The 144,179-nt window shown below is 29.0% G+C and overlaps 4 protein-coding genes and 1 long non-coding RNA gene across 5 annotated transcripts; 3 read left to right on the top strand and 2 right to left on the bottom strand.

Moving 5' to 3' along the window:
* Positions 1–34,387: 34,387 nt before the first annotated feature.
* LOC135959190 (putative uncharacterized protein DDB_G0285119) lies at positions 34,388–98,143 on the bottom strand. Its single transcript, XM_065510276.1, has 6 exons — positions 96,620–98,143; positions 77,694–77,849; positions 41,029–41,211; positions 40,855–40,937; positions 37,339–37,451; positions 34,388–37,262 (listed from the first exon to the last, which is right to left on the bottom strand). The coding sequence occupies exons 1-6, from the start codon at positions 97,255–97,257 to the stop codon at positions 37,041–37,043; spliced, it is 1,395 nt and encodes a 464-aa protein (XP_065366348.1). The 5' UTR covers positions 97,258–98,143; the 3' UTR covers positions 34,388–37,040.
* Positions 98,144–100,537: 2,394 nt separating this feature from the next.
* On the top strand, positions 100,538–106,511 carry sqh (Myosin regulatory light chain sqh). Its single transcript, XM_065508080.1, has 3 exons — positions 100,538–100,694; positions 105,425–105,851; positions 105,929–106,511. Exons 2-3 carry the CDS (start codon positions 105,432–105,434, stop codon positions 106,031–106,033), a joined length of 525 nt encoding a protein of 174 aa, XP_065364152.1. The 5' UTR covers positions 100,538–100,694; positions 105,425–105,431; the 3' UTR covers positions 106,034–106,511.
* Positions 106,512–111,076: 4,565 nt separating this feature from the next.
* Positions 111,077–120,970, bottom strand: cib (thymosin beta cib). Its single transcript, XM_065507164.1, has 4 exons — positions 120,816–120,970; positions 112,414–112,550; positions 112,206–112,319; positions 111,077–111,600 (listed from the first exon to the last, which is right to left on the bottom strand). The coding sequence occupies exons 2-4, from the start codon at positions 112,541–112,543 to the stop codon at positions 111,461–111,463; spliced, it is 384 nt and encodes a 127-aa protein (XP_065363236.1). The 5' UTR covers positions 112,544–112,550; positions 120,816–120,970; the 3' UTR covers positions 111,077–111,460.
* Positions 115,670–116,165, top strand: LOC135958103 (uncharacterized). Its single transcript, XR_010576449.1, has 3 exons — positions 115,670–115,770; positions 115,924–115,952; positions 116,032–116,165. It is a non-coding gene; the product is annotated as an uncharacterized LOC135958103 (long non-coding RNA).
* Positions 120,971–132,038: 11,068 nt separating the features above from the next.
* Positions 132,039–138,674, top strand: Hsp60A (Heat shock protein 60A). Its single transcript, XM_065510415.1, has 3 exons — positions 132,039–132,234; positions 136,533–138,089; positions 138,176–138,674. The coding sequence occupies exons 2-3, from the start codon at positions 136,533–136,535 to the stop codon at positions 138,338–138,340; spliced, it is 1,722 nt and encodes a 573-aa protein (XP_065366487.1). The 5' UTR covers positions 132,039–132,234; the 3' UTR covers positions 138,341–138,674.
* The last annotated feature ends 5,505 nt before the right edge of the window (positions 138,675–144,179 follow it).

A 144,179-nucleotide genomic window follows, 5' to 3' on the forward strand; every position in this document is an offset into this window, starting at 1 on the left:
TGCTAAATCGCTTTTCATGGTATCTCGTCTTCGATTCGTATGGTACCCAATTTGCGTTTTTTTTTGACAAATCCTGCTGCTTGCAAACGTTTTGCTTCTTGAGTATCTCCCTATGATATTGCAAGCTCATGTTGAGTTTGACAACAACATTCACGGATTAATGCCTCCAAATCTTGGTCTTCAAATTGTTTGGTTGTCCTGGGCCTTCCGTTTCAAAATCATCACTTCTGAACATGCACCATCTCTTGCACGTTGAAACCGATGGAACACGTTCACCATAAGCTTTGGTGATCTATGTGTACTTCTGCGGCACGTTTTTCAAATGAAAAAAGTAAAGCAAAACTTTTCACATATGACGCTTTGTTGGCACAAAATTCGACAAAAAAAACTTTGTTGTTTACACTTAATGTTCAATAACTAAGCGAGGATGAATGACAGATATATACCCTTTAGAGTGATATAAAAGTTATTAAAAATTAAAAAAGGGGTTCAAAAGATACGCCACCTATAGCAAATCCCACATTTTTAAGTCATATACCCAATAGTTGAAATCAAATTTCAGTAAAAATATTTTTTTAAACACACTTTCAACATATTTGGGGTATTCAAAAGGTCTGATTGTCCTAATATATTATGATAGTTTAAACAAATTGTTGTTGTGCTTCAAAAAAAGTGTTATTTTATGACAAAACAATGAACATAGTTCAAAAAGTCTTATTAGTTTAGAACATTATTGTTTGAAACACAACAAAAATTGTTTAAACTATCATAATATATTAGGACATTATGACAATAAGGACATTATGACAATATGACCTAATAGCATATCATTTTTTAAAATTTTAAAAATTGTGGTGTGAATGTATGTACATATACATTTTATTTACACGATAAAAACGTAATAAAACTTAATGAAGATTAATATATATATATGGAATATGAAATTAAAAAACTTACATTTCTAAGTAACGTAGAATTTTTTCTTTTAATTGAATTTATAAAATTTGAGCACTTATTATTACACAACTATTTTTTTTCAAATGAGTTGACGGTTATATGTAAATAGTGTTGTCTATTCATCGAAATAAAAATATTTAAATAAATGTTTGTGTAAACGATTTTATTTAAGCGAAAATTTATTTGTTATTATCTAAAAAAATGTTTTTTTTTATAAAGCGTGCAATTTGTATGAAGAATACTGGTAATAAGGTTTTAAACTTGAATTTTTTTCATACAAAATTTGTTCAACGTTTGGAAGCGTAAGCAATTTGTATGAAGAATACTGGGAAAAAAGTTTAAAACTTATTTCCATAGAATTTTATTTTAACGTTTGTCGTTGCGTTTTATAAAATGAGGCCCTAAATTTGTTTTATAATCTTTTGATAAATTGAATATGAATAAGGTTTTAATCATAGAGACACATATTGCGTAAATTCTGTTTTTTAAATTTATAAAAAGTTTCTAATACTACATTTGAGTGATAAGTTGATTTTATGAACTTGATAAATAGAGTATAAATAATGATTTACTCATAGATACACATAGTGCTTTACATTTTAATTTGTTTAGGGTCTAATTTTATAAAACGAAATGACAAACGTTAAAATAAAATTCTATGGAAATAAGTTTTAAACTTTTTTCCCAGTATTCTTCATACAAATTGCTTACGCTTCCAAACGTTTTGTTTTATAAAATGAGGACCTTAATTTACTGAAATTGTTATTAAATTTTGCGAGAACAAAATTCTTATTTTAGCGAATAGGAATAAACACGTGATTTTTTTTGAGAAATGCTTTAATGAATATATTTTTATGAATATTTTTTGTTTTGTTTCACATTTCAACAAAATAATTTGTTTTGTAGTTTTTTATCAAATAAAACTATAACATTTCAAATAGCATTAAACCAACTATATTTACAACACTGTTATTAATATTTTCCCTCATAAATTCCCATATACATTTCATATAACTGTATGTTGAATAAATTTTAAATTTATTGAATAAGGTGAAAATAATAATTTTTACAAAAAAGGTTAAGGTTTGTGTCTGTACTATTGGAATTTTCAACACCATTAGAATTCAACTAATGGTGAATAGGGTGAAAAACTATATATTTTAAAATAAAATTAGTATTCTAAACATGAAAATAAACATTCTGGTGTAGGCTAAGGGTTTAGACTACTGAACTGTAGCCGAACTACATCGGTTCGAATCTCAGTGGAGGCAAAACAATTTTATTGAAAAAAAAAAATAAAACTACTTGAATAGAATAGTAGAAATGAATTTCAAAAAAGTACCAATATAAGTGTACTGAAATTTGGCCCTTTTTACCCATTTGTATTTGACTTCCGAATAGCATGTTGTGGATTCTTTTTTGTGTGGTTGGAAGAATATTTTATCTTTTTTTTATTTTTAAATTGAATAAATAATATCAAATCTCCGTTTTTATCCCGTTTTTTGTCCCCTTTTTGTCCCCCGTGAAGAAATAATTTTCAAAAAAGTACCTAGTAATACGTACTATTTGAAAATAATAGTTCATGGAATTGTTAGTGAGAAAATACATTTTGATAAAAAAGTACCAAAAAAGAAAACAATTTTGAGGCCTTAGGAATTCGAATTTCAAAAAAGTACCAAAAAGATTTCTAGTTTTTATTGATCTGAGCCAGATACATTCAATATAATATTTCTATGTTTATTTATGTAGGAGATATACATGTTAACAGAGGGTTCTACGGGGACTATTTTTACCCCATATGACCACTTGAATTTTGAATTTCAAAAAAGTACCAAACACCTGTCGGCTCTTTTTTTGATTACAGGCGGACGCATTTAAAATATTATTTCTAAGTTTATTTGTTTTGGAGATATAGAGGTACAGGTTTTACCCGTTTTTGCCCCATTTGTCCCCCTTAACGACCGAATTTCCAAAAATCCCTTCTTAGTGGATCTACATATTGTAAAAGGAACCCATTACCCGAATTTCAAGTTTCTAGCTTTAGCGGTTTGGGCTGTACGATGATGAATGAATCAGTCAGTCAGTCAGTCAGTCAGTCAGTCAGTCACGTTACTCTTTTATATATATAGATTAAAAACATAAGATATCTTTTTGAATTTCAAAAATTATTACGAGTTGTTTAATTCGTATGACTATAATTTATGGTAATTCGATATGAAAGACAATTTACTAATATTATGTAGGGACAAACAAGATTATGTTGAAAAGTATTTTTATACCATTTTAGTTTTAATGCATGTACATTAGGGACATAACTAATTTTGTGCGAAATTTTTCTCTAAAAATTATGTATATAATTTCATAAGTGTGAGGGATTCTTCCCTTATTTAAAAATTATCTTTTGAAGTATGTCCACAGTTATTATTAAAATAAAATATATTGTACTTCAAAATAATTGAAAATATTTAATGAATTTGGAGCTTGAACTTTTTTAACAACCGCGAAAAAATAATACCGTGGTTTTTTTTATATTTGTTAATACTCTATCCGACTATGCTACGCCAATTTGCATATTTGCAAAAAATGTCAATAGTTATGTCCCTAATGTACATTCGTATGTATAATAAAGTTCAATATTGTCATAGATATTGAAACAATTAAATTATTTATTGCATCAGGTATTACAGGCTAGATAGCATAGTTAAATTTCTATTGCTGTGCTATTTAAGTTGTAGTTGTTGTGTGAGTTTATTCCATTTTAACACCGAGATTCGAGAATGTCTTATTGTTATCAATAATTTGTATATTTTTGCATTATGTAGTGGTTGGAATATCTCAATGGCTATTGCCACCATCTATCTCATCTAAATATTATGGAAAGTTGTTTGTTCTACTTGATGCGAGCATTATAATTAAAAATTTAACTAAAATAAGAATTCAAAACCTGTATTTTATGGGAATGAACAAAAAAAAAGTTATAGAGAGACATAAAACAAACATAATGTACACGCAGAGAAAGAACATGGTTTTGGTAGACATAATCTTAGAGCAACATATTTTATGATTGTAGTCCAAACAAATTATGAAATCTGGATTAAAATTGTGGCTTTCGATTCTAATAAAGACTAAATAAGGATAAATATATATAAATTTTAATGGTGGTATCTGTTATGGGATAGCGAACCGTGGGAACCGAACCGATTTGATATTGGCGGATTTCAAGGAAATTTTATTTTTTTTCTCAGAAATTTATTAAAATTATTTCTTCAAAAACATTTATTGTCCTATTTGCTAATATTTAAATTCAGATTTCTTCTTTGGATTGCTATACACGAACAACTTTTCAGTGACTACTTCATTCCGTCTACATTACTTAGAAGTAGTTTGGTAATGTCTGACATATAATCTGATATATAGAACTTTTTAACTAAATTCATTATTATTTATTCATTTGTTGGTTCATTTCATATTGAAATTAAATGTTTTCATTTTGTTTTAAATCCTTCATTTACTATTGTTCTGGACATGGTTTTACAAATATGAACTACTGTTTGCAGTGACACAAAGATGTTCATTCTAAAACTCACAACATAACTTAATTTGAAAGTTATCAAAATCTATGGGAAATTACTTAATTTCGAATTGAGTTCTGTCGAAAATAACTTAATTTGGCTTGATCTGTATGGACTATAATACATTTTAATTAATAGTGTGTTGTGTATGACAATAAGTAAATCATAGTTATTTCTTTTTGTGTAGCGATCATGCAAATAGATGAAATAATATAAGAACGAAAACCAATCTGCACAAACACAAAGATACAATACATAAATTTGTTATTCTATTTAAATAAGTGTGTTGAATAATTATTAAGGATTTTTTTTTATAAATTTATTTGTTTTTCTTTGCTTAATTAGAAACGAAATAAAATTTAATATTATTCCAGTAATTTATTATTAATCGAATGTGTCGTTGTATCGGCATCTTCCATAGATGCTGATGATGATGGTGGTAAACAACGAGCCATAATACTAATTGTGTACCTTGGATTTATTTATACATACTTTCGATCGATCGATCGTTCGGTCGTTCGTTCATTTGTATAATTCTATTGCATGTTAAATTTTAAAAACCGGTAGAAGATGTTAAATTAAATTCATTATTAATTTCATTTGTTGTTGATTAGCACCGTTAGTTAGTTAGTTTGTTAGTTATTTGATTAGTTAGTCAGTCAGTCAGTCACTCCATCGGCCAGTTAGTTATTCTATACTATCCATCCATATTCTAACTATACAAACAGACGCACAAACGAACGCACACCAAAATTACCATTCAACAAACAAAAATTACGAAAATTCAAAATAATAATAAAAAAAAACAAAATTAAACTAAACTAAAATTTATTTAATATTAAATTGATGAATTATACAGTGGCTATCATATATTTCATTATGTACATACTATGTAAACATTTCATTTTAATTTTGATTTGATTAAAGGTAAATGTAATTTACACGTTTTTTACAATAATCAAAATATTTGACTATTTTCGGATTATATAGTATGTATTTCAGATTTCAATTAAATTTACCACTAGGGTTTTTAATTTCCCGACGCGGCTATTCCCGAAATATATAATGTTACTGTAAATTAGGAATATTATAGCCAAATTTCATATAAAAACTAAGTGTTATAATTATTAAATATCAGAGCTTCGAATTAATTAATAAAATTTGAGCTTAATTCACTAACATCTTAATCCGTAATTAAAGAATGTCAGCCTTTCATTTCATAAATCCATTCCTAATATTTAATGTTTTACATTCATTCCAAAGCCTTTGTTTAAACTGAATAAATTTTAAAGCTAATTAATTTAAAACAGAATTTATTCAAACTTTTAATGATTAAATTTTTGTTAAATCAAATCATTTACAAAATTAATTGAAAAAATTGAATTAAGCCTTTTTGTACTAGATTTGAATTGAAGAACAATTTAATCATTTAATAAATTTTTTAAGCTTTTTTTTTGTTATGGATTTGAAGAAGAAATGTTTCAAGAATGATTCAATAAGAAATAAATTCTATAAATAATGAATTCACTTTTTAAATTTTCATACGAAAAATGCCAAATAAATAATAATAATAAGCGGTCTATTATTGTCGAGATATAAGCAAAAAACTGTAAACAACTTTTCACTGTTTTTTTGTGAAAAATAGAGTTCTAACTTGTTTTCTATGTATTTTCGTCAGTTTTTAATTCCCGGAATTCCCGACTTAAAATCCAGGGAATCGGGTAGTGAAAAATTGGTAAAATTCCCGGGAATTCCCGGAATAAAAACCCTATTTACCACACATATTATACAATCAGAACTTTTGACTGATGGTTAGAGATGCCAATCCTAATTCCGAAAATCTTGGAATAAAAAAAATATACGAGCAGCTCATGAATTTGCTAAAAATGTTTAAGTAGTACATATGTATATATCTATCAAAATTGGCAATTCAAGCCCTTTTAAATTTTTTTTTTTTATTTTTTATTAACAAATTTATTTATTGTATCTTCACAAAATAATGTGAACTATCAATAATTTGTTCAAATCTTAAATCTAAATATTATTTTTTTATTTACGTCCCACCACAGTTGGACGAAAAATTTTGTTTAATTTATAGATCCTATCATTAGAGCAGGTCTGTTGGATTCCTTCTTCTTAGTCGGATGTAGCCATTACTTCCCATTAATGTTCGTGCAAGTGGGTTTGGGTGAACTTCTAACTTTTTAAAATATGACTCCGCTTGTTTTTTATTTCATTTTTCACCAGGGAGACACCTAGGTCCTTATGAATGTTAATATTTCCCACATACCAAGGCGCTGCTGTTATCATTCGTAATATTTTATTTTGGAATCTTTGAATTTTTTCAATATTAGAAGCTGAGGCCGTGCCCCATAATTAAATTCCATAGCACCATATGGGTTTTATTATTGAGCTGTACATCAAAAGTTTGCAATCTAAACTCAATCTCGAGTTTTTACCAATTAGCCAGTAAATTTGTAGTAATTTTAACTTCATTTGAGTCAATTTCGTATCTAAATGCTTTTTCCAGGTAAGACGTCGGTCTAGATGCAGACCTAGATATTTAACTTCAGTTTGTTGAGGTATTATATGATTATTTATTAGGATTGGATGGCACGATTCTCTACGCAATGTGAATGTAAGATGTATACATTTTTGCTCGTTTACTTTTATTCTCCATTGTTTTAACCACCTTTCTATGTCGAGTATATGGTCTTGTAACAGTACAGATGCTTCTTGGGGGTTTTCATGAATGGCTAGTATAGCTGTGTCATCAGCAAAAGTAGATATGTGGGTTCGACTGTTTGTAGGCATATCACAAGTATATAGCAAATATAGGAAGGGACCCAGTATACTTCCTTGGGTACGCCTGCTTCAATAGGCTGTGGTGAACTTATGAAGTCTCCCTCTTTAAGAACGAACTTTCGATGACTTAAATAACTTTCTAGAAGCTTGTGTGTGTTCACTGGTAAATATTGTTTTATTTTTATCGATAATCCTTCATGCCATACTTTGTCGAAGGCTTGCGAAACGTCGATGAAGAGTGCAGAACAATATTTTTTTTCTTCAAATGTCTTGGATATGATTTCTACCAACCTGTGAGTTTGTTCTATGGTGTTATGTTTTTCTCGAAATCCGAATTGATGAGTTGGAATACAATCAAAATGATTCACTATCGGCTTTAACTTGTGCATTAACAGTTTTTCGAATAGCTTTGATATATTTGACAATAGGCTAATGGGTCTATATGATTCTACTTTACTGTGATCTTATCCCGGCTTAGGTATCATTGTAACTAAAGAAACCTTCCATTCTGGTGGATAATATTCATGGCGTAATATAGCATTAAAAATAAATAGGATTATTCTTAATGCAATTTGGGGTAGCTCGAGGAGCATCTTGTTACTGATTTTATCAATACCAGGTGATTTTTTGGAGTTTAAATCAACAATAGCCTTATTAATCTCTGAAATCTCAAAACGAAGTGGTTCAAGCCCTTTTAAATGATATCAAAAAACATTCGAGATTATTTTAGAAGATATTTACGATTTAAGTTTATCGATGTAAATGAGTTCATAAAATTGTAATTGAAAAAGTACGCAGCAAAAACTATTATTACAATGTTAAGTTATCATTTTTGACTCATTAGTTGAACACGTTGATGTCTTTTGAGGCTAGAACTTACCACAATCGCTTACAAATAGCCGTATATAGTGACTAATGTGTTGAAAATATTTGGTAATTTTTACCCTTAGATATTGAATTGAAATTTTCTTTTAAAATCGATTACATACCTACAGCCTATAAAAGTAATACTTATTATATATTTTGTATAATAACATTTATCTGGTTCACCGCATTTGGTTAATTTTATAATTTATATTACTAGAAAATATCAGAGGTAAATTTCACCTTGCTAGATTCATGCATCCATTTCACCTTGCTAGATTCATGCATCCAGTCCGTATACCCACTAAGGTGGAGCTTATTTTTTTATTTTCGATTTTTCAAAAACGAAGGGCAGTTTTGTGTGAGGTTAGGATAAAAAAAATTAACAAAAGATTTAGCTCGATCGGTTAAAAATTGGCATGCCGCACGAGGATTAAAGTTCGTGAGATGATTTACAAAGGGAAAAAATGCTATTTTTTCAGTTTTTGTAATAATTTTGCCATTAAATAGTTACTTTTGCAATTTAATATAAAAGAATCGAAATGTGTACGTAATTGACGTTGCACAGAAAAAAGTAGAAATAAATCTGTAACTTCTAAACGAATAGCCCGATTTTAATAAAATTTTCCACGTCTATAGAGTAGGTGTTGATAAGTTCTAGTTTAAAATTTGGGCTTATAAAATTAAAAATTATGCAAAATTTTCCGATTTGATCCGTGTTGCGGTGTGCTACGAATTTTTTTCTAAGTCGAGGACAGAAAAAATTTTTGCGTAGCGTCCCCATAGGTGAACCGCCGGGAGGAGGACTAAATAACCTATTGCCTCGAGTCCCTAATCATATAAATGGGGGGGCCGTTTACCAGTTGGAGGAACCACTCTCCAGCCCAAGTCCTAGTTCAAATTATATTTTTTTTTATAGTTAGTTGTTAGTATGTTAGTTTTGTTTTTTTTTGTTTTGGTTGGGGTTAGTAATGTTAGAGTGTTATTTTTTTTTATTTATTACTATATGGTCCACCTTGTGCATGCGGGAGGCCTTCCGCAGTGGAACCATGTTACGGCCAATTTATTATGGTGGCGGCTGAGCATGACCGAATTTTTGCGATGCTCAATTTTTTTATCTGAAAAGAGAAATATGTTAAATAATATTAAAATAGTGAGGAACGATACATTACCTTTACCAGATAGTCCATAAGTTCCATGAAGATATCCTGAAAAGAAAGTAAATAAAAAAATAAATAATTAAAACAAATTAAAAACTTGCTCGTTGTACTTACCTACATGTATATGATTGTTTTGTTTACAATTTTACAGCTGTTCAATTCAATGTATGTGGTACGTTTAATGAATGAAGTAGTAGTAGGGTTGGCAACGCAAGCAATTTGCGTAAAACACAGAGACGTTTGTTGTTGGTACTGTATAGTAATATTCAAATTTTACGGTTTTATTTGCGTTTTTGAATGGATCAAAAATACTATTTAAATTTTATGAGCTCCTGTTAAATTATAATACAGGGCAATATGGAGGAATGAGATAGGACTGGGTAGGAGCCATGATGGAAGAGTATATAAAAATTTAGGAGGGAATTTAATAAAGATGGTGGACGGAGCAATGGAATTTAAGGCGCAATCATAGTATATATGTAAAAGTAGGTATTTGGAATAAGTAGGAATATGGAAAGTGAACGAGCCTATAAAAGGCGAATGAAAGAGGTAACGAGGAGCTTTTTTGTTAAAACCCGCGACGGCTGCACAGATTTTGATTTGGTGAAAGGAAAGATAAAACTTACCAAATAATAAATATAAACGTTTAATCAAAATAAATTAAATTCGAATTTAAAACAAATATTTATTGATAGCATATTGAATGCGTTAAAGAAAAAAAATTTATAAACAATTGTGTATAAAAAAAAAAAACAAATAGACATATATACAAGAAAATAACAGAATTTCTAGAAAAACATTAATTACTAATATATACAATTATCGGCAAAATCAAAAGTGTGTGAAATTTTATAATTATCCAAAAGACAATAATAAGAACATAATAAAGTCTTAACAATACAAAATAAGAATAAAATGTAGAAGAACTTAAAGTCAAAAATCTAAAAATTTATAAAAGGAAAACAATTGAAAATTAATTGAAAGTGCTGAATTTAATGTCGAATGGGATGTCGCCAAATCCGATATAGTTCAAGTGGAGAAGTTATTTTGTAAACCAACCAAGGAGAAGTCGTGGAGGAAAAATCACAATCTACAAATATAAGATAAGAACATTTTTAATAAATATAAATAATTAAGTAATTTTTTTGTATTCATGTTATTAAGGTAATATTAAGATTTAGTCACTAGTGTATTTATAAGTTAGTGTGAGAAAATATCTGTTTGCTTTGTTGAGAGAATAAATCTGTGAAATATAGAATCAAATAATTAGTCAATAAAAATAGTAAAAATAGCATATTGCAATCCTCCTTATATAGTAGAAAGCTTTAAGTTGCGAAGAAATATAGTTGCAGACATTTAATGATACCTTAGGGAGCTCCTTCAGGCAGATAAATAAATAGGCAATTATCACGCAGTAAGTGAATATCTAATTATCTAGGGAGTGTGGATAAATGCATATATGATTATTAGTAACATAATAGTAATTATAACAGATTTGTTTTGTCAAGGGAAGTTTGTTTCATTGTTAATTATAAGTTTTCTTTGTAAAATATAAGTCTAGATAATCATGAATTTTGTATAGTTTTAGTGTATTTAATATGAGAATAAAACCAATAAAAATGTAAATTATGATAAGAATTGGAAATCATTATGTCTGAGTAATTTTCTTGTTAAGGGGTAGAAGACCATAAGGTAGGTAAGTGTGTGTGTGTATTCAATGAAAGGGGTCATTAGCAGACATATGGAATATATAAATGACCATGGTAGGGACTTGGGCGATTGGGAGAATCATCTCTTTCCCCTAGTATGATGTGTTCATTAAAAGTAAGAGACAGTCAATTTTTGTTTTATATAATTGGTACAGGTCCTTAGGCTTGAATGAGGGTTGAGAACCAGACCCGGAAAAGTCTCTGAAATAATAAGAGCTAGTCGGAGATATCATCCAAGTGCTGTTCAGGACACGTAACAATATGGCGCCCAAGTGAAATAAGTTCATGTCAATACATGAATATTAATATATATACAGTGGGGAGCTCAAATGAGTACATGTTTCTATTTTGTGCACTTCTTATGGAATAAAAATAAAACTAATAAAGCAAATCCAAAAATGTTTTCAGTCATTTATTTTATGTTTAATATGTAACAAAATGTATTACAATTCAAAACAAAAAACATCCAGTTCTAAATAAAAAAACAGACAAAACTAAAATAACTCGCATGTACTCAATTTTGCACCCCACAATAACTTTAGGGTAGAATTGCATTTTTTAAAAAATGTTCAAAATCCTTTATTACGTAAATAAAATTTTACACTCATTGGCATATTTTCTATAAATTTTTCATTAACTTTTTTTGGAATACTCGCTCTCTCGTGCTCAATCCGCTGTTAAAGCTCGTACAAATTGGTAGGAGTTAATCGGTATTGTTTCAACCGCCATTTCACGATTCACTAAAAATTCTCAATAGGATTGAACTCAGGACATTAAGCTGATAACTGCATTAATAAGAAATTTTTCTAGGAACACCATTCTTTACGATTTTTGACGTGTGTATTGGGTCACCATCCTATTGAAAAATTACTTCTTCTGCAGGATTTCCTCTTTTATATACAAAAACGTGATGATGAGACTACAAAATCGGTATGGTGAGTCTGCAAAATACGCAGATGGTTTTCTTTTCCCATTATTTCATTGATTCTTTGCATTGGTCCAAGGTGGCACTATATAAAGAAACCCCATATCATTACCGTGTTTTACTGTTTCCTTACTGTGTCACCAATTTTGAAAAAATCGGCGAAATAATGAGTTAAGAAGACTATCTGCGTATATTGAAGACTAATCATACCGAATTTATAGACTTGCCATTGCGATTTTGTAGATAAAAGCGCCAATCATGTCGAAGAAGTTATTTTACAGCAGGACGGCAAATTAAAGCACCCATCAAAAACTTTGAAAAATGGTTTAGTGAGCAAAATTTCTACCGAAATAGTGCCCAGTTCGATATACCGACCTCAATACGTAATCATCTTTGTATTTTTCACATTCATCTTTTGACTTTGTAGATTATAACGCTTATCCTGCAGAAGAAGTAATTTTTCAATAGGATGGTGACCCAATACACACGTCAAAAATCGTAAAGAATTGTGTTCCTAGAAAAATTTCTTATTAATGCAGTTATCAGCTTAATGTCCTGAGTTCAATCCTATTGAGAATTTTTAGTGAATCGTGAATTGGCGGTTGAAACAATACCGATTTACTCCTACCAATTTCTACGAGCTTTAACAGCGGATTGAGCACGAGAGAGCGAGTATTCCAAAAAAAGTTAATGAAAAATTTATAGAAAATATGCCAATGCGTGTAAAATTTTATTTACGTAATAAAGGATTTTGAAAATTTTTTTAAAAAATGCAATTCTACCCTAAAGTTATTGTGCGGTGCAAAATTGAGTACATGCGAGTTATTTTAGTTTTGTCTGTTTTTTTATTTAGAACTGGATGTTTTTTGTTTTGAATTGTAATACATTTTGTTACATATTAAACATAAAATAAATGACTGAAAAAATTTTTGGATTTGCTTTATTACTTTTATTTTTATTCCATAAGAAGTGCACAAAATAAAAACATGTACTCATTTGAGCTCCCCACTGTACATATATCAGTGTAGAACAGCAAAACACCAAGCAATAGAATACTAGAATAGAAATAGACCTAACGATATCTTAACATAACTACAAAGAACCTTTCATGTCTTTTGTAACCGTTCCAGAAATCCGCTGGAAGTCCGTTGTACGAGTGCTTGTCTTAGTGTTTAGAGTATGTTAGATATTATGAACAAATTATTCAATGCGAATGTAGGAAAAGTTCTTAGATATATGATGAAATGAAGATCTAATTGTACTACCTATTTTCCTCAATTTTTTATTTTTGCTAAGATGGAATACAATATGGTGAGATTTGTTTGTGAGACAGCTATTATCCTGCTCAATACCGGTTATGTCCTGGTGTTTAAGACTAGAAAGTGATGTATACTGACTCCTATTGTAATAACTACAAATATTATAATAGTACGGACGAATCCATCACATTCAATTTTTTTTCGTTAAATGATTAGAACACATACATATTAGCTCCTTAAAAAGGAGAATCAAAAATTAAACAACTAAGAAAGGAAAAGAAAACACACATTTACCACCGAAAGCGTCAAGAAAACCCCGAGAAGAAAACAAGGGATTTAGAAAATATTTATTTCGATTCAGGTTATTCCGAGTAAATAGTGATTGTATTTGAATTGTTAAATATTTATTATTCAAGATTTATTATATTTGATTATTTATTATATTTTATTATTTATATTTGATTATTTAGTTTATGTTTGTTTATTATTATATTTTATTATTTAGTTTATGTTTGATTATTTATTATATTTTATTATTTTACCATTCTTTGACTATTTATTTGTTTTAAATTTATTATATTATTTATATCGTGTATGTAATTATTTATTTTTCAAAATTAATTTTGTTATTTATATATTTTAAAATATTTATTTTATGTAGTTATCTGTTTTCAAATTTACTTATTCTAAAAATTATTTATTATTAACTTTAGTTATTTATATGTAGTTATTTTTTAGTTTGTTTAGTTAATTGTTTTATTTAATTTTCAAATTTTTCATTGCATATTTATTAATTAATAATTTTACCAGTTTTGGTTTTGCTTGTTCGTCATTTACTCAAATCTATGATTTCTATACTATAATAGTAAAATAATAGCTTCTGGTCGAAAAGTGATGAACAGAGAGACTAGATTAAAATCAGCAAGTAGGAAACGAGAGAGGCAACCACAATCTGACATTAACACTAGTTTATCCTATCGAATTCCTCCGAAACAAAGGAAAGTTAGTGCACCTAAAATGGCGAAAAATAGTACTGATCCAAACTTCATTGACATGTCTGACACCATCAATATACGTGCACAACAGACAGTTAACTCTGTAGCAAGTACATCTGGGAACGTACCAGGGATTATTCTAGGACAAGAGGATGTTGCCACAGGAATTACAGTGGGTATAGATCCGGAAGTTAGGGACCTAGTAGTCGATGAGACATTAAATGTGCAGAGGGCATTAGAAGTGAGAATGAAGAATATGATTTAGGCTTGAATGAGGGTTGAGAACCAGACCCGGAAAAGTCTCTGAAATAATAAGAGCTAGTCGGAGATATCATCCAAGTGCTGTTCAGGACACGTAACATCCGATTTGAAAGATTTTTATAAATATGGAATCTACTAGACGAGATCTTAGCTTACGAGTTATTCGCATTTGAAAAGTACCTACAAGTTTATTTTTTTTTTCTTACCTTGGTCTGCTTTTTTGCTAATAACGGATCCAATTATTTTCCGATTTTCTTGAAATATTATTTTATGAATTAACAACAAATTTATTAATAATCGCGGGAAAGAATTATATAAAAAAAGTTATGTGCATTCAAACTTAAAAAAATAAAAAGGTAGTTTTTTCGCCATTTTTTTCGAAAAAGGGAAAATTACACTCTGATTTTTTACACAACAAAAACATGAACAAAATTCCACAAAAAATAGAATTTGTTTTTGAATTTTTTTTCTTGTGTTTGTTTTTTAAAATGTAAAAAATCAGAGTGTACTTTTCCATTTTTTTGAAATGAATACCCTCATTAATTTTAAGTTATATAGAAAATACGAAAAACATAAATAAAGTATTTATGTTTTTCTGAAAGATATCATTTCGGGAAATGAAACAGATGAGTTTTCATTTTTTCGTTTATATTGAAGATCCACCTTAATATATATATATGGCGTTTAATAAGTAGAGTTTTTAATAATGGAAATACATTTTAAAAATTATACAAAAATCTTTCTAAAAAGTTTTAATTTTAATTGGTTTATTAATTCAATACAATTATTTATTGAGAAAGACGAAAAACAAGAAGTTTCACTTGTTATAAAAAATAAACAAAATGTGACAATAAAAAAAGAAATCTTTATGTATAATTAATTTGAAAAATAAAGTGTTTACCACCAAATCCTTACTAAATTAATAAACAAATAATAAATTTCTAAACTTGACTATCCGATAAACAACTTTTTCTGTGTGTGTTTTTTTATTTTTTATTCGAAATTCGTTCAAAATATTTATTTGTTTTTTTATAATTCTGTATCCAGAATACTCGTACAATACACGGATAGTAACAGAAAAACAAAACAAATTGATGGGATCTATCAAAACAAAAATATTAATCCATACATACATATCCATGTCTACCTGTGTGTATGAATGTTTAAAAAAAAGAAAGAAATAAAAACCAGAAAGTTTTCAAAATGAACATAACTTACGTCAATTTATTTCGAAAAGATCTCTCTTAAAATTAGCAAATAACAATTTTTTATATCGACATTATTTATGAATTTATGTTTTATAATTCTGTTTCCATTAATAAAATAATTACATGCAAAACACAAATAATAAATATGAATGTATTTTCTACGCATAATGTCCCGGACATTGCGAAATAGTCTAAAATAATATTCGCAGTTGCTCTGAAACTACATACATACATATAGTATGTCCAGTATCTAACAAACATTTTATATCAATTTTGTGAAATTATAAGCGTGTAATTTCTCATAAATAATTTATAACCAAAAACTGTAAACATTTATTCAAAACGTAAAAGAAAACAAAATATTTCGGCTTTAATATTTACTATTTATTAAATATACACTGAAAAAATCCATGCAAGATTTTCATAAAATCTATTTAATTATATAGTAATATATCAAGCACAACTACATACATACAGTGACTCTCATTAATATTCGGTTTTTTTATTCAAGTTTAGTGATTATAAAAAACCGAATTTAACCGAAAATTGGCCTTTTTAGAAAACCGGCTTTTCGTTTAACCGACTACGAAAAAACCGGTTAACCGGCATATATGAGAAGAAAACATAAAATGTCCAATAAGTATACACAGCTTTAAAATTTTTGGTTTTTACTAGTCAGCAATGATTAGTATTAAATCTTATATATAAATAGGCCACACGTTTTTTTGTCCACCAATATTGATGAAACTTATATGGTTTAAAAGGTTATTTTCTCTAGATGTGCACAATATAATTTATTTTTAAAAAATTCTTTTCATAAAAGTGGTAAAAAGCGTTTTAAATTTGCTTGAAAAACAACAACAACATGTTTTTTTGTACACAAACGTGAAAAATATTTTTGTGTATACTCAAAAGTAACTGTATATTTCCGTTATTAGTGGTCGGATTTTGACAACCAGGTGATCCTAGTAACTATAAATATGCAAATGTGATAAGTCCATTTTAATTTGTAAAAATTTCCAAATTATTATCTTAGTTCAATGGAATTGAGTATAAATATGATACTAAATATATAATACTTCTTTTAACTACTGGTTTATTCATTAAATTTCAATATGTTGAAGTTTTTTAAGAAGTTTTTTAAATACGTACATATTTAATAATATTAAAGATTTATTATCACCTCGACTTTCTGATATGAAACAGAAAATGTTCCAAGTCCCAAAAATTGACATATTTATAAGATGCAAACGCACTGCTTCTTAACTGTGATTATTTGTCATTATAATTCATACCAATCTATATATATAACAAGTAAGGAAGTATGGTCGGGCTTGACCATACCTACACTAAGTAAAAGAGCAAAAACATCGGAAGTGGGCCTTATATGGGGTCTATGACCAATTATGGACCGATCACCATTTGATGTAGGGTATAAAAATGAAATGGTCCATGTATGTAATGTCATCACGTGAGAACGGCTGGAGCGATTTGGCTGATTTTTTTTTATTCGATTCAAAAATTCTGGGTAAAACTCGGAAATTCTTTTTTTGTGAGTCCAGTCAACTGTAATATAAAAGCTCCCTAAAGTATGCAGTACAAATTTAGATATTTTATTTTCAAATAAATAACAACAGGCTGGTGTGCGTTGGTTGGAAAAACTTGAAGAACTAACATTAGTAAATGGGGGGCGATCAACTAGTAATTAATAAAACTCCATTATCAGATTTCAAAAATATTTCAAATCATGGATTTTTGACCGTTTATTTCTGAAAAGGAACTTTGTACACTAAGCTAATGAAATGATTGATAAAATAAAATTTTAAGAACAAAACACACTAATGAAATTTAACTAAGTCAAATTTATTGAAAGAAGGCATATATCAAATTCAATTCAAATTTAACGTTTGGTAAAATCTCCCTAAGTTTAGAATGAATCATTAGTAAGATTTCTTCTAGAATTATGCGAAATTTAATCTTAATTTTTAATAGTTTAATTATGTTTAATTTATTCTTAAAAAGTTTTTAAGTAAACTCATGATCATCTACTATTTTGAATCATTGCAATTCTTTAAAAGTTGTATCTAAAGAGGTTTATATTGTAAATCAGCAGTTTAGGTTTCAAATCAGACCAAATATTTAATATACACTCAGGTCTTGTTTTATGGGGGTTCAAATTTATGCGATTTTAAAATTTAATTTTTTTAGAATTTTAAAAGATTTTGAAATTTTAGATGGTTTTTAAAGTTTTTTTTTTAATTCTTCATTTACATAAACGAGCCCTTAGGGGGTTATCTTTTTTAAATTAAACCAATTTTTGTTTTTTACTAAATCAAATTCTTAATATAGATTCAGATACGGAAAGAGAATTAAAGATTCATCGCGGACTGACTGATCTGTTTTCCGGATATCAAGAGTTGCATAAGCAACTTAAAAATTCAAAATCGCAAAGTTTAATGACAAATTATTTTGCAAGAAGGGAAGCAATTGAAGCTCCTAAAAATTCTTCGATTTCGTCCCCTATTCACTAGATTAATTCTAGTGATGGAAATGATATTTTACCATATGATGACAATATGATTATATCATCTAGTGATGAAAGTGACGTTGAACCAATTCCAAACCGATGCAGACAATTATTCAGTGATTCAGATTAATCAAGCATATTTACAGAATTTCCTTAAAAATGTGTTAGCTCATTTTTTTGGATCATTTTCACTTTTTCTGTAATCTATATATATAAAAGAGTAACGTGACTGACTGACTGACTGACTGATTCATTCATCATCGTACAGCCCAAACCGCTAAAGCTAGAAACTTGAAATTCGGGTAATGGGTTCCTTTTACAATATGTAGATCCACTAAGAAGGGATTTTTGGAAATTCGGTCGTTAAGGGGGACAAATGGGGCAAAAACGGGTAAAACCTGTACCTCTATATCTCCAAAACAAATAAACTTAGAAATAATATTTTAAATGCGTCCGCCTGTAATCAAAAAAAGAGCCGACAGGTGTTTGGTACTTTTTTGAAATTCAAAATTCAAGTGGTCATATGGGGTAAAAATAGTCCCCGTAGAACCCTCTGTTAACATGTATATCTCCTACATAAATAAACATAGAAATATTATATTGAATGTATCTGGCTCAGATCAATAAAAACTAGAAATCTTTTTGGTACTTTTTTGAAATTCGAATTCCTAAGGCCTCAAAATTGTTTTCTTTTTTGGTACTTTTTTATCAAAATGTATTTTCTCACTAACAATTCCATGAACTATTATTTTCAAATAGTACGTATTACTAGGTACTTTTTTGAAAATTATTTCTTCACGGGGGACAAAAAGGGGACAAAAAACGGGATAAAAACGGAGATTTGATATTATTTATTCAATTTAAAAATAAAAAAAAGATAAAATATTCTTCCAACCACACAAAAAAGAATCCACAACATGCTATTCGGAAGTCAAATACAAATGGGTAAAAAGGGCCAAATTTCAGTACACTTATATTGGTACTTTTTTGAAATTCATTTCTACTATTCTATTCAAGTAGTTTTATTTTTTTTTTCAATAAAATTGTTTTGCCTCCACTGAGATTCGAACCGATGTAGTTCGGCTACAGTTCAGTAGTCTAAACCCTTAGCCTACACCAGAATGTTTATTTTCATGTTTAGAATACTAATTTTATTTTAAAATATATAGTTTTTCACCCTATTCACCATTAGTTGAATTCTAATGGTGTTGAAAATTCCAATAGTACAGACACAAACCTTAACCTTTTTTGTAAAAATTATTATTTTCAATAAATTTAAAATTTATTCAACATACAGTTATATGAAATGTATATGGGAATTTATGAGGGAAAATATTAATAACAGTGTTGTAAATATAGTTGGTTTAATGCTATTTGAAATGTTATAGTTTTATTTGATAAAAAACTACAAAACAAATTATTTTGTTGAAATGTGAAACAAAACAAAAAATATTCATAAAAATATATTCATTAAAGCATTTCTCAAAAAAAATCACGTGTTTATTCCTATTCGCTAAAATAAGAATTTTGTTCTCGCAAAATTTAATAACAATTTCAGTAAATTAAGGTCCTCATTTTATAAAACAAAACGTTTGGAAGCGTAAGCAATTTGTATGAAGAATACTGGGAAAAAAGTTTAAAACTTATTTCCATAGAATTTTATTTTAACGTTTGTCATTTCGTTTTATAAAATTAGACCCTAAACAAATTAAAATGTAAAGCACTATGTGTATCTATGAGTAAATCATTATTTATACTCTATTTATCAAGTTCATAAAATCAACTTATCACTCAAATGTAGTATTAGAAACTTTTTATAAATTTAAAAAACAGAATTTACGCAATATGTGTCTCTATGATTAAAACCTTATTCATATTCAATTTATCAAAAGATTATAAAACAAATTTAGGGCCTCATTTTATAAAACGCAACGACAAACGTTAAAATAAAATTCTATGGAAATAAGTTTTAAACTTTTTTCCCAGTATTCTTCATACAAATTGCTTACGCTTCCAAACGTTGAACAAATTTTGTATGAAAAAAATTCAAGTTTAAAACCTTATTACCAGTATTCTTCATACAAATTGCACGCTTTATAAAAAAAAACATTTTTTTAGATAATAACAAATAAATTTTCGCTTAAATAAAATCGTTTACACAAACATTTATTTAAATATTTTTATTTCGATGAATAGACAACACTATTTACATATAACCGTCAACTCATTTGAAAAAAAATAGTTGTGTAATAATAAGTGCTCAAATTTTATAAATTCAATTAAAAGAAAAAATTCTACGTTACTTAGAAATGTAAGTTTTTTAATTTCATATTCCATATATATATATTAATCTTCATTAAGTTTTATTACGTTTTTATCGTGTAAATAAAATGTATATGTACATACATTCACACCACAATTTTTAAAATTTTAAAAAATGATATGCTATTAGGTCATATTGTCATAATGTCCTTATTGTCATAATGTCCTAATATATTATGATAGTTTAAACAATTTTTGTTGTGTTTCAAACAATAATGTTCTAAACTAATAAGACTTTTTGAACTATGTTCATTGTTTTGTCATAAAATAACACTTTTTTTGAAGCACAACAACAATTTGTTTAAACTATCATAATATATTAGGACAATCAGACCTTTTGAATACCCCAAATATGTTGAAAGTGTGTTTAAAAAAATATTTTTACTGAAATTTGATTTCAACTATTGGGTATATGACTTAAAAATGTGGGATTTGCTATAGGTGGCGTATCTTTTGAACCCCTTTTTTAATTTTTAATAACTTTTATATCACTCTAAAGGGTATATATCTGTCATTCATCCTCGCTTAGTTATTGAACATTAAGTGTAAACAACAAAGTTTTTTTTGTCGAATTTTGTGCCAACAAAGCGTCATATGTGAAAAGTTTTGCTTTACTTTTTTCATTTGAAAAACGTGCCGCAGAAGTACACATAGATCACCAAAGCTTATGGTGAACGTGTTCCATCGGTTTCAACGTGCAAGAGATGGTGCATGTTCAGAAGTGATGATTTTGAAACGGAAGGCCCAGGACAACCAAACAATTTGAAGACCAAGATTTGGAGGCATTAATCCGTGAATGTTGTTGTCAAACTCAACATGAGCTTGCAATATCATAGGGAGATACTCAAGAAGCAAAACGTTTGCAAGCAGCAGGATTTGTCAAAAAAAAACGCAAATTGGGTACCATACGAATCGAAGACGAGATACCATGAAAAGCGATTTAGCATTTCCGAAATGACGTTTGAACTAACAGTTATTTAATAGTATTTTTGATTTTCATAAACATAGAAAATTCTAAAAGTTAGAATGTGAGTTTCTATGAGATTTAAAAACCGCCCATCTTTTCCCGTTTTCCTAGAATTCGGATTCAGCCTCCCAAGTATATTAAATTTTGATTTTGGTCAAAATTAAAAAATTATTATCAAAACTCGCTCTGTTAAATATTATGACCACAGATTATCATAGTGGGACAGTTTATCTATAAATTCCAGCAAGTTCATTCCACCTATCTTCTCCCATTTCCAAGAAATTTAGATTCATCCTCCAAAAACATTTTAATTTTCGAAAAATTTAATTTTCCCATCTTCTCCCGTTATACAGGATTTTAGATTCATCCTCCAAAAAATTTAAATTTTCGAAACATTTAAATTTCTCTATCAGAACTCGCACTGTTAAAAATTTAAATTTCGAAATTTAAATTTTCGAAAAATTTAAATTTCTCTAGCAGAACTCGCACTGTTAAAGGTTATGACCACGGACCATGATAGACCAACACCCTACCTAAATATTCCAGCAAGATTCATCCGCCCATCTTCTCCCATTTCCAAGAAATTTAGATCATCCTCCCAAGAAATTTAAATTTCCGAAAAAATTTAATTTCTCTATCAAAACTCGCACTGTTAAGGGTTATGACCATGGGTTATGATAGAAAAACACCTTGGCTATAAATTCCAGCAAGTTCCATCTGCCCATCTTCTCCCGTTTTCCATGAATTTAGATTCGTCCATCCATAATAATTAAATTTTAAAAATTCCGCAAAAGTATAAAACTATGTTTGACATTTATGATTTGACTTAGTTTTTGGAAAAAACGGGAGATTAGTTCCCGTTTCAATCATTAGTGGTACATTAGGTTCAACCGTGTGGTTATTATTCCATTTTGAATACACTTTCCTTGATTTACAATGTTTAACGGTGTCAGGTAAACTTTTAAACATAACTCTGTTAACTCAACTGGTTTGTGTCTAGGGTTATAAATTTCGAAATTTAACTTCACACACATTATTAAATTAGTATATCTTTATCTATCTACTATTAATATTTGCAATTATTATTATGAATTTTCAATTACGCAAGCAGTTTTGAGATGCTTTAATACTTCAAAATATCATGAACTACAAACAATTGTAAGATGTATTTACTTTACGCAATAATTAAAATTTCTATAATAAACATTTTAAAATAATTTACGTAGTTGTTTTGTTATTTCCACATTTTTTCGCTAACGAAGTAGCGGGTTGCATGCTAGTTATACATATTTTTGTTCATTTTTTTAACGTATTTTGTTTTTATTGTTTAAGTAAATTAAATAAATATATTTTTGTTGATTTTTTTTATGCGATTTTGTTCTGATTTTTTAATTCAAATCTGAATTTATGCGGTTTTTCAGAATTTTGGAACGAATCATTAGTTTTTATATGAAGCTAGAGTATCGTTTTATGCGAATTCAATTTATGCGATTTTTTTTGGAACGCATCTATCGCATAAAACGAGACCTGAGTGTAATGTGTACACAATGAATATAAAAAATGCACCAAAATATGAGATTTATTAATTTTAGTCCCAAATTTTAAAAACCGGTTAACCGATTGATATAAACCGGATAAACCGGTTAAACGAAAATCAACTATTTAAATTAACCGGTACGCAAAAAACCGAGATTTTGAAGAAAAACCGAATTTTCGGTTATCCGGTTTATAAACACTATTAGAGTTTTTAAAAGTCAACAAAATTAATAGAAAATAATAAAAAACTTTTTTTTTATTCAAAAGTCATATTAAGAGTTAAAAAAAACTTATTTCAGAATTCTGAATATTGAACAAACAACAAAAACAAAAAAACTTAAATAATTCACACTTCATTAATATTCGGTTTTTTTTAGGACATATAACATTATTGTTTAAATAAAAATTTAAACAAATAAATTAATATACATACATATGTATGGTTGGATAGGCCTTTAATTTGTTATAAATCATATTTTGCAAGTAATCAACACTGATTTTATCCCATTCATCCTGCAGACTTTTTTTGAGTTCGTTTTTGGAAGAAACGGGATTTTTGCGGACTTTAAATAGTCCCATAAATTTTCTATGAGATTCATGTCTGCGGACTGAGCAGGCGTATTAATCACTTTTGGACAATTATAAAGCAACCACTCACGGATAACATGAGCTTTATTCTTCGGGTCGTTGTCCTAATACAATTCAAAAGTTCTTGCAATTCTCATTTTTTTTGCAGATTGTTTCAAATGATCTCCTTGTTCATAATGCCTTCGATTAATACCAGTTTCCCAACTCCTTTCGCTGATATGCAGCCGCCATTCTTAACTATTGGAGTAATATTTTTTCCTTTTAACTCCTAATTCGACATCCGCCACACCATAGTTTTTCCATCACTTCCACCAATTTACATCTTTCTTTATATGCTCTTTAGTAAATTTTAACCGATTATTAAACGGCCGTATTTAGGTTTTTAGGTATTTAGGCCGAAAGGTTTTTTTTGGGCAATACGGCCGTTGAACCCTTATTTTTTAATGGCGTGACTTATTGTTGCTTCCGAAATTGTATTTCCAAATTCCGCCTTAACTTTAGTAACAATTTTGGGGGCACTTAAGCGTGGGTTAGCCTTGAGCTCTGTCATCTCGGTAAGCATTTTTGCTGTCCAGTTTGTTTATTAAAATCAATTCGATCCTGGTTTTTCATATTCAATATTTCAGCAATATATTTATATTTTTTTACGACCCATTCATTAAGAATTTTCGGATTTCAGAAACTGATATATAAAAACTGAATATTAATGAGATATACTAGGGTCGTAATTATAAATTATTCGAATATAATAAATAGGAAACAAATTCGAATGTATAAAAATTTGATCAATAATTATAATTGTCGAATATGTTACTCGAAGAAATTTATTTTCAAGTAACAATGATAAAAAATATTTTATAAAACCAAACTTTTTTTGAAGAAAATTATATCAAAGAAATTCCTAATTTTGTTACGATATGTAATTGTAAATTTTATTTAAAACCAATTTCTACAAATATTTTTCAATGGATTTCGAATGAATACCACAAGATTACACAACATTACGAAACTCAACGCAAAAATCATTATCTTTTTTAAATAAAATCAAAAGCACAGATGTGAACAGATTTGAATAAATTATTGCTTGTTTTGTTTGTAACTTTGTTTTCCATGCACGTAGAAAAAAATTATTTTTTTTTCCAAAGAAAATTTATATTTCTGAAACGACTGCGCAGATTAAAAAAAAACTTTGAGTCTCACGTAAAGGTAATTTTATTGCGGAATATTGGTTTTTCAAATTTATTCAATAAGCTAAACCGTTTCCATTTCCGAAATAACGGTATATCTCGGGGGACAGTTTTTTCGACTAATCCATACGTAGTAAAAAATCTTACACAATTTCGTATAGGGTTGTCAATTATTCGAGTTTTATTTTAATCGAATAAAAGTTCTTATTTAGTTATTATTCGAATAATCAATTAATTTTTAAAAATTTCTTCGATTATTCGAATTGGAGAGTTTTATATTTAATTTTTCAAATTGAAATTAAATTTTTAGTCATGAATAGTTTTTAATGAAATTTTATAGATTTTTCTATTGAAAATGCAAAAATAAAACAAATTTTTAAATTTGTTATCAAGAATTCCGCAATTCCCAAAAAAGTCCAAATTCAAAACTTAAACTCCAAATTTTCTTCTTTGCGCATGTAAAATTTCATTCAAATTGGACTAAGCGTTTAGATGTTACAAATTTATTTCCCTCTTACACTATTGCAGATACTTATCCTTTACTATAGTGTTTACCATCCTTTCTATTTCTAGAAACAAAAAAGAAAATCCACCCCAATTTACCCACGTAAAATGTTCACCCATAAAAGCATCATGACCAAACAAGTTGTTTGTAGTGAAATTTTCGAAATTTGGCTTTCAACAAAACAAAAACACATGACCGTATTTTCGATTTTATATGTGGAAATATTAGTAATATAAACGACAAATTTGTAGACTTTTGTTTATGAATTTTATAGTCCAAAAAGTCTGGGAGCCGTTGCTGCTGTTTTTCGGAAGTCGGCTTTATATAGGAGCAATGACCAATTATGGGCCGATCGTTATAAAATTTGGTGAAATGATTTTTGCATATATATGATTTATTTGTGTTAAATTTTAAGTTATTTTCGGAAGTGGGCCTTATATGGGAGCTATGACTAATTATGAACCGATCGTCACAAAATTTGGTGGTGCGAGTTTGGCTTATATAAATCTTATTTGTGCTGAATTGGATATCTATATAACTAAGATGTTTATGAGAGTTTAAATATTTTCAGATAGGGCAATCGTATGGAGGCTAGGAGAAATAATGAACCGATTCTAACTAAATTCAATAAGCTTCATCCCTGAGGCAATATAAAAGCTTGTATCAAATTGTGTCGAATTATCTTTGAAATTTCGACCTGTATTTTGATTACAAGGTTTATATGGACGGACAGACGGACGGCCATCGCTAAATACACCCCGAAAGTGATGCTGAGCAGATTGGCATACTTTAAGGAGGATGTTGGGACAATATTTTTTTACTTTACAAACATCAGCAACCATAACCTACTATACCCTCCCCACTATGGATGTGTATGGTATAAATATTAAAATTTTGATTTTAACATTTGTATGGGAGGTAGGCGTAATATTGCCACGCCCACCTCAAATTTTTCCTCAAAAATGTATCAAATCGTAGTAAACCTGTGTTTCAAAAATCATTGAATTATCTTTACCCGTTTTTAAAATTCAGACTTTAGTCCCTCTAGATTACACAAATCTGACACTGTGAGTTGTGATAAAAGACTCGTTTCAGTAATGTCTTTAGTTTCGCCTATTCGTCCTATATCGTTCTCCGACTCATTAGGACAAAGTTCATCAAAGAAAATTCTAGAAAAAAGGGTCATTTGCAAATTCCTTAGTGTCATTTTTCGTACTATGCTTCAAAAAACTATTGCTAGAAGGGAATGTTTACGAGTTGAGAAATAAATTGTGTGTGTTTAAAACAATATTTCTATCAGTCCGAATATGAAAAAAAAATCCCCGGAGTTTTTTCCTTTTTCTCATTTTTCCTATTCAAAAATGTTAAAAAAACGAAAAGGGAAAAAGTTCAAATAAAAACAAATTTCGGTTAATTGGTTAATCGACACAAATTAATCGGTTTATTTGTTATTTGAAAATCATCAATTTTGAATTATTCGAACAGTTATCCGACCGGAATTAATCGGTTAACCACAGTTAATCGATTGAATACCCTAGTAGATAGTCGTTTCTAATAAAATGTTCAATATAACAAACTTGTAATAACATTATAAACACTTTTTTTTATTTTAACTTGAAAATAAATTTATTGGATTAATCGAAAATTTATCGAATACTTGTTTATTATAAATTTAAAAATGTTATTCATTCGAATATAAAATATATGTTTTCTTCAATTTTAAAAAAATTTTACATTATCTTCTATATAAATAAAAATCAAATGTCAGTAGAGAACGGCCGGACCGATTTAGACAATTTTTTTTTTTAAAACGTTGGTCATAGCCCAACTTAGGTTTTTACGGAATGAAAAATTGACCACGGAAAAAGGCTACATCGATTTGGCTATTTTTTTGTTTAAATGATTTACTGAAAGAAAAATTGACCTAGCCAATTTTTTTCGATATATCTAAAAACGCAGGACGCCTGGACCGATTTAACTAATTTTTTTTAATGTTCGCAATAGTCCGCAAAAGTTTTTATATAAATAAAAATTGTACACGTCCACTAATACGCCCACTTATTAAATACATCTGTAAAATACATCGGTCTGTGATCAATCATATTTCAGACCAAAATTCGATTACTTATAAAAAAACTCGCAATAGCTTCGATAATAACTGGGCCAATAAGAGTATAATCAAAATCAGGAGCTCGATCTGTGATCACTCATATTTCTGACCAAAAATCGATTTTTTATATAAAAACTCAAAATATCTAAATTCGTTTATAACTTGGCCAATAATCAAGAAAAAGAGCTGGATCTGTGATCACTCATATTTCTGAACAAAAATCGATTTTTTATATAAAAACTCAAAATATCTAAATTCGCTAATAACTTGGCCAATAAGCGTTTAATCAAGAAAAGGAGTTCGATCTGTGATCACTCATATTTATGACCAAAAATCGATTTTTTATATAAAAACTCAAAATATCTAAATTCGCTATTAGATATAAGCGTTTAATCAAGAAAAGGAGCTCGATCTGTGATCATATATCTAAATTCGCTATTAGATATAAGCGTTTAATCAAAAAAAGAAGCTCGATCTATGATCACTCATATTTCTGACCAAAATTCGATTTTTTATATAAAAACTCCAAATATCTAAATTCGCTAATAACTTGGCCAATAAGCGTTTAATCAAGAAAAGGAGTTCGATCTGTGATCACTCATATTTATGACCAAAAATCGATTTTTTATATAAAAACTCCAAATATCTAAATTCGCTAATAACTTGGCCAATAAGCGTTGAATCAAAAAAAGGAGCTCTATCTTTGATCACTCATATTTCTGACAAAAATTAGAAAATTTGGGCAAAAATCGTCAATGAACCATTTTCGACCATCAAATCTTCAAAACTGGCAACTTAATCAAAAAAGATCATTTGCAAATTTTGACCGTCAGGAATGGATTTATGGAATGAATGGCTGTCTATTTTTAAATCCAAATTAAATTACTAATGTCTAAGCTCACATTGAATTAATTCGAAGCTCTGGGGTCGAATTAATGCATTCGATATCTAGTAAAATGCATTGTAATTTAGTTATTTGAGATTATGGCTCTGTTGTTTGTTGTATCTACAACAAATTGATTGTAAATTTCAATTTTACATTAAGAAATCGGTAGTTTTACATAAATTTCAAGAAAAACTTACTCTCCTTTTTATATATTTATTTTAATTTTTAAAATAAAATTTAAGTGATAAAATCGTCGGCATGTTAACGAATTTACAAAAGAAACGTCAAAACACTAAATTTACTAAAAAAATCGTGAAAATGACGTAAAATCGTCATACCTAACACCACTGTTTTTAATATACACATATGCCATATAAACTTTACTTTGCGCCATCTATATTTGAAAAATTACAACTAGACAAAGGTTTTATAAAAATCACATCCTAAAAGTATGTTTGTTTATTCAAATCTAAATGTCACATGCACATGTCACATTTAGATGGCGCTTATCATACGTATAATATAAATTCAGGGATTACATTTTACAAGACTGTAAACATTTTTGTACTTTATCAACACCTAAAAATATACTATATTTTGAAGTAAGTTTTTTTTTTTGTTTAAATATTGCTAGTTGCGCTGCAATCATATGAAAGCATTACAATGCAATGCATTGTGATATCATATCTTAATAAAATACATACTTAACTATTTATGTTATTTATTTATCGATCGCTACTTTTGATTGATACCTCTGTTAGTTGATCAAATATTTTAGCAAAGTTTTCGTCAAAGTTGGAAAAAATTACACACGACACAAAATTTAGGTTTTTGCTTATATGTATGTATGTAACTTTATTTCAATCCATGTCAATACAAAAATGCTCAAGAATATATATGATATATTGATATGAACCACGTTGGTGTCCGTAAGATAACTGGTCTAAGAAAAAACGCATTATAATTGTTAAAAATTAAAATACATTTACAAAAGAGCTATTCGCTTTTTGGTTTTTTTGAAAAAAAAAAAACAATATTTCTGACAGATCTGTGCCTTCAGAACTATATTTATGTTATCCTACATAAGACGATTATGCACCAATTTTGCATACCATAACTGGTAGCCAGAAGTTTATTTTAAAATGTTAAGTTTTTACTACATCACAAAAGTTAAATTTATCAGCAAATTGTTAAGCGTATGTGTTATATGGCAAACTGGTACATGAGTTATTAACCACTTATTAAAGTTCTATCAAATTTGAATTAATTAACATAAAAAGATATTTTATAAAGATCGAAATTAACCAATTATCTAATGAAAACGCCACCGACATGTCGCGACATTGGAATACCTTTTGTGAGGAAAAATATCCTTGCAGTAAAACAGCAGCTTTTTAAATTAACATAAAAGTATGTAGCACCAACAATTTATTGTTATTACCATGGCTACCAAAAATATGCTCTAAAAAAAGTGTTTTATGCGCATAAAATATGCACTTTAAAACGAAAAATATGCTCTTAAAATACAAAAATATGCACTTAAAAATAGTTGATTATTGTTTTATTTCAAAGTTTTATTAATAGAATATATAAGAAGTAAAGCTAATATTGAGCTCATAAATTAAAATTGGTTATTATAGCATTAAATTTCGATTTTGGTGACTTGGGCTCTACATGAAAATAGTTTGATCTAATTCATTTTATTACACTTAGCAATAAATTAATTTACTTAAGTTTTCAATTATTCATACAAAATTTTTGTGTTTTAGATTTCCGTAGTTTCTTAGACAATCATAAACAACTGATTTGTCACATCTTTTAAAATTACTTCAAACTTTTTTTAGTAATTAGTGGCATAATATTTTTCATCGTCATTCCACGGGCCCCAATGTTCATAGGATCAGTAGATGTTCCGTATAAATTTCTCGAATCGTGTCTATTCTACAAACGTTTCTATTCTTAAAAACCTTAAACATTTGAATTATGGCTGACTTCATAAACGCAGTTTGCAAAGCAACACTGCAAAGAAAATCGTTTACAAGGCAAAGCAATACTTTATGGCAATATTGTTTTATCAACATATGCAATGACATTCTAGTACATTTATGAACGCATAAATGCTTTTTGTTTAGAATTTAACAAGTTGTAACTTTACGTAAAATTACATATTTACATAAACAAAAATTCAACTTACCATAAATCCGCCATTTCTACTAAAATATTAAATTCTTGCCTGCAAGGTAATTCTATAAAGAACTCACAAAAATTATTAAAGAATCATAAATAAAAATAATGCTCAAATTTGACAAATGTTGCGCATTGAAAAGCATTGTCATGCAATAATGAACTTACGACATTGCCTAAACAAAATCTATTGAGTTTATGAACACTATGCATTGCAGTGTTGCTTTGCAAACTGCGTTTATGAAGTCAGCCTATGTTTCGAAAATTCTATGTAGACGTGTAATTTTTTATTAAAGCATTTAAATGTATTTTGAAGTTTTTAATATCTAAATAAATTCAGCTTCCAAAATTTACAAAAGTGGAATGATTTGTTCTTTTTAACACTGCGGCAAATACAAAAAATAAACCTTTTGTTGCAGTTTTATCAATGGGACTCAAAATAGCAAGACATTTCCTATGTTTCTTCCTTTCTCATCCATTGTTTCGACAATTGATATCCATATATATTGCTTTTTAATGATTTCTTCGTTAATATATCAAAGTGCTTTGAACTCGAGGTTTTCGATGGATTTTAATATTCTGAATATTTGTTGATTAGTTAAATTTTATATTAGAGGTAAAATGTCAATGAACAACCATCATAACTGCCTCAAGCAACCTTACGTATCTTTTTCTATTTGTTAAATTTTGATATTTGCGTGTGTATATTTTTATATGAAAAAATATAATGCAAACAATAAAATTATATTAAGAAAACAAAACACATAATGAAAAAAAGAGAAAATATGCAACAAAAATATAGCGTTATGAGTTAAATATGCAATAAAACGTAAAATATGCTGAAATATGCAGTAAAGGGCAAAACATGCAAAAATATGCACTAACAAATCGATGCCAAAACTCATTTTTTTGTAACGCAGTGTAATTGGATATAGCTTCCGAAAAACACATTAACCTGCATAAATATCTAAAAAAAAATATTAATATCGAACCCAAATTCTACAGACATCGGTAATATTTATTCACTTATAATATTTGTTTACCCTTTTTATACTCTGTTTCTTCACTTGCGGTGAATAAGGATAATATTGACCCAATCGGGTAATGTTAACCAATTATTAAGTACAATATAAATTGTTAAATGCCAGACAAACCCTGATGAAAGTCATAAGAATATGTAGTTATTTAAATTATAAATTGCTGAATTAGATTACATTTTAACACATTTGAAATAGGGATGCCAGATTCAGATTCGCAAAAAGCTGGACATTGGGTTTTAAAAAGCTGGACAAATCAAAAAAAAAAACTGGACATTAATAATATGACCGAGAAAATGTTAATTTTGATTTTGTATAAATATATTTATATCCATTGTACACGGTGCTACAGTTAAAAAAAAAATTGGAAAACGACCTAGCGTGGGTATAGTACGTCTTGTTGAGTACATAAAAATTGTGTAAACAAATTTCAGAAACGCCCTCAAATTCGGAAGTTATTCTAAAAATCCGTTTTTAGTTTTTGTCCAATTTTAATTTTTTAACGGGTTTAGAAAGAAAACTTACTTACGCTTTAAAATGACGTCCATTTTTTGATACATTTGTAAGTTATAAATTTTATGCATATATTTAATGAAAGGTTAATTCTTTGCTTTTCCGTAAATGTTTAAAATTTTGAAATCGGTACAAAAATGTGTGAGTTGTTTCAAAATAACTCAAAATTTTGAGGGGGTTTCCATAACTTACACAGCTTACAATCCTCACTTGGTCGCTTTTCAAGTTTAAGTTTTTTTTTAATAGATAATAGATAATAGAAAAAATCGTCTAATTTAATTTTTTTTTAATATTTAAATAAAAATTAAATCAGTCGATTTAAAAAACCTTGAAAAAGTAAATTTTTTAACTTTTTCTGAAATTTGTTGATATGTCGTAGTGGAAATTTTTTTTCTTCATGCCAAAAGCAATCGAAAAATCAATGGCACAATATCGTTTGCTAAATCGACCCACCCTAATATACATATTTACATACACATGTATGTATGTATGTAAATAAATAATTAAAAGTAATAAATTAAAATTTAGACCTTGAAAATCTATACAAGATTCCTCTAAATTTGTTCGAATTTATATTTTAGCTCTAATCAGGTCCAATGACAATCGGTTTTTTTCTTAGTATGTATAGAGATTGTTTAAAATAGGAAAAACTCTTTCACATAAACATACTTTTCTAAAATTCTCGAATTCATTCCTTTCATATTTGGTAAACAAAATAGAACCATACCATTTAACAAATCTCTTGGTATTTGTTTATAAGTTTCACGAAGGCAGCAGTAATCGATACATAGATCATCGTTATCTATTTCTTCAGATATTTCAAGCTTTTGTTAATCTTCCCAAGAAAATAAGACATTTTATAAATTCAAAAATGCTATTTTTTAAAAGTGAGGAATTTTCACCAAAGTCGTAACAATTTTCTAAATCGTTTTTAAAAAGTCTTTTATTTTAATTCCGTCTTAAAAGTTTTATGTTCATTAGCCGATTTTTTTTTCAAAATGGTAACTTTATATCGTGCAAGTCTAAAATTGTACAAGTCATTCTCAAGAGCTGTAAATTCCTGCATTATGTTTTGCATAAAATATAAATATGCTTCTGACAATCCTTTACGTTTACATTATTCTTCTTCATTAACATCATAATCAGAAATTCCATATGACACGTGTTCCCATAAAACTTTTTGTCATTTAATTTATTCCTTTCTTCAAAAAATACATACACTATTTTGCATAAGTTATTACTGTGTACTAATTAGAGTAAGTAAATTTTCATTTATGGATATTATTGTCGAAAATTTCTATTTAGCTGGACAAATTCAATTTTAGCTTGAAACTGGACAGGCATCTAAAAAGCTGGACAATCCAGCTTACGTCTATTACTATTTGTTTTAATAATATATTAAATACTATTACATAACGTTATAATAGTCCTCATAATCGGAGCTAAATCCCAATAACAAACATTGAGTATAGATATTCAAGTGTTTATACGAATTTAATTTCTATAATTCTCATCATATTTAGGTGGAGGGTATTTAAGATTCGGCACAGTCGAGAATTAGTGCTCTAACTTGTTTTTTAAAAAATTTTACATACATTTTTCGCACGTTCTTTTGCTTCTAAGTTTTTTGAGGCATTGCGATCTGGAACTTTCTTAACTTTTTTTAGATAGAAGTGTTCGGTGGCCTTCGAAAGAGTTGTTCGACTTCTTTTACCTTACCAATATCTGTTAAATGTTCAAGTTCCTTATACTGTTTAATGGCTTTTGAAAAGGTGTGACGATGAACCGTCAGTTCTTTTGCTATTTTTTGAAAGTCCATATTAGATTTTTTTGAAAAGCTTTAAGTTTTCACGTACTTGTTTTCGCTGTCCATCGAAATAACAGTTGAAAATTAATGATTAATGAGAAAAGATAATATCTAAAATGACATATTTTTAAAATGATAAGTTTTGGCTTAAATACGAAATTTAATAGTTTATATTATGGAATTAATGTAAACTTTTCGGCTTTTATAGTTAGGCCGATTGTATTTAAAATAAAAAATATATTTCTATTTAAGTTTTTATTTTTAATACAATTAGATGATACGCTATTTTGGTTTCACAAATTTGATTTTAATCAGATTTAAAAATTTTGTTTCAATATCCAAATAGTTTTCATTTTATATCGTTTTTTGCTCCTCCTGTAAACTTATAAAAAAGTTATTTTACGCTATTTTAGATTTTGTGTGACGAATTGTTGAGGAGGAAAAAAGTTATTACGTAGAAATTGATTTTTTACTATTTCAAAAGTATGTCAAATAGATAGTAGTTATATTTTATCGGAGTTTCTGTTTTCATTTTATTTAAGATTTTTTTGTTTTTTCATACATAACTTAACATAGAATTTGAAATTTACAATATTAAATATTGAATTTGTTTTTATTACATCTTCTTTTAATTTTTGTTAATATTTTGTTTGCTGTTTTGTTTTGTTTGTTTGTTTGTTTGCTTGCTGGCTTACTTGCTTGTGCTAGTATGCACATTTACATACATACAATGCAATTTTATTTATATTTTTTTATTTATTCGTTTTTAAATACTTATTTACTTTCTTTTCCATTGCCAACACCATCCATCTCTCTCAAAGGCGTTTGCATATGTATTTTGCCTCTGTTTTTTCTTCTTCTTTTGTTTTAAAATAAATAAATATATATCTAACATATCTTTTGATCATTTGAATGCTTTATATATGCATGTACCACTATATATTTGTATCATTTTGTCGGTCGGTCGGTTGGTTTGTATGTATGTATATGTAGAAGTATGTGCAATAAGTATTTTGTATTATTAAATGCGATTTTTTTATTTATTTTTTTTTTTAATTTTTGTTCATGTACCTAATAGACTTTTACGAAACAAAAACGAAAAATTAATGGAAATTAAAATATGGAGTATAGGTAGAGAGGAAAGGAAAGGAGAGGGAGGTAGGAAGGAAGGAGCTGGTGTAAATTAATAAATATAAAATAAATAACTAACGGTATTAGTGTATGTATGTGTTAACATACATACATATACACAATAAAAATAAGATCTACATCAATCAATCAATACATATACATATGTAAGTAGATACAATTTATACCCTTATTCGTTCGTTCTGTTAATGTTCTGTTAAACAAGAGCGTTAGCGTTAACATACGAAATTTTATGTTCTGTAACGTACCTGATTTTTGAATTTGGAAAACAATTCAAAATCGGCAAATACATCTTTTTTTAATGCTGAGTTAATTAAAAAAAAATTGTGCTATACTTAATCTTTTTTTGCTTTGAAATGGCAACAAAAATTATTTGACAAATTAAAAAAAATAAGTTTGTTTTGGAATTTAAATTTTGATTATTGTGTGATTCGATCCTGTGCACCAATATATTGTGATAATTTATTTTAAAAGTACGAAATTTTAATAGTTATTCATGTTGTCACATTTCAAAAATCAATTCGATAAAATGTTAAAACCAACGAATTTTTTACCAAATGTCGAACAAAAATATAATGGATGTTTTTTGTTCCTGTGAATAATTTTTTTGTGTATTTTAATTAAAAATATTTTTTAAGGTATTTATAGACGGCAATACTGAGTATTAACACTTATCAAATTTAAAATATTATTGAAATCATTCGGTATTTCAAAAAATCGTTTCGAAAAACATTTATTTTTTACACGATAGTATTCCAAATATTAAGGGTACTCATTTAAACGCTTAATGTTGAATCTTTGGAACAAATGGTGGTACACATAGTTTGGAAGATTTTGTTTATGTTCTAGCTGTTGGTTAATGTTTTCATACACAATGCCTTTTTATCCAATCATTCTGTTCCAAAGTAACACAATTTTCACATGCACAAAATTTGTATATTTTATTTGATTTTTATTTCTTATAAATAAAAGTAAACAAAAGCAGCTGATTCATCAAATGCACAATAAATTCAAGTTTGCGAGTCTAAATTATCGCTCAAATTTATCGGAGTTGTGCAAACGAATTTCTATACAGTTTTTGACAGTTCATTTGCGAGAGTGTAAAAATGAACAGATTGTACAGCTTGCGAGACATTTAAGCGTTTAAATGAGGACCCTTACTATTTGTCATGATACAATAATTGTAGAAGGTAGAATCACTAGAGAGAGTTTTCAATATTTACCCCTATAAAGTCATATTTTGATTTTTTTCGTATTTTCTTTAGTTTGACGTCAGAAGAATTGTATAATTGAGAATTTATTTTCTACTGATTTTACCTTATATTGTTGTGTCACGCTATTTGTGTTATTTTTGTTTGAAAAAAAGAGTATATCGTCTCTATGTTATTAACGTTAACAGAACGAACGTTTGATTTATAGAATAAGGGTATTATAATATGCCTAAGGAAAAACAAATACACTCACATAAAAAGAATTGAATAAAAAACGAAATCATCTCAACTGATCATGAGGAAACAAGCTGCTCAATGTGTAGTAGAGTGTATGTGTATCATATACTGGACTATATATGAATTTCTACTACATGTAAATACATAATAAATTTGCTGCAATTGAATTTAGATTTAAATTTTGTTTTTTTTTTTGTTATTTTTGAGTTGTTATTGTTGCAATTGCTAGAGTCGCATAAATAATAGTCGCAAAATAGTATACATATAAATAATAAATATGCTTAGTAAAAAATATATATATAAATATGTATGTATTGTATATATTATGATTAATATATAAGTTTTTTTTTTTGTTTTTTGTTTTCTATACATAAACAAATAGGCATGCCAAGGAGGAGTAGTAGGAGGATGTGGAGCAACCTGCACATTCATGCTTCATTTTATATATGTTTGTATATCTTTGTTTATCTCATTTTAATCATCCAAAACAACATAATAATAATAATTATCTCCTTATTATAACTGCCTCAAACTTCATTTGTTGCCCGACTTTGTTCGTTCATTGAACAACACAACAGCCCTTTTTCTTGTTTTTCTTTTCGTCTATAACAACATGACTAGCCGATGTAGGTCCAGGTACCACTTGCTTTGAGACTTGAGCTGAAGATGTAACACCCTTATTTTCTGCTGGCTTAACAGCTCCACCACCAGATGTTGGCGTAGACGATGTTATCCTGTGGGTACCGTTCGTACCATTTTGTGCGGACTGATTTTGGGATACCTTTAAAACACAAAATGCAAAAAAATAAAAATAAATGTTTAAATTCATCATTATCAAATAATTTTCATTCGCATACATTCGATTTTGTTATATCTTCGGTTACCACTGTACCATTGCCAGCTGTACCATTAGTCTGTGACTTTCCATTGCCTATCGCATGTTCTTCTGTCGGTGTTATGGGTTTACCACCTAAACAAATAAATATAATTAAAGTTAATATTTCAGAAAAATTTCAGTAAAGTAAGGCTGTGATCACCGAAAGTTTTTACAGAACTGTAAACATAATTTTTAATTAGAGTTTCGTCGCTGTGCATACAAAACCGTTAAGGAGTGAGATCGAAAAAATCTTAACATATATAAATGTTAATAAACAAGTAATAGAGCTATATTCGGCTGTGTCGAATCTTATATACCCTTCACCAAATTATACTTCAAAATAAAAATTTTAAATATTTTTAGGTAAACAAAATTTATTTTTTTTTATTTAGCGAAAAAACTATTTTTTTCCGATTTCGAACCATTGTAGGTCCAACTTACTGTGGTCTTATATACGTCAGTACAAAGGTATTTGAAATATCTATCATAAGATATCCATATTGTCTTCCAGATATAGGTAAAAAATCGAGGTTGTCCTGGTTTTTTCCTTATATCTCAGCCATTTGTGGACCGCAACCGATCCTGAAGAATTCCGGAGATATTGATGTATGAATCGAGTATGTAAGTTATTTGGGGCTTCGGAAAGTTCATTTAAACAGACAGACAGACGGACATGGCTTAATCGACTCCGATATCTATAAGGATTCTGAATATATATACTTTATAGGGTCGGAAAATATATCGAAATGTATTGTGGAAATTACAAACGGAATGACAAACTTATATATACCCTTCTCACGAAGGTGAAGGGTATAAAAAGAAACCACTAAACTTACAGTTTTTATTTTTTTTATTTGATTGAAATTATTATTACAACTTACAAAAAATATTATTTTTATAGTTATAGTTCTAATAAATAGTGATGAATTTATGAACCTTTTCCAGTAACCTTGCATTTAGGTTTTTAAAGTGTTTTCTGTTAAAAACCAACACAATTTTGGACACCATTTTTGTGTTCTTCAATTGTCTTTTAAAGCTACGTTTCCGTATACACCATAATCGGCAACCAAAACGAATTTCCATACATTTGTACCGGAAAAAAGTTCGTTTCAGAAATCGGCAACGAAAATAACGAAAAACATGTCATTGGGGGCCGGAACGAAAACAACATCAAGTAGGTTGTTTTCGGTACTGTATGAACGACATTATTTTAATTATTTTTTTTTATTTCAAATTAAAAGAAAATCAAAATGAATAAAAAAAATAAATTTTCTTTATTGGAAGAGGAAAAAATAATAGATTTTGTCAAAAATAATGATTCTATTTAATGTGCGACATCCAAAATTAAAAAATAATTTCGTTTCTGTTTTATGCCGCAACGCACCCAACTGAAACGAAAACAATTCAGAAACGAGACGGTGACGAACACCAACGTTTTTCAGTTTTCGTTATCGGCGCCGATTACGGTGTATGCGGAAATTAGCTTAATAATAGCCCAATATCTCACCACTGGCCTTAGCTTCAAACAGTTTGGAGGATTTGCCTCTCTTGGTACAAATACCACATTATTGTTCTAGTAGCACTCAAGATCTAGCTTACCATAGTGACAGGATGCCAAATCAAGCCAGAAATAAGTGGACACATTAAGAAGTCTTATGAATGGAAGCATTTCTTGATGTAAATTTCGGTATAGAGCTAGAGTATCCAAAACCGACTTTTTCATCTTTGTAAACTACACTGGTTTCGGTTTACTTTAACTGTTCGGTTTTTGACAAACCGGTTTTTGTAAGACGGTTAACCGGTTTTAATGAAATATATTTTCTAAAGCTCATTCAAATATATTTATGAATAACTTTGATACCATTTTTAAAAATATTGATTTATTTTTAAGAAAATTATAGCATTAGACAATATTTCGTAAAAGATATAAAATAATTGCAAAAAGATAGAGCATTAAGAATTCAAAAATGCTAAATTTCCGAAGATTTAGTACACATTTCCTATTAGCGTCGACAAATAAAAATAAATTTAAGGAAACCTTTTTCATATTAAATAAAAATTTAATATTAACCGGTTTTTTTAAAGACAAAAACTGAAACCGTTTAACCATTTTTTTTAAGACAATAATTAAAAAAAATACCGGTTTTTTCAAAAACACAGGCCGACTTCATAAACGCAGTAATGCAAAGCAATTACTAGGCAAAGCAATACTTTGTGACATTCATGAACGCATATATGTTTTGTAAAGAATCATAAATAAAAACAGTTCACAAATTTGACAGATGCTGCGGCTGGACAAGCATTGCCATACAATAATGAACTTGCGACATTGCCAAAACAAAATCTATTGCGTTTATGAACACTATGCATTGCAGTGTTGCTTTGCAAAATGCGTTTATGAAGTCAGCCACACATTTTCGGTTAAACCGAAACCGGTTTTTCAAACAGTATTTTTAACAAATGTTTGGCTTCTTTTCCAAGAACTTTTTGGGAAAATTTTCTGCTTTTGAGTCCTAAACTTTTCAACAACATTGCCTCGAGCATCAGCAACATACAAATATTGACTCGGAAGCTGCGAAAGATTTTCCAGAACATACGTTTCGTTATGCAGCAGGTATTTTTTTATATAATTTGACTTCAAATTCTGTGCTCTGTCTTTGGCCTCTAAATTTTAGCAGAGTTCCTGTCAGGAACTTTTTGAGCATTGTATGTTTTTAAACCTGCATTGGCTTTAAATTTTCGTATCAAGTAGTCCAAGTAGCTCAGCTAACCGGACTGCTTTCCTGCCGGATGTGTTGAGAGCTCTTTTGAAAATGCTTTCTATTTATTGGCTTTAGAAACATCATGTGGACCTGAACCAGTTTTTCTATCTATGGACAAGTTCTCCCGATACTATTTAATAAATAACATTGGAACCAGTTTGACGACAGACCTTTGATTGTTTGAACAACTTTTTGTAGGACAAAGAGTTATAAGGATATGTCGAGACATTCCCTAAGGTCTTTGAAAATGTATTTACTCCAAATAGTACACACTTTTGTGTTACTCCGAAGATTCTCGACAAAGAAGTTTGTCGAGTTTAAGTTTTGAACTTGGACCTCATGGGCCCACCAAGGGCGCGACCAAGGGTCCTCAAAGTAGGACACATCGGATATGTTACATTTTTAAAACGATCCTATTTCTTCGTTTGTGTTCTGATTTCAAAGTGAAAAATAAATTTTTTCTTCCTATATGTTTTCAAAAAAAGTGCACGAAAAAGCTATTTTTTGGGAAAAAATGTTAACAAAATTTGTTTAGCGGACTCTTCGCTATATTATTGCCATATAAAGTTAAGCGGTATCATCATCGAACGCATACTGACATGATCGTGTGTTTTTTGCACTGTTGCACTGTGTAATTTTATGAAAAATACTCTGAATTACCAATCATATGTATGCAATCGATAAAAGTTGTTCAGTCTCACACATACCATTCATATTATTAACTAATTACTAACCACTTATCATTTTAACAATTTCATCAGCCTCTCTAGATAAATCGCCGCCAGGGCGAAAGGGATTATCCCAACCGGAATCAGTACTGCAAATAATATAACACAAATTGTTAATTAATTTATCAACCAGATGTATAAATATACATATACTTATGTATACACGTATGTTCAACTTACCTTTGTTGCCTGTCATAGCCAGGTATTGGTGATGCTGTCGTCATGATGTCTTCTAAATTACAATTATAGTTACTTAATGAATTATCTAAATTATCTTCAAATTTCGTAAAATATTCGGGAGGGCAAATTTGTTGTGGTTGACTACTTTGGTAAATTGATACACGTACTATAGAGCGTTCCGATCTGCAAAAGAAGATTGTATACATATATTCAGTACATACGTTTAAATATAAAAATCTAAACAACTAAAATATAATCAATGTTATAAACAGGGAAACCAAAATATGGAAATGCATGTTTTTTTCTGGTGAGTCTAATAGGCACATGGATTAGATATTTACACTTTTCAGAACTATTTAAGAATTTTGGCATCGATTTGTTAGTGCATATTTTTGCATATTTTACCTTTAAATGCATATTTTTGTATATATTTGTTTTAAGAGCATTTTTTATGTCATATTTTTGCGTTTTTACAGCATATTTTACTGTTTAATAGCATATTTTTTACTTATTTTTGATGTTGTGTTACAGGTTTTTACTTTACTTCCTATTTTAACAATAGGCCAACTAAATATCAAATTTTAGTTCTAATTCAAACTTAACCGTTCTTTAATATTAAGAGAATCTACAATAGTACAATATATAAAATATAATTTTAGTAATACAGCATTTGGACAGTGCCAAACATAATAAATTAAAAGAAAGCCAAAGTAAAAAAACTACACAATTGTTTATATCACAATGTTCCCAATTAGCTAAACAAACACAGTTTGAAGAAAAATTGTGCAAAGCATTTATAGAAGCTGACATTCCCCTTTTTAAATTAAGGAACGAGCAGATCAGAAATTTTTTTAATGAATATACACCATCTGAAACGTGTCTACGTACGAAATGCGTTAAAAATCTGTATCAAAATTGTTTAGATAATATACGAAACTGCATAAAAAATCAGTACATTTAAATATCAATCGATCAATTTTTAACACAGACTGCCGTTTTGAGCAAAATGAATCATTCTACGAATTTTGGATCCTAATTTTAAAAAAACATGGTTTAGCTCTTCGTTACCGACGCTGCATCGTATATGGTTAAGGCAGGTAAAGCTATTATGGTTTTTTATCCCAAGGTTATACATGTCAAAAGCATTGCGCATGGTTTTCATCGCTTGTGTGAACGTATAAGGGACTCCTACAAAGACGTAAACAAGGTTATTGCAAATGTAAAAAAGGTATTTTTAAAAGCCCCAAATAGGATTGATACATTAAAAGAAATGCATCCTGCTCTAGAATTGCCACCAGAGAATGTTGTAACTCGCTGGGGAACATGGTTTTCAGCTGTAAATTATTACGCCAAAAATTTTGTAAAAATTTGTGAAGTTATCAATGCTTTAAATGCTGAGGAGTCTCAGTTTATTAACATTGCTAAAGATGCTTTAAATACACCTACAATAAAAACTTACTTAATTTTTATAACGTCAAATTTTGGATTTATTGAAATATTTATTAAAAACATCAAACCGCTTGGCTTACAATGACCGAACAGTATAATTTAGTGAAACAAACATTTAAAAATATTGGTAAAATACCAAATTGTAGTGTTAAAACTAATATTAAAATAAAATTTGAACAAATAATAGGAAAAAATTAAGGATTAAAAATTATAGAAAGCATTTGTAAACAGTTTAAAAGACTTTCCTCAACACAGATTTCAAAATTAAGTGTTAATGAAATATTATCTTTTAAATTTGCTCATATAACATCAGTTAATGTCGAAGAATATTTTCTATGTATAAAAATGTTTTCAGATCCAATAGACAACGATTTTTATTTAAAAATTTAAGTCAACATTTTGTAATTTATTGCAATAATAACCTTAATTGAAGAAGATACTTTATATTTATATAAAACTAGATGACCGTCCCGGCCTTGACCGGTAGATATTTACTAATGTTAGTTCTTCAAGTTCCTCCAAAAATGTCTCTTATTAAGAAAAGTGAGAAGTGAACAGGAGGCAATATATTAAAAATTAAAATTTCCGAATTTAGAAATTTTTTTTCTTTACAAACCATCTCCTGAAATTTTCCAATGATGCCATTACATGAATTGTATTGATTTTTTTAAATAAAAGTATATTTTTTGGTTAAAAATTATGTAAAAGTTTGTTTTTTAATAGCATATTTTTTAAATTTTAAGAGCATATTTCCGGTTTCCCTGGTTCTAAACATAAAATTAGGAAAGTGCAATTAATCGAATAAACAAACATTCTGATTAATCGATTAATAAACATTTCAGATTAATCAAAACTATGATTAATCAATTAATTAATTAATTTCAAATTTCAATATTTTTGTTCAGAAAAATTTAAAAAAAACATAAAAACGAATAAACGAATTAAAAAAACAAAAGTTACACAAAATTCAAATAATTTATTTAAAATTATTAAAATTTCTAACTAATCAATTATTCAATTAATAATGAATATGAATAATCAAAATTTGATTAATCAGGATGTTAGATTAATCAACTTAATAAAGATTAAAAAAAAGAACACCAAATCCATGTGACATCACGAATAGAAATTGTTTCTATAAGTAATTCATTTTGTTCATTTCAAGCCCATGTACCCCTGTTAACCCAATCCCAATTTTCACTAACAAATTTTTCAACAATAGAGATCTATTTTATTTTGCTAAAAAACAAGCATGTTTAGTTTAGTAAGGAAGTAATTTTCGTTGTAATGAGATATAAATGACAAAATTTGGTTAAAAAATGTTAAAGTAATTAAAAAATCGCCAGGCCATTAACGTGTCCCAGGCAACTTGAACAAGAAATTTAGTGAAAAAAATTAACATATTTTGAGAAAAATTAAAAAAAAATATATCCGTATTTACTTGTGTATGAGTTTTTGTATTTATAGGATACGGTTAACCTATTCGCAGTTATGGCCAAACAAATTTATTTTTTTAACGGCTGTCTCGAATCTCCATTTTCAAATTTTTAAAAATTTTGTTAAACAAATTTCAGAATTTTTTGATCATCACATTGGGATTTATTGAGATCATAATAGAGAAAAAAATATGAAAAAATTATGTCGATACCTCCTACAGTTTTTCCTTAACTACGATTTAAATTTTGCGATTTTCGGGGAAAAACATTTTTTTTTGGCCATATTTTGGCGAATGAGACCAATTTCCTTACTATTATGAATGTTACTAAATGTCAATACAAAAAGAAGTGAACATTTTTTAGACTTTATTATTGACCCTTAATTTTTTTAAATAGAATTTACACATTTTAAATGTAAATTATTAAAGAAACAAATCATTTTAAGTATTGTTCTCAAGGAGCTCTGAAACAAAAACTTAAACCACACAAAAAATATCTTAATGCCTAGTGAAAAAATGTTGTTGGCATGGAGTATGAATATAAACTATTATTGTATGTATTTCAAAGCCAATTCAAAATATGTACATATATATATGTATGTATATTAGGGTGTGTCGATTTTTTTCACAAAAAATCGTATAGCATTAACGCATTCTATGGAAAATTCTAAGAAATTTTCTCCAAGAAACCATAGGTCTAAAATCAAATCCTATCTTGCACATTTCGTCTTTTATCCAATGATATTTCCATATAATTTTTTTTAATAGTTTTTTTTATTGGATGTTTTCTTGAGGAAACTTTCTTAGAATTTTCCGTAGATTGCGTTTCTGCTATACGATTTTTTTACTTTTTGATCCTCCATACAAATCGACCCGGCCTAATGTATATAGTGGATACATTACACACATATCTAGTGTAAACTGTACGAGTGCAAACAAATTACCCACTGAGTTGATTCAACTGCCAAAGGATTTTGCAATTATAGAGCAGTGGCATTGAATCTACATAGTTAGTTGCATTTCCTTGATAGCCTTCCAAATCAGCCTCCTAGTGGGCTTTAGTTGTTTTTGCACTGTATATTATTCATTCGTTCGCATACAATATATTGGGTGTTGTTAACCTTGAAATACCTGATTTGGCAAATGAATCTATGTCAAGTGAAAACAAATAAGGACATTGCATTGAATAGTCACTTGCACAAGGATACTTCCAAAACTGTGCAAAACCCCTCCTCCTCCTCCCTAATAATACAAAATACTTTCCAGTTGCATTTTATCACAAATAAAATGTTTAAGTCAAAAATACTATACACGTATGAATGTAATTTTTAAAGCATTATTTATTTAGAAAATTCTAATAGCGTAACTACATATCCATATGATAGAACGTGTGAGCAGACCATTTTGGTGATAATTATGGGTCGATCATTTATTTAATAGAAAGTACAAAAACAAAATTGCATAACGAAAATCAGGTAAAAACGAACACCAGCAGCGCAACAAAATACTGAGAGTTTATTGACAATTAAGCGTGTGGGAAGTGAGAAGGTGAGAGCAGCAGCAGCAGCAGCAGCAGTAAATAAATAAATAAAAGCCTCTGTATGTAGTACATTTATTTAGCATTTTAAACAAATAGCGTCATCCATTGGGGAACATGAAAATACTTAATGCTCTACATTTTTAAAAATAAACATAAACAAATGTGCGTATTTATAGTTAAATAGTTGGCAAAATAGAATATCCGAATTTATGACTAAGTTGTTTGGAATTGATTTCGATTAAAAGTCTCTTAAATCTTAATAGTTTATAAATAACATTGTTCAAATAGTGAGATAGTAAAATAAGTAAATTAAGAAAAAAAAAATAAACAATGGAACAAATGTCACATTAGACGCAATAAAATCTTTAAATCAAATTGCTTTTAAAATATATTTGTATGAAATTGCGGTACAGTGTTGGAAAAAATAATAGAAACGAGATCTTTTTTTTCCCAATTTTTTAAGTATATTAGTCTAGTTTAGTTTTGTTAAATCAGACATACAACATAAGAAAAAACTTAATCATTCCATTGTGGCCGTAATTTTGTAAATCACATCACCAAAGTGATATTTATGTGGATAGCAAAAACAATATTTAAAAAATTTGTTTTTGTTTTATATACAACATTTTCAAATTATGAAAGGCAAATCAATGGCTGAATTTCAAAGATATTGTTTATTTAAATGTGACGGATTGTAAAGGAATAAAATTTGGTTTGGTGTAAGAAATTAAAATAAAGAAAAAAATAAAGAAAAATATTTTACATGTTCCTCAAAATCTCTTCCGTTTTATGTCACATACTTATTTCGCTCGATATTTTAGTCAACAATGTTTCGAAGGTACATAATTATTTTTCAGTTACTCTTATTTTTGCAAAATCTGTATTCAAATAAATAACATATAACATAACATATGTATGTAAGGGTGGTCCTTAACCCTCCGTTAGTCGCAATCATTTTCAATCGAGACTAGTCGCAATGTATCAAATTGATATCGATAAAAAAAGGCGCGTTTGAAAATAATCACTTCACTTTTTATTTCGAAAACATAAAAACAATATTAAATTCAAAGTATTTAAAAGAGTAATAAAAATAAAATTGCAGTAAAAATATATTTTTATCAAAAAAAAGCTTAAAATTTAGGTTGTTTAAAAAAAATTTACAATAAAAAAATGTGCCATTAAGGGTTAATTTCCATTTTTGTGCTGTTATTATAAATACTAGACTTCATGTTATATTTTTCTTAAATTTCATCAAAATCGGCCCAAAAATAAATAACTTTTCGCTATATTTAAATTAGAAATTCCAAATATTGAAAAATTTGACCTTTGACCTTCACGATTTAAGGTTGAACGTTTTCCAATTTTAGTAAAACTTTCAGAATATATTTTAAAAATTTTAAAATAAGTAAGAAAAATGCATAAATTTTGACTAGGCTTAAATTATTATTAATTATTAAATTAAATGTATTATTGTTGAGTAGAATATAAACCATATTTGGCCCAATGGGCTTGGTTTTGAATTAAAATAAATAAAATAAAAAAAAAATAAAAAAATTACTAATGATAAATTTATAAATCTATACCCTACCTACCCTACCCTACTGCAGGCAATGGTTGAAAATAACGAGTCTTTTAAAAATTCTAAATTTATCAGTTTTCTAAATTTCTTCAGCTCGCATTTAATTGTCACCCATCAGCTCAAAAAAAACAAAAACTCATTTTTTGACGTAACTAAAAGGAGTTTTTGAAATAAATAAAAGAATTAAGCCTTTTTCAAACATATGTATATCGCACACCCAGTTCAAAAGTGACTTAACTCAAAATTTATTTTTCGGATTTATATGCTTAAACTATACACTTGTTTATCTATAAAAAAAAATATCAGTGTATTTTGTTGTTGTCAACTCTTGCTAAAATAAACATTATGTTTCAATTTGTATTCATTTGTTTCGATTTCTGAAAAATTAAAATTTTGAGTTGTGTCTCTTCGTATACCCTTCGCCATGAGAGGAAAATTTGGAAAAAACTTTTCCGAATATAGCTCTCTTACTTGTTATTATTAACTGTGTGTGCGATATGTTTCATTTAATGACCAAAAAAAATATATTTTGTATTATTTAAACTTGTCAAAAGCGATGACGATATTCTACACATTATTATTATTACTGTAAACTAATTCTGATTGTTTAAAAAAAAAATAAAAAATTAATAGTTGAAAAGTACTACAACTTTTAATTTTTGTTGTAAATAGTGGTTTTGTCTGAAATTCTTTAATATAATTTAATGATAGAATATCGAATGTGAAAATATGTACATACGTCATGCCTGAATCACGAATTAAGTGAATAAATACTTAATTGTCATTTTAATTTCAATTGGAAAGCACAATAATTTGCTTAAATTAAATAATGCGCATATGTACATATATATTTCTATAAAACAAATTTTGCAAATTATTGCTCAATGCGAACAAGTGAAATGAAAATCGAAGGCCGACACTTGTGAAAAGTATTACAAATGCCACGCCCTTTGGCCTGTGACTTGATTTAATTGCGAAAAGAAAAATACTTAAGCATGAACCAACATGAATGACGACTACAGTATGAATAAATTTATTGGGATAGGGGTGGCTTTATTGGATGGATGGATGGATGATGATGAGTCGTTGGTGGGCTCATTGCTTTGATTTGTTGGGTAAGCAAGATAAAGTGGTCAACTCGCCAGCAAAGAGGGTGTAGTTTGTGGTACCAGTGGTTGGTGGGGATGATAAAGGAAAACAAACAAACAAATACATACGTACATATAAAAAAGTGAAAAATTCACACACTGATCTACTTTACTGCAGCAACTACAATAGCAACAATAATAACAAAAAATAATAACAAGACAAGTGAAAAACAACAACTACAACACTAACAACTATTACAAAAAAAAAATGAATGAATAAATGGGTGAGTGAGTAAATGAGCGAAAAAATAAATAAAACCCATGTAATAAAATGCAGGGAAATATTTCTAAAATATACTTTTGTATATTGAAAGGGAAACACGAATACTTGTACAACAACATACATACTACATACATATACCAAAAACAACTCCGTATTAATTTAAGCATTCTTTATGTGCTTCTTCCACAATTTGTTGTTGTTTGTTTTGGTAACAGAAGCATGCAACATTATTCTGACACAGACTTTAACGGATAGTTTTCAGTAAGTTTTCATTTTTCTTTAATTTTTATGTTTATTTTTGGAGTGGCACACTATGGTATCTATTGGATATGTTTTTAGATTTTTTGAAGCTATTATTATTATTATGTTTTTTCATGTAATGGCCTCTCTCTCTCACACACTGCTACATACACATTTACTCGCTCACCATCAACAACCATGTATGGACGGACAACTGTTATACGTGTGACAAAAGCACGCATTACGGAGTTTGCTCACAACAACAAAAAAAGAATAACAAAAAAATGTAAACAAGGGGAAGTGTGAAAAAACACACTGCATGAAAATAATATAAGGAAGAACAAAACCAGTAAGAGTGTTATATTTCGACAGTGCTGAATCTTACACATATACCCACCACCAATAATACTATGCATATACTGACAACGATTTCAGTATATTTTTACAGTCATATTTCCTGGACCGATTCTTGCCATTAACAGGTATAACGGTATAACGTGTGCAAAATTTTGATTTATTATCGCAATATATTTTTGGAGGTTGTCTCACATTTCATCCCTCTAAGACTTCCCCTCTAGTCCTATTGTGCCTTCGACAGACGGACGTAGTTAGATCGTCTTAGGTGGAAGGTATAAAAAAAAATACAAAATGTTACAAAAAAAACAAGTAAAAGAGCTATATTCGGCTATATCTTATATACCCTCCACCAAATTATACTTCAAAATACAAATTTTAAATATTTCTAGGTAAACAAAATTTTTTTTTTTTGTCCAAAGTGGTTTTTTTATTTTTTTTTTGTAAAAATTTGTTTTTCGAATCGTTATTAAAATATTTTTTTTTTAATTTTTAAATTTTTTTTTTTGTGAACATTTTTTTTTCCGATTTTGACCCATTGTATATCCAATTTACTATGGTATTATATACGTCGTTGCAAAGGCAACCATATCTATCATTAGACATCCATATTGTCTATATTAATGACTTAGTAATCTAGATATACAGTGAGTGTCACTCAAAATCGTACAACATATTTTTTTTTAAATATTATGAAATTATACAGGCAATAATAGGTGATTATATAAAAAATTAAAAGTCATTTTATTAATTGGAACAAAAAATATGTATTTCAACAAAAATGTTAACAAAACCTCAATTCCTTAAAAAAATATTGATGAATATTAAAGAATATCACAAAATTCATATTTCACTTAAATTCGTACACTTATATTAAATTATAATTAAAACTTTAACAGTCTTATGCAAAAAACCCTACAACATGCTTACTAACCGTTGTTAAGCTAAATTCGATAAAAGTATATCCAAAAACGAAAATTAGCTTAAAAACCTAGTAGTAAACCATTGTTAAATATATGAAATTTAATAATGGTTCACCCTTCTTTAAACCTATTTTAAGGAATTCTTTTTACTTTTTATCTTAAAAAAGAGGATTTTAAAGATAAATTTGGAATAACAGACGATACTATTGCAATTGCTAAACACAATTTCCACTCCGCTGGCGAATAAGTTCCATTTTAATAGTATATGATTTTGTTTGATATTCCTCCGGCAGTGAACTACATGAGGTTCACAAGTGAGTTTGATTGGCATTTTTGTCATTTACTTTTAACCTGCAACGCTATATAGTAATAAAATGTGTAAACATTGTGGAAGAAGGTCCACATATAGAAATTCATTAAATTTTGTTAAAATTTAACAAAATGTAAATAAAAATAAATTAATAAAATAAATTATATAACAGTGATGTTTATTTTATCACAGAATATTCGCCATTCGAATACTTTTAATAATAATTGAAATAAACTATATAAAAAAGTTTGTACATTAATACATTTTAGCTTAATATAAATTTACTAGAATCAGATATACATTTTTTCTCTAAAAATTAGTTGTTATCTTCAAAAATTTATTATTACTAAAAACAATCAATGAAAAAAAGAAAATTAATGAATATTTTATCCTAATTGAAAGCAACACTAACAACGAAAATGGGGAAATAAATGAGAAGCATTGCCAGCTTAGACAAAAATCAGTACATTAGTTATTATAACTTTAACAAACGTTTTTGCATACAATACTTTTATAAATGGGTTTTAAAGCTAAAGGGTTGTTAACAAAATTGTGTTTTAAATCTACAATAAGGTTTTTTTTTGCATAAGACTGTAAAAATTTAGAAAAAATGTTAATTTTAAATAATCCTAATACTTTGTAGGGTATCCTTTGCTATTTTTTAGTGCCCGTTCGATTTTAAATGAAGCGTTGATATTCTGGGCACTGACAGTGTTACCCAATTATTTATTTGTAGATAAGGGCAATTAAAATTATACCATATTTTCTGATAGGTAATAGCACACACAATATAAAAATAGCATTTTAAATTATTTTCAAAACATCAACTTTCTAAAACTAATGAATAAAATTTTACTATGATGGTGTACGATTTTAAGTGACATTCACTGTATGTCTAAAATCGAGGTTGTGCTGGTTTTTTCCGATTTTCTCGATTTTAAATAGCAAACGAGCCGGAAGAATTCCTGAGATGTATGAATCATGTATTTAAGTTATTTGGGGGCTTCGGAAAGTTGATTTCAACAAACTGACAGACAGACGGACATGGCTTATTCGGCTTAATCGGGTCGGAAAATTATATTGTGGAAATTACAAATGGAATGACAAACATATATGTATATACCCTTCTCACGAAGGTGAAGGGCATAAGTTTGGGCCAAAATAAATCAAAAACTATAAGTATGGTCACAAATGTCACATTGTACTGACTGAAATTCATTCACTTTAAGGGGAATCAAGCCATTATGGGAAGTTGTTGACACCAATACTTCTGCAATAGGATTCTTACACTTATGTATATACATTTTGGCAAAACGTATGGAAAATGTTGAAACCTTTGTTCAAACTTGCAACATCTAACAATTCCCGGACTTTTTCCATCCCGGGAAATATTAAAAAATGTATTTATTCCCGAGTATTTTTCAAATAATCAATCGATCAAATATTTAAACATCGTTTAAAATTTATTAAGTTCGAGCACAGTGTAATAACTGTTGACATTTGTTTTGCAAAAATTTTGTTAAGAGAACGATAAATAACAAATTTCAAAATTTGTTACGCCATAAAATAATTTCAATTCGTGCTCAGCATTTTAAACAAGTGAATCCGTCACAAACAGTCGAAATCTTTCTGGAGCAACGTTATTTAATTCATCAAACGCAATATAGGTTTCGTAATTTGTTGTTCACAATTATTTAGTAGGATGTCTTTTCATTACACTTTACTGTTGAATGTATCAACATTTGTGTTGTTATCTTTTTGAATACACTTTCATTTTCCAATGTGTTTCTATTTAATTTACAATAGAAAATGCTTTCTTGCATGCTTCAGCGAACCTTGGGTCTCATGAATGAGATTATGTTTTTATGAAAACATATTTTCGAATACATTTTTTTCATTTTCATTGTTTAGAAAATGAAAATTTGCGGAAAAATTTATTTTGTGAAAATGTTTGTTTTTATATGTATATATTATAATTCATTTATTTCTTTTGACAGTTGCAAATTGGTAAGAGTCATAAGAATTAAACAAACAAACAAACACTAAATGAAATACATAATTTCATTTTTATTAATATTTATAACTAAGATAACAAAGCTGTGTTAATTAAAAACTCAAATACTAGTATTTAAGTAAACAAACGAAACCCAAGACAAAAATTAACAAATAAATAAACTCATACCCAGTAGATATACGAAATTATTTTGCAAACCCTTTTTAATTTTCAAAATTGGAATGTTTGATTTCAATACCATCTAAATTGTACATTAGGGATATAACTATTGACATAATTTGCAAATATGCAAATTGGCATAGCATTGTCGAATAGAGCGTTAAAAATATGAAAATCCACGATATAATTCTTTCGCGGTTGTTAAAAAAGTTCACGCACCAAACGCAATAAAGTTTTTAGTTAAATATTTTCAATTATTTTGAAATTCAATGTATTTTATTTTAATAATAACTGCGGACATACTTCAAAAGACAATTTTTAAATAAGGGAAGTATCCCTCACACTTGCAAAAAAAAATTAAATTATTTATATAATTTTTCAGAGAAAAAAAATTTGGTTTATTTTAGAAATTGGTGTTGGTGCGTGATGTTTTTGATTCCAAATGACCTAAAAAAATGATTTTCATTACTTATACAACATTGGCCATTACATAGTGGTTTGCCAAAAATTTCGCCAAAATTAGTTATATCCCTATTGTACATGTGTGATGACATGGCACTGAGTTTCTATACTTGTTATATCCAAAATTACATAGAACACAGTATAGTTGTCGTAACCAGTTTCTCTGTGAGTACTTTGCGTACCAGCTGAATTGTGATCAGGCTGGTCCATCGTTTCAGAAAGTTTCAAGTTTCTGTCTACATAATAGTTCATTGATCGATATCACCATTTACTTCGATATCACTGTACAACACAAACAAAAATTACAAGGTCCGACCAATAAATTTTGATAGAGGAGACAAAAAAAACGACACGTGTATCGGCGTTTTGAAAGTTTACATCTTAATTTCATTTGAGGGGGGGTTAAAGTTTCCCAACTCTGGCACATTCTTATTGGTAATCGGCATAAGAAACCATGTGATCCTTACATTTTAGGTATAAAATGTGTTCAGCAAATTTATGTAAAATGTTACGGAGAACATTTTTGTAGAATAGCTTAAATCCTCAAGACAGGGGTAATTTTTTGTCCTTCTTTTAAAATAGAGCAAAAAACAACATTAAAACTGGGATTTAAGGGGTTAAAATGTTCCCCAAAAATATTATCCGTGAAATTTTACTATAAGTCCCTGAATACATCAAATCTAAAAATCCAACCAGACAGTCAGAAATAAGACATAACAAAAGAGAACCTAGGGTTAATTTCGCATTTATTAAGAATTTTATTTTAAGTGAATAAATCGTGTGTAAAATAATAAGTAAATATGAAAACCATATGCGAAAATATTGTAACATTTGGTCAATTCACAAGGTTCTTATCAGTCATATTGTCATAATGTCCTAATATATCTCGACTCGACAGCTCGGCTTAACCGACTCCTACCGCTGGTAGGCTACGATAACACAATAAATATAGCATACAGAGTAGTATTATTTTAGGACATTTTTTGCTTGAAAAACAATAAAAACCATTGTGAAATATTAGGACATTATGACAATATGACACGATAAGAGACCTTGTGAATTAACCAATTATGTTTTTATATAAAATATTGTTGTATTTTAAAACACTGGGACGTGGTAAGTACTGTAGTAATTGTAATCTTCTGCTCTGATCAGAAGATTACAAATGCACAAAGTCGACAATACGTAATTTGTGAGAAGACCCAAAAATGTGAAATTTATTACCATTTGAGAAATTACTTGAGATCAACATTGTTGGTCTACAGAATTGTTAGCCTCTAAGTAGCATGTTTCTCAAAATGACGTAAGTCGCAATGTTGGCAGAATATTAAATAAATCAAACAGCAAATTGTTTTTCTTATAAGAATTCTGTTTTATCAAAACAGAATTCCGGAACATAAACTCCATACAAAATTACAATAATATGAAAACATCATATTATTTGTTTAGAATTGCTGATAAGGAAAAAATCGATTTATTTTTTAAGAATATTTAAACGACATTGATGATTAATCGAACAATAACTGTATTTAATTACACGGCCTTGACAATTAATCAGTTAATGTGGGAAAAGTAGTAAAGTATTGATTTATATTTTGGTAAAAGAAAATTAATGTATTATTTATAGAGACTATTGGGCGATACATAAACAATATGTAGGTATGTATGTATATGATGAATTAGAAATTAAGTCAATAATGGTTTCTTAAAAATTGTATTTGGTCAATTAAAAATATGTATGTTAAAAAATGTCCTAACATACACAATTCAATAGAAGTTAAACTAGGATTTGTTTTTCATTCTTTTTGGTGGATGAATGAGGTAATAGGGCGCGTTTTTTTAATCCATATAATTAACAGTATTGTGCTTATATTCAAATGTTAACCAGTGTTGTTTCTAACATGTTATTTATTGCTGGAATCACTAACACGCACACTCACATATCGAAACAAACACTATTCGACAGAGTATTAAGAGCATGGAAGCGGAGCAGAGCAGTCAGTCAGTCAGTGGTAGATTTGATTATATTTTTTGCGATGAACTCAGCACTCACAATTGCTTTTCTTTAATTTAATTTTTTTTTTATTTTTCATTTCATTTGTTTTGTTTAATACGCCCAAAATCGATAGAATTAGGAAGTATTGAAATAATTATTATTCATTTTATTTGTTATATAGTAAACATTTTCTTTAAATTTAAAACAAACATATGTATTTTTGAGTTTTTGTTTTAATAAACATATTTAGTATATCTATTTATATACATACATATATATTCTCTTTTATATAAATATGTATGTAAGTCAGTACATATATACTATGTATTTTGTTTTTATGCAATATTATAGTATCTGTATAGATATGATTCTTTTTGCGCCTTCCGTTAGTGAAGGAATAAGAAGGATACAAAACTTACACTTGTTTCCAACTATGAGTATTTTTGTTGTTTGTTTCCTTATTACTTGCTTTCCTTCCGTTTCCTTAACAAAACGATAACATTCTCAATTCGACACACTAAATTAAATCAATGTTTATAACAGATACAGCTACGAGAATGAAGTACTAAATATTTACGTTGTTTTCTTCTTTTCTTCTTTTTTTTTTGATATTTATTGTATATATATTGTGTATATATTTAGAAGGTTATTTTGTTACTATTGCTAGCAACAAATCAGCCAAAGAAGAACCAAAAAAAAACACTAACCGATTTCAAAAATATTTCATTTATTTGATTTTTATTATTTTTTTTGTATATGTATTTCTGTTGTTGATATTTCTTGTTCACTTTTATTCCAATTTAAAAAAAAACAAACACGCAATTTGTTGGCGAAATTGCTTAAATACAATTGAAAGATGATGTTGTCGATGACGATTCGAATATGTTGTCAGCAGAAAAGAAACAATTAATTAATTTAATTTAATTTTATTTGAACTTCGGTTTAATTGGACAATTTGTGACCCGTTCGCGTAGTGTACGTGCGTTCATCTATTGTGAAAAATATAAAACTGTATGTCGTCGTCTATCATGCCTTTATTCTCTCAACAACTGAATATATTTATTAAATTTATCCCCTTTCTCTCTAGCTGTTTATTCTCTTATCGGTACAAAAGTTACCAGATTGTCTAATGAATAACAACAAACTAATAATAACAAAATATATACAAAAATACAAGTAAATATGTACAGGCTTAATTTTAGCAAAACATTTAAAGAGTAAAATATGTTATGTTAATGTTTTTTTTTTTTATACAACTTGCATTCGCAACTAATGTTAAGTATACGTCTGTCGTTTTGTATCTAACGTTATGTTACTTTTAGTTTGATAGTTTTGTTTTTGTAGAATGCAACAGGGTGGCAACATACTGCATGACATCACTTTTTTTCCACTACAAAAGATACACACACATACGAAAAGTATCTTATAAATTGTACATAAAAAGAGATTACACACGCTTAGTTGAGAGAGTGAGAGCAAATATTTTTAAACAGCATAAGAGCAAACTAACTAATACTGTTATACAAATTGTAACTGCAATAGAAATATCCAAACAGACAAATTACTGTTGCCAGATTTGCTGACTTTTGATTGTAAAAATTAAAATTACGATTTTATGAAAAGTTTACGTTTATATGAAGGTTTTCTTCATATTTTTACTAAATATGTTTACATATTTATTTGTCGCAAAATTGTCGGTGCGAATTTTTAATACAGTATCGGACAACACATTTGCAACTAACATTCAAAATACAAATTTGTTTCGCAAAATTAAAATCTTTCCAATATTTAAAATTGATGTTGTGAGTTCAAGTTTCTTATTATGTCAGCACTAAGTTAATACATTTTTTAGGTTCAGTTATAGCTAAGTTCTATTTTTGCAGTATAGTATATGAATCAACCTATTATTTTTCATCCGACAAAACAATTGCAACTCTTACAGTTTTTGTTGTTAATGTTTAAAAAACCGTTATTTTTACTTTTGTTTTGTTGCAATTCGTAGTTTATTGGTATAAAATCTCACTTTCCTTTAGCTGCAAACATATTTTATATATAAGACAAGTTTTACTAATTATCCGTAATTTCGATAAAGATGGCAACTGATAAGTTCGGTAAAGTTTTACGAAATCGTATTGTTGATGATTTCAATCAAAGAATTACTCAAAAAGAACTATCGATTAAGTATAAGGTGCATAAATCATCAATTTCTCGAATTTTATCACGTTTTAAAAAAACTAAGTCTGTGGAGGCCTCGAAAAACTGACAAAAGAACCGATGCGTTAATTGTTAGATTTAATGGCAAAATTTTAAATTTAAAAATTTTCAGCGGGTACCGTTTCAACATTTCAAACATTTAATTCTAAGGGACGCTCTAATGTATATCTTTTCTTTCCCGGTAGTCTCATTAATAGCTTCCAAATACATAACTTCGGGACTATATAGAATTTTTATATGATACGGAAAGATAACTTAATGTAAAAGCATGTAAAGAAAAATTTGGCTCACTTAAGAGGACATATCACCTCCCAGACCTATCCAAACTTGGCCAATTTAAAAAAAATCTCGGTTTGAGTAAAAAATTCTAAAAAGGCAAAGCACGGATCCACGAAAAAGCTCCATATTTGTATAACCCCATATGTTTCTTAAATACTTACTAAGTGTTTTTACTATCACACGGTAAATAACGTCACAGTAGGCACTTTACTAGTGTTTATAAAAAACCGACTTTTTAAAAAACCGGTTTGTCGGTTAACCGAAAATTGGGCTTTTTTAGAAAACCGGTTTTTCGGTTAACCGACATCGAAAAAACCGGTTAAACCGGTTAACCGTCATATATATGTAGAAAACATAAAATGTCCAATAAAGTATATACAGCTTTAAAATTTGTAGTTTTTAGTAGTCAGGAATGGTTAATATTAAATACCTATGAATATACAAAAGTGCTAAGTCCATTTTATTTTGTAAAAATTTCAAAATTATTATGTCAGTCAAATGGAATTGAGTATAAATATGTTACTAAATATATAATATACTTGTTTTAATTATTGGTTTATTCATTAAATTTTTCTGATATGGAATCAGATTTCAAAATATTTCAAATTATGGATTTTGGAATGTTGTTATTTCTGAAAAGGACTTTGTACACTAAGCTAACGAAATGAATAATAAAATAAAATTTTAAGAACAAAACACACTAATGAAGTCAAATTGATTGAAAGAAGGTATGCACATCAAATTCAACTTGACGTTTGGTAAAATCATCACTAAGTTTATAATGAATCATTATTAAGATTTTGCTTAACTTCTAGAATTCTGCGGAATTTAATTTTTATAGTTTGATTATGTAAACTCATCGTAAACTCAAGCTTTTAAGTAAACTCATCGTCCTCTACTATTTAGAATCATTTTACTTCTTAAAAATATCAATCTAAATAGGTTTATATTGTAAATCAGCAGTTTAGGTTTCAAATCAGACCAATAATGTTTGTACAATGAATATAAAAAATACACAAAACCATGAGATTTCTTAATTTTAAACCTAAATTTTAAAAACCGGTTAACCGAGTGATAAAAACCGGATAAACCGGTTAACCGAAAATCAACATTTTAAATTAACCGGTTCGCAAAAAACCGAGATTTCGAAGAAAAACAGGTTTTTCGATTAACCGGTTTATAAACACTACACTTTACTGAAAAAACTCAGTTTTTGGAACACATTTTCTTTAGCCATTGATTTAAGGATTTTGTTATGATATCTTTAACCGTTAAAATTTTACATTAAGTCATATTTTATATTTTTATTTGTTGAAAATCACAATATTATGAAATTAATTTAAAAAAAAATTGAAAATTACACTCTGATTTTTTACATTTTAAATTCAAAAAAAAGTTGTTTTTTTTGTGGAATTTTGTTTATGTTTTTGTTGTGAAAAAGTGTAAAAAATTGTCCATTCTTTTGAAATGAATAACCTTTATATTTTTTAGTTTTTAAGGTAAATGAGGTCTCAAAGTTTTATAAAATTATTTAATTTTACTGAAATATCAATCCTCAAATCATAATGTTTTCAACAGTATCAAATACTTATATAAGAAGCCTTTATTTACTCCTCAGAAGTTCCACAAACCTTGTCCCCTTTGACAAATTTGTACGTTTTTTTTCATATAATGCGTGCAAAAATCTGTTACACTAAAATTTCTGTTAAGTCAGTATGTGTTTGAATTCAAAGTTTAAATTTTTAATCCTTTATATTTTCTTAGCCTCAAAGCCCTCACACTTAAATAAATATAATGAAGGATTATGCTATTTAAAATCATTATTAAAGCATCCGTTAAATCACCAAATATGTTCCAACTGTATATTAATAAATACTCTTATTAACTAACGGCTATACGACGCGAACAAAAATTAAATGCATGTTGAATTTTAATGTTATTAATATAAATGTTACATGTGTTTTTCCTAATATTTAAAGGAAAGTATGTAGTTTTATTAAAAAAGTAGTTTTTTTTTATACACATGCAACATAATTTCACACGTCATACTTAGTATGATTATTATATTTGTAAAGAAAAGTTTGTACATATGTACATACAAAATTAATTCAACAATTAAATTCTGTTGCATTGTAATTTAGTAAACACATTTCAATTAGGTAATAGAGTAGGCCACCACCATCTCCACCACACTGACCATAGCTACAATAGTATTGTTTGGCGTAGTACAGTGGTTTAGAAACGTTTTTTTTTTTTTTGGGAATAATTCGGTATCTCGAGATCTATTAGAGATATCGTAACGAAATTTCACAAAGTTGGAGCTGAGATGTTTTCGAGTTGATTTACTGCTATAATACAATTCTGAATAAAATAACAAACTTGTTAACAGTTATCTCGTCCTTATAAAAAGTTACACGCATCCAAAGTAGGAACTAAAAATTGTAATATGGTGATTATCCTTGAAGAAAATCTCAATTTCATCGGCCAAAAGTCCAACTTGTTGTTAACTCATTGAAAGTAATGGTCGAGCTTGGCCGAACATATTTCCTAACTTGTTTTTATTTGCTTACAACTTTTTAACAAGTAAAGCTGATGCAAAAAATAAAAAAAATCCGCATTTTCATACTAAATGCCATAAAAAATTAAAAGTTCAACTTTAGCTTTAAATTTCTCAACAACTGCTGAACCGATTTTAATGAAATTAAAACTGGAGAAAAATTCAAGAAGATATCTGTCCATCAAAAAAAATTCTAAAATATCTCTATCGGTTTAAAAGTTACAAAATTTTGACCGATGAAAAACGTGCGTCGTCGACATCGTCGTCAATATTAAGTCAAAAAATGGTGTATGTGCAATTTCATATCATCGTACGTGACATTTGTACGCCTATAGAGTGGAATAGATTTTGCAAAAATAAGAGTATCTGCAAAATAATTTGGTCTTTATGTTCCATTCAGAGGGTACTATATTTTAAAATAATAAAAAGTTCTTTCGAAACATTGTTGTCCAAAATATCGAGCGAAATAAGGTTATATCGTACGTGACATAAAACGGAAGTCATTTTGAGGTAGATGTAGAAATATGAGAAAATTTTCGAATCGTGAGAGGCGTTATGTTTTCTTTTAATTTCTTACACTAAATGAAATATTTTTCCTTTACAAAACGTCATATTTAAATAAAAACAATCTTTGGATGATTTTATAAACAATAAAATTTAATATCGTACGTGACAGATTTTTCTCTTATAATAAAACAATATATATTCTGTAAATATATGTATACAAAAACTAAAAAAATTAATGGAAAATAAACATTCGGTTTCAATAAACAATTTTATAATAGCAAAAAAACAATCAGAGTCAAATTCATTCGGATCTTAGTTTTAACCGCAATTTTAGACTAAAACATTCCTAAAACATTAAAAAATTAAATATAATCAGTTTAAACTATTATTTTTGTCTTTAAAATGTAATATGATCTAAATACTTTCACATAGTAACATTTTATTATTTTCTTCTATTCAAATCATCTTGAAAAATTGCCCATATGTTTCGTCGATATCGACAAATTAAAAAAAAGCTAAATTAAAAAAAAAACAAAAAAACCTAAATATCTCTTGAACTTAAAGATATAACCTAAACATGTAAATCTTCTATAACTATTTTTGTATATCTTCTCAAGGACTATTTATACATATTTTAAATTTCAAATAATTCGTATAATAAATGGATTTTTGCGATTATTTTTTTTAAAAAAATGTGAGACCCGAGATGACCAAAATTGAGGGGCCACCATTTCGCCTACAATGCCGAACAACTGTAAATCAACCCGAAAACATCTAATCTAGTTCCCGATATACCGAATTATTTAAAAAAAATGTTTCTAAACCACTGTCCGTAGTATGACACAATAAAATACAACCACATCCAATCCTCTACTTACAACATTAATTATAATAAAAATGTGGATGTAAATATGTACATGGGCGTTTCTCCCTCTCATCACTGTTAAAGTTTAAATTCCTGGTGTAGGAGTATCGCCTCAAAATACAAGACATTTTAATGAATGCTCTTACTATTGGGCAGATTATGCTATTCCATGTTTATTCTTGGATGTTGTATAGACCCATGGATATATAAGATATTTATCCATTTATTGTATGAAGAGAAAATGATTGTTGTGTTATCCCCTCAAAATAAACCTTGGAATGTTTGTTTTATGATGTTTTCCTAAATATTTTGGCAATAAAATAATTTTTTTTTAGATTTTTGGAAATATTTGTATTTTCTCCTAAAACATGAAAACTAGACTTAAATCAGTTTTAATACAAAAGGGATATCCCACAAAATATTAGTTTTCTTTAAAATATGAATAAAATTGCTTTAATTTATTGTTTGTAATAAATTAATTTAGTAATTTAATATGTGCACGAAATATGCAATGAGGTTATTTTTCTTGAAATTTCGTTTTTATGTTAAATTTTTTTAATAAATGAATAGTTTTTAATTTTTTTAGTATGTAAGATAATTATAAAAATGTAACGAAATCTTTTATAAAATGTCATATGCACGAAATAAGCTGTGAGCCACTGTAAATAAAATCGGAGATGGTAAAAATCCAATCTGAGTCAAAATAAAATGGAATTAATTTATTGTAAATAAAATAAATATATGATTTTATTTATTCCATTACGAACAAAAGACACTTTTAAATTTCATGTGAAAAATTCAAATTATTGGGTGTTAGAAAAACAATTTTTTGATTGCATATAATATACATATGGGAGAAGTCATATCAAAACGGACAGAAAATATTTTCGGATTTGTCATCTTCGATTTTAATGAAATTTACCACACATATTACGGTTCAAAAGGGTTTCTCATATCAATGACTTTTTCATCGCAAACCCATTCCACTTAAAAAATATCGCGGTTTGAAAATGTTGTGTTATCCACTCAAAGTATATATTTCAATGTTAAAAATATCAAAGATCGCGCTGTTAAAAAATAATAAATAAAAAATAAAACGCGGTATGAGGATACCTAAACTCTCTACTATATTCGTGCAAAACAATTTCGGTGGAGACTCGATTAGTTCAGGAGTTATAATGGAAAACGTTATTAAAAATACGTTTTTTCATATAAATTCATATATAAATTTAAGCTCCTGTGTTTTACTATATAAATTTAAATTGATTCGAATGTGTTCTGTTTTCTATTTGCTTAAATTTTTATATGAATTTATATGAAAAAAACGTACTTTTAATAACGTTTTCCCTTATAACTCCTGAACTAATCGAGTCTCCATCGAAATGTTTTTGCACAAATATAATAGAGAGTTTAGGTGTCCCCATACCGTGTTCTTTAACCTTTTGGAAGTAAACAATTTTAGTCACACCACTTTAAGGACAATATCTTTGCCTTTAAAATGGAATCAAAAATTATACTGGACTTTGAGTAGTTTCAAAGTTATGGGCAATTATGTGTATATAATTTTAGACAATTTTAAAAAAAATTTAAATTTTCAAATCGCGATATTTTTGAAGCGGAATGAGTTTCCATTGAAAAAGTCACTGATATGAGGAACATATTGGATATATTTCATTAAAATCGGAAATATATGGATCCTCCCATATATATTTCATGCACTGGGAAAAGTAATAACACAAATAAATCTGTAAAATGAGGGTTAAATGTATCAATAGATATTTATTGTATTTAGTGCATTAAACAATTGTTTGTCTGTCATATTAAAAAGAAACAAAATACTAAATACGAGTACAAATGCAAGAGTGTTTTGTATGCACAAAATATCCAATCACCAGACAGTCGAATAACGAACGGAACCAACAAACAAACACCAACTACTAGATACATAATACAACAACAACAATAATAATAAAAAAAACAAATAAACTATAGCAGATATTAGCTGCCATTAAGTGTAGTAAATGATTAAGTTGATGATAATTTGTTAAAAACATGCAATTTAGGCGCAATACCAAATAGTATTTTATTTATTTCTTTTCTTTATGTCTGTCTGTCTGTCTGTCTGTCTGTCAAACAAATAAATTCTATAAAAATAAGCACAATAAACGAAGAAAAAAAATTAACTTTTTAATAAAAAATAAGAATAAGAAAAGTGTCGGTCTTTGAGTTTGGATTTGGGAAAATGTATTTTTTCTATCACGAGAAACTCACAGCGACTTTGGTTGGCGGAATATTTATTTTTAGGAAAATGTATTTTTTCTATCACGAGAAACTCACAATGACTTTGGTTGGCGGAATATTTATTGATTGACTGAATGTCTGGCTCGATTTTAACTTAATTAAAATTTTGTTATTAGATAGCACAAACGCTTAATATTGCTATTTTGGTGAAGACTCTAATTAATTAATTTCACCTGTCTTTCGTATTGATTTAATGCGTTAAAACATGTACAAATAGCGGTATTATATACATACATACATACAAACATACATTTGTCTAATTAATTGTCTATCGTTTTAAACACTCTGAATTATAACAAATATTACAACAAAAAAAGAAAAACAAAAAACTTTATTAATTTTTAGAACGACATACTTTATACGCTTGTCCACTACTAACTACGATACTATTTTTTGGGTTGGGATTTCTAACGCACAAATGGCAAAAAAAAACAAATAACTGAAAATAGTAAATGGCAAAAGTCTTAACTAAACTAAAACTAAATGTATGTAAAAGAAATCTACAACCAAAATACAAAAATATGACAACAATAACAGCCAGTGATGACATCACTAGCTAAACCAACTAAAAAAACAAAAACTACCACAACAACAAATAAATAAATAAAAACAAAGTTGACTTAATGAAGAGCAGGCGAGCGAGCGAGCGAGTGAGAGAACGAAAGAATGAACAAACAAACGAGTGTAATATTAACTAAACTCACGTGTGCCGGTGTGTGTACAAACATTTAGTCGTAGTGTAGCGTGTTAGAAGACACTACATTTCTATTTTTCTATTTACTAGAACACAAACTACGAGGAGTACATACAAATATTCCTACATACTACATACATATGTATGTATGTATATTACGAATCAGGTCGTTTAAGCTACAAATTCATGAGATATAATGTAAAGCTGAAGGAAGGTCCACACCACGCATTGTACGCTTTTTCGCATACTATGCATCTGTCAAAAAAAGTAGAATCAGTGCATGTGGTTGGGTTCTATAAATCGATTATTCGAACAATCGAAACTGGAAAAATCGACTTTTTCGTCGGAGTGATTGCATAATAAGAATCTACACAACTGATTCTATATGTGGTCAAAATTTGGTGAAATTCTACTTTCACAAAGTGGGTCAAAAAATCAATTTAAATTTTACTTTTGTTCTAGATGTCTACTAACACAAAAGTTTTAAACTCAATTATTTCGAAATGGCAAACAAATTGTACACTATTGTTTTATTAAGGGGACGATTTATTTGTTTTGTAATAGATTTGAATTGAAGAAAATTTTACTCATTTAAATTTTGAATCAATTTGAAATAAATTCAATACGTTTGGAGTACATACTAAGGAATATTTAATTTGATTTTTAAAATTGAATTAACTCTCTAACCCGCAAACTTTAAAAAGCTAAAAAAAGTTGTCGAATAATTTTTTTTAGGGTAATTATTAGAGTATCCGAAACCGAAACCGGTCAACCGGATACCATTTTTAAAAATATTGATTTATTTTATAGAAAATTGTAGTAGCATTTGACAACATTTCGTAAAAGATATAAAATAATTGCATAAAGAATTCAAAAATGCTAAATTTCCATTAAATAAAAATTTAATATAAACCGGTGAACCGGTTTTTTTGAAGACAAAAACCGAAACCGCTTAAGCACTTTTTCGGTTAAACCGGAAACTGGTTTTTTGGACACTCTAGTAATTATGACCTAATAAACTCAGAACAGCCATCAGAAACTAATTTGCAAATTAAGTTTAGGAACCAGGTGTAAAAAGGTGAAGAGTGCGTCAGGGCATTCTTGCCGGTTTAGTGTAAAAAACAATAATTATGATACGATTATATTGAAAAAAGAACTAATAAAATATATTTCGAATAGATAGGGCGACTAAAAGTTAGTAAAACTTTGATTAAGAATCAATTCTTTCGAACTTTTGTTCCTATGCCGTTACTCCAAAAATCGATTTTAACCATCATGCCATGGCTTATAATGATATTTAGGTACAGCCTGGAAACAGGATATATTCCTAAAGAATGGAGAGAGGTTACAGTGGAATGGAGAGAGGTTACAGTGGTATTTATCCCCAAAGCGGGAAAGGTAAACCACAGAACCGCCAAGCACTATAGACCGATAAGTCTGTCATCGTTTTTATTGAAAACACTGGAAAGATTGGTCGATATCCATGTCAGGAACATCCTCTCCCCTGATAATTTCTGTAGGGCAGAGGGTGCGTTTAATAATGTGAACATATCCGCAATAGTTGATGCTTTGGGTGACTTAGGTGTTGATCAGCGGATAAGAAATTGCACAGAAAATATGCTTAGGAGCAGGGCCATTAACTCTAATATGGGCATTGGTAGGACAAGGAAAGTTGTGACAAGAGGCACACCACAAGGTGGTGTCATCTCTCCACTTCTGTGGAATCTCGTCGTAAATAAAATCCTTTTCAGGCTCAGCAGGTTAGGTACCAAAGTAGTCGCATATGCTGACGACGTTGTGCTTCTTATTCAAGGGAAGTTTCTTCCCACAATAAGTGAACTCATGGAATTAGCTCTCAGCGTTCTGCTATCATGGGCCAATGAAAACGGTCTAGGTGTTAACCCTGCCAAGACCGAACTGGTTCTTTTCACCAGGAGATATAAAACTCCAGAATTCAGACCTCCACGACTGGAACGTAATGCTGAGAGTCGAATGAAGAAGGCTTTATGTGCCTTCTATATATGCAAGAAAACCTTTGGGAAGAGATGGGTTCTTAAACCATACATTGTACACTGGATGTACACCGCGGTCATAAGACCTATTTTGACCTATGGGGCTCTTGTTTGGTGGAGATTGGTAGACACTAAGACTCACCTTTCTATTCTAAACAAGGTGCAAAGATTAGCATGTCTTGCAATTACTGGCTCTATGAATTCCACCCCTCAGGCCAGTTTAGAGACGATGCTAATATAACTCCCCTTGATATATACATATATCAAATGCATTTCTGCTAGGTCTGCTCTACGACTTAAACAGTCGAGCGGACTGAAGCATGATCGTATTGGTCATGGAACCATCTTAAAAAAGATATGCAGGCCAATCATAGGGCGGGAAACGGACTACATAATACCTACACCGAATTTTGACAGAACATTTAAGATCAGAATACCGACAAGGGATTATTGGGCCGCGAACTCTGTCCTAAGGGATGACGTGATCTCAATCTACACTGATGGTTCAAAGACAGAAAGAGGCACGGGCTCGGGAATCTTCTAAGATGAGCTGGACCTTTTGATGTCTATTCGATTACCCGATACCTGCACGGTTTTCCAGGCAGAGATTTATGCCATCGATACAGCCGCGAGAAGAATCCGGGAACTCCATCTTGAAAATTCGACCATACATATCTACTTGGACAGCCTTGCATCAATCAAGGCTCTTAACTCCAACGTGATGTATCAAATCACTGGCACAACTGACACAACATCACGTCGAGTTGATTTGGGTTCCAGGACACGAGGGCATCCGGGGAAATGAAGTATCTGATGAGTGCGCAACCAACGGTTCGTCCCTGGACGTATCTCTAGCGCAAAGGGATATTCACACTCCCCTGGTGACAGTATCGAAATTGATAGATGAATGGACTTTGAGCGAGACGGAACTCAGGTGGTCAAATATCATCACTTGTAGAATATCCAGAATGCTCTGGCCCAATCTGACAGAGGATAGAACTAGGACTCTTTTGTCTCTTAGCAGGAATTCGATTAGGCTTCTTACGGGTATAATTACTGGGCACTGTATGATTGGACATATGTCGGGCTACCCACGTTATAGCTATTGTAGAAGTTGTTTAGATGAAGTGGAGGTGGAATCGGTACAGCACCTTCTATGTGAATGCCCAGCCTTACAAGAGCATAGACTACTACATCTTGGTAGAGCTCTTTTCTTTTAAATATGATCAGATTTATTAGAAGTACCGGTTGGTTCCCACGTGGACCACAGGAATCACATGGTCAACGAAATTAGGGAGGGAAACTAACTATTCTCACTTTATATACGAAATTTCAGCATAAGGGTATAGTATTTCTAAGGTTACCACAATGCGCCACACGGCCTCCGAGTGAACTCGCTAAATTGCGAGCAACCCACGTAACCTAACCTAACCTTGTTCTTATGTAATATCTGTATAGAATTGAAATGATTTTTTAACCAATGACAAACAATTTAAACAAAAAATAATAATCTAAGAGCCTTTTACAAGTTAACATCAAACAGACAAATATGGGGAATTACATATCATCGTACGTGACATTTGTACGCCTATAGAGTGGAATTGATTTTACAAAAATAAGAGTATCTGAAAAATAAAACGGAAGTCATTTTGAGGTACATGTAGAAATATGCGAAAATTTTCGAACCGTCAGAGGCGTTATGTTTTCTTTCTTTTAATTTTTTACACTAAACGAAATATTTTTCCTTTACATATTTCGTGAGATACCGTACGTGACAGATTTTTCTCTTATAATAAAACAATATATCTTCTGTAAATATATGTATACAAAAACTAAAAAAATTAATAGAAAATATACATACATTCGGTTTCAATAAACAATTTGACAATAACAAAAAAATAATCAGAGTCAAATTCATTTCATACTATATGCTAATTGGGAGCAGTCGTGGTAGTCATTCTCGTGGAATTGCTCATATGTGATCATTCAAAATTGAAACCACTAAGCCATGTGAGAATTGATGGCGCAGAGTTCCCATCGTATTTACCAAGCCTTGGTTTGAGAAAAGGTTTTTTTTTCCCCAAAAAAAAAAAATAATGCTTAATGAGCACATGAAATTCACTTTTTTCCATTTTCCCCTCAAGTCACGCGGTAGTCTGCTATGAATGGCTGTCAAACACAAACTAATGAAACAGTTTGTTAAAATTTTGACAGGAGGCAATTTACAGATGCCTGTTGACAGGAGCAGGGTTGTCCTTTCAGTTAAGAGGCGGGAAATTCAAAAAGTCACCGACTTTATATTTTTTTTTTTATTATTTACATAAATTAATAAAGAGCGATTCAAAAAAAACTCCTACAAATAATTAATTTTTTATTCACTTTAGCTTCTAAAAATATGTCAGATATTATCTTTTCTAAATCACTAATTTTCAACTGTTCTTTCGGTAAAAATGGTCACCAAAAAAAAGTACGTGAAAAAATATTTAAAACTTTTCAAAAAAAAATCCAATATGGACTTTCAAAAAAATAGCAAGAGATCTGAAGGTTCATCGTCACACTGTTTCAAAAGCCATTAAACAGTACATAAGGAAGACTTGAACATTGAGAGAATAAATGGTGTAACAAATATTGGTAAGGCAAAAGAAGTCGAACAACTCTTTCGAAAAGCACCGAACACTTCTATCAGAAAAGCAGCTAGTGAAGTTAAATGCTCTGATTCTTTTGTGCGCAGAGTCAAAGCTAATACTGGGTTGAAGTCGTATAAAGTTCAGAAAGTTCCAGATCGCAATGCGTTTAAGAACATAGAAGCAAAATAACGAGCGATAAAATTGAAGTCAAATTTTATAAAAAAAAATACACCTGTTGTGTGATGGTTGATAAAACTGGCAGACTTTTCACAACTTCTGGGTCAAGATTTGTATGTGGCTGATGGATGAGGTAATGTTCACGAACAATACCGTGCAAAAAACAAAATTCCTAATGAAGTTACTTGTGTGGCAATTCATTTACAGTTGTGACAAAAGAAGACAATTATTTGTGACATCAGACACGATAAACACAGAAATATATATTACGGGTACGCTGAATTCAGTGGTGCCAACCGTTTTTTTTTTGGTTAGTTCGTATTTTCGAGATATACCGTTATTTTGAAAATGGCGGAGGTTGCACAACATGTATTCGCGTAAGTCAAAAATGGTTTAGCTTATTGAATATACTAAAAAAACGAAATTCCGCAATAGAATTAGCTTTAAGTAAGCCTAATTTTTTTTTTTTATTTTTTAGGAAAATTTCGATTTTTTTTAAACGGCATAAAAAATTGGAAAATTCAGCCAAAAAAAAATGTATATTTCTAAAACGATTGCAAAGATTAAAATCATGTTAAGCCTTAAAGGTCAGTTTATTGCGGAATTTCGTTATATAAATAGTCCTTTAGAAGATCTACAAAAAATACGCTTACAAGTGTAGGTTATCTCTATTAGTTGAAGAGATATTCAGGTTTATTGATTTTTTTTTTAATTTTGCTCGATCTTTTGATGGTTTTTTAGATATGGCGGGCCTACGGAGGGTCGAAATTTATTTTTAAAATATTAGCTATATTCGTGATAAAATTATAAATAAAATAAAAGAAACTTGCTAACAGTTATCTCCTCCCTATAAAAAGTTATACGCATCCAAATTTGGAACTTGTAAAAAGGGCCATATTTTTTACGTTATTTCCCAAAAGCCCATATATTTTTTTCTTTTGTAGAAAAAAATTTTCCTCGAGACTATGTATGTATATAGAATTTTTACATGATCCGAAAAGATAAGTTAATACAAAAGCGTGTAAAGAAAAACTTGGCTCACTTTAGGGGACATATCACCCCCCAGACCTATCCAAACTTGGACAATTTAAAAAAAATGTCGGTTTGATTAAAAAATCCTAAAAAGGCAAAGCACCGATCCACGAAAATGCTCCATATTTGTATAACCCCATATGTTTCTTAAATTCTTACTAAATTCTTACTATCACACGGTAAATAACGTCACAGTGGGCACTTTTTATTTAGTTTTACTATATTGTCAATCCTCAAGTCATAATGTTTTCAACAATATCAAATACTTCTATGAAAGGCCTTTATTTACTCCTCAGAAGTTTCACAAACCTTGTCCCCTTTGACAAATTTGTACGTTTTTTCATATACACGTAAGCGTATTTTTTGTAGATCTTCTCAATTTCAGCTCACTCGGATCATAAATGGATTTTTGGCGATTTTTTTAAAAAAATTGAGACCCGAGTTGACCAACTTTGATGGGCTATGTACTGGCCCCCAACACCTCAGCTCAAACCATGTGAAATTTCGTAACAATATTTCCAAGATACCCCAAGATACCGAATTATTTCCAAAAATAGTCTCTAAACCACTGTGCAGTGTAATTAGTAGTATTTCCGTCATGTTCCCATTATTTTTTCAGCTTATTTTATAAGTAAAGTTTTTGCTGTCATACCGAAATTTTAACTTTATTAATTCGCAAAAGAATTTATCCATCAAAGCTCTGAATACAACAAACATTTATCTATTTACTAGTATGTATTTCTATATACAATAAACATCAAGTTTGAAACATATAAAATACGAGTACGTATGTATATAAAAACAACTTAAAGTTAAAAGAACAAAAGCAAACTTAGAAAAAATAAATAAATAGAAAACAAATAACAACAAAACCAAATGAAAACAAAAGAAATATTAAAAAGATAGTAGATAATATAATTTATTGTAATATGAATGATGTCAGCATCTTTGGAGGAAATAAACAAAATGTGTTACATTCAGCATGGAAAGTACATATTGTGAACTTGTTTCAAAATATATACATGCAAGAACAATACACTCGTTCCCTGGTTCAATGGCTGCTTTATTTTAAACGAAATAATGCTACAAAACAAAACATTTCTTCTCTTTAAAATTATTAAAAATTATGTGTACATTTTTATTTTTTACTGAAAGACTAATGGACTGAATGAATGAATGACTGTAGTCGAACAACTACATACATATGTATGTATGTATTTACGAGTATGTTTTTATATTTAATATTATAGAAGAAAAAAGCCACAATAATATTTTTAATTTTATTTTTTGTGTAATTATTATTTCGAAAATTAACAGAAAAAAAAACAAAAAGCACAAAAAACAAATACTTGTACATGCTGGCAAACAAAAGAGAGTAATACGCGCGTAACCGGATAAATTCAAGGTTTTTAAAATTGTATAATTAAATTTAATACGTTTTCATACACATCATACAGTAAGAACTATAATATTCGGACAATTTGTAACTTTCGTTCTTAAAATTGCAAAGCATTACACTAGTTTACAAGGTTTTTGTTCATGATATGAAAAATATATGATTTTGTCATTTTAGGCCGTCCAGGACGTAAAATTTTTGAGATATTTATTAACAAAGAAAATAACATTAAACCTGAAACAAGAAATTAAACATGAACAGTGTTATTTCTGTTTTTATAAATATTATATGCAGTGGAGACCAGCTATTTAGGGACAAATACTTGAATTTTTTTTTATCGACTTAATTTTAAGTGCGATAGTTCTAAAACAAGAGACCAATTTAGTATTAATATTTTTAGTTGCTCAAAAATATTTGGAAAAATCTGTACAACATATATGTATGTATAGACTAAAACGTGAACAAGCTTTTGTTTACATTGACTACTCTGTAACGCGAACAAACTCAGAAAGCACTTAGACAACAACTGAAATACACAACTGAAATACACATATTTAAGTCGATTTTTAAAGATTAGGGGAATCCCCTTTTATAAAAAATCTAAATTAATTTTTTTTGTATGGCAACGCATGAGTAATTTTATTTGCTATGTAATTTTATTTCAATGTATATTTTCTCGTGATTTCGTTTTGTTTTGTAATACATTTTAATGAATAAATTTTGTTTTATAATAATAAAAATAATTTCACGTTCAAGTGTGTAAAACACAGGTTTATATTATAAAATTTTAATTTTTTCCATGAAATTCGACAATCGCTAACGTGAACAATTTCACTAACATGAACTCACTTTGTTTTAATTAATTCACGTTACCGCGATTGCACTGTATGTTGACCCGCGTCAGCCGAAACAAATGGAATTAAAAATAAGTTAGAGTATGTACTCTAGGGTGGCCCTCCAGTTTGGTGAACATTAGTAAAAAATAATCCTGAACAATTTTAGGTAAATCGGTTAGGGATAAGACGTGCCGCAAGTACTCTGAAGTTTTGAGATGCATTTACAAGGGGGAAAAATGCATTTTTTTCAGTTTTTGTAAAAATTTTGCCATTAAAAACTTACTTTCGAAATGTTCGAAATGTTGTATATTTTAGGGCCGATTTTGATGAATTTTAACAAAAATATAACATAAACTCTAGGGTTTATAATAACAGCACATGAATGGAAATTAACGTTTAATGGCACTTGGGGTTAAAATGACCCCAAACTTTTAAAATCATAATTTTTTTCATGGTCTTAGAAGTTTGCGGTCAATTTTAATTTTTCTGCTGTAATACTAGGCTTTGTGTTATATTTTTGTTAAATTTCATCAAAATCGGCCCAAAAATATACAACATTTCGAACATTTCTAAATCTTTCCAAGAGAAATTCCAAATATTGAAAAATTTTAACTTTGACCTTCACGATTTAAGGGTTAACATTTTCCGATTTTAGTAAAAGTTTCAGAGTATATTTAGAATTATCTGGACTATAATATTCTCAATAGGTTTTACTTAAAATTCATAAGAATAAAAATTTGCCAAATAATTGGTTTTTCTCGAAAATTTCAAAATTTAAATCGCAGGTACGGAAAAACCATAAGAGATATTTTCATAATTTTTTCACATTTTTATTCCCTATTCAAAAAATTCTGAAATTTGTTTAACAAAATTTTTAAAAATTTGAAAATGGAAATTTTATTTTTTTGTTCATACCTAAGAATAGGTTAACGGTATCCTACGAAGTCAAAAACTCATATACAAGTAAATATGGACATATTTTAAGTAAAAATGAGCTTTTATTTTAATATTTCTCAAAATATGTTAATTTTGTTCCTACATTTCTTGTTCTAGTGGCCTGAGACATGTTAATGGCCTGGCGAATTTTTAATAACTTTAACATTTTTTGACCAATTTCTGTTTTTTATGTCTCATTAGAACGATTTCGATTCTTTTAAATTAAATTACAAAAGTAATTTTTTAATGGCAAAATGTTTACAAAAACTGAAAAAAATGCATTTTTCCCCTTGTAAATGCATCTCAAAACTTCAGAGGGCTTGCTATCCCCGATTTACCTAAAAAAATTTCAGGATTATTTGTTTACTAATGTTCCCAAACTGGAGGGTGAGAATGGCCAAAATCCAACTTTCGTTTATTAAGGGCCACCCTAATGTACCCTATTCGGCTATTTAATTTTGAGGAGTATTTTGCTTGAATTGTATCTCAATAACGTTATTTACAAGAGTTTTATGAGTATTATAGTGATTATCGGAAATGTAAAATTTTAATCCAATAACGATATTTTTTAGATATTTATGAAAATGAATGTGTTTTTTGGAAGTGGTCCTTGTATGGAAATTTCAACCTGATAGCGAAATATGTATACTATAAGTAATTTATGTGTATTTAAGTGATTTTCGGAAGTGAACTTTATATGGGGGCTATGGTCAAATAGCGCCCGATCCAAAAAATAAATAAAATCTTTGCAAAAAATTAACGGTATACCATAGCAAACATATTTAAATGAAATGGGATTCCAAAGTACCAGTATTTGTCCATAATAAGCAATAATAATACAAATAACGCATCTTCGCATTTTTTTTACCATATGAGATAAAATCACCCTAATGTATATACTTTGTTGGATCTCAGATGAATATTTGTCAAATAAAGCTTGATTGTGTGTAATTCTCAATTCACTCTATAGTTTTATTTGTATAATAAATTTACTTTTTCTAAAGCCTTTTGGGAAAAGGTTTCCTGGTGATCTGGCCTAAGCAACCAGTGAAATGCGCATAGGAACTAGCTTATCCCCCAACAATAAATTTCAGTGAATTTATCAATAATTGGGAATTCAGCACACTAATTCTTAACAAAAAAAAAAAAAAATTTTTGATATTTTCTATTTTTACCTTGACTTTATGTAGTTTTTCACAAATATCTTTCGTAGTAGTTGTCAACATTTTTTTCTAATTAGTTCTTGAATAGTTCTGGGAACGACCCGAGTCTTACTCGGCTGAAGATTATCAACTCAGCGACAGCTGTATCAACAGCAAATTTTTCCCCCAGGAAATAACCCTGGGAAACAGTGAAAATGTTGCAACAACAACACCAATGATAAACGGCCAAAATAGAGATATATTTGTGTCATGAAGAAGGCGCTCTGTTATGTTTCTTGGATTTCTAAAGCTATCACATGATCATTCAGCAAATTTTTTTGGGTGATCAAATAGTGAACGAACGGATTACAAAGCACTCCCGCAACGGTAAATTCAAACAGAAGTGGGTGGCTGTCATTGAAGCCATTGCAGCTAGGGATACACTTCGAGAAGACGTAAAACACAAAATTGTGTGAGAGAAAATTCCAAATGCTAGGTGTTTCAAGTTAATAGGTGTGATTATGAATGCGTAAATTTAAATGGTCTTGTAATCTAAAGTCCACGCCTAATATTAACTCACGTAATAAATCTTGATTTTATGCATATTATCACGAAATGGAATATTAACATTGATTTAAATTATTGACTAACAATTGACACCAAAGAAAATCATGACATGTTAATGATTTTTCTACTGTGTTATTAATACGACAGTGGAAAAGTAACTTTAGTAATATGATAAATGATCAAAAAAAATAAAAACACACACACATTCTACTTATTACGTTCTTTCGGCAAAGCAAATTCATGTAGCATATCGAATTTAAATATTTTTCGATCAAAACGTAAATACACAATAAAGTTAAAAACAATATTTTTATAGATATTTTCTGCAATATTAATAATTTATGGGAAAGGTTTCCTGATGAGGTGACTTAAGTAACTGGCGAAATGCTTTTCATCATCTTATTCTTAAATTAAAATAAGTAAGAGTGTTACATTCGGCTTGTATACCCACCACCAATATGTGGGGGGTAGGGTCAATTATGGACCGATCATTAAAAAAGTTGTTAGAAAGATTTAGGTTCATATAAAACTTGTTTATGTCCAATTTCATCACGATAGTAATTATTATAAGACAATAATGAATGTTTAAGTCATTTTATGAGGGGGACCTTGTATGGGGAGAAGGGACAAATGTTGCCCGATTTTCGACATACTTTACAGTATAATTTCACAGTACTTAGAACTAATTTGTGCAAAATTTTATTATTTATGACTGCTCAAACAGTATTGCGGTGAACATTTGTATAGGGGATAAGTGAAATTATAGACCGATATTGCCCATATTCAATACGTAATAAACCTTATCAACAGAGATTATTTGTAGAAAATTTCAGCCAGCTAGCTCCTTTCGTTCGGCAGATGGACAAAGTATATATGGACATATTTTAAGTAAAAATTAGCTTTTATTTTAATATTTCTCAAAATATGTTAATTTTGTTCCTACATTTCTGGCGATTTTTTAATAACTTTAATATTTTTTAACCAATTTTTGTCTTTTATATCTCATTAGAACGACAATTACACATTTCGATTCTTTTAAATTAAATTGCAAAAGTAATTACTTAATAGCAAAATTTTTTAAAAAAAAACTGACAAAATTTCATTTTTTCCCCTTGTAAATGCACCTCAAAACTAAATCGAAAGTCGGCACAGTTGCCCTTCTTAGAACAAGCTAAAAATTTTGTTGGTGGTATTTTAGGTCATTATGAAAGTTTTCAGGGGGTACCGTGTCAACATTTCAAAAAATTGAAATCTAAGGGACACTCTAATGAATACCCTTAGTATTTATGAACAAAGATTGAGAAAAAAGTTATTTTTTGCTTAAAATTTTTGATATTTTATAATAAATTTGCATTATCTAATGAATTAGTTCAAACATGTTTGTATACTAGCAATATTTTTCAAGATGAATCAACAAAATCTGAAACGTAAAAATATCATTCAACATAATAAAACATCCATTACACAGGTCAAAAGCAAAAAAAGGCTTGAAAAAACACAACATAGATTTGATGCACTATGGTTACCTAAGTACAAAAATTGTCAAATTTTTCAATTCTATGGAGAGATTTTTTTTTTAATTTTTAAGTAAAATTATAAATTTTATTAGACTTTTCTCCACATAATTAATGATAACTCAAAAAGGGTTAGTCCGATATTATTAAAATAAATTTAAATAGCCTTTAATCCGTTTATATATTACTTTTAATCGGCTTTGTATTTTCGAAGCAGGGATGTTAAATGGGGTTTTCTATTTTGTACCACCCTCTCAAAAAATGTGAACTTTTTGAACCTTCGCGGTACCCATTTTTTTTAGATTTTTAATCAATTTCTGGAAATTAATTTCTGAAATAAAATGGGAAAATTCCACAGTAACATTTTCTATTTTGACAAAATTTATTTAGAATATACATAATGACATTACTCCATTCAATTGAAGCCGCAAAGCTTGAATTTATGCTTTAATTTCAGGCATTTTTACCTTCCGAATGGACCACTTATAGCGTGATACATTTTAATGTTCTTTCGGGTCATAATAAAAATTCCGACATTAAATTCTATTTTACGTGTTTTATTTAAATTAAAAAAACTTCTAAATGAAATAAATTGAGCTTTACTTTTTTATTTTAGTGATAACTTATGTATAAACTTCAGTTTTAGCAAATGTTTTTTGATATATCTTATGTTTCGGTTTACTTTTTTAATACAAATTTAAAATTCCTGTTAGAAATCTTGACCTTTTTAATTTTCCGATTTTTTTTTGACGATTTTTTTCTTTATTATTGGGATATTGACGATTTTTTCCCAAATTCATCTGATCGCCCTGATTGCGATATGTATGAAAAATCATTTTTTCTCATGAAATTACGTCAATGCACATTCTATTTATTCCTTTTGACCAAATATGATAAAATTTGAAAACAGGATATTTTACGAAAGAGTTTCTTGTAATTTAATAAACATTGCGTTTAATTTGTTGCTTTGCTTAAATTCAAATAAAAGGGAAAGCTAATAACAGATTTATGTATAAGTTAAAAAATACGGAGAATAATTATCTTTATAAAATATTTAAAAGTGATGGTCATGTACATATTTGCATTTTTGTTTATAAAACGTAAAAATAATTATGCAAATCAATTTAAATGAGATAATATAATTTTTAAATATGATTTTGTATTTGATTGTACTTACTCTTCTTGAACCTCTATTCCACTATCGTCCATATTAGCTTTGTAGTCTGTCTCAGATCCAAATCCAAAATTCGGCTCCACATGTTCAGACAATGGTGTTGGCGTTTCAAATACCAATGTCTCAACCATGGAGCCTTTGGAGGAACCAAATGATACCCTGCAAAAAAAAGTAAATTTGTTGAATTTTTTTATAATCTATATAATTTATTACCTATAATATTAAATTACGCTCACAGTATACATTAAAATATACCACTCTAACCCCCAGTAACACGAAGTCTGGTTATGTTTTAACTAATAGTTATACTGTCAGTTTTCATACAAACATAATTTTAACCGACAATATAACTATTAGTTAAGGCATAATCAGACTTCGTGTTAATGGGGGTAAAGATATTTATTTACAGATGTTCACAATATGTATGTTGTTATTCAAATCGGTTCAGTATTTTAGGAGTTATGAGCGTTTACTTCAAGCTTAGAAGTAAACAACATGTGTTTGTCCATTTTTTTTCCAATCCCCTATTATTACAATGTATAGTTATGTTTTAATCTAAAGTTAAACTTTTTTTTTCATATTTTATTTGTTGTATCTTCACTAAATAATGTGAACTATCACTAATTTGTTCAAATCTTAAATCTAAATATTAATTTTTATTTACGTCCCACCACAGTTGGACGAAAAATTATGTTTAATTTATAGATCCTATCATCATATGACTCCGCATGTTTTTTTATTTAATTTTTCACCAGGGAGACACCGTCTTAATATTTTATTTTGGAATCTTTGAATTTTTTCAATATTAGATGCTGAGGCCGTGCCCCATAATTGAATTCCATAGCGCCATATGGGTTTAATTATTGAGCTGTACAGCAAAAGTTTGCAATCTAAACTCAATCTCGAGTTTTTACCAATTAGCCAGTAAATTTGTAGTAATTTTAACTTCATTTGAGTCAATTTCGTATCTATATGCTTTTTCCAGGTAAGACGTCGGTCTAGATGCAGACCTAGATATTTACCCTCAGTTTGTTGAGGTATTATATGATTATTTATTAGGATTGGAGGGCAAGATTCTCTACGCAATGTGAAAGTGAGATGTATACATTTTTGCTCGTTTACTTTTATTCTCCATTGTTTTAACCACCTTTCTATGACTAGTATAGCTGTGTCATCAGCAAAAGTTCATATGTGGGTTCGACTGTTTGTAGGCATATCACAAGTATATAGCAAATATAGGAAGGGACCCAGTATACTTCCTTGGGGTACTCCTGCTTCAATAGGCTGTAGTGAACTTATGAAGTCTCCCTCTTTAAGAACGAACTTTTGATGACTTAAATAACTTTCTAGAAGCTTGTGTATTTTTTATTTTTATCGATAGTCCCTCATGCCATACTTTGTCGAAGGCTTGAGAAACGTCGATGAAGAGTGCAGAACAATATTTTTTTTCTTCAAATGTCTTGGATATGATTTCTACCAACCTGTGAGTTTGTTCTATTTTGTTATGTTTTTCTCGAAATCCGAATTGATGAGTTGGAATATAATCAAAATGATTCACTATCGGCTTTAACTTGTGCATTAACAGTTTTTCGAATAGCTTTGATATATTTGACAATAGGCTAATGGATCTATATGATTCTACTTTACTGTGATCTTTTCCCGGCTTAGGTATCATTGTAACTAAAGAAACCTTCCATTCTGGTGGATAATATTCAAGACGTAATATAGCATTAAAAATAAATAGGATTATTCTTAATGCAATTTGGGGTAGCTCGAGGAGCATCTTGTTACTGATTTTATCAATACCAGGTGATTTTTTGGAGTTTAAATCAACAATAGCCTTGTCAATCTCTGAAATCTCAAACCGAAGTGGTTCAGCTGCAGTAATATGGGGAAAAGTAGGTGGTAACTCTATTAGTCGTTTGACTCGTTTGGGGAAAATACATTCTTTAGATGACTAACAAACAGGTTTCCTTTTTCAGTATCGTTTCTCGCCCACACTCCACTAGAATTACGTAGAGGAGGTCTGCTCATAACAGGTCTTTTTAAATTTTTATTGTAGCTCGCCATAGTGAGTAATTTGAGTACTGGGTGGCATCTAAGTCGTTTCTCGCCCACCCTCCACTAGAATTACGTAGAGGAGGTCTGCTCATAACAGGTCTTTTTAATTTTTTTGTAGCTAGCCATAGAGAGTAATTTGAGTACTGGGTGGCATCTAAGTTCTCCAGATATTTATTAATTGAGTCAGTTTTGCGTTTGTGAAGAAGCATACTGTGGCGTTTGCGACATTTTCTAAGCTCCGTTTTAAGTTGAGGGGATCTGTAGAGTTGCCACTCTCGACTCTTCTTTTGTCAGCTAATAACTGCTCAATGTCTGTAGAATAGAGTCTATCGTATCTTATTTGTTGGGTTATTTGAGTGGCGTGTTCAACAGCAAGTTTTAAGTTTTGTTCAAAATTTTTGTGTGAGATATCGATATCTTCTGGTGTTCTTAGCGATATATTTTCTGTACTGTGTGTGCTAATATATTTTCTATATAGTTAAACTGATAGTTTTTATCCAAAAGTTTACACTTAACCAGACTTTATGTTAATGGGGGTTGAAGCATAAATTATTTTAGTTGCATTATAGATAGAGATTAGTGAGAGTTCAGATTAATAAAGTTGAAAACACAATAGAGCACAAACGAAAGGAGCTAGCTGGCTTACATTTTCCACAAATACTCTCTGTTGATAGGGATTGTTTGGTATTGAAAAGGCGCAATACAGGTCTATGATTTCACCTAGCCCCATACAAATGTCCCCCGGAATACAGTTTGGGCACTCATAAATATGTGAATTATGCGGCAATCCTGTTAAAATTAATTCTAAGTACATACTCTGAAATTATACTATAAAGTATGGCGAAAATTGTCTTATAATAACACTGTGCTAGTGAAAAAACTGTCAAGCGGGGTACACCGTTTTTGAGTTACGAGAATATATGTTGTGCAACCTCCTCCATTTTCAAAATAACGGTATATCTCAAAAATACGAGCTAACCTAAAAAAACGATTAGCACCACTGAATTCAGCGTACTCGAATTATTTTAAGCCACTGGGTGCCCTTTTTGACAGAAGAAAGAGTTTTTACCTTTTAAAAAGGTGCCTTATTTCCTTTAAATAAACCGGATAATTTTGATTGCAAATAAAAGCCGTTTAGTAGTTTAAAAATTGTAACAACTTTTTATTTATTTAAAATGTACAACATCAACAATTTCAATTGTCACTATGTGTTTTAATACACACTCACACGTTTATAATGTACAAGAATTCACTGGAAATACAGCACACTTTAAGGCACACAGTTGATGTTTATTTACACAGCGTCTATCATGAACTAACTGACGATACACGCCATCTTTCGTGAACCTTCTACAATGATCTTAACGCACCACTACTATATTCGAATTCTAGAGTTTTCGATGTTAATCTTCGCAGCTTAAACATTCAGTGTTTCCATACTTTCAAACAATGCTAACAACTTATCAACATTGTTGATAAGTAGAAGCTTCTACCTATGGAAATGTTTTTAAACACAATTAATGATGATGGCAGTTGCTACAGACCGTTAAATTCAAATCGCTAGTGCAAATTCGTAACAATATCATGATGAAATTGGACATAAAAAAGTTTTATATGAACTTAAATTTTTCTATCAACTTTTGAGAGGAGAAATTAGATGATGAGAAAAAGAAAAAGGAAAAACTTACTTCAGTTATGAAAAAATAGTTTGTGGCACCCTGCAATTTTATTGGTTTCAGTGAAAGTGGTTTACCTCTCCATAAATTTGTGGAATTTTTAGATGGAATTTTGTAAACAATAAATAGCTGTTACGAACAAAATCAACTATTGTGAATGAAAAGTTCATGGGAATATCGCGATAGAAATTTTCCCTTCGAGGTAAAATATCCAAAAAATGTTCACATTTTTTTTGCCGATAGTGGCAGTTTTATTTGTATAATACATTTAGCTTTTCAAAAACATTTGGGGAAAAGGTTTTCTGATGATCTGGCCTAAGCAATCAATGAAATGCACATAGGAACTAGCTTTAGCACAATAAAACTAAATCTTACTAAAAAAAACTTTTCTCATCTTTCTGGCAACATATGGATTACGAGAAAAACTAACTGCTCATCTTTTGAGACCAAGATCGAATCAAGCCAATATCGGATACTCTGCTCCAAAGTGAGGCGTATCCCAGAGAGAGCGTTCTGCAACGATCGAAACAAATAGTAGTCGGACGGGGCACGGGGCACGGTCCACTTCATTCTTAATACTTTTTAACAGGTATTGCAATATGTGGCCGAGCGTTGTTATGATAGAATATTACAGTTTTATATTCTGGGCAGTTTTCGGTCAATGCTCGATTCAAATGAATTAGTAGCGTTCGATGGTCTGGTCAGATTTCAGCAGCTTATAACAGATAGTACCCTTTTGCTCCAACCAAATACAGAGAATTATTTTAGCGCCACTTTTCATCGCAAGTAGAGCGTTCTGCAACGATCGAAACAAATAGTAGTCGGACGGGGCACGGAGCACGGGGCACGGTCCACTTCATTCTTAATACTTTTTAACAGGTATTGCAATATGTGGCCGAGCGTTGTTATGATAGAATATTACAGTTTTATATTCTGGGCAGTTTTCGGTCAATGCTCGATTCAAATGAATTAGTAGCGTTCGATGGTCTGGTCAGATTTCAGCAGCTTATAACAGATAGTACCCTTTTGCTCCAACCAAATACAGAGAATTATTTTAGCGCCACTTTTCATCGCAAGTAATGATTCGGTGTAAAAATTATTTTCTTTTATAGCGTTCAAGCATCATTTCGTGCAAAATCGTATTTCAAGGTCAGTCGGCATTAATTCGTATGGTAACAAATTTCCCTTGAAATTGCTGATTGGGTATTATACAAAATAATTTAATTAAAAAGTAATTATTCAAGAAGATATAGATAGGTTTTGCATTCACAAATTAATAATTTTCAAGAAAATCTAAGAATACAATCATACGATATAAATAACAAATCCCCTAGTTTAGATGCGACGGAACTTCAAAAAATTTACGCATAATACCCTTTCTACCTTTAGTAGAATATGGGGAACTGCATTTTGTATGTTATATTGGATTACAGTTCTCCTTTAAAAATTGTATTCAATGAATTGTCTGAATAGAAAGTAAAATTTTGTTCGTAAGATTGCTTACATTGTATGATATGATATCGCCGATTTTTTTTTTGTTTAACTGTTCAAATGCAATTTTATTGTTATTCCTTTTTGAATGTTTATATTGGCAGATAAATTGTATAACAATTTATTTCAAGTGCTTAATTGATAATTTGATTTAATTTAATGTCAGATACATGTTGTTTTGTTTGATTACGAGACCAAAATTAAATGAATACATAGAATAAAATGCAACAAATGAAATGCAACAATTTCATACATAAGTACGTAGTTTTATTTGTATTCTTACATGCGGTATATAGATTAATATAAGTATCTACATATGTGTGTGCTTGCATAAAGTTATTTGAACTTTCAAACAATTTCTTTCTCCAACAACAACAACAACAACTACAACAACTGAAAGAATATCCACAGTAATATGTTATTGTGTAAATAGGTAAGAATAAAGACAAAATTAAATGACGACAAAAAAATAAATACAATAAAAACGCAAACTAAAAGAAATACAGAAAAATAAAATAAATATGTACTACATTTGTACATACAGACAGATATATGTATGTATGTACATATAATGGGTTAAAGACGATCAACAAACAAACATACATAGATATGTACATAGATATAGTAAATTATTTCTTATTTTCTGCATGTAATTTTTAGATATTCAGACAATATGTAAGTTAGTAAAACTGTGTGTTCACTTTAATGTAATTAAATATAAAAAAATGAGAGAAAATAAACTTAAAACAGAAGAAAGCAGAGATGAAGACGATGTAACAGAGGATATATGTATGTGTACATACAAATACAGTCGCGGATCCAGCTAAAGATTTTGGGGGGTGGGGAGAAATTATATTTTATTTTTCGAAATTAGCAATTACAATAGCAATTACATAAGTTTAAGTATGGATTTTCGAACCATACCTTTTCTGAATTTAATGATGTATTCATCCTCCATTAATTTGGCATTCATATTTGTTATTAAGTTGTAAATAGTTTTGAACATTCTTATCCTTGATTTTATATTAAAGATTATTACCGTATGATGATATTGGAAACCGATATATATTTAAACGTAATGTTTCAGACTTGTACAAAGTCCTGTGATAATTAACATATTGTTACGAATATGCATTAGCGATTTGAATGTAACGGTCTGTAACGACTACCTGCAACATTCAATATGATTGTAAGTGTGGTAACACCAAATGTTTAAGCTGGTAACATTATCATTGAAACTGCTAAAAGCTCTAGAATTCGAATATACTAGTTTTGTATGTTAAGATCATTGCACTATGTGCCCATTTCCAATTTTTTAGGCAAAAATTCAAATGTTCAACTTTCGCTTTTTGAAAAAAAATTTTACGGTTCAATTCCTAAAACTTGAACGATATAAATGCTAAAAATGTATGCCAATTGGTTACTCAGTTTATATATAAACAGCTATGAAAGTTTACAGTTTTTAAAAAAAGTTTTCAAGCTGAAAAAAGTTAAGAAATTGCAGTAAGAAAAAAGTGATTTTTTTAAAAAAATTAGTTACAACTAAGGTTTTACCAAAATGGATTACAATACCGGAGGTGCATACTTAAAAAAATACTTAAAATGTTTTACTAAATGTTTATATTACGTGTAAAATTTCGTGTTTTTATTAGTCATGTTTTTTCTAAAGTTGCGAAAAAGTTGTTTATCTTCTGTAGTATAGAACTTACTTACTTACGTGGTTATTTGTGTGAAGGTCAGGCTTGATGCCATACTAAAATATTTTGCAAACTACTTGCACCGAAGCAAATAATTTTCTTTTTTCTAGAAACATACTACATTTGTTTGTAACTACTTGTAACGAAGCATGAGAGCTTAATGTAGCAAGTTTTATAACGATAGCGAATGTCAAAGACATACACAATTGCTTACCCAAAATTTACTTATAGCGGAGCCCAAAGAAAACGCCAAACAAACGAATAAATGCTATTTGTAGAAAGTTCTATGAGAATATATGTAAATTTAAATTTTTTGGAAAATTTTTGGTGAGTTGGTGGGGGGTTATAAGAAAAGTGAGGGGAGTGGGGTTATTAGAAACTTTTTTTAAAATGCTATTCGTGGAAAGTGCTATGAGAATATAGATTGAAATCTTTTTTGAAAATGTTTGATGAGTTAGTTGGGGGAGGGGTTAGCAGAAAAATGGGGGGGTTATTGCCAATTTTTTTAAAATGCCTATTTTAGCAACAGGGATCTCTACACAAAGTTTTATGCTGCTAGATCCCTTGGAAATAATTTTTGCCGCAATTTTGGCTTTTGGACACATAGTGCATTGTAGAAGCTACTTGAATGAAGATGGCACTGTGTATAAATAGTGGCTGCGGTTGCAGTAGTTAGAGATTTTATAATAGGCGCTGTTAGATCAACTGTCTTGTTAATTACACAGGTCAACAGCAAAAAAGGCTTCACTAACCACTATATAGATTTGATGCATCATGGTTACCTAAGTACAAAATGGTAAAATTTTTAAATTCTATGGATTGATTTTTTAAAAAATTTTTTTTTTTTTTAAATTGTGAATTTTTTTGGATGTTACTCCACATAATTTATGATAACCCAAAAGGGGTTAGTCCGATATTATTGAAGTAAACTTCAAATTTACAAAAATTTGCTATTTTCACGTAAAAAATATATTTTTTGCTTCAATTTCTTATTATAACTCCGAAACTACTGAGCCGATTAAAACGCAATATATAACCGGATTAAAGGTTATGTAAATTTGAACTTTTTTAAGTTTACTAATAATATAATATCGGACTAACCGTTTTTGAGATATTATAAATTATGTGGAGAAACATTTAAAAAAATTCAAAATTTTAGAAAAAAAAAATTAAAAAAAATCTATCCATAGAATTTAAAAATTTTATCATTTTTGTACTACTGGAACCACAATACATTAAAATTGCATTATAAACGTATGAGTGTATTAAAAACACATAGTGACTATTTGAATAAATAAAGAGTTGTTACAAATTTTAAACTACTAAACTGTTTTTATTTGCAATCAAAAGTATCCGGGTTTGCTTGCAAATAAACCACCGTTTTTAAAAGGTTAAAACGTAACAATAAGTCAAAAGTTACAGTTATATTCGAAGATATTTAAGAATTATATCTTTCATGGACACTACTTATATTGAACCTAGAATATATTCGGATTTATTTGAGTGACCACTTAAACTATTTTATTATTCTTCTAAAACTTCATAAATGTGTGTGTCGAATAAAAATAAATTAATTTCAAAAAAATGTATATATTAGCATATTAAACTGGTCAAATATTTAAAACACCAACATAAATTGTTTAAAATTTCAGACAAATCAGACATTCAGATATTTAAAAGATTTTATAATTTGTATATTATACATAAATACAAACAATGGTAATAAAATTGTCCTATTAAACAAATTATTTCTCTACATTTTCCTCAATATTCTCTGTTTTCCAATCTCAGTTTTGTCCAAGTTTTGAGAGGTATCGCGATCTTGGAAAAAGGTCGAATTACCAATATTTTTAACCACTTTTAATAAGCAAATAGATCAGGAAGATTCCTTAAATTATCAGAATTATAAAAATTTATTATAAAGCAAATGTTTAATTTTCCTTAACCGCTCTTGAATCATTCAAACAGTACCCAATTTTTAAGGTGATTTTTGTTATTGAAATTTAAGGAAATATAGGAAGCTCATGAAATGCTTTAGAAATTTACTTTCAAAAAAACATTTAACAGTTTTCCTTACTTTTTTATATTAACAATGTTCCATTTGGGAGGAATAAGGAATTTGTCCCCCCCCCAACGAACCGCACCTGTACAAATGTACTCGCACTTACATACATACGTATCTACATGCATATATGTATGTACATAATATGTACATTTCAAATGTAAAGGTACGTAGTAAATTTCTGGACAAGTGCCAACGAGTTTAACGGAGCACAAACTGTGCACCTATTTTCCCTCCATGAAAAAGAAATTGTATTTATTTTACTACATTCCACCAGACACATTTCTGTTTAAAATTGCCATTACTGTGATGATAATATTGTGAACTTAAACCTGATGTCAGTCTAAAAACACCCTACCCTAATTGTAAGTTTAATTAATTAAACAATTGCATGATCATCTCAAAGACAAAGTATGTACTCAAGATGTCAGCTGAAATCTGAAAGCTAAACGAAAAACCGCAGAAATTATGATTTTTCTTAAATATTGTACAAAACAACTTATTTGAGAGTAAAATGTTTGTATATCATATAAATTTGGGAAAAAACTACCAAAAAGGGGTAAAAACGGGAAAATACATTTAATTAAAAATAAATTTTAAACATTTAGCCATACTAAAGTGGTGTTATTTGGAACAATTTGGTACTTTTTTAAAACTTATTTATTTTTTTTTTCTTAAGCACATGCCTACAAGATTTGAGTAGTTTGCCACAAAAATTCTGTAAAAGGACTTTGGTTTTTTCTCACAATTCTTTGAGAGTGTGCTGAAAAATGTATTGTCGAGATAAATGCCCTATAGTCGGAAAAACTCTTAACCTATTTATATCAAAATTATAAGAAACATATTTTAATGGATAGATAATTCCGTAATACACCATTAATAAAATAAAATTAAATGTCACAACATTAAATTGGTTGAAGACCTTCATAAAAATATGTATTAAAAAACAAGTAAGAAAGTATGGTCGGTCAAGCCCGACCATATAATACCCTACACTAAAAGAGCAAAAACATTTTTCTTTTAAAATTTCAATAATTTATATTTTTGAGTGATTTTCGGAAGAGGGCCTTATATGGGAGCTATACTTATTATGGACCGATCACCATGAAATTAGGCCGTGTAATTTATGTCTATATGAAAGTTAATTATGTTGAATTTTGTGTGTATACCAACATTTATAAGCGATTTATGCACGTTAAAGTGATTTTCGGAAGCGGGTCTATATGGGAGCTATGACTAATTATGGACAGATCGTAACATAATTTGGTGACATGAATTTTGTGTATATGAAACTTATTTGGAGCGGAATTTGTGGAGATACATATATAAATTAAACATTTATGACCGATAAAGTCCAATTTCGGGAGGACATTTGTATGGGGGCTAGGTGAAATAATGGACCGATTTCAGCCAGTTTCAATAGGCTTGGTCCTTGAGCCGTACCAAATTTCATCGAAATATATTCAAAATTGCGAACTGTACTCTGCGAACAAGGTTTACATGGACAGCCAGCCAGCCGACCAGACATCGTTTAATCGACTCAGAAAGTGATTCTAAGTCGATCGGTATACTTTAAGGTGGGTGTTAGATTAATATTTTTGGGCGTTACAAACATCTGCACAAACGCATTATACCCTCCCCACTATGGTGGTGTAGGGTATAAAAAGTAAAGTAAGGAAAATGTTAGTTAGGGTCTTTCTATATTAAGGTAGCGATATGTAAATACCTTCTATATGTTATTATCAAGATATAATTAATTCCAACTCACGTTCATATAAAAATATTGAAAGCTTTTGAAGTTAAAACAAAAGATTGAAATAAATAAAACAATAATTTAATAGAAATTGTATTCAGATATTTTTAATTGTTTAATGATGCAAATAACACGGGCTTTAGGTTTCTTAAACGATTCATTATTGTGCCCGTTTGAAACTCAGCGTCAACTATTGAGAACAGAAATATTATAAAGCAATATTCAATTTTTTCTGATTATTACTAAAAATACAAATTCGTTGGTACAAATTTAAAAAAAAAAAATCGTTTTATTTTTGGAAAATTTTGGAAGTTATTCGTTGGAACTTCTTGTTTATTTGTTATGTAAAAAGCGTCATAATTAGTTGTTAAATTTGATAAGTTAAGGTTAAAACTAAGACTAAAATAGTTTATTACAATGGCAATAAGGACAATTTATAATTTTTAAATAGAAATTTAAGAACCGCCCAAAAAAACACAATATTTTACAGTGTTAAAAAATTAACTTTTCGATCATACCCTAATGCATTCCTGGTGAATTCAAAAATTTTGCAATAAAGCTTAATTTGTCTATTTTGACGTGTAAAATCGAATAGTAAAGTATGATTTCAAATATAAACTTCTGTAAAAAAAACTGTCGCTCTAAATCAGTGGTCTGTCGTAATTCAGCTCTGGGTGGAGAAAGAGCTCGCGCGTCATTGTCATTATCGCTTAAGGGCAATCAGGCCGTCCCTTTTTCGCTGCCTTCGAGAGTTTTGCGGCTCACTCTCGCATTGGATAATGTTTGGCGTCGTCTAACTGTACCGCGTTACAGTTTCTCGAAGTTTACATTGTCCACATGCAATCGTTTTTGGTTTTCATAACCTAACTTTTTAATAAATGATTTAAAGTTCCAGCTTCCTATATGAAGATATAGGTCGACTGGGAACTACAAATCAACGTGGGATAACCTGGCAATTTGAGAGTTTTTCAACTCCGCCAACCAAATTTAAATTCTAAAAAAAAAAAAAATCAGTGGTTATAGCAGCAGAAGGAGTTGGAATTTTATTTGTGTGAAGTTAAATTTCGAAATTTAAAACCCTAGACACAAACCAATTGAGTTAAGTGAGTTCTGTTTTAAATAGGGTTCGTACGCGGGAAAAATTTTCCGGGAATTCTTATTTGTTAATTTTCGGTCTTCATAAGTTTTCTTCTAAAAGTTAAAATTTTCAGATTCGTTTCGATGGCCAAATTTGTTGCTAATTGAATCATTCTATTATATCCATAGATTGGCAAAGAAGTTTTTCACTAAACTCAAGCCACAGCATAAAAAGTTGGTTATTAAGAATGAATCTAATTTAAAGTTTATGCTGTTAAAAGAATTATTAAGATGACTAACATTAACATTTTTAGGAATATTCAATGAATATTATTCATATTTAGAGAAAATAACAATAATAGTGGTTCAAATTTGTTTTTCTACAATCATATATGAAAAATGTCTCTAACTACGCATGTTTTATAGATTTAACATAGTCGAAATTCTTAGAACTACGACTGTGTTAATACCGATAAAATGCCACTATTAAATTAGAACCCCTTATTAAGGCTGCAGCAACATTGTACAACCAAATATAGTTATTTTATACTTCTTTTAAAACCATTTTTTAATTTCCTCCCGGGAAAGAAAAATGTCCGGGAAATTAGGAACCCTAGTTTTAAAGCTAACATAGCACTGTTAAACATCCATCATTCCAAGTCAAATCATCATAACCAAGTCAAATCATATACATACATACATATGTATGTTATAAACATTTTACATATTTTTTTATAATTTTTATAATTGATTTATTTCTAAAGGATGAATTGAATTCCAGCGAAAAGGGAGAAGATGTGCGGATGGATTTTACTGAAATTCATCGTAGATAGGGTATCGTTCTATCATAATCTGTGGTCATACCCATTAACAGTGCGAGTATAAATACAAAAATTTAGTTCACATACACTTGATTATCACGATAATATCGAGCCCTAACCGCGAAAATAACGTAAGCGCAAAAAATCTAATTTTATAGGAGAGAGTTTTTTTCGTTTTTTTTTAAGTTCTGCGAATGATTTCTTTGAAAATTAAAATGTAGTCTATTAATGGTATCATACATGCGATAAGTGCATTTTTAAGTTAATTTTGTGAGCAACAAATTTGTTTTGGAGCTTACGTTATTTTTACCGTCTTTATTACAGGCAGCTGAGACTAAATTGTGGCGCATACGATAAATACTTTACAAAGAAAAAATATTTTCTTAAGTTTCGAAAAAATATATTTTCTTAAAGTATGCAGTAAATTAAACATTTGTTATAAATCATAGTAAAAATTTAACATAATATAGTAGGTGGTTAGGAAATTAAGGCATATCTTCTTCATAAGTTAAGTTTAAGGCATCTTTAATATTTTGGGAATGTTTTAGGCCAATATATTCGTTATGAAAACATTGAGGAATACTATTTTTATTGCAAAGAGCTTTTATATCATTGAATTTATGTGACGAAATTTTTAATTCTGTGTTGTATAGCGGAGGAGGTCCACGGACCGTAGAAGTATTTAAATAAATGTTAATAGTCTTTTCCTCGCTATTGTCTAAATAGCTGTATTTAATTGTAATCACGGTTGTATTAAAATTTGCAGACCAAATCGGGCTTAATTTTATTTTTTTGGGAAGAAGCAGATCAGAAAAAATGTTCCTGTTTAGAAAATCAGAGTGCTTTAACGATAAACTGGCTGAAATCGGTCCATTATTTCACCTAGCCCCCATACAAATGTCCTACCGAAATTGAACTCTATCGGTCATAAATGTTTAATTTATATGGATATATCCACAAATTATGCTCCAAATAAGTTTTATATATACTGAATTCATGTCACCAAATGTTATCGTGTTCGGCCCATAATTAGTTAAGCTCCCATATAAGCCCGCTTCCAAAAATCACTCTAACGTGCATAAATCTCTTAAAAATTTTGGTATACACATAAAATTCAACATAAATAACTTTCATGTAAACGTAAATCAAATTTTAAAAGAAAAATGATTTTGCTCTTTTTCTTAGTGTAGGGTATTATATGGTCGGGCTTGACCAACCATATTTTCTTACTTGTTCCTTTTTGAAGCTCGAAACTTGCACATAAAAACAAAACATTTTCCGTCCTTTCTTTTTGTTCCTTCAAAAAAATTCTTAAACTTAAATTCTTCTGTTTGGATGTGACTGCTGTCTAAATTTTTTCCTTGATCACATTTAGTACATCTATCTTTTTGTATTTCAATTTGTTTTGATTTTCTCTCTAGTTCTTCGGCTACTCTTACTTTCATTTACTGCTCCTTTTTGCTTTTATGTCGCTTACGTTATTTTTGCTATAAAGCAAAAAGGTGAGTGTCGCTTGCGATATAATTGAAATTGCGATATTTCTGTATATATAAACATTTAATTTTCATTATTTCGGGCGTTGATGCGCTCGAAAGTTTTCTATCGATTTTCATTAAAAAGTCAATTTTGAAAAAAATGTCGGTTACGTTATTTTTGCGGTTAGGGCTCGATAACATGATTATCACTCTACGGCAAAAAGGTGTTCACATAACATTTGACTCGATTTGCTTGACATTATGTTGATAGACACACATAATATATATATATTTGAAAATTTGCACACACAAAGACGTTATACATAAGAATCATGTACAAAATTTTATATTCAGCTATTAAATTGCAGTAAAATAAAAATAATACACATATTTTTAAAATTTTTTGACATTTTATTTTTGTTTATTATTTTGTATGCATTTTATTCAATCCCAACAAACACAAATTCATACATTTAAAAATTTATATTTATATCTTTCGATGTCAAACTTAATTCTCATGTTTTTCTGGAATTTAAACTCGATTTGAGGTTCAATGGGAAAAAAAATTTATAATTTTATATTTTTATAAAGTTATATCAAATTGTTGCCACTGTATTTGAAATGTTTTCCGAAGTGATTTTAATGTTATCAATGTAATTTTACTCGATATTGTTGAAAAATGTATGGGAAATCACATGAAAAAACGGTTTTTCTCAAATTCCAAAATTATTTCAGAAATTCGACTTTGGCAGTTGCATTTAGGACCCTTTGGACTACCCTCCTTATATAGTGTGTATTTTAGAATTTTCCAATTGTATTTTGTTATTTAGGCACAAAGTAATATTTACATGAAAAGCAAAAACAAAATTTAAAAAATTTTAAAAATTTGTATACAATTTGTATACAAATTCTTAACAGAACAAACGCACGAAAATTCAAGCGTTGATTTGCCTTTCATAATTTGAAAATTTTGTATATAAAACAAAAACAAATTTTTAAAATTTTTCCGTATAAATATCACTTTGGTGACGTGATTTCCAAAATTAGGGCCTTATACTTAAAAAGATTCTAATTGTATTTCAGAATTTTCCAATTGTTTTTCAGAAACTTCTATTTGTATTTCAGAAATTATATACATAAATGGAAAATTCTGAAATATAAATGGAATATTCTGAAATACAATTAGAAATTTGTGAAATATAAATGGAAAATTCTGAAATATAAATGGAAAATTCTGAAATAGAATTCGAAGTTTCTGAAATTCAATTGTAATTTCTGAAATACAATTAGAAATCTCTTAAATACTATTGGAAATGGTGTAGAATCCTCGTTGTTAGAGATTTTTTTAACAACTTTTAAACAAAATTTCGAATTTTCGAACATAATATGTATTGCATTGTTATAAATGGAATATTCTGAAATACAATTAGAAATTTGTGAAATATAAATGGAAAATTCTGAAATATAAATGGAAAATTCTGAAATAGAATTCGAAGTTTCTGAAATTCAATTGTAATTTCTGAAATACAATTAGAAATCTCTTAAATACTATTGGAAATGGTGTAGAATCCTCGTTGTTAGAGATTTTTTTAACAACTTTTAAACAAAATTTCGAATTTTCGAACATAATATGTATTGCATTGTTATCAGATATATGGATCTACAGATTATTTAAACAGTTTAAAAAAAATCGAACATAAGATCGAATTTGTATTGCAGGTGTATGCATGAATGCAATATTTCAGCCTATTCGGACTACGAGAAATGGTTAAAAAAAACATTAGAAATAGAAATGTTTGTGAAAAAATAGCTCTTCTGCTTTTTTACTAGGCCAAGAGCTCCACATCATGAATACTGCTATTGAAAAATGTTTGTGATTTATAAAAAAGTAAGTTTTTACAATTTATAGAAACATAGGCCGACTTCATAAACGCAGTAATGCAAAGCAATTACAAGGCAAAGCAATACTTTGTGACATTCATGAACGCATAAATGTTTTGTAAATAATCATAAATAAAAACAGTTCACAAATTTAACAGATGCTGCGCATGGACAAGCATTGCCATACAATATTGAACTTGCGACATTGCCAAAACAAAATCTTTTGCGTTTATGAACACTATGCATTGCAGTGTTGCTTTGCAAAATGCGTTTATGAAGTCAGCCATACTGTTAATTATTTAAATCTTATTTAAAAATTCGTAAAAGAATTCTTATTCGTACGAATAATCAAAAATCACTCGAATAATATATAAAATTAGAAAATATTATTTGATCAAAATAAAAATCGAATAACAATATATTTTATCTAAAAACTTGAAAAATTAGTCAAATTTGTTATAGTTTCAAGTTATTGAACAGATCGATTGTTTGGAGTTTATAGCACAAATTCTTATAGTTTTTATTGTATTGAATTACGAGTATAAACTTAAAATTATCTTCAGAATCTCATTTTGTAATATAATAATCTAAAGCTATACGAAAAAAACACTGATTAACAAACACCCCATTATGTGTAGACTATATGAATTGAACGAGCAATCAAGCGTAAGTACCAACAACTTGTGACGAGGTGCGATTCGTTTCAGTGCACATTATTACTGTGACATTTAATGTTGCAAAGAGAAATGAAAAATCAAAGAAACAAAGACAACGATGCAAAGACCCTTCAAAATCTTAGCATTTTAGTTTTTCAAAATCATTTTATCTTTTAGATAAAAAAAAAACAAATTAAGAAAGAGAAAGTCTTGGCAACAGTAGCAAAACACGCAGAAACCGAAACAAAAATATACATAAATATTAGTAAAATAGTTAAAATGATCAAATAGAATCGAGGAGGTATACTAAACCTATGCAAAGAAACCTACATATGCACATATTCAAACAAATAGATAGAGAAATACATGTGTATTGGAAATAATTGTGCCGTGGCATTAGAATTCGTACATACATACATATGTATGTACTACATGAACTCGTGTGCATAAAATAAATACATATCGAGGGATTATATTCAATACCCTCTATCTTAGTTTTCCATGAAAATCTATGTTTGATGGCCACATTTGTGGTATAAATTTCAACAAAAAAAAACTTATTGTATGCAATTTTTGACATTTTTGCAATTTCTCTAATAAAAAAATTATATTTCTGAATTTTGTATAATTTCCACTTGCAAAGTACATTTTCTTAATAATTTGGCATGCTCATGATCAGGGAAACCAAAATATGCAAATGCATATTTTTTCTGGTGAGTCTAATGAGCACATGGATAAGATATTTACACGTTTCAGAACTATTTAAGAATTTTGGCATCGATTTGTTAGAGCATATTTTTGCATATTTTACCCTTAAATGCATATTTTTGCATATATTTATTTTAAGAGCATATTTATGTCATATTTTTGCGTTTTTAGAGCATATTTTACTGTTTAATAAGCATATTTTGACTTTTTTATCAAACACAAATTTTGTCTTTGTTACAGGTTTTTACTTCCCTTGTTTAAATTAAAAATTGAAAAATAGATTGCTTTTTTTAATACAAAATAAGCTCTATTTTAATAATAGCGCCATCTAAATATCGAATTTTAGTTCTAATTCAAACTTAACCTTTCTAAGTGTTAAAAAAATATTGTCTTAAATTTGCTTCTATAACATCAGTTGATGTCGAAAGAACATTTTCTATGTATAAAAATGTTTTCCGATCCAATAGACAACGATTTTTATTTGAAAATTTAAGTCAATATTTTGTGATTTAATAATTTATATAAAATATAATCAAAAAATTAATTGTATTGATTTTTTTAAATAAAAGTATATTTTTTGGTTAAAAATTATGTAAAATTATGCTCTTAAAATTTAAAAAATATGCTCTTAAAATTTAAAAAATATGCTCTTAAAATATTTTTTAAATTTTAAGAGCATATTTTAAAGTTTTTACTGCATTTTTAAAGCGCTTAAAACGCTTTTATTAGAGCATATTTCCGGTTTCCCTGCTCATGATTAATCTGACCAAATATTTTAAATTAACTAATATTTGAATATAAAACTATTTGACCCGGAAGTGGTAACATAAGGTAAAAAGTACATTTTGATAAATTGCATTGAAGTAGCTGTTCGATTGAAAGTATATATGCCTTCAAATAAATAAAAAAAATTTACAATATTTAAAAAGCTTAAATCCCCGGAATACAAATTTGTTTACGATAATTTGAATTCAGGAAAGCTTAACTAAATTTAAAACTATAATTTTACTACATTAATTAAATTTTTAAGTAGCAATGTATAACCGGTTATGGAAAATAAGGCTAGGTTGTTGAAAATAAATAAATAAATAAATAAATAAATAAATAAAATAAAAAAAAAAATAAAACAATACATGTGAAACTATTGCTTTGTTATGAAAAGACTGCAGGAATTGTCAATAATGTAAAAAAATAAAAATATCTAGAGAAAGGAACCTTTTAAACCATGTATGTTTCATCAATATTGGTGGACAATAATATACTTAAATGTGTACCACAAAAAAACGAGTGGCCTATTTATAGGTACTAGGAAAAGAAACCTTTTAAACCATATATGTTTCATCAAAATTGGTTGACAATAACAAACTTAAAAGTGTACCACAAAAAAGATACAAGATTTGTATAGGTAAAATTTAGTAGCGGCTTTACAAATATATTGCAAAAGAAATAATTTATTTTGCTCTTCTGAAAACTTGTGTTTTCTAAGATAGAGGGTTTTAAATATAGTCCCTCGATATGTATGTATATAAAAGCACTCATATAAATAATAATATAAAAAAAAACAAACAAACCTTTTCAAACCGACTGTTTTATTTGAACCCAATTTGCTTAGTTTTTGTTTTTTAGTTGTTGTCATCGTTAGGCGGGGATTTGAGGAGGTGTTCTGATGCAACGACTGTCTATCACTTATATCGGAATCTAAAGCATTCGCTGTCATTTCGTTTGCGGTAACTGCATCATCTGAGAGCGTTTCGTCATTATCTATGCTAACATTTACATTGACGACGTCATCGCAACCATCGCGGCCATGTAATGCACTACAAGTTCTGTCATTATTGGTGGCATTGTTATTCAAGCTGAACGAATTGTTGTTATTGCTGTTGCTATTGTTGCTGTTTTGGCGTTTGATACGCGGGGGTGGTGTGGGATTTGAATCGTCGTTCAGCAAATGGGTGCGTTCATCGCAGGACTCTGCCACATTTGCCAATAGTGCATCAACCTCTGTTGGCTGTTGCTGGTGCATTTGAAGAAGTTGCTCCCCTCCACCTCCGATTGCAATTGCACTTCCACCAGTATTATAGGATGAATTCAGACGTAGACTTAAATTTCGTGGTGGAGAAGGCACTTGTTGTCTAACACCGCCGTTTTCACTCATTGGACGACCATTTGAAGCCGTTGTTTCCTGAGCTGGTACAACGTATGAAAGCATTAAAGCACTGTTTGCTTTTTATTTGTTTTCTAAGGACGATTATTTTTCGACAGGATTTCCCTTTGTTTCGTTTTTTTTTCTTGTTGTCAGCTTGTTGTTGTTTGTTTATTTACCTTACTCTTCACTTTGATAGATTACAACGTGTCGACGATCTATAAATTGAATGTTACAACAAACAGTCTTTATACTAATACTACTCGATGTCAGCGACCGGAAGAAATCTCATTTCCGGATTGACGACACAATTTTTTTTTCGTTTAACGTTACTTAAAAATTGTTAATACTCAGTCTACACAGCCAAAAGGCGCATCACTCAGTCTTTAGGTAAAATTTATTTCGATTTTTTTTGTAAATCCTATTCCAATTAATACTATTTTATTTATTCTTTCAGTTTGATTTTTTTGCGTTTCTTTTTCTCTTCTTTATTTTTTGTAATTGTGCAATTCATATATATTTTTTAGGTATTGGTTTTATTGCATTCCTCCACTATTTCGCATACACTCAACTTTATTATAATGCGCCTTTTGATTTTCTTTAATTTTCCTTCTGATTGGTTTGTGTATAATAAAATGCCCTTTTTAGTTCAGGCGCAAATGGTTTTTATTAATATGAAATTTTCAGCAATTTGTGTGTATTTCGTTTTAGTCTGTTAGGAATAGTTTGCAAATTGTTCTTATTTATTATATTTAACATTTCACAAAAACATGCAAATTTGTTTACAACGTCAAACAAACACCAAACTTGTAAATTTATTCTCATCACCACACAACAAAAAAATCGTTTTGATTCTTCTAATTAGAAATTTATTCAATAAGTGCGTTGCCAACTTCTCATATTACAGAGATAATATTTTGCAGTGTTGCCCATTTCAGAAATAGTAAGTGTTGCCTTGTGTGTAACTACTGAGGCGATTTTATTTTTAGCCGTTATTAAACACTTTCGCACTGTGGTTCTAAATTCAAATCTAGCTGTACAAAATTAGTTGGTGGCGTCTATGGATTTGGGGTCTGAATACAAGAAAAAAATTAAAAAGCTTATATTACGTATTTTTCGAGTTACAGTAAACTAAAAACATTTTGAATTCTAATTTAAAAGCAATATTACCCACATAAAATCCATATAAGTAAACAATTTGTCGAAAATGTTCTACAAAATCGTTTCCGTTAAAATAGATAATTTAATATAAGGATGGACAAAGTGGGATGGTATTTTTGCAGTGAAATAAGTTGCCCTATGAGATAAGTATTGTCTTAACACGGGCTTCGCCTTCGGGCTTATCAGAGATCCAACTTTTATGAACAGAATTTAATGTTTGGTTGTTTTATATAGTTAAAGTGGACACGTAGTTTTGCATATATTTGGTAAGAATTTAAGCACATTTAGATTATTAGGTAAAAATAATTGTTTACCATTGTAGCCCAAGTTCGTGTAATGTGGACCACTTAAATTACTTGAATATGTACTAATGGTCCACATTACCCGACAATAACTATGTACTTTGTATGCCATCTATCTAAGCCAAGAAGGCGACTTTTTAGTTTGTATTAATAATATATTAAAATTAAATTTTTTAATCATTCATGATTAGCTGGTTTAGGAATTGTATGTATTAAATACTAGTCCACATTACCCTCATATAGTGGTCCACATTACCCTCCAATTTTTTTAATGCTGGTTTTTGGGTTCCTTACAATATTTTCGCATAAATTTTTTATCCTTTGACGGAAAAAATGTTCAACAGCAAAAACAATTAAAGATTACATTAGCTAATTTATTGCTTCACAACTTTTTTAATATCCATATATATTGTGACCGAAATTTAGAAAAAACAAAACGGTAGTCCACATTACCCGAAGTTACTCTATATATTCTTTGAAATATGGTCTTTCATTTGCTAAAAAACATGAACTATATGTTATTTAGTTGAGCATAAATTTTACAGACATTTTTAAACAAAAATATGAGCCAATATTTGTTGAAACAAACTATCAACTAAAAAACTGTTTCAAGTTGTATGAGAGCAAGTTGTTAGCTATTATAAAAAAAATATTTCGCTTTATTCTGAAGATACAAATTTTTATAATTTTGTCCAGATTGATTTGGTATTGGAACCACAGTGTATTGGTAGGATTTAATGAAGTTGTTGAGATGGAAATTTTTTTCAATTCCCTCAATTCTGAAAAATTATTTGAGGAAGTTGTATTTAAAAATGATGCCAAAGTTGTTTGTTTTATTTGTGTAAAATTGACAATTGAATTAAAACATTGGTAATATAATTTATATTTTTAGGATCCACTATAGTGGATCACGTCATTGCTGAAATGTATAGCCATAGGGTAACATAGAGACGAGACGTAATTGTCAAAAACTTAAGTCTGTTGTAAAAAACCTATCTCTCGCAACAACAAAATACATGCTAGTCAATGTATTTTGTTGTTGTATCAAACATATTTTTTGTTGTATTTTTGTTTGACAAATCGTAGTGTCTCGTCTCTATGTATAATTATCTATGTGTATAGCGTTAGTTTTTTCGAAGTTTAGTTTACATTTTTTTAAGTTAAGTAGAAGAAAACCATTAACCACACATATTACGAAGAAAACATTAGCGAAATTAAGTATATTGCTCGATTTACATAAAATACAAATTAGGTTTATTTGATACGTATAAATTGGTGAATATCAAATAGTACTCTAACAGAGTATATCTTAATAAACCTGCTTTCCCAGTAAAACTGAATAAACAAAAACTATTAATTTGTATGTGTTTTTTAAATAAACATATTTTAATCTATTGAAAAATAAGGCCCTAATTTTGTAAATCACGTCACCAAAGTGATATTTACAAAATATCAAAAATTTTAAAAATTTGTTTTTGTTTTATACAAATAGAAAGTACATAGTACAGGATAAATGATTGAGGCATTTTAGGAAATATTCGAAGAAAATATTATATTTAACCAAATTTTTTACAATTCCTCAGGAAAAATAATAATGTATATGGGAATAAATGGCAAAAAACTAGAAATTTGCGTAGTAAAATCATTTGTATGCCACTTTAAGATTATTTGGGCACCGAACAACTGGGCATGAAGTACACAACAGGAAATCAAAAAATTGTATAAATAACACTTATTCGGTCTCTGGTAAAAAGTAAAATTTGAATTTGTTACACGACATTACAGGTACCCTGTTTTAAAATTATTTGAACGGTAGTATTTTGTGCTAGTTATACTTTACAAATACAACTCTGCCGATGTGTGTAAGTACTGACTGCAACCCTGGTCAGTTGACTGTAAAAATTTAATTAATCGTACTGAAGTATCAAAGGCCTTTGGGAGTGTTTTTCAAGTAGCAGGCTAAAATAAAATAAATTTTGTGTGGAAGAGACTAATCTTTGTTCTTTTATTTAATTATATATACTTAAAACCAAATATCATGTAAGTAAATACTATGGATTGATTAAGTTATAGATTTAATAAGTAAAAAACAAATTCGTATGTCGGCTTAAATTTACATTGGTTTTTGGTGATGTGTAAAGATTTGGGGACTTAATTAAAACATTGTTTTTTTTATTACACTTCAATGAATCATCTTCTTGGCACCATGTCCACTTTAAAGGAGAACAATCAAACAATTTAAAGAAATAAATTTCATTTTTCAATCTTACTATTTTTGTAATCGAATTAAGAGTTTTTAATTGATCCAATTGACATTGCATTGAATTACAAAGTTCTTCATGTTTTTTGCATGTGAATTGAATGTTAATGTTTGCTTTAGAATCTGTAATGAAATTTTTACCTTTTATGGCATTTAATTTACAAAGTATTTATTTTTTTTTTTGTAGGTTTTGCAAAAACAAATAAGAATAATAAAAACATTCACCCAAAGCAATGAGCAATGTTTGTTCATTTTTTTTGTTGGTGCACACACACACTCATGCATCTGCACACATATGAAGTGTAACAAAAAAAAAACATCTACGAAAATCGAAACTGAAGTTATGAGTCATTTACTAAAATTGTGTACATTATTATTCGTCCAAAAGTTGTTGACACAATTTACTGATAAAGTTTTCTTAATTATTTTCTACCCATTTTGGTAAAAACTAAGTAACAAGTACGACAACAACAGTTTTAAACAAAGGTGAATAACAGATGTTTGGAAAAACATTTTGTTTATTTTAGATGACTTTTAAGAATTGAAATGCGTATTTGAGATGAATTTGTTATAAACATTTTGGTTTAAATTTTTAGTACATACACCTACCATTTAGTTAGGTGTTTTGCTTTAAATTAATAAACACTCCTGTAGGTAGGGCTTAATAATATTAGTATGTACGTTTGCTAGCTATAGCTAGTCTTTCCATTTCCCAATACATATTTTGTTTATCTTTTGTATAGACAATTTCCAAAGTTAGTAAGCAAACGAACAAACCATATCTAGAAAATACAAGTTTTTAGGAAAGCAAAACACAGTATATTTTGTTTATTTATAAGGAATATTGTGTTCTTTCTTAAAAATATCTACTACATATTTTTAAGATCGCTACTGAATTCTACATATAATTTATTTTACAAATTTTGCGTTATTGGCAAATTTATTATAGCTAGATAGAGGGTTTTTATTTTTTATTTTTTTTTTTTTTTTATTTTTATTTATTCAAGATTGTAATACAAAGCCATTCTAGGCCAAAATATAAATATGTATTACATAGTAATAAAAATCCTGAGATATAAACTATACTTAGTAAATAACAATTAAATAAATGGTCCTATTACATTCATACAAACAAATTTAGCTCCCCAGCCAAATATATGAGAAAAAGTAAAATATTTAGAAAAATATATAAGAAAATATATATACAAAAATATTCAGTTTGTATTAATAAAACTAATAGAGGGTTTGTAAAAAATACATTTTAAAATGGATTTAATTTGTTTTTCAGTTTATTGTAGCATGTTTTATTCATATTATTTAATGAGTATAACAAATAATAAGCTACATACCTATATACACATCTGCTCAAAATAATAGATACACCTAATTGGAAAAAATTTAAATGGCGGTAACATTGAAAATTTCCTCGCAAGCGTTAAGAATACATCATATTATTAAAATTTCTATCTGGCAATGTCATGTCAGTCAAAAATCTGGCAACTATTTGCTTTCATGTTGATTTTTAAAAACGAATTTATTTGAATTACAAAAAATTATTTGCTCATAAAAATAGATACACATCAGTAATTTGTAATTTGTTTATATACAATTTTTTTTTTGTGCAATTTTTTGTTCCTATTTACGTGAAACAGTAAGTATAATTTAAATTTTAGTAACAATTTTATAAAAAATAGGACTCTTTTGAAGAAAATGGGACGAAATCATCATTGTACCGAAGATGAGAAAAAAATTTTTCAAACGATGAGAAATCAAGGAAAATCATTACGGGAAATAGCAAAGAGCATAGGAAGATCTTTACATTTTGTCCAAAATGCTTTATCTAAAAAACAAAAAAGAGAAACTCGCGGTAGACCAAAGAAAACCAGTCCAGAAACAGATAGGCGGATCGTCCTTATGGTTAAAAAAGACCCTTTCATATCATCGAAAGCTATTTCTGCGGAGCTATGTAACGAAATCAGTCCACAAACAGTTCGTCGTCGTCTTTTACAAGCTAAATTGCCGGGAAGAATTGCCAGAAAAGTGCCACTAATGCGCCAAAAAAATATCAAGACAAGATTAGAATTTGCTAAAGAGCACTTACAATGGTCCGGGTGTGAAGGCGAAAAAAAATGGAGAAATATTTTATGGAGCGACGAAACAAAAATAGATTTGTTTGGAAACGACTGCCAAAGAAATGTACGCCGACCAAAAGGAAAAGAATTCCACGTTAAATTTACAAAAAAGACGGTAAAACATGGCGGGGGAAACATAATGGTTTGGGGTTGCTTTTCATGGAATGGTGTTGGTCCGATATTCCGAATAGAAGATACCATGAATGCTAGTGGGTATAGAGACATATTGGAAAACGTAATGCTTCCATATGCATCGGAAAATATGCCATTAATATGGACATTCCAGCAGGACAACGACCCAAAACATAGTTCAAGATTAGTTAAAAACTGGTTCTTGGAGGATAACGTACCTGTTTTAAGCTGGCCCAGCCAATCCCCTGATTTAAACCCAATAGAATACTTGTGGAGTGAATTAAAGATAAAGCTTTCGAAGGAAGTTTTCAAAAATAAAGACGATTTATGGGAGAAAACGCAAAAAATATGGTACGAGATTCCATTGGAGAAGTGTCAGAACTTGATATCCAGTATGCCCAGAAGAGTGGAGAAAGTTTTACAAAACAAAGGTGGATATACTGGATACTAGCTTTACTTTAATAATAAACTAATTTTTTTAAGATAAAATTTATTAGCTTTTGTTTAATAAGAATTTTTAAAAATGTATCTATTATTATGAGCACCAAATTTTTCGAAATTTAATTTACTTTATAATATTTATTATTAATTATGAAATATTTTGTTTTTGTTTTTTACTCTCCTTTTAACTATAAATAAAAATCGACTGAATTTTTTTTATAATTTTACAATATACCATTATTTTTTTTCGTTTTTAAAAAATAAATTTTGGTGTATCTATTATTTTGAGCAGATGTGTACATTAAAAATAAGAAACAATATTGACTATAACTAACTAATAGGTATAGTAAAATAATGGTTACCTTTACCACTTGTTAGGGTGAGAAATAGATGATGGAACTCTGGATGAATTTGAAAACAAATCAATCTCTGAGACTTGAAAAACCAAAATATTTATATATTTTGCGTTTTTCTCAGAAAAATCCCAATAGGAAATGTAGCGAAAAAAAGATGAAAATAAAAGACAATTATTAGGATTTTAGGACTACTAGGAAACCTTTATTTAATTCTTTGTAAAATTGTACCTTTTGGTTTGGATGCAGAAAAGACAAGAAGATATCGGAATTCATTAGAAAACCAACGGAAACAACATTTGGGACATTTTGACCAAGTTGACAGATTCTTTTAGGCATTGACTGAGAAAGAGATAGCCTATTATTAACAACATTCAGCTTCTGTATATAAAGTAATGACATGGAAAACGTTGACCATCACAAGTATTAATGCCTGAGCCAGATAAGGCTTTTTGGCATTAACACCACTAAAATACACTAAACAACGCTATCGCTAAGCTACCTTTGTATTTTGGGGGTATTAGCTCTTTAAATCTTGTAAATTCTTACATTTATTTGTAGGTAATGAAAGTTCAGATCAGAATATAATCTTTACGGTTCAATATGACTATGGTTGAATTCAAACAAGAAGGTTAACGTCATATTTATTTTATACTTTAATTTTAATAAAATAAACCTCCAAGGTTTATACAATATTTATCGCTTCTGTTTTATCGGCCTGTTCTGAAAATCACATTTTATTAAAGTGATTTGAAATCACTTTTCTGGAAATCTATATATAAAAATGAAATGGTCTGATGGTCGATTTGGCTGATTTTTTTTTTATTCGATTTATTTGAAATTTTCAGGAGATTGTTTGTAAAGAAAAAAATTCGGAAAATTTAATTTTTTATATACTGCCTCTTTTTCACTTCTCATTTTTCTTAATAAGAGAAATTTTTTGGAGAAACTTGAGGAACTAACATTAGTAAATAGCTACCGAGCGAAACCGGACGGCCAGATAGTTTTTAATAAATTACTAAAATTTGAGGAGTTCTTTAATCATTGATGTAGTAAAATTATATATTTTATAAAAAAAAACTTGGAATTAAATTGGTATAAAACTTAAGATGTTTTAAACAAGTTGTGAATATTCAGCAATAATAGATTTTAAAGTTTGAAACAAATACTGTGGTCAAATTTTAAAATCTATTAATACTAAATATTCACTACTTGTTTAAAACATCTTATGTTTTATGCCAATTTAATTCCGAACTTTTTTTAAACATTTCATTTGAGTTGAAGGATTTGATGTTTAATTATGAATCAATGTTATTTATTTAAGTTGTTATAAATATTAATCATTTATTTAAAATTTGTACCTATGCCAATATTTTTGGTTGAGTTAAGTTATAAATAAAATATAAATGAATAACTAATAACTGATAATGCTTTATAATTGAATTTTTTTAGAATCAAAATGTCGTCTCGTAAAACTGCAGGTCGTCGTGCTACAACCAAAAAACGTGCCCAACGCGCTACATCCAATGTCTTCGCAATGTTTGATCAAGCCCAGATTGCAGAATTCAAAGAAGCATTCAATATGATTGATCAAAATCGTGATGGTTTTGTCGAAAAGGAAGATTTACACGATATGCTGGCATCGTTGGGCAAAAATCCTACCGATGAATACTTGGAAGCCATGATGAACGAAGCCCCTGGACCAATTAACTTCACAATGTTTTTAACATTATTTGGCGAACGCCTACAAGGAACTGATCCAGAGGATGTGATTAAAAATGCTTTTGGCTGTTTCGATGAGGAGAATAACGGCGTAATACCTGAGGATCGTTTGCGTGAACTTCTTACCACCATGGGTGATCGTTTCACTGATGAAGATGTACGTATTCATTGCTTTTTTATCCATATTTAGATCTGCCTAATACCGAATTATGTTTCTTTTTTATATTGTTTTAGGTTGATGAAATGTATCGTGAAGCTCCTATTAAGGGTGGACTCTTTGATTATATCGAATTTACTAGAATTCTCAAACATGGTGCTAAAGACAAAGACGAACAATAAATGCCACTATTCATAAAGACATTCCCCTCCATATTATAACCGAATACTTTTTGTTCATTTTACTGTTAAAATTATCATTAATACAAGAAAAAAGTTAACATTTCCCAACTTGCAAATGTTTTTTACATTTTTCTCTTCACTTTTAAAGGCATCTTTGTTGTGTGACCTTTTAGTCGAAACGCGTATAAATCCTTTAAAATTATGTGAACGTTTATTGATATGAAACACATCAACCCTGCTGTATTTATATAAATTATTTTTTTTTTTAAATATTTCCTGTCTACTTTCGTTTCACATGTACTATATCTTTAAGTACATCTGAGTACTTAATGTTATTATTATATACTTTACCAATATAGAACTCTGTATGCCATTTCAAAATCAATTTAAGAATATCACACTTATAAGTATTAACGTGAAAATCATTTATATCTAAATATTGAATAAAATTTTATACACAATCCATACACATTTTTAATTCTACGTTTTTTTGTACTTTAATAAACCTCCTTTTCGACAATCTTATTTTTTATATAAACCATATTTTAGGGAAATCTTCGTATATCCCTAGATATCACCAAAAAATGGATTATCAGAGAAACATTCATAGAAATTGTTATGTATTGCCAACAAAATATCGAAAGTTTTTTTCCATCATGTACCAATGTTAGGTTTAATTCGCAAAATTAGCTAAATTGAATCCAACACATGAATATCATTGTGATTGTAACAACTAAAACTTAAAATTTTCTAATCTAAGGGTTGTTCTCGAGGTCAAGGACATGAAATTGTGCTAATTCAACTAGGTTGGTCCATAAATCCATTGAACTATGTAAAGTAGGATTGGGAGGGCAGTCGAATATGTGGGGCTATCATGGCGACCCAGAACATACATATATTTGGGAAGGTACTGTCTCGAGTCTGCTATGTGCGACCTCCTAGTACATTCATGCGGTACCTGCAACGCGGTATTGATATCGTATCTTTGAATATCGTTCAAAGCTGTCATATTTGAATTAAGATCTAATGGATCCTGCTTATACCTTTGTATATTCTCCTCGTATACTCGAAGGTCCTTCCTGACATGCAACGGGGTCGACTCCAGCTGTATGATGTTGAAGCTATGATCACTCCTCCGAAGACAATCCATGACGAACTGTTTTGTCAACATGACGTTGTGTTCCATCACAGAGACCTTTTGTTTCATCGTATAGATGCTGTTCTCATAACAGTTATTAATGCATCATTCTGGCAGCTTTGAATATTTCTCCACTGATTATCATTCAACGAAGGTCACCACACACTTGAGCAGCATAAATTACCACTGACCGTATTTTGGCTATTAAGGGTTAATTTTGATTTTACTGCTGTTTTTGTAAATACTAGGCTGTGTTATATTTTTCATAAGTTTTATCAAAATCGGCCAGAAAATATATAGCATTTCGCTATCTTACCATGAGATATTCCAAATATTGAAAATTTTAACCTTTGACCTTAATTCGACAAAATATGGCCAAAAAAATTAGAAAAAAAATTTGTTTTTTTTTTTTGGTGAAAAAAATTGCATTTTCCCCTTGTAAATGCACTTGAAAACTTCAGCGTCGTTGCGGCACCAGTTAATGTTATCCTATCATCCTATTACTTTACATGACGTGTTTCTACAATACATAGAACAATTCTAGTGGGCGGGACGGACTGTACCTAGAAATTTTGTTCGTCCATTCAATCAACTCTAATATATACATATATTATACCAGACATTTCCTTTTTTGAATTTGAGAGCTAAAACAAAAATTGGGAATACAAAAACTATAATATGGCAACTTTAGCAGTATGCAAAAATATGAGTACACAAAATGCAACTGCACTTTGTAACGGGTTTTTTATAACAAATAAAAAATTTTGTGCAGTGATATTTGTAAATTGAAAATAATATCATACAAGTATTTTTCCACATTTTTCCCAAGCCTCGTACAGGTCGCCCGCCTGAATTGACTGATCGTCAGAAAAAAACTGTAGTCCAATCTGTCAAGGAAAATCCGCGAATAACGGCGTCCTAAAAAAGGCAAACTAGCGAAGTCGTATAGCACGGAAGAAGCCTCTTGTCTCATTAGTTAATAGACAAAAAAGAATAGCGTTTGCAAAGGAGCACATAAATAAGCCTCCAGAGTTCTGATAAAAGGTTTTATTTTCTAATGAGAGCAAGTTTTGCATTTTCGGTATAAAAGGCCGTCAACTAGTGTGGAGAAAACCATGTACAGCATTAAATCCCTAAAATTTAAAACCAACAGTAAATCATGGGGGCAGAGGTGCAAAAGTGTGCGTAACTTATAGTTCCTTTCATCAACGATGGATCATAGGCTCTATTTACAAATTATAAAAGGATATCTAACACAAAGCGTACAAAAATTGAGTATTGAGGAATATTATAACGACCCAAAACATTTAATGATACAAAACAGTTAAAAACCCCACCGCAGTCCCCAGACTTGAATTCCATCGAGCATCATTGGGATTTACTGGAACGACGAATTCTAAATCATGTAATAACATCAAAGGAAATGCTCAAAACTGTTTTGGTGGAAGAATGGAACAACATCATCCCAGAATATACTAGAAAACATGTCTCATCAATGCCAAAACGTTTAAACGAAGTATGAAAAAAATCATTTCCATTTATGTAAGTACGCATACTTTTGCTTAGTTTTGAAATTACCTTTGTTTAATTTTATATTTCTGATTTGTTTTGTTAAGCTTCAAACTTGAATTTTTCTATCTACTAGTTATCTTAAATATATGTATGTATAAGGATTTCACAAAAAAGTAAAAAAGTTTTTTATTTTTATATTAAATGCAAATGTTTAATTCGAGTGTATTACTACGTTTATACGCACGACTTATTCGCAAATAAATATATTGAAAGTAGAAAAATTAGACGTATATACAGTCAAAACTCACGAATAAAATTCCTGATTAACGACACTATTTGCAAATAAGATTTTAAACATTGCCATATTTTTTAAAGTTTTTAGTTTTTCTTTCGTTTTTTAAATATTTCATTGCGTTATTGCATTAATTGGATTGCAAGACAATCAAGAATTTTAAATTCTTTAATTTTTGTATTTAAAAAAATAAAAATTTTCCGTAACCAAAGTGACATATATACAGAGAGTTAGTTAATTGAAAATTATTTTTATTTGCGAATAGGCTACGTATAAACGTAGTATATAGCGATTGCAAACGTCGTTCTCAAAGAAATATGGCCTCACCAAGCAGTGACTTTTTCTAGAAACATTAGGCGCCCTTGGATTAGTATCATCCCAAATTCGACAATTTTGTTGTTTTGTGTACCAATTCATCCGAGGTACGTAAGGATGAAGAGCGCGGAACGTTGCTCGGGCGGAACACCAATTTTGATATGTAAAACAATTTCATCATTTGATAGCGTTGTTGAACGCTATAATCGCCCATGGTGATTTGGCAAAGCAAACTGAATAAATGAAAACCAATTCGACAAAGTTCGGAAGTCCCTATTGGAATACTCAATTTAAATAGTTTGGTTAAAACATGTCCTTAAGTTTGGATAAAGCGAAAAATAAGATGCGTTTATTGTCGTGACACGCAGTGTAGTTTGATTTTTAGTTCGAATAATTGAATACATATAGCTGGATAGAAATTATGTGCGTATTAATGTATATTATATATATTTATAAACTTAAAACGTATTTATTTTGTTAATACTATGTATACCTAAATGAGTTTGTAATATAAACATTCACAAGTAAATATTAGTATTTAAGACACGTACATATGTATGTATTCTATATTGCAGTTTAAATATATACAATAAATATATATTAAAAAAAGTTCACTTACTGCCAGAAAATAATTTGTAAGTATTACAGAATATATTATACCCTATTGGTTGCACAAATTTGCGGCATCACTTCCAACAATTAAAAAATGTCTGACGTAAACCAATGATGGCATATATGCTTTTGATGCAGTATTGCAATATTACTGCATTTACGAACGCACCCATAATGTTGTCTCATTGTTGATAATTTTGCTTCCAGGCGATAAAAATACGATATAATTATAACTTGCTTTATTCATATAAAATCATTAATTTCTTTAAGGGTTAAAGAAATTATAGAATAAAATCTTATATATCAATTTTTTGTGGTACACTTTTAAGTATGTTATTTATTGAAAAAACATATATATTGATGAAACATATATGGTTTAAAAGGTTATTTTCTCTAGATATGCACAATATAAAAAATAGTTTAAAAATTCTTCCCATAATAGTTGTAAAAAGCGTTTTAAATGTGGTCGAATTTCGGCCACCGGGCGATCCTAGTACATATAAATAGTTTTTTTTCAAAAAAGACCTAAGCTTTCTTTTGAACAAAAAAAAATTTTAAAAAGAAACCCTTTGGGAAAAAAGTTCGATTTTGCAAAAAAGTCAAAAATTGTATGTCTTGAGATACAAAAATTTTATTTTGATTGACATCAAACTCGCATCCCACTAAGCGACGAAATAGGTCTTCAAGAAAAATATATATAATAAATGTAAAAAATTTTTTAAATTAAACTATTTGGGACACATTTTGCTAAGAACAACATGAACATGGATGAGAAAAAACACCTGCTTGGACAAAATGTCAAATTTTGACACCCTCTGTACCGATTGAAATATTGTCTAAATTACTATCCAATATAACTAACCTTGGTGCAAATTTAATCCCGATCGGAAGACATCGATTTCAAAAGTTGGTTCACTTGACATGAATGCCCCATATAAATCTGTAAAAATTGTGTACTATTTGCACAAATTTTAATTTGTTGTTGATTAAAATTAATAATAAAGTAATAGTTTTTAGCACACCCTGAATTTGCATGATCTACCTAAATGTTCTAATTGTTTTTAAAAAATATAAAGCATCAAAATTCATATATTCTATTAAATTAAAATATCCATAACGAAAATGTCTGTAGTGTCGATGACCACCACCCCATTAAATCAAACACAGTTAACAGTTTTATAAAATTTCGTATGAAAATGTTATTTCTTTTCTTATTTTTTTCTTCGATATATAAATATTTATGTACGCAAAATTATAAATGCTTTTACAAAGTAAAGTATGTCTTCTTTCAGTAATATTAGATATTAGGAATGAGTAAAAAAAAATACGTCAACCAGCAGAGTGTATGCAATATGCGCTTGCAATTGCTACTGGTACGGCTGCTGAGATTACCACAGCACCGGCTGCGGCATATTTCGATTTTTTTTCTTGTTGTTGTTGCTGTATTTGTAGTTGATGATGATGTTTTTGTAGATTTAATTTTTTAATTTTTCATTATAATTATTATGTGTTTATGATTTAATGTAGTATTATATGCTGCATGTTTGCATGACTTTCTTTAACCTCTTTTTTCCTCCTCGATTACCTCTTTGGTTGGCAATGGATTCTTTTCGCATGTCTCAGTATGTTTCAATTTTTTCGAATCAAAATTTTCAATGCCAGCTATGAAATTATTTTTCTCCTTCTCCTTTTCGATGGCTAACAAAAAATTAAAAAAAAAAAACAAAAACAAACATTATACTTAGAGTTCGAGGATTGATTTCTAATAAAAATTCATTGTTAACTTTTAGAAAACATGTGTCAATATGTGCATTTTTTGTTGAATGTTTTATACTCGTACATATAGGAGATGTCGTTGAAATACATTACTATAAAAGGCATTAAAAGCTAAATAAAACAAACATTCAACTGCATCTATCTGTGTATGTATGTATATGCCGATCATGTATGTAATAAACAAAATTGTAAATGCCGTATTAGGAAGATTGATTTACAGCAAGATACGAACGAGTACAACACACAAATTTATACTTTATAAGGTAAAATCACCTCAATATTACGACCATTATCATTATTATTAGTTAGTCATAGATAGAATCTGTTTCTCCATTACTTGTATTGAGCAAGTATGAATAATACTGAGCACAATCATATACATACATGCGTTTTATTAATAGATTTGAGGTCAATACCGAATATTGGAATACCTCAATAATTGGCACATAATGACATTATGTATTATGAATTTATATTCATTCATATATGTATATGCCTACTGTTCCATAGAATTTATTGGTATTTACCTTCTTTGTCTGGCAATGGATTCTTTTCCTGAGTTTCAGTATGTTTTAAATTGGATGGATTAAAACCTTCGATGCCAGCAAAAAGAGATTTTTGAGTTTTTTCTGCGGCAACATCTACAAAAATTCATTATTTAATTGATGCAATTATAGCAAATCATGTAATATGTTTGTATTTACATACAATATAATATAGAATTTATTTTCTTACCTTCTGCTGTTGGCAAAATAATTTTTTCCTGAGTATTGGCATTCTTCAATTTATCAGGATTGAAGGTTTCGAGTTGGCTTTTAAGAGTTTCAGCAACTTTTGGAAGATCTTTTAAAGCAGGTGATGCCATTTTTTAACTGAAAATGAAAAAAAATAAATAAATAATCAACAATTGTATTAATATGAGTGTCATTACTTATTTAAAATAACTCTATTTAGAGTTGTTTTTTAATAAATTCTATTAAAAAACAACTCTAAGTAATATACGCACATTTAATTTGTTAAAACCTAATTGTTTTTGTGAAATACCAATATTTGTTGTATTTAGCCTAATTTTATTCAGTAATGTGTAAATTTATTAAAAGCAAAATTGGGGGAGACCTTGGCTATAAGCAACTTTGCTATTAGAGAAATTTTCGATATTTGAAATTTATGTAAAAAATGGGACTAATTTGGAATGTCCTGGTCTTCGGAGTAACATTTTAAAAATACTTTTCTTTAATAAAATTTCTATAAGTAAAATACATTGCGTTCCAATAAAAAAAATAATTTTATGTTGCGATACCTCCTTTAATCATAACACTCTTGTCCCACTGTTTCAAAGGTCAGGAGCTTATGTTCTTTAAGATGGTCAAGCGACGACTAGTGTTGTAGTTACGAGAACAACATTTTAATTATTTAAATCCTAGAAAATTTTCACTAATAACAAAACAACATCCCCTATCAAAGGTAAAATTTCTAAGGTAGCAAAACACTTTTTGGTCAAATAACACCAGTTTACTAGGTATTTGTTCATTCCCACGACAGCCGGTTCTACGCACCGGAATGACCCGAGTTCACTCGGCCAAGGGCTGTCAACTCAGCAAACACTGCTGCTACAACAACAACAACAACTACGTATTTGTTCATATACGAGAAACATATACACATCTGCTCAAAATAATAGATACACCTAATTGGAAAAAATTTAAATGGCGGTAACATTGAAAATTTCCTCGCAAGCGTTAAGAATACATCATATTATTAAAATTTCTATCTGGCAATGTCATGTCAGTCAAAAATCTGGCAACTATTTGCTTTCATGTTGATTTTTAAAAACGAATTTATTTGAATTACAAAAAATTATTTGCTCATAAAAATAGATACACATCAGTAATTTGTAATTTGTTTATATACAATTTTTTTTTTGTGCAATTTTTTGTTCCTATTTACGTGAAACAGTAAGTATAATTTAAATTTTAGCAACAATTTTATAAAAAATAGGACTCTTTTGAAGAAAATGGGACGAAATCATCATTGTACCGAAGATGAGAAAAAAATTGTTCAAACGATGAGAAATCAAGGAAAATCATTACGGGAAATAGCAAAGAGCATAGGAAGATCTTTACATTTTGTCCAAAATGCTTTATCTAAAAAACAAAAAAGAGAAACTCGCGGTAGACCAAAGAAAACCAGTCCAGAAACAGATAGGCGGATCGTCCTTATGGTTAAAAAATACCCTTTCATATCATCGAAAGCTATTTCTGCGGAGCTATGTAACGAAATCAGTCCACAAACAGTTAGTCGTCGTCTTTTACAAGCTAAATTGCCGGGAAGAATTGCCAGAAAAGTGCCACTAATGCGCCAAAAAAATATCAAGACAAGATTAGAATTTGCTAAAGAGCACTTACAATGGTCCGGGTGTGAAGGCGAAAAAAAAATGGAGAAATATTTTATGGAGCGACGAAACAAAAATAAATTTGTTTGGAAACGACTGCCAAAGAAATGTACGCCGACCAAAAGGAAAAGAATTCCACGTTAAATTTACAAAAAAGACGGTAAAACATGGCGGGGGAAACATAATGGTTTGGGGTTGCTTCCGATATTCCGAATAGAAGATACCATGAATGCTAGTGGGTATAGAGACATATTGGAAAACGTAATGCTTCCATATGCATCGGAAAATATGCCATTAATATGGACATTCCAGCAGGACAACGACCCAAAACATAGTTCAAGATTAGTTAAAAACTGGTTCTTGGAGAATAACGTACCTGTTTTAAGCTGATTTAAACCCAATAGAAAACTTGTGGAGTGAATTAAAGATAAGGCTTTCGAAGGAAGTTTTCAAAAATATAGACGATTTATGGGAGAAAACGCAAAAAATATGGTACGAGATTCCATTGGAGAAGTGTCAGAACTTGATATCCAGTATGCCCAGAAGAGTGGAGAAAGTTTTACAAAACAAAGGTGGATATACTGGATACTAGCTTTACTTTAATAATAAACTAATTTTTTTAAGATAAAATTTATTAGCTTTTGTTTAATAAGAATTTTTAAAAATGTATCTATTATTATGAGCACCAAATTTTTCGAAATTTAAGAAATTTAATTTACTTTATAATATTTATTATTAATTATGAAATATTTTGTTTTTGTTTTTTACTCTACTTTTAACTATAAATAAAAATCGACTGAATTTTTTTTATAATTTTACAATATACCATTATTTTTTTTCGTTTTTAAAAAATAAATTTTGGTGTATCTATTATTTTGAGCAGATGTGTATGTATGAGTATGTTATTTTAGAAAGTCTATCTTTGGGGAAAATACTGAAAAAAAATCCTGGACGTTAATTAAACTTTTGAGATATTTATTAAGAAAATACAAAAAAAATAACATTAAAATTTGAACAAAAAAAAAATTCAAATGAACGCCAAGGGCGTTATCAACAATCCAAGATTAAAGGAACAGTAAATTTTTTATTAAGCATAAATAAGTAGTAAACTTATGATTTATTTAAATTTAAAATTTAACGGTTAGACAATAAATGCTCTGCGATTTTCTGATAAGAATTTTTATATTTTATTTTACAAACTTCCTTCCGGTTAGAATATTATTTTTAATCGTAGGTATAAGAATTAAATAATGAAATTTTAGTCATTGTCACACAGTAATAATTTATGTGATTTATTAAAGGCAATAAATATTTAGAAATCAGTTTATTTTTACCGTAATAAATAAATATTTATTTTTATGGAATTTGATGTATCCAATGAACACAGACTGAACAAAAAAAGTATATATGTATGTACATATAAAAAATGATCATCTAACATACGAAAAAAAACCAACTTCAAATGAAAAATATATGAGAGATACGAGGAAGGAGGAGTAGGTGGTTAAGTAAGAAAAGAAACCACTTGAAACAAAGAAAAGAAAGTATGTATGGATACTAAAAAAAAACGCAAAACAAATAATGAAACTTCGATGTTTCATACTTTCTTAATCATCGCTCAGCTTATGGTTGCTGTTACGCTAAAACGACATCGACCACGTCAAGTGGTGGTGGTCGTGGTGGTGCTGCTGCTAGTGGTGGTACTTACATGCATGGATGTAGTATGATTCATGACATTTTCTTGTGTGTATATGAAACTAAACCGTTTTTTTTTTGGTTTTTGTTTCTTTACTTCATTTTTGGACATGTCCGTCTGTTTGATTTTATTTTGCTCGTATTAATAATGAACAAAGGGGAAGAATAAACCAAAAGTAGTGTGTATGTATGTAATGTATTTTATTCATAATGTATATATGTATGTATGTACATTTAGTTTAATGAATCACTTGATTATTTTTCAGTACATTTATAAAATAAAGTGTAAGGAACAGCCAAAACATAAAGAGAGAAAAAAAATTATTTTTAAAAATTAAAAACGGATATGCCAGCCAGAGTCTCTGTAAAACCAAACCCTCCTTAGCATAATAAATGATTTTAGAAATGAAAAAAAAAGAAATACATACAGTGTTGGAAAAAATTATAGGAACAAATAGAAATAAGTTCATTAAATTCATCAACTTAACAGTAAGTATCAAATGTTCTAAAAAAAATGTTGCTCGAATAGAAATTTTATATATTTTTATTTAAATAACTTTAAATTTATTTATTATTTTCCTATCCGAGGTCAAAGTCACTATCATTATTACAATATAAGCTTCTGATATCTCCGATTCACAGATCTCACAAATCTCGTGTGATTGGAGGTCCAAGTAACAAAGTTTTTTCCGCAATTCATGTTTATTTTAGGGATTTTTTGTATTCAATTGAATTTTTTGGTTTATTCTAATGGAGTCATTTGAAGATTTTGTTCAGTTTAATCCATGAATTCACAAAGTTAGCGCAATGAATGGAATAGCTGTGTTGCAAAAACGACCACTTTTACAAAATTACATCCTATGCAAATGAAAGCATTTTATGATGACTAAATAAATTGTAGTGATCATTTTACTTTCAATTTAGAAAATTGAATTAATACCAAAATATTTTAATGTCAGTTTTTGATGAGTTTGGTTAAAATTTCTTTGGCATTAGATACGATTTTCGTCAGATTCAAACAATTATTCTTAGATTTATCTAATCATTGGAAATTATTATTATTTTGTATGTTTGGAAATATGTATGTACCAAACTTGTATATATTTTTGTTCATACAGAATAGCTAATATTTTTCGAATCTGACCTTTTAGTCCATCTTCATATACCTATATTGTTTCCTATTATTGGACTAGTTGGTGACGAATACAGTAAAATTGTAAGTACTTTTAAAGACTCATAAAAAGTTATTGTTATTTCGAACATTTCTCTTAGAAGGAAGTGGTTGTCCCTGTTATTTTTTACAACACTGTATATGTGTACAAATATATAAAATATATTTAGTTATATACATACATATGTATAGCCGGCATAATAAACATATGCGCTTTTAATGTTGCTTTTTATTTATTTTGCCGCCACCACCACCAACGCCAAATGAGCATTACGCATTTCGGAAATAGAAACAGCAACAACATTAACATTCTAGAACCAACAACAACAACTACATTGAAAGCAGTTAAAAATAAAATATGTAATGCAGACTTGCATTGAATTTTAAAATATTTTAGTAAACAATAAAATATATGTACATATAAAGAATAAGTTGTATATAATCATGTACATATGTAGATATTTAGATACAAATATATGTACATACATATGTATTTACTCGTCTATATACTACATTCATATGTACTCGTGTATGTATGTAAGAGAGGGTGAAATGTATTTTGTATTAAGAAATATTCAAATAAATACACCACAACTGTTGCAAATAATCTTTACAAAAAAAAAAAACAAAAAAAAACGATAAATGCGAATTTGCCGTTTTTTTGTTTGTTTTCTTTTTAAATGGCATTCATTCTCTTATTCTGATTATTGTTAAAATTTTAAATAAATATGTTTCAATTCATTATCAGCATTGTTTGTTTTCCAAAAGTTTATCAAATGGTTTCAAAAGAATAGAAAGTTGAATTTGTAAATTTGCTATAAAATTAATTTCCATGAAATTTAATTGTAATGCAAATAGCTATTTACATACATATACATATGTATTCCTATATATACAAATTCGTTTTCAAAGTTTTACAAAAATAGTGAATCTAATATCTTTTAGATAAAGTAGGAAAATATACTCCTATAAAATGTTCTCAATTTTATGATTCTTAAAAAATAATTTCTTACATTTTCCAAATCCGAACTTAAAAATGTTGAACGAATTTTTGTTTGTATTTTCAATTTCAGCTTCTAAAAAGAAGAGAATAAAAGATGAAAAGATGAAAATCAAACTTTTTATTACATTATACCATTTATATTCGATAAAAGTTTATCACAAGAAGCCCAGGATCAGGAAAATATCGCGACAAGGTTTTATATCATATAAATTCTATAATGTAAAAAATCGTTTCGATGTTTTTTTATTATTACTTTTCTAATTTTATTTATTAGTACGTCAAGCCCATTGTTTAAATGGGCTTGATAATACATTATTTGAATAGATTTTTTGTTTTAATTTCAGCTTTCGAAAATTTTCAAATTTATTTTCAACTTCAGTTTTATTTGCCTTTTTCATAAATTACTCACTGTTTTGATAACAAAATGTGTCATTTTCATACGAAGTTTAAAATATAACAAAAACATCAAGGTGTGTTAACGTTAGATTACATTTATTTTTAGATTAACTAATCTGATAATTAGATGGCATTTGATATTCAAGTGAAAAACTCACCCTTAAAGTTTAAGCTACGGGTAACCGATGAATATATTGGATAAACAACCTAAAAACTATCTCCTGCAAATAACTGAGTAGCTCTGAGCTAAACTGCTCTTTTGAGAGTTGCAACCAAAAAGGTAGCAGCAATTCTTGAACAATTTTAAATGTTGACATTGAAAAGTACATACCTATATTAAAATTAATGCACTTTGATACAATTTTAACATTTAATTCACAATAGACTCGGCTTAAATTAATTTTAATCTGAAATAAGGATGTCAGATAAGGCTAGTTTGATAGGTATAGAAGTTTTCTTTAAATTGTCAACTTATAACCATCGATGTTTTTTCTAGATTGTTTTATCGAAATTTTTAATTGCAGGCGTACTAAACTTATATAAAATAAGGCACATACACAAGTACATGTTTACAAATTAGATACTTTGGTAGGTATATTCTTATTATTTATTATTTTTTTAAATTATCTTTGTTATATTTGATAGGGTGATATCGTTTTAACTAAAAAAAACACAGTATTAATATTAATCTATTTTTAAAAAGTGACCGCAATTAGAAAATCACAATCAAACTAAAATTAATTACTAACTACTAAATATATAACAATTGACGCATACAATTGAATGAAATGAGTAGGTGGTGGAGGGAAAGTAAATTAATTTGCAATAGGTAGGTATAAAAACAAAAAGAAAAAGTTCATTAAAAAAATCTTCACAATTTCCCAAATTGGCAAAATTACAATTATCGTAGAGGTCAATAAAGGGATAAATAAAAAATGTTTTTTTTAAAACTAAAAATAATTTAATTTGTTAAATTTTAATGTATTTTGTTTGTTTTACATACAAGTTTTTAAAATGAAGCCCGGCAGTTAAAAAAATATATGTAATAAAACTCGTTGAAAGTACTATTGAAACAAATGTGTTATAATTTTGATTTCTTAAAATCATATCTTTGAAATTAGCGCAAAATTATAAATTTAAGAATCGAAATTAAAGCATTTTGCGCACCCTTTTCAGAGATGTTTAAATACATATCAATATGACATTTATTAAACACAGAGATCGGATATTTTTGAAAATAATTTTATTTTACAACTTAGACTTGCTATTTTTAGAAATGCACAATAAAACTTCCAACAATTAAAACTTTTTTTAATGCTCCCCAGTGCATTTAATTATACCTATACAATTATTTCAATTACAAACATAAATACACAAAGAACATTGATTAATAAATCGAATACTTTTATCGCTTAGGTGGGACAACAGAAAATACTCGATTGCAATATTGACTTGGTGCGATAAAGTACTACATAACTGCTGATGATTCACAGTAATTTGCACCAGTCTTTGTTTAAAGAATTTTTCCATTTATAAGGTATTTTATGTATTTAATACCCTGCAATCTCTTAAAAGCCACGCCTAGCGGCTGAAAATCGAATTTATATAAACAGGTGTTAAAGTTAAACATTAAATTCCTGGTGCAATATAAATTCATTTATACGCCCTCAGTTTTATCTAGTGACCCTGTCTATTTTATTTATCTGTGTCTGGTAACTGCACAACCAAACAACCCACTTTGCTTCTTTCTGTCTGGTCTGCAAAATTCAAGTTTGTATGTATCTCTTCTCTTTTAAAACGTAAACTGCATTTAATAAATGTCATGATCATGTCTATATTAAAACAAAAAATTAAGATGAAAAAAACAACGAAGTAACAGCAATAGAAACAAACGTTATAACTGTGCAAATTGGAATTTGTACGCTGTATTGTCTTCAAAACATCTATCTATGTATCTAACTACAACAGCTCGAAATTTCTCCAATTGAAATTAAAGCAAACCGTCTTCATCATCAACAACATTATCTATCTTAAACTACATACTTCTGTTTCTTTTAACATCATCACCATTAACTCCTCAACATACCACAATAATAAATATAACAGAATAGGCAAACAACAAAAAAAAATGGCAAAAGAATAGAAAAATATGTAAGTGTAAAAGAAACCAGTTGGAAATGTATACATACTTGTATTCATATTGGGCATATTTAACATTTCTCTTCTGTATATACAACATTTGGACGTTTTTTTCTTTCTTTTTTCTTTTGCCAACTTTTTGTGCAGACATCACTCACTCATTTGTTCACACAACTACTATGTAAAATTGCCGGCGTTTAAAAAATGTTAAATACCCAGAAATGCATCTAATTAAATTCAATTATACTTTAAATTCTTGATATCGAAAAGACTGTTACATTGAGTCATCTGCTTAGATATATTTATGAATTTTAAAAAAAGGTATGTATTTTCAGACTTACCTTTTTTAAAAAATATATATGTATTGCAAATACAGATAAAAAAATATTGTATACTGTTTTTAGTGTTTCAGCGCAAACGACCACTCCTATTCGAAGGATTACTCACGACTTAATACTGGAACTTTAAAATTTACTCTGTCGCTTAACTTAACTTTTAGTTAAAAATGGTTACCATATTAATTATTAGTAGATACACAGTGTTGTATTTCAAAATAAACATGGTTGCTCTAATTGGCACAAAACAGTGATGCCAAATGTGCCGTCCATCATCTTCAAACTCACTATAAATAAAGCACTAAAAAAGCACATATTATTAAATATATCGAAAACAATTTAAAATTATTTTTGGGTCCCCATAATTCTGGTTTGGATAATTGGCATTTAAACAAAAGAATTTGTCTGCCATTCCAACCATTTCCAGGATTAGAAAGTTGATTCTCTGCTTTAAAAACACGCATCCACATTTTCAAACAAAACATTACTTGTGGATGGTATTGACTAATTCCAATTGGAATATAAACATGGTTGTATTTTAACGGACTATATGTTAATAAAAACAAATAAATACACCAAACAAATAGTAAAAACTAAATTTATAATTTTCTTACCTAAAATGCAAAACATTCATAATGGTGGGAGGGTTTGTATGGACTCGCTAGTCATTGCCAACGTTATCAACTTTTGAATTTCGAACTAAAAAACGCATATTTTTCGTTCAAAAGAAAAGTACAATTAAAAAAATATGTATGTGCTACCGAAATTAGTGATGGGGTATTTTTTAATATACATAGATATTAATCCAGATATGCCGACTGTACATGAATTTTTAATTTGTGATATTTTCATAATGCCCATATTCAGTCATTATGGACATATCTCGTTTGTACGGAAAGTAAAATTTTGTACATTTACAAGTGAATAAATACTAGCGCTATTCACAATGTAGAGTACTTGGCCTAGTAAAAAAGCAGAAAAACTATTTATTGACAAACATTTCTATCTATTTCTAATGTATTTTCAAAACAAAATACTATTTTGTTTTTATTTTTTTCATATTGTGCTCTTTTACTACATTGCCAGGCCAAATACTCTACCATAGGTGTGTTCGCGTACTTTCCACTAAAAAATATCCAGTAACTTTATTTTAGAGAGTAAAAATAAATGACTCTCAATCTGAAAAGTACCAAAAAAAAGTACGCGAACAACAATTTGTAAAAATGAGTTGTATTATATTGTAAATCAATTTAAAACATTTGTTTTGTACTATTTGACTTCTTTTCTTTGCAAAACTTGTAAATTGTATTCATTTTCAACTTTTTAGTTTTGTTTGCATTCGCAACCATATGTTTTAAACGTATTTTTATGTTGATATTTTTTACTGGACAAAAAATGTCCAGTAAAAAATATCATGTTCTCTATCTTCGAACTGTCACTTTTAACACTCTCTTGCTCTCTCGTTACAAGTTTTTAAAAGTAAACGAACGGAATCCCGTAACATCCAGTGATAATTTGTACAAATTATCAAGTACGCGAACACAACTATTGTGAATACCGCTACTATATTTTTTTGGAATTTTTATTTATGAAGAGTAGCTTAAATGTTATATACATAGGGTAACATAGAGACGAGACGTAATTGTCAAAAACCTAAGTCTGTTGTCAAAAACCTATCTCTTGCAACAACAAAATACATGCTAGTCAATGTATTTTGTTGTTGTATCAAACATATGATTTGTTGTATTTTTGTTTGACAAATCGGAGTGTCTCGTCTCTATGTATAATTCTCTATGGTTATATGAATGAATGTTTCATTCAGTGTTGCCAAAACGGTGGTTTTCCAGCTAGATCTGGAGGTATTTTTTCGTCGTTAGCGGGTATTTTTCTGAAAAAACCGCTAAGTGGTTTTTCAATCTGCAAAATATTTTCAGTTGGAGGTTTTTAGCTCTTTTTATACCCTTCAGCTTCGTGAGAAGGGTATATATAAGTTTGTCATTCCGTTTGTAATTTCTACATTTTTCATTTCCGACCCTATAAAGTATATATATTCTGGATCCTTATAGATAGCGGAGTCGATTAAGCCATGTCCGTCTGTCTGTCTGTCTGTTGAAATCAATTTTCTGAAGACCCCAGATATCTTCGGGATCCAAATCTTCAATAATTCTGTCAGACATGCTTTCGAGAATTTTGCTATTTAAAATCAGCAAAATCGGTCCACAAATGGCTGAGATATGAGGAAAAAACCAAGACAACCTCGATTTTTGACCTATTTTTTTACCTATATCTGGATTACTAAGACATTAATATAGACAATATGGATATCTAATGATAGATATTTCAAAGACATTTGCAACGACGTATATAAGACCATAGAAAGTTGGACCTATAATGGGTCAAAATCGGGAAAAAAAATTTTGAACCAGATTTTTTTTAAAAAAAAAAAAAAAAATAAAAAACAAAAAAAAAATTTTTAAAATTTAAAAAAAAAAAAAATTTAAAATTTAAAAAAAAAAAAAATTTAAATTTAAAAAAAAAAATTTTAAATTTAAAAAAAAAAAATTTTAATTTAAAAAAAAAAAAAAATAATCGAAAAATTTTTTTTTTCCAAAAAATTCAAAAAACAACTGGAAAAAAATTAAATTTTGTTTACCTAAAAATATTTAAAATTTTGAAGTATAATTTGGTGAAGGGTATTTAAGATTCGGCACAGCCGAATATAGCACTCTTACTTGTTTATATCTTGTATTTACTTAAACGAAACATTTTGTCAAAAATAGATAGTTTTTCAATAAATAATGTATTTTAATAGAAAACGATGTTATTCCATATTTGGAACAATTTGGATGTTGTCCAGACAATTTTCAGTAATATTAGTTGTACAAATCTTTCAAATATTACATCGTTTTGGTTTAAGCTTTTGCAGTATCAGGATTCCGCAGAAAATAATATTTTCAAAGAACTAGCTGACTTTACTTTGCAAATTATTTGCCATGGTCAAATGCGGAAGTGGAGCAAGTTTTTAGTCAGCTTAATATTGTAAAATCAATCTTAAGAACTTGTTTGCAAAATATATGTATTTTAATTTAATCAAATTAATTTTTATTAAAAATTGCCTTTGTCGCCACGAAAAGTGCTGCTACACACAAAAAAATAATCGAGGCTATATTAACTAAGCTTGCATAGTTAATTTCTTTTTATATGAAAATGAAAAACTAAGTTTTATTATCTATGCCAATAGGTAATTCAAACAATACACTTTACCTAAAAACTATGTTAATATAACTTTTGGAATTAGTAACATCTTCGAATTTATTTGTACGAAGTTTTTTTGATTATTTAATTGTATATATATATTAAATTAAATTTAAAAATATGAAAATTTAAATAAATTATATTTTTAGCAATATAATCAAACGCGTGGAGACACGCGTCATGTATAGAATGAAGTAAAAGTGCTATTCACGTTGTTGATAGACCTTCAACTTCAGCAGTGGCCCAACAACAATTACAGCAAAGGCGTTCAAAAACTCAAATAAATTTACAAACGCGAGATCCTACGAAACAAGCTCAACTCTCGACAAATCTACCTACATGGCAAGTTATCTCCCAGAAGTACCGGTTCTGTTAATGGTGTTTAGTTAATTATTTGGTATTATTAAGGCCCATTATTACAACTTGCCTTTATAGTTAAAGGTAATTTTAAGTAATAGAAAAATGTACCCTTAAAGTTAACTTTAACTATAAAGGCAAGTTGTAATAATGGACCTAAGAATAATAAGAATTTGAATGTTAGTATGTGGAATGTCCATCTCTATCTCAGATTGCAGGTTTCAATCAAAAATAGTGATACTATAACAATTGGTTCTTAAGTTTATTATTAATAAAACAAAACCTTTAAATCTGACTAGTACTGGAAAAGATCAAAAGATAGAAAACATTCCACATAGTAACATTTACATTCATAAGGTTAGATATTAATTGTTTCCAAAATAAATTTTATTTGTAATGTTTTACTCCATTAAGTTTTCATTTTATCAATAAATAAAGATAAATTAAATAAAAAATCAATTTCATTGTCATTAGTAGTAATAGCATAGAAAAAATAGTTAATTTAACTAAACAGATATTTTATTACATAGATAATTTACCAAAAATAAAAGTATAAATTAGCTTTGCTATCATTTGTAATTTTGAAAAGTTTATAAGAAAGTTTAACAAAAATGTTAGGCATATTTACTAAATAACTTTGTAAATGCCATTCTACCCTTGCTCTTAGTTAAATTTATACTATATTTTTAGGCAATATAACCTATAGAATTTTTTGTGTGATACGATTATGAAGTCTCAAGAAAGTTTTTAAATTTAATTAGTACCTCAGTAATATACTCAATATGATAATTTCTAATGGATTGATCGTAATTAATTTTAGTATATAACGTTTTTGGCACACATTTTAATTTAAAATTTAATTATTTTTGTTTTTAAAGCAGTTTAGCTTCATAAATCGTTAAATAAAAATTTAGCGGTTTTAATCAATGGTTTTATTTTAAGATTTAGTGGTTTCTGGAGTTATTTTAGTGCAATCTGGTGAGATATGGTCTTAAAGTTTTGGCAACACTGGTTTCATTATTGCGTTTTAGTTTTGTTGTTGTTTTTTTCAAAAAATTTTTAAAAAATTTTTGGAATGTTTTTTATTTCTCATTTGCTTCCAAAATAATATAAAAGTACTTTTAAAATGATCAAGCTCAGGCCGTCGGCATATCTGGGTTAATATTAGCCCAATTATTTTTATTTTTTGATCACATGAATAGTTAATTCAATTATGAAATAATTGAAACCATTTCTATATGTGACAAATATTTGAATTGAAACTGTTTAGGAAATAGTTTTTTCTGTATACAAATTATTATACAATTCTAAAAGAATTAAATTATATTTAAATGCAATTTAAAACTTAACGATTTTAGCCATTTTAGGCCAAAATATAAATATGTATTTATTACATAGTAATAAAAATCCTGAGATATAAACTATACTTAGTAAAAAGCAAATAACAATAAAAATAAATGATCCTAATACATTCGTACATTTCATACATAGTATTCACATAATTAAAAATGTTGAATAAAATGTTTTATCCTAATATCCTGGAACTAAAGATATGTTTTTATGGTTCTGAAAGCTGCGGATGTTAATACATCCTTCAAGAATGTTTCAGAATTATCTAACGAAGTGGGAAATTCTAACTTGTTAGATTAATTACTTTAGATTTAACCATAGCAAATAGTTTATTTGTACATGTATAATATTCGGAATAACAAATAACTGTTAAAAAACTAAATACATTCACACTTTTTCACTGGGCAGTTTGATTCTGACTTTCATAATAAAATTTGGTGACATGAATTCGATATATGTATATAAAACTTATTTGGAGCGAAACTTGTGTAGATACCTATATAAATTAAACATTTATGACCGATAAAGTCCAATTTCGGGAGTACATTTGAATCGGATTATCGGTTTAGAAGTTACATATTTATATGCACTTTTTTATTTCCCCCACTGTGACCCAAAAGCTCGGTTTTAGGTTCTCGCACAAGCACGATATGAGATTATTTTAACCATCCTCTGGTGAAGTTTATTGTTAATCTTGTCCATTTGCAAAGGTTTATCTTTTCTGCCTTTCTTTCTTTTCAAACAAGCCCAAACATTTTGACAACCGCTTGTTGCATTTTTGTCCCACTCTAATCCAAATTACATACAAAGTAGCGACATTAGGAGTCAAGAACAAAGTTGGTTACCGATTCAAAAAGGTTAAAATGTAACGGTAACGCTTATGTCTTATTTACATGATTAATAAAGTTAAAAATAAATAAAAATAATATGAAATTGGTGACATTATATTACATTTCAAATCATAGAGAATTATACATAGAGACGAGACACTCAGATTTGTTAAACAAAAATACAACAAATCATATGTTTGATACAAAAACAAAATACATTGACTAGTATGTATTTTGTTGTTGCCAGAGATAGTATGTATTTTGAACTTTTCATTGAAATTGAAAATAATATGGGATGAAAATTAAAAATTAATAATTAAAATCTCGGTAAAATGTATAATTTTTTGGATTTACTCTTTTAATAAGTAAATCAAAACCTAAACAGAAGTAAACCAATTTTTTTTGCCCCAATTGTTGCATCAAAAGGATGTTGTGGTCGACTTTCTTTTATGAAACTAGTCTGTGCTACAAACGTGTTACTGCAGTCTTTACTAACTGCTTTATGTGTTGGCTAGAGATTTGAGAGAAGACTTTTATCCCTATTTTCAACGTGTCCTGGATAGATTAATATGTTTGCTCAATAGTCACGATACTAACCAATTGGAGTGGACTTTTAGTGTGTTTCGCTTATATATTTATGGTTCTTAAGCCTTACTTGAAACGTAATATAGGCTTTGTCTTCAATTGTATACCACCCTTGCTGGACGAGAGACGCTATGAAGAACGTGTTACCAATTATGCCGTTTGTCATTTATTGCTCGGGATGTTCGTGATTATAGCAAGTTCCTGGAGTTTATATTGACAACTATAGAGCGTGAAAAAGCTGATAGTGTGCAGGGCTGTGCGAGTTTATTGAGATAAAGCGCGGCGTAAAGGCACAATTCCATGGCATTGCCGGAGACTTTGTAGTTTATTTTAGAATCTTTAGTGGCGGATAAGAAGATAAAACCACAACAGAGCTGTTGAATGATATAGTTTAATATCGTCAAATATTCCACTGTATTATTCATCATACCAAGTATCTGACAGTTATCCCAATGAAATTGTCTCTCAAATCTTATTAAGAGATTACACAAACGGTTGTACATTCGTAAAATTGTTCTCTTATTCGTGGAGGTGCAAGAGGTATGTGCCGGCAATCCAGCATAAACTAAATCCTTATGCTAACTATACTCAGGAATTGAAAGCCTTGGCCAGAAATGTGTTGCTGCTCAATGCCTTGGATAAACGAGCAATAATATTTTGAATAAAATATTTTTTTATTTTATTTATATTTGAAGTAACTATACAAAGAATAATAACAAGAAGTGAAACGCTGTCAAAAAAAACCTAAGTCGGTTGTCAAAAAAAACCTAACTATAAGAATGTATTGGTATCATTTTATTTATATGTATTGGTTTTCAAACCACTTTCACCACACTCCTCAAACACACAGAGCTGTAAAAAAGCGACCTTAAAAATTATAACAAAATGTTATTACAAAATTTCAAACAATTCTCAAATTATTTGAATGATATTTGATCTGGAGAGGTTTTATAAATAGATTTTTCCGCTTTTTATTCCATAATTTCTGCAAAAATTAAGTTTATTTAATTTTTTTTTATTAATTTCCAATACGAAATTTTACAAATGTGTTTATTTTAGTTTTTATTTCAACCCCCAAAAAATTAATGTCAAAAAAATTAAAAAATATTTTTTTTCGTTTGTAGAAAATATACACGTTTTGGTTATGATGTGTGGAAAAAAATAATAAAAATATTATGTGATGGTGAAAGTGTGTGTTAGAATTGCAATTTTATGCAATTTTCAAGAAAAAGTTTTGAAGTTAAATCTCTCTCTCAAGTGTGTTGAATTTACAATGTAAATTTTACATACTACTTGTATGTGAGAAGAGAGAGAAGTTGTTGTTGTAGAAAAAATGAGAGGCTTCCCTTCTTGTTATTCTTTGTAACTATACTTCAATAAAGGCAAAAATCGGATTATGTTTAATGAATATGGTAGCCCCTTTATTGTCAAATGCTTAATTGACATAAATAGAAAATGAAACTACCTTGTATTTTTTTATATCATGGTTACTACTCTTTGAAAAAATTTTATTCGGCATATACAATTTCTTTATTTGTTTTTTAGTTCCGTAATAAATTTAAAGTTTCGTAATAGATTAATGAAACAGGTTTATCATTAATCTAGTACGAAACCGTCGATGGCGTAAAACGCCTACGCCAACAGCGATTAATTAAATTAATTACAACTATACAGTACATTTATGTTATGCTAATATTACAGTTAAAATTTTTAGAATTGTTTCATAATCTAAATCTTACTTGAATGATTTTATTTATTTCAGATAGAGTCCATTTATAAGTACCAGAAATCGTTTATTTTTATGATTATCATATTACATATGTATATGAAATTTGTCATGAAAATTTGTTTGACATAATTTTCGATAAAATGATTTCTTTAATTACAATAATGTTTGAAATACATAATACATACATTTAAATGTTTAATAAGTATGTACAGTAGACGCTCACAAATTAGAGCTTTCAGTAATTCGAACTTCCAGAAATTAGAATCAGTGTTTGCAATACATTAAACGCTCTGAAATTCGAATTTAAAATTCTAATTTCAGAGCGTTTTTTTTTGTTATTTGAACGTAAGAAATCTCCTATTTATTTTTATTCTGTTTGAACATTGTAAAATTAAAAAGGGGAATCACCAAATTATATATGTTTTCTCCCTATTTGTTGATTTTTTTGTCGCATTTATGTATACTTGTGGCTAGTTTATTTGCGAAATTTGATACGCGTGTACATATTTTGGCAGTCTCTATTAAAAAGTGAAACTTATCATTAGAAGTGTCAAATAAACGTAAAAAACACTTTACCATTGGAAACTAAAGTCAAAATATTAGAAAAGCTTGTCAAAGGCGTTCAAGGGAACCGGTTAGCCCTAGATTTTAATGTGACAACACCTTCAATCAGCTACCTCAAATCATATAGAACAGCAATATTAAATGCTGTTTCCAACACATATCAGAAGGCAAGCAATAAATCTTTGCACTTTTTTAAATCAACGAGAACAAAAGTGTTCACTGACTGGGCCCATACTTAAACAGAAAGCTAAACAAATATTTAAATACCGATTAAGATGAAAATGCATTCCGTGCAAGTGATGGATGGTTTACCAAATTTAAGAAACGACACGGCATCCGTTTTTTAAAAATTTGTGGCGAGATTCTTTCCAGTGATGTTGCTTCAGTCACTCTTTTTATTCATCGGTATCGTACAAAGGTCGCTGAGATGGGGTTAATGGAATCACAAATATATAATGACGACGAAACCGGATTATTTTTTCGTTGCCAACCAGGCAGAAAATATGTCTATGCTTTTGAAAAAAACGGCCCTGGACATAAAATTCAAAAAGACAGAATTTCAATACTACTTGGTGCAAACTCTGATGGATCACATAAATTAGTTCCATTGGTAAATATTACTGATTATGTGTCAAACAAAGATCAGTTGTAAATTTGGCCATTGTGCAAGCAATCCCTCCAATAACTTTTATCTTTATTATTTAATTTTTTTTAAATACATATATAAAATAAATTAATTTTTTGGACTGAATTGTTATGTTTTTTAATTTAATTTATGAAAATACATTTAATGTAATGGACTAAATTGTTACGTTTTGTTTTCTTGTTTTATCAAATAAAATTGAATTAAAAAAATTTAAAAGTGTTTTATTATAGTTTTTGGAAGTAAATTTAGTCAATTTTTTTATTTTTTATTGGAAAAAAAAACGTCCAGAAATTAGAATTGCCTCAAAAACAAAGCGGTTCTAATTAGGAAGCGTCTACTGTATATTAATTTAAAAATTAATTTTGAAATTAAAATATCTTTATTTCCGTTACATCACTCCTCGTATATTCTTTCCTTTCCAATAAGGTATTCCAATTAATTACAGGAAGTCCACTAACAATAGCAACTCTGTTTTAAAAAAAATTATCTTTTTGTGAAGATGAAAAAGTAGTCGGTACAATCAGGATGACGAAAGTGAAAATAATTAATTGTAGTGATGGTAACTTTTTGTTTCAAAACCCGCTAAATTTAATTTATAAAAATACAAATTCTACTCCAGAGTGTAGATTATTTTAACTCCGGAGTTAACATTCAAACGTTATCATTAACATGACATATGTTAATTATTAAATTATAACCAGGGAAACCAGAAATATGCTCTAAAAAAGCGTTTTAAGCGCTTTAAATAAGCAGTAAAAACTTTAAAATAAGCTCTTAAAAAAACAAACTTTTACATAATTTTTAACCAAAAAAATATACTTTTATTTAAAAAAACCAATACAATTCATTTCTAAAAAGGTAAACTAACATAAAATAAACAAAAATAAAAAGAACTAAAACAAGTATAACAAAAAATAAATACAACATAGAAACAATAGGAACTTATGTTATGAAAAGGCCTCGAGAGGTATTTTTTAATGATATTTTATATAAATATGAAGACACTTCTTCAATTAAGAAAATTTTCAAATAAAAATCGTTGTCTATTGGATCTGAAAACATTTGTATACATAGAAAATGTTCTTTCGACATCAACTGATATTATAGGAGCACATTTAAAAGACAATATTTCTTTAACACTTAGAACGGTTAAGTTTGAATTAGAACTAAAATTTGATATTTAGATGGCGCTATTATTAAAATAGTGCTTATTTTATATTAAAAAAGCAATCTATTTTTCAATTTTGAATTTTAAACAACACAAGTAACACAACAGCGAAATATAAGTAAGACAAAATTAGTTTTTGATAAAGCCAAAATATGCTAGTAAAATATGCTCTAAAAAGCCAATAATATGACATATATATGCTCTTAAAACAAATATATGCAAAAAAATGCATTTAAGGGTAAAATATGCACTAACAAATCGATGCCAAAATTCTTAAATAGTTCTGAAACATATAAATATCTTCACCAGAAAAAATATGCATTTGCATATTTTGGTTTCCCTGATTATAACTTACAAGAGACAAAGGGACAGAATGTGTTTCTTTAAACTATTGTCAGATTCATTCTTTGATAAGGTCTTGGGGGGAAACATATTTTATTATCGTAATATGTATTTCAGACATACAGGACTGTCAAACATTTTACTGGAGTGCAATTTTATGGCGTTCAGAATAATCGTTATCAAAACAATTTTGCTGTAGAACCAGAACCTGTTTATCTCAAAATGGTTTTCAAGATTTATGTACATGAATTTGATTTACAAATGCTTTGAAAAATCGTTACCCTCCCAAATACAATGTTCCCCTGTAATGGAGACATAAAAACGTTAGAATTGACTGAAAAATCTCCACATTGGCAACAGTGCTAATTGACAGAAAACTGCCGGGCAAATGAACGAGTATTCGTCAGATTGTTCTGGTCTTCTGAGAGTTAAAAGTGTTTCTTTAATTTGTTGAGAGGTTAAATAATTTTACTGCACGTTTTAAATCGTGTAACGTGAAAGTTTAAATATAAAATCGAAACAATTAAATAATAAGCTGCAACTTTGCTTATATCTGAATTAAAAATATCTTAGATTTTTGCAAAACACACACAAGCAGTGTAAGTAGTAAATATAACCATGAAAAAATAATGAAATTTGTGCAAAATATTCTCCAAGTGATTACATAAGAAGGTTGTCAAAAGAATATTAAATAAAAAGTATTTTGGAAGAGATAATTTTCTAGAAATTTCATCATAATTTGTGTTGTTGACAAATACAGCAGCAAAAGTGAAGGTTATATTACAAAAAGGATCGATATTTAATTAAAACCGTTTTTTCATTAATAATTTTTTATTATAAAAATTGCAGTGCCCGACCGGCAAAAGTGATTGAAATTTAAATTGAGAAGAGTGAAGTGAAGAGATAAGCACAAAATTAAAAAAGTTGCCTGACATGTGTTTTCATGTTTTTCCATTCTTTGTTCTATTGTATTTGATTTAAACAGAGGAGATACCGCATATTCCAATTATTATATTGTCAAATGTTAATTAATGTTTTTAATTTTGGTGGTTACATAAAGACGACTTTTACTCTATAACTCTGATACATGTCTTCCATATGCAAATGGTACTTTGAACTAATATTAATTTCTGCGTATAGAGGTATATGTGCGAATTTTTGGAAATTGACATTTAAATTTTATGAAAATTATGTAAAAGCTCACATTTTTCTTCTCTTAATTCAAGATTTAATTCGACTATTCGAATTGTACTCCGTTGATAAACATGCTTTGTTATCTCTAATTGTTTATATGTTTAAGAATATTCTCGAAAATACTATAGATTACAGCAGCAGATCTATATACAGTAGCCTACATACTGGAAAAAAATATGGTATAAATCAAGATCAGCGAAACAGCTTGCATTTTTATAATTTCTTTGGTGTTGATAGCTCTCATAATTAGAAGCACAAAAACATTAATATTTTTGCCTGCTCTCTCTTAGTTTAAGAGTTATATGAATTTAAAGTCAATACATATAATAGTACATTTCTCATATATTTGGAAAACAAACTGATCGTTATGGGTATCATTTAATAGTGCTTCACAATACCTTTAATATGATATATAATATGGTACAGTTTATTAATATTGTGAACCAAAAATTCCTTTTTTATTTTATATGACAGTACATCCGAAAATTTTGATATACAGAAAAAGTGATTTTAGCGAAGCCGGTGTTCGATACACCCCAGAGTTAAAAGTCCCTTCACCCGGCCGAAGGCCGGCAATACCGAAAATGTGAATATTTACAGAAAAAAAATTATGAAAATGTAAACTGTTACGCGGATCTTGATTTGTTCCAAAAATATGTTAACTTTAGTTAACTGTTTTTTTAGTTTTTTTTTATGAAATATATAATAATAATATGTCGATTTTAGCAAAAATATTTTCAAATAACGCACAAAAGTTCACTGTTATTAGAGTTACTGATTTTGAGTGAAATAACGTCGGTCACGCCTACTTTTGGGTGGGCGGTGCTTTTAAGTTTCATAATATTTTGAACTTTAAAGCACCAAAAAAAATTAAGTTATTTGACTCAGAATCAATAATTCTAATAACGGTGAAATTTTGGAGGTTATAGGATATGTTGCTAAAACACTTAACCCTTTCGGGACTACTGGCAATATACGTCCCTGCAATTTTCAAACTTTCGTATAATCTTTATTTTCAATGCAATTTCTTATCTAAATAACCCCTAGTCCATGTTTAAGAGTTCATTATAATATTTTAATAAAAACATAACAGTACATGCAGCTTGACAATGAATTTCACATTGTTGAAATTGTCGATTATTTAAATAAAGAATGAAATGAAATTTGAGCAATATGTAAGAATTCCGCACAGAGGTATATACAAAAAATAGAGGGAAATAAATCTGTAACTTTTAAACGCTTAGTTAGTCTAATTTGAATGAAATTTGACATCCGCAACGAGGAAGTTTTATCGAGTTCAAGTTTTGAGTTTGGAGCTCAAGGAGCGCGGCCAGGGGAAGTTGGTCACATCGGATATATTAAATTTTTAAAACGATTTTCGATTTCGTTTGGATTCCGATTTCAAAAAATTACATATACAGCCCAATTATGAATAAAAATTCCCCGGGAGTTTTTCCTCTTTTCACATTTTTCCTATTCAAACTCAATGGGAAAAAACTCCCGGGGAACAAACTCCCGCGGCTGATAAAGAATCTCCTCTTCAGGCATTACAAAAAACTTATCGTATCTATCAATTATCTCTTATAGCTTAGGAGATATTCGTATTTGAAAATTAAATTTTCAACATTTTTAAGCACCTTGCTCCAGTTTTTTGATATCAGAGGGTCCAAATATTTTCCGACTTTCTCCATTATTATTTTATTAGAAAAAAATCAAGTTACACATTCAAGTGTTGTTTTTGTTTTCACATAGTTTTTGTTTTACTAATACATTCTCACCACTTAGGCTTTTGACAACTAAGTTAAGTCTTTGACAGACGAGTTTTTGTTCTATGTCTATATTTAATATACCGAATTAATTTTTCGGAATAAGACTGAAAAAAAGTATGTCATAAAATGTGTTTACAGTTAAGAAATATTAATTTTGTATTAATAGAGTTAAGTTTTAATTTATTAAGTAGAAATTTATAACCGATTATGGCCAATAAGCTAGGTAGTTGAAAAAATAATAAATAAAAATAAATAAAATTTAATAGAAGGAAGCTGAAAAATATCCCAAAAGCTTTGTTTTAAAAATATTGTTAGTTTTCGTGAACTCGAGAAACTCTAAAGGCAGACTATTCCAATAAACATTGACTCTGACAACAAAAGACCGTACAATAAGATATATAAATACCCAATTGTAAGAAATACATTTTAAATTGGATTTTTCATATTATGTAATGGATACAACAAATCAAAAGGTAGATAAGTAATATATGAAAAAGTCTAAAAAAAATGTTATCACAAAAATTAACATAACCCAGCAAAAAAAAATTGAAGTTGTTCAAGAAGAATGTATATTTTCATGAGTTCTTTAGTACTTATTTACTCAAATTCATTTAAAATACCTTTCTAAATTATAATAAATTTATCATAACCGAACCCATGAAAAATCACATCCAATACTCTCATTCAACTCTAATATAGAAATTGCAATATATCACTATAATTTAGTATTTTTTAGGATTTAAAATGAACGAGCATTTTATTTTTCATTTCTTATAATAAACATTCAAAATAACATTAGAGTTATTAAATGTTTGTGTTTAATATTAAAATTTGTATATTTTGTATTTAAGAATGCATATTAAAATTAATATTGTGCACCAATGAAAATAAGTATTAGAATCATGCTTCTTTCATTGGTTTAAAGCACTTCAGTGAATAAACTATAGTTTATTCACTGAACTTTCATTGGTTTTAAGCAATCGTTTTAATGTTAGACAGTTTCGCTCAATGCGAACCCATGCTCGCCAATGACACGCTAATGTTAAAATCATGCATGTTTCACCTAAAAAAGAACCAGTTCATTATCAGTGGCACCCATGCATTTACTACATCTTTTGCATGTTTTTTTTTTGCTGGGAACTCTTTAATTTTTTGGTTTTAAGTTTTTCTGGATTTAGGCTGGTTCAAATTATAGACGAAGAAATTGCATACCCCCTTACGCACTTTAAATCTTGTAAATTCTTCCATTTTTTTTGGAGCTATTGAAAGTGGATCAGAATGGAAGGGTTTCAGTTCAATATGACATGTGTATGGTTTTATTCGAAAAGGAAGGTCAACTTAATTTTTATCACATATTATTTTATACTTTACGCAACCACTTAGAAGATGCCAATGTGACCTTTATTTTAAATTAAACGTTTATATACCTATATAAACATAAAATTTGTCAATTAAAAATAATTGGTCAGATTCGTGATCAGCATGTCCAAATTAATAAGAAAGCATATTCTATAAGTGAAAATTAGACAAAATATTAAAGTTAAAAAGTCAGAAGTATATTTTTTTTTAAATAGAGAAATTGTTGAATAGTTTGCCATCAAAAACTCGTTTTCATGAAAACCTACGATATAGGGCACTGAATATAGCAATAAACAATGATGTTATAATTTCTTATATTCCCTACTACAATTGATTGGGTTCTTTCCGACTCTTAAATTTAGTTTGTAAGTGGATAAATCAAGTGTTCATTTTTTTAAACAAAAATTTCTTATATAAACCGTTTATAACTATATACATAGGTCTCGGCGAACGGATTTTTGACATAATGATACTTTACGATTTAATTCTTTTTAATCTAATAATATTTTCAGTATTCCATTTATCTTTTTTCGAATTAATAATAATATCTTAAATTACTCTTGCCGTAATTTCAGATGTTCCGCCTTCCAGTTACACTTGCCCGTTCCTCCATTGCCCGCCAATTGGCTGTGCGTGGTTATGCAAAAGATGTTAAATTCGGTGCAGAAGTCCGTGCTATGATGTTGCAAGGTGTCGATGTTCTTGCCGATGCTGTTGCCGTAACAATGGGTCCCAAGGGTCGCAATGTCATAATTGAACAATCGTGGGGTTCTCCCAAAATCACCAAGGATGGTGTCACTGTTGCCAAGTCGATTGAGTTGAAAGATAAGTTCCAAAACATTGGTGCTAAATTGGTGCAAGATGTTGCCAACAACACAAACGAAGAGGCTGGTGATGGTACTACCACCGCCACTGTTTTGGCTCGTGCTATTGCTAAGGAGGGTTTTGAAAAAATCTCCAAGGGCGCCAATCCCGTCGAAATCCGTCGCGGTGTTATGTTGGCTGTCGAGACCGTCAAAGACAACTTGAAGGCCATGTCTCGCCCCGTAAGCACACCCGAAGAAATTGCTCAAGTAGCTACCATTTCTGCCAACGGTGATAAAGCCATCGGTGATTTGATTAGTGAAGCCATGAAGAAAGTTGGCCGTGATGGTGTCATTACCGTCAAGGATGGCAAGACCTTGATCGATGAGTTGGAAGTTATCGAAGGCATGAAATTCGATAGAGGCTACATCTCTCCTTACTTCATCAACTCCTCCAAGGGCGCCAAGGTTGAATTCCAAGATGCCTTGTTGCTTTTGTCCGAAAAGAAAATCTCCTCTGTCCAAAGCATCATTCCCGCCCTCGAATTGGCCAACCAACAACGCAAGCCTTTGGTCATTATTGCTGAAGATATTGATGGTGAAGCTTTGAGCACTTTGGTTGTCAACCGTTTGAAGATCGGTCTCCAAGTAGCCGCTGTCAAAGCTCCAGGCTTTGGTGACAACCGCAAATCGACCCTCACCGACATGGCTATTGCCTCCGGCGGCATTGTATTCGGTGATGATGCTAACCTTGTCAAATTGGAAGATGTTAACGTGAATGATCTCGGCAAAGTTGGCGAGGTTGTTATTACTAAGGACGACACCTTGTTGTTGAAGGGCAAGGGCAAGAAAGAAGACATTGATCGTCGCGTCGGTCAACTCAAGGATCAAATCGCTGAAACCACATCCGAATACGAAAAAGAGAAATTGCAAGAACGTTTGGCTCGTTTGGCTTCCGGTGTTGCTTTGTTGCGTGTCGGTGGCTCCAGTGAAGTTGAGGTTAACGAGAAGAAGGATCGCGTACATGATGCTCTCAATGCTACCCGCGCAGCCGTTGAAGAAGGTATTGTTCCCGGTGGTGGTACTGCCCTTTTGCGTTGCATCGCCAAATTGGATAACCTCAAGGGACAAAATGAAGATCAAAATATGGGCATTGAAATTGTTCGCCGTGCTCTTCGTATGCCATGCATGACCATCGCCAAGAACGCTGGCGTCGATGGTGCCATGGTTGTTGCCAAGGTTGAAAACAAAGAAGGTGACTGGGGTTACGATGCATTGAAGGGTGAATACGGTAACCTCATCGAAAAGGGTATCATTGATCCCACCAAGGTAAGATAACTCTTTGATATAAAACTTTGTTAACATTATTACAACTAAAATCTAATTGTGCCATTTCTTTTGCGTTTATCTTGTAGGTCGTACGCACTGCTATTACCGATGCCTCCGGTGTAGCTTCCTTGTTGACCACAGCCGAAGCTGTCGTCACTGAACTTCCAAAAGAAGATGGTCCCGCTGGTATGCCCGGTATGGGTGGTATGGGCGGTATGGGAGGAATGGGCGGTATGGGTGGCATGATGTAAATTGATGTTGCAAATACTGTCTGTGTTAACTCTTCATTCGTTTAACTTTAATCTTACTATAAATTTTAAATAATTTTAATGTTTAAATCATAACAATCTAAAAAAAAACAATACCACACATACCACATACGAGTACTACATGCATAAAATTTATAATTATTAATTAATTTCTATAATAATTTTGTTTTTTTTAATGATTATTTTTCTATTTTTTTTACATGTTATATATGTAAATGAAAATAAATAAAAATACATATACAGATTAATTATTTTTGTTAGTTGTAAAAAAAAAAGAAACTTATTGAATAAAACTGATTTTTGTTAAAAACAAAAAGACACGCTGACTTATTAATTTTGTTCTTAAAATCGAATTCGAATAATTATCGAACCGTATTTAGTTACATATCGATGGCTTAATATAAAAAAGGCGTAACTCGATTTTTTGTTACTTTACAGGAGAAGGAAAAAACTTAATAAAATCCATAAAATTTTAAACACAAGAAAAGTTTCAATGTAATTTTTAAAAAGAAGAGACTTCACATTTTATTTCTCATTTAAAATTTATTTATTTTTATTTAAATTAAGTTATTTAATATACCCTTTTTACATTGATATTTTTGAAAACAAAAAATTAGTTACGCCTTTTTTATATTAAGCCATCGATATACATAATAGTACTTATCAACGAAAACATCGCCTTGATGTGGATATATAAAAAAAATAATAATATATGCCATCGTACGTGAGTGACATTTGTACGCTTACAGAGTGGAATCAATTTTGCAAAAAGAAAAACTGAAAAATAATTAGATTTTTATGTTCCATTCAGAGGGTACTAAATTTACAAAAAAAGGACATGTAAAAATATGCGAAAATCTGTGTGCGAGTTGTTTTTTTCTTTTAATTTCTTACACTTAGACTGCTACATACTAATTAAAAAATTTACTGTTATTTTTACTTTTAAAAAATTGTAATAAGCTATCACTTAGGGCTATCACCTTTTTCAATTGAAAATAAGAACTTTTCAATTCAATTCAGAAAATATCAATTGGAATTGAGATTTTTCATTTGATATTCAGAAAATTCCAATTAAAAATGAGATTTTTAATTTCAAATTATGAAAATAACAATTGATAATGAGAATTTTCTTTTGAAATACGGAAAAGAACAATTGAAATTGAGAATTTTAATTTAAAATTCGGAAAAGAACAATTGATAATGAGAATTTTCATTTAAAATTCGGAATAGAACAATTGAAATTGAGAATTTTAATTTCAAATTCGGAAACCGACAATTGATAATGAGAATTTTCATTTATAATTCGGAAAAGAAAAATTCAGCCCAATTACGAATAAAAAGTTTTTTCCCTTTTCTCATTTGTCCTATTCAAATTCAATGGGAAAAAACTGCCGGGGAACAAACTCCCTCGGAGTTTTTTATTCATAATTGGGCTGATTGAAAATGAGAATTTTCATTTAAAATTTGGAAAAGCTCAGTTGAAAATTAGAATTTTTTATTTCAAATTAGGAAAATAACAAATGAAAAGAAGACGAACCAATAACGGCTAGAATCATCACTCAAAGTTGGGAAATACAGATTCCTACTAGGAGTTGCATTTGGCCATATAAGTCTGCATGTGCAAACTCTAAAATGCTGTTTGCTCTTGACATTGCAACTTTTGGAAATGGTCCTGTTGTTAACTTGGATTTTAAACATACTGAGTATGTATGAGTACATGTTTCTATTGTGTGCACTTCTTATGGAATAAAAATAAAAATGAAAAACTAAGTTTTATTATTTATGCCAATAGGTAATTCAAACAATACACTTTACCTAAAAACTATGTTAATATAACTATTAGAATTAGTAACATCTTCGAATTTATTTGTACGAAGTTTTTTTGTTTATTTAATTGTCAATTGAAAATATTTTTGGTGCAAAAAGGGTATGTATATATTAAATTAACTTTAATAATATGAAAATTTAAGTAAATTATATTTTTAGCAATATAATCAAACGCGTGGAGACACGCGACATGTATAGAATGAAGTAAAAGTGTTATTCACGTTGTTGATAGACCTTCAACTTCAGCAGTGGCCCAACAACAATTACAGCAAAGACGTTCAAAAACTCAAATAAATTTACAAACGCGAGATCTTACGAAACTTTTGGTGAAACAAGTCCCCAAAAGAAATCAAAATTCCACAATACCACCACAGACATAGTCTTCGGACAATGAAAGAGATTATTTTCAAAATCAAGTAGCCCACAACAAGCTCAACTCCCGACAAATCTACCGGTATGGAAATGTTTCAATATTTTAATTAACTGTTCTGTTAATGGTGTTTAGTTAATTATTTGGTATTATTAAGGGCCATTATTACAACTTGCCTTTATAGTTAAAGGTAACTTTAAGCAATAGAAAAAGGTACCCTTAAAGTTAACTTTAACTATAAAGACAAGTTGTAATAATGGCCCTAAGAATAAAATAAGAATTTGAATGTTAGTATATGGAATGTCCATCTCTATCTCAGATTGCAGGTTTCAATCAAAAATAGTGATACTATAACAATTGTTTCTTAAGTTTATTATTAATAAAACAAAACCTTTAAATCTGACTTGTACTGGAACAGATCAAAAGATAGAGATGGACAGACATTCCACATAGTAACATTTACATTCATAAGGTTAGATATTAATTGCTTCCAAAATCAATTTTATTTGTAATGTTTTACTCCATTAAGTTTTCATTTTATCAATAAATAAAAATAAATTAAATAAAAAATCAATTTCATTGTAAGTAATTTTTCAATAGGATGGTGACCCAATGCACACGTCAAAAATCGTAAAGAATGGTGTTCCTAGAAAAATTTCTTCTTAATGCAGTTATCATCTCAATGTCTTGAGTTCAATCCTATTGAGAATTTTTAATGAATCGTGAATTGGCGGTTGAAACAATACCGATTAACTCCTACCAATTTGTACGAGCTTTAACAGCGGATTGAGCACTAGAGAGAGAGTATTCCAAAAAAAGTTAATGAAAAATTTATAGAAAATATGCCAATGCGTGTAAAATTTAGTTTACATAATAAAGGATTTTGAAATTATTTTTAAAAAATGCAATTCTTCCCTAAAATTATTGTGGGGTGCAATTGAGTACATGCGAGTTATTTTAGTTTTGTCTGTTTTTTTATTTAGAACTGGATGTTTTTTGTTTTGAATTGTAATTAATTTTGTTACATATTATACATAAAATAAATGACAGAAAAAATTTTTGGATTTGCTTTATTAGTTTTATTTTTATTCCATAAGAAGTGCACAAAATATAAACATGTACTCATTTAAGCTCCCCACTGTACATACCTATGTCGCATTTAAAATCACTGTTACATGCATAGAGAATTATACATAGAGACGAGACACTCTGATTTGTCAAACAAAAATACAACAAATAATATTTCTGATACAACATTGACTAGCATGTATTTTGTTGTTGCAAGAGATAGGTTTTTGACAACAGACTTAGGTTTTTGACAATTCCGTCTCGTCTCTATGTTACCCTATGGTTACATGCCTCAATGCATAGAGAACATAGAGCGGAAACTTGGAAAAAATTCAAACAAAAAAATTACTCAAAATAATCACACATACGAGTATTGTTTTTGTTTTCACATAGTTTTTTCTACTAAACTATGTGAATCACTTAAGTTTTTGACAACTGAGTTAGGTCTTTGACAGGAGAGTTTCCGCTCTATGTATATTCTCTATGCCTCAATGTTTACGCCTTATCAACGCTCGGCTGGGTTGCTTAAATATTTCTATGACCCAGGGACGTTTCAGGTTTAATATAACTGCGAGTTAAGCTACGTTTAACTGACAAGTAAGAAACTATTTTTAAAATCGTTTAATTGTATTAAATGTTTTTTAGGCAATGAAAAAGAATTTTTCAATATTTTTCCTTTAAAAAACAGTTTACAATAATGCTAGGTATAAACGTTAAGATAAATCGTACATTCTTGAAGTCTATAGGTATCTAACAAGGAAGACAGTTATATGGGAATCATAAAAAACCAATTACAGCATTCTAAAATACCCCCTTATAAAGTGTAATTCCAAAGGCCCTGAAGGAGCTAGAAAAACAAGTTTGGTACCATTGGATGGACAGTATCTATTTCTAACAAGGTATTGTGGCAGGTATATGGGAATCTTAAAATACAAATTGCAGCATTCTAAAAGGGGATCCATTGTGATATTCTTCAGGAAAAGTCGTATTAGAACTGTCATTTAAGAAAGCCTGTAAATCCTAGAAGCTTGCCTATATCACATCTGTAAGCACAAGTTTATCGTGGAATTTATAGCCATTTTTATCTGAGATGCTGTTATCTAGGACAGTTACACAAATGTGTTCTACTGTTTCTAGCTCATCAATATCCTCGCACAACCTACAAAAGTCCTGAGTGCCACTACCCCATTTACCAATGAAAGCTCCAATTTAGCATTGATGGTTTAACACTCCTAAAAGAGACCTGAGAATTCTCCGATCCAACCCAATTAATATTTTGCATCCAACTTTGGCCAAATGGCCTTGGACACCCTGCAATCCGTTCTACTGTCCCAGGAATGTCCCCAGAATGGTTCGTAGAGTCACGAAATCCTTCGAAGATCAACCTAATAGCGACATATAGGGGATTTTACTACCTACTACTATCGTCCAGATTTGAACCCTGTCAGGCCAGTTCATCTCCTACTTCATTGCCCTGTATGTTACAGTGCTCTGGCACCAAACACAACAAAAAATTTTGTATAATTATTTTACAGTCCATCACTAAGCTCGAACGTACTATTTGATATTTTAAAGCCCTAAGTATTTATGCTCAGATCCTATCCACTCGTCCCTACTTGGAAACACAATTGTGAGTGTAATTCCGAAGTCTAAAGTCATTACCATGTGGTCTAAATCCCCGAAGGAATTCTAGCCTGACCAAGTAGTCATTCCTCGTACAAAATTTTAGAGTGGCCTACTAGGTACACTTGGCATATAGTTTTTAATTGATAGTAAGTTTAGGATTATATCCAGGGCCAATTAAAGGACATCTTTGAGCTTTATTGAATATCTTCCTATAACTATTGTTTCTCATTGTTTCCTACCAAACTGTACAACCATACGTAATAATGGGTCATACAACCGATGTGTAAATCCAGTATACCATACCGCTAGCAACCATACCAACCAATAATCCGTTGTAAATTCCATTGAAAGCGAAAATGACAAATCCGAAGATAGCTATTTACAGCCCTTTTTGTTTTTGCTTGTTATGTACATTTTTTAAGATTTTTTGATAGGGCGGTTTACATTTTAGTTGACGTATACCTAATTTTAGGTTCCAATAATACCACTTAACCCTTAATATCCCACTGGTACCGCCAGGAACCAACCAAAAAAATTAAAATTTGGTTCAACGATTTTTGTCTAAACTTCCCACTGAGACTACAAGGATATTTCTTGATACGAGCGCCACAGTTTGCGCCGATTGCCACTTTGGTGTTAAATACGTAAAATTTTAGGCTTACAAAAATATTTCCGAGATCGTTATATTGCCTAGAAGCTATTGTGAGTGTTTAAAATAATAATTTTTATTTTATTTTAGTGGATTTTTTAAAATTTTTGGTTGGTCCTTTTAAATATAAAGACTTGTTTACAACAAAAACAAACTAAAGTACGTTTTATTCAAAAGTTAAAAGTAGAATGATAAAACAAGAATTAACATGAATGAAAATGAACACAAGAAAAATGAATGAATGTAAAATAATGTTGTCAATGTATATAATAAAATAATCG

This window comes from Calliphora vicina, chromosome 4 (assembly GCF_958450345.1).
Source record: "Calliphora vicina chromosome 4, idCalVici1.1, whole genome shotgun sequence".
Classification (NCBI taxonomy): Eukaryota; Metazoa; Arthropoda; class Insecta; order Diptera; family Calliphoridae; genus Calliphora; species Calliphora vicina.

What these genes read in the sequence shown, in the direction of transcription:
- LOC135959190 (XM_065510276.1), bottom strand. Translation starts at nt 97,257, where the DNA reads ATGCTTTCATACGTTGTACCAGCTCAGGAAACAACGGCTTCAAATGGT. An exon ending in GGCTATGACAGGCAACAAAG is followed by an intron (nt 40,938 to 41,028) that starts GTAAGTTGAACA and finishes TATTATTTGCAG; the next exon opens with TACTGATTCCGGTTGGGATA. An exon ending in AAGATATAACAAAATCGAAT is followed by an intron (nt 37,263 to 37,338) that starts GTATGCGAATGA and finishes TGTGTTTTAAAG; the next exon opens with GTATCCCAAAATCAGTCCGC.
- sqh (XM_065508080.1), top strand. Translation starts at nt 105,432, where the DNA reads ATGTCGTCTCGTAAAACTGCAGGTCGTCGTGCTACAACCAAAAAACGT. An exon ending in ATCGTTTCACTGATGAAGAT is followed by an intron (nt 105,852 to 105,928) that starts GTACGTATTCAT and finishes ATATTGTTTTAG; the next exon opens with GTTGATGAAATGTATCGTGA.
- cib (XM_065507164.1), bottom strand. Translation starts at nt 112,543, where the DNA reads ATGGCATCACCTGCTTTAAAAGATCTTCCAAAAGTTGCTGAAACTCTT. An exon ending in TATTTTGCCAACAGCAGAAG is followed by an intron (nt 112,320 to 112,413) that starts GTAAGAAAATAA and finishes GAATTTTTGTAG; the next exon opens with ATGTTGCCGCAGAAAAAACT. An exon ending in TCCATTGCCAGACAAAGAAG is followed by an intron (nt 111,601 to 112,205) that starts GTAAATACCAAT and finishes ATTTTTTGTTAG; the next exon opens with CCATCGAAAAGGAGAAGGAG.
- Hsp60A (XM_065510415.1), top strand. Translation starts at nt 136,533, where the DNA reads ATGTTCCGCCTTCCAGTTACACTTGCCCGTTCCTCCATTGCCCGCCAA. An exon ending in GTATCATTGATCCCACCAAG is followed by an intron (nt 138,090 to 138,175) that starts GTAAGATAACTC and finishes TTTATCTTGTAG; the next exon opens with GTCGTACGCACTGCTATTAC.